Genomic DNA, 142,635 nt, shown 5'->3' with positions numbered 1-142,635 from the left:
TTCTATTTTTTTTTTTTTTTAAATTTTAGAAGAATGGAGGCTTTGATTTTACAATTTAATTTCCTAGACAGTTCCATATCTTAAATCATCTGATGTTCACTATTGCATTTCCTTCACCCTCAAGAACAGAAGGGGTTTCCTGGATCAAACTTACTGGGTGTCTGGTCTTGACAATGCAATAAGATATGAAAAAACTATGCAGTGGACAGTTTAGAGATGTGCTAAATCCTTTCTGCTAGAAGCTGGATAGCACCTGAGGCAGGAGAGTTTGTCTCTAATGGAACTGTTAAACCCTCATCCAGCATTGGGTGCAGAGTAATTTCTGTGCCAGTGAACAGCACTGTGGCGAGATCACTGTAGCGGCTGCAGTTGTCTGCAGTGCAATCTGTTTTATCGAGCTACAGGTTATCAAAATAGCTCATTAACCAAAAGGCTGTTAGTCTAGTTGGAGGAGGAGGAGGAACATTGTTAAAAGGTTTCTTCTCCCTCCCTGAAACCACTCCTGTGCCTGCTGCAACATAAAGCACACCCTGAATTACCCAAACTTCTTCCAGCTAGAAATCTTTTTCCCTGCTGCTCTCACATAGAGCTGTCATACCACAAGATATGAGTTTTTGAGCAGGGACCACGGTCAAGACAGGTTCAATTCTTCCTTGGAAGATTTCCTGCCCTAAACCCGGGCTATCCTTTTCTGATGCTACTTATCTTGCATGGGGAATTTTCCTATCTTTTTCTCCTCCGAGGATACCAACTGGGAGATGTAGCAGCCCTTGTAATGATTAAGCCTCTCTCTCCAGTAAAATACTGTGCTTCCATTATCATAGCACCATAAGCTAACCACTGGGGATGGGATCCTGTGGGGAGCCGGGGCTCTGTCCTCCTGCTGGCCACATTGGTGCTTGGATGGACTTTGCTGGGAAGAGGGTTTTGGCTGCTGCAGAAACGAGGGGGAGGAGTGCAGCACCATTCTCAAGGCCCTTTGAAAACATGCCATGGTCAGAGTGCCAGGCGGATCGGCGTTATAGACCAGATGAGTGTTTTGCAAATTAATGAAATGCTTTTTAAAAATGCTTTTAAGTAAATGAGAGTTAAATTCACCCTAATTGCATTAGCCTCTATGGAGAGCAGTGTCTATTCAGGGTCACAATAGGTCTGGTTTTCAGACACATTCAGCACCTTGCAAACCAAGCTCCTCTGTAAGGAAAGGAGGGAGGATGGATGTAAAGGTGTCTGACCAGAGCCCCAATCCTGCAAGGTGTAGAGAGACAGTGCCTGGCACATGCTGGAGTAAATTGGAGGTCATCTTTTGCCTGCCGGAGCTTTGAGTGATGTGAGACTTGAGCGGGGTCTGAGGCCAGCCCCATGGGATGCTCGTTGTCCAGTTGGGTGCCTGTCAGGAGTCACCAGCAGTGGGTGGGGGTGGGGGCACAGCCAACCAGGCAGTGCTGAGCATCTTCCAGGACCCGTCACCTGAAGACCTCATAGGGACAGGGAGGCAGGCGGGGAGACAGCGAGAGTGAAGGTGAAGGGCTAGATGGCTTGTCTATCACCAGGGCTGCCACCTTCATCTTCGTCCTGGTCAGCTCTCTTTTTTCAGATGGCACTTTGACAGAAGATTAATTCAAGTCAGCTGCTGAAAATAATTATGGCATTATGGGAGCAGTAATCATTATTTAGAACATGATTAAATATGTCTGCGTCTATTGACTCTGCCTATGATTTATGTATTTGTTTAGTCAATAGTCTAATGTAAATGATGTAATTAATTATAGATGGTGGTGTCAGGTCATTGGTAAAAACAATCTGATGAGAACAAGGGCTCTGTTTTTTCCTGACAGATGCAGAGGGAGGGTAGGAGGAACAGGCAGAGTTGAGGGAATTCCAGGGGAACTTTTTCATGTGTGAATGGCGGCTGGGATCTCAATTTGCATGTTGTCTTTCTCTTGTTCAGCATTCGTTTAGAAATTGAAATAACTTGTTAAGCAAAGGGGAAGGGAACACATGATTGCAAAGAGGACACCTGGGAGTAGTGACAGCAAACAGCTAAAGAGCCAGCTGCTCCCTAACACGAGAGAGCGTGCCACTGTCATTTACCGCTTCATAAAATTAAATGTTTTCCAAATTAAATCAGTAGGCAGAATGCAGGAAAACCTGCTATCTCTAATAACAATTTTTCAATCAATATCGGGGGCCCGGCTGAGCTAAAATCAGAGCGGAGGAGTCTGGGATTGGCTGGGGGGGAGCAGGGAGACAGAAAGAGGAGGAGGCATAGGGGGGTGCTTGAGTACCACAGCTTTCAATCAAAGCAAAAGTTAAAAAAAATATATATGCATGGTGGATTCTCCATCACTGTGAGTCTATTCCCCATAGATTTTTCTCTTAACTGATAATTCGGTCAGTCACATTCCTCAGAGGGAGGTCACAGGTCACCCCAGCCCCTGTCAGGCCTCAGAGAAACCATTTCCATTTTAATGCCACAGCTATAATCTATCAAAGATGTGATGTACAAGATACAATGAATTTAAGTGGTCTTCATATATCACTGAGCTTTCATGCCTTCACCTGGCTAATAGTCTGAATTACTCTCCCTACCTCACAATCTGTCACCCCCAGTAAAATAACTGCCACACGGGTGTTAATGGCAGGTTTGTCCAAATTGGGGCCGTGGTAGCCCAAGGCATTACACATCATAAACTTTAGCATTCAGTGCTCAGCCTGGCAGTGTCAGGAATTGAAAATTATTCTGTAAATACTTCCGCAGTGCTGGTTCTGCTCATGTTTTTATTTACGGCAGCTAAAATAAGCGTAGCGGGATGGCACAGAGCACAGCTGCTGGTGCAGTTGCACACCCTCCTGCGCAGCTCACCATGCCTGCACACACACATGCAGCTTGTGACAAAGCTATGGCTTCCCAACACAGCTGAAATTTTGTGGCTGCACCCTCCAAGCACTGATGGACCTAGGTGTAGGCAGTCTGATAGTTTCCATAGCAGTTAGACAACCAGTGCTTCAACTAACAGGAAAGTTGGGTTATTTATTGGTGCCCAGTGGCAGAGTTGCCTGTGTCAGCTAATGCCTGCAGGTTAAATGGGATATATCTAATTGCCCTTCCATATTCCATAAAATACTTCCAGTGCAGCCCTGGACCTCCTGGGTTGCCCAGTCTGCTCCACAGTTGGGCACAAAGTCACAAGTCCTAAATCTGTTCTTGTGTTCCCAGGTCTCAGGGAAGTCTCTTGAGCCAGAACTGTGGCAGTGATTGTAATTGCTGGTGTAATTATGTCTGTAGGAATATAGATTGCTTGCTTTGCTTTAAATGGGCTCCTGTGCTAAAGTGTGGTTCCAGCTTAGCAGACTTATTTTTCACCATCCAGGCTGCACGTGGACTGTTTGGTTGAACATCAGGAGACACCTACTCACTGACAATAAATTTAAAAAAAAAAAATCTATCCTATTAAATCATATGAGGCCAAACTAGGCCTAAAATCAGCAGTCGTGGAGGAAGGAATCGGAGTGGAGGTCTGAAGAAGTGCAGAGTCCTGGAGAAGTCTCCCAGAGTTGTTCCACTGCTAAAGCTGTCCTGCAGTGAAGGCTTTGATGGTACTGCATTTGGAGGGGAGCAGTTAGAGGAAGAGACCTGCTGAGGGCCTGGGCAGGAGGTGGTGCAGGTTCCCAGTAGCTGGGGAAATGCCTCTGCCTTGTCTCTGCGCAAACACCTTGCTTCATTCACCTCTCTAGTGAAGCCTGGGCCAGACACAAGTCCATCACATGAAAGCACCCACTTTGGAGGATGCAGGTGTGAATTTTTTTATGTGTCTGTTATATAAAGCTCAGAAACTAATGTAGGGAAGATATTTGCATGTTAGACACTTGAATTACTGCAGTGGTTCTCTTATCTAGTCTGTACTGTGAATATGGGCTATTCTTTTCTAACATGCTGCAGCGGACGATGCAGTCATGTGTGATCCTTCCTTGCCAATCAAAGCCTGGTGCAGATATTGCCTTTCCCATCCGATTCAGCTCCGTGGCTGTCAAGCAGTGTTAAAGGGAGAGGGTATATTATATGGAGGAGATCCTGCTGCAATAGGGAGACAGTAGCCAGTGACTATATATTGGTGCAACTTAGTTGAAAAATCAGTGAGTGTGAATCACACCCTTTGATGCTGCCACATACGTGGTGAAAAGATTTTTAAATTTTTAAAATATTTTTTGTGTGTGCTGTGAGAAGCTGCAAGTCAGTCATTTCCATTGTTTTTTATCTATTCACCTCCATCCACTGACCGTGTCCTTCTGGAAAGCATGATCCCACAGCTCAGAGTCTTGCCTGACAAGAGAAGGCTGCCCACAACTTGTTTCATTTCTTGAAATCTAATGTCAAATGATCTCCATCCTGGGCTTGGGTACTATGTAGAGCTAAAAGAATTATTTCCTACTTCAGTTATCTTCTTATTATAAATTAAAATATTGTTGCTGTTCACTGATTAACTGTCAAGAATTCCCCATCCTAATGCAGTTCTATCAAATCCTATTTATTTCTATGGCAGATGTAGCTGTTTTGGTATATGCAGTTAGTAATAGACTCACTTTAAATTACAGCTGCTGTCCATAGGCTTATCATTGTATTTGTTTACAAATAGCAGGTTAAAAGTTACTGTGTGCTCTCAGTAGCTGTTGTCTTTAGTTGGAGACTTTCACCAAAGTCTTCCACACCTTCAGTTCCCCAGCAGATATGAAAAACAGCTGAAGTGATACAACACACAGTTTGTGAAGATTGTGCTCTGTGTTTTCCACAGTAAATACTCAGGTTGACAAAGATGGTGTGCATGGTGATGAGTGCAAAACCTCCAGGCAAAATTGTTCCTGTGGGAAAAACCCCTTACCTTGTAAAAACGAATACAATGACCATGGTTCTTTTGTGACGCTGGTGTTCACTCGCTTCAGAAGGCACAAAGCTCTCATCAACCTTTCAGGGTAAAATTGGGCAATAAAAACCCAACTATATGCAGGGGTTTCAGCCCTACTCCTTGTGCATTTGGCAGCCCTACAGCCCAGCTCCTACTATCCTGATGTTAATGCAGCCTAGAAAATATTTGTGAAGTTGCATTTTCTCCTAGATATTTCCAGAGCGTTTTACAAGGGTGATGAAATACCACACTGTCTCCGTTAATGTAACATGCATCACGATAAGCACAACACCAAAGTAGTGTCTAAATAAAAGATACTTTTTGTAATCTTTTTAATGGAAGAAAAAAATTGTCATTTAACTTCAGTAGGACTTAGGTATATGCTAAGCATATACCTAAGCACATCTTGGAGTACTTTCCTAAATCAGGATCTTGATTTTTAGCATTGTGCTTTTTTCTAACTTCACTATCATTTACAATTGTTTTGGTTTTGGCTGCCGCCGGCAACAAAAGCGCCACGCGGCCGCCCCTCCCCCCGCCGGCGTGCGGAGGAGAATGGAAAGAAAGAGGCAGAAACTGGTGGGTCGGGATAAGGGCAGTTTAAAAGAACAGCAAACAGAGGGAAAACAGGAACAACAACGATACAAATAAGGAGAAAACACAACCACGAACCGTACAACAGCCGCTCTCCCGAAACCGGACCGGCGCTGCGCCCCCCCAAGCCGCGAGTGCCTTCCCGCCGCACCGCCCCCCCCCACCAGAACCCAGCGTGACGTCACATGGTATGGAATACCGGGCTCTGTTTGGCCAGGTGGGGTCAGCCCCCACCCTCCGGCTGTGCCCCTTCCTGGAGTCCGGTGAAAATTAACCCTGTTCTGGCCAAACCCAGGACATTATCCACCCCTTATTCCATACCATCTACGTCATGCCCAGGTCCCCCATTGTCCAGTTGATCACCACCACTTCTCCTGTCTCCAGATATCATTCCTTTAGTCTATGGATCATCACTCTAAAGTGTCCGTTGAGTTCATTTAATCCATGACTTCAGGCTCCATCTGTCATAATGGTCTTCCTTGGCAGGAGAGGTGATGTGTGGTGGTGGGCGGTCACTTGCTGCATCCGGAGCTCACGGCTGATGTATCTGGTGCGGCCCGTGCCCACAGTCTGCAGGAGATGTTGATCTTGATGAAGTTGCTGGATGCCAGTTGTTGAAAACCAGGTCCAGTTCCATCATTGCTGTGCTCTGCTAGGTTTTCATCGAAAAAGTCCATACTTCTTTAATCTGGAGAATTCTTACTATGCTACTACTGGTACAAAATATAACAATTATAACAGTGATAACAGACAGTGACAGGGTTATTTAACAACTAACTTTATACAATTTATTTATGGACTATTCTCGCCCAAAATTAAATCCCCATGAGGTACACATCGGACTTCCCCATCCTTCCGCATTACCCACCAGGTACACCCAGGTCCTTGAGCAAAAGCAATCCCGTGGACGGGCTTGCCTTTGCCCGAGGCAGGACTAACCCACACCGTCTTCCCTAACATGTTCCGCATGTGCACTACAGGGACTTTATCCCCTTCTATGGGGCGCTGAGGTTTTGACTGGGCAGGACCAGCCCGGTTGGTGGACCCTCTGGTGTTAACCAACCAGGTGGCCTTTGCTAAATGGGTATCCCAATTTTTGAAAGTCCCACCCCCCATTGCCCTCAAAGTGGTTTTTAGCAGCCCATTGTACCCCTCGATCTTTCCCGAGGCTGGTGCATGGTAGGGGATGTGATACACCCACTCAATACCGTGTTCTTTGGCCCAGGTGTCTATGAGGCTGTTGCGAAAATGAGTCCCGTTGTCCGACTCAGTTCTTTCGGGAGTGCCATGTCGCCACAGGACTTGTTTTTCCAGGCCCAGGATGGTATTCCGGGCAGTGGCATGGGGCACAGGGTAGGTTTCCAGCCATCCGGTGGTGGCCTCCACCATTGTGAGCACATAGCGCTTGCCTTGGCGGGTTTGTGGCAGTGTGATGTAGTCAATCTGCCAAGCCTCCCCATATTTATATCTTAGCCACCGTCCTCCATACCACTGAGGCTTTACCCGCTTGGCTTGCTTGATTGCAGCGCATGTCTCACATTCATGGATAACCTGTGCAATAGTGTCCATGGTCAAGTCCACCCCTCGGTCACGAGCCCATCTGTATGTCGCGTCTCTTCCTTGGTGGCCCAAGGTGTCATGGGCCCACCGAGCTATAAACAGTTCACCCTTATGTTGCCAGTCCAGATCCACCTGAGCCACTTCAATCTTAGCAGCCTGATCTACCTGGTGGTTGTTTTGATGTTCTTCAGTGGCCCAACTCTTAGGGACGTGGGCGTCCACGTGACGGACTTTTACAGCCAACTGCTCCAGCCGGGCAGCAATATCTTGCCACAATGGGGCAGCCCAGATAGGTTTGCCTCTGCGCTGCCAGTTGTTCTTCTTCCATTGCTGCAGCCACCCCCACAAGGCATTGGCCACCATCCAACAGTCAGTGTAAAGATAGAGCACTGGCCACTTCTCTCGACTGGCAATGTCTAAAGCCAGCTGGATGGCTTTCACCTCTGCAAACTGGCTTGACTCACCTTCTCCCTCGGCAGTTTCTGCGACTTGTCGTGTAGGGCTCCATACAGCAGCCTTTCACCTCCGCTGCTTCCCCACAATGCGACAGGACCCATCCGTGAACAGGGCATACTGTTTCTTATCTTCTGGCAGCTGGTTATACAGTGGGGCCTCTTCAGCACGTGTCACCTCCTCCTCTGGCGATGCTCCAAAATCTTTGCCTTCTGGCCAGTCCATTATTACCTCCACAATTCCTCGGCGACTGGAGTTTCCCATTCGGGCGCGCTGGGTGATCAGCGCGACCCACTTACCCCACGTAGCATCGGTGGCATGATGCGTAGAGGGGACCCTCTCTTTGAACATCCACCCCAGGACTGGCAATCGTGGAGCTAGGAGGAGCTGTGCTTCAGTGCCGACCACTTCTGAAGCAGCTCGAACGCCTTCATATGCTGCCAGAATCTCTTTTTCAGTGGGAGTATAGCGGGCCTCGGATCCTTTGTATCCCCGGCTCCATAACCCCAGGGGTCGACCTCGAGTCTCCCCTGGTGCTTTCTGCCAGAGACTCCAGGTTGGGCCATTCTCCCCGGCTGCGGTGTAGAGCACGTTTTTAACATCTTGCCCTGACCGGACTGGACCAAGGGCTACGGCATGAACTATCTCCCGTTTAATTTGTTCAAATGCCTGTCGTTGCTCAGGGCCCCATTCAAAATCATTCTTCTTCCGGGTCACGTGGTACAGAGGACTCACAATTTGGCTGTAATTTGGGATGTGCATCCTCCAAAAACCCACAACACCCAGGAAGGCCTGTGCTTCCTTTTTGCTGGTTGGTGGAGACATAGCTGCTATTTTGTTGATGACATCCATTGGGATTTGACGGCGCCCATCCTGCCATTTTATTCCCAAAAACTGGATCTCTTGCGCAGGTCCCTTTACTTTACTTCGCTTAATGGCGAAACCGGCTTTCAGAAGGATCTGAACTATTTTCTCCCCTTTTTCAAAAACCTCCTCCGCTGTGTCGCCCCATATAATGATGTCGTCGATGTACTGCAGATGTTCTGGGGCTTCACCCTTTTCCAGTGCAGTCTGGATTAGTCCATGGCAAATGGTGGGACTGTGTTTCCACCCCTGGGGCAGTCGATTCCAGGTGTACTGGATGCCCCTCCAGGTGAAAGCAAACTGTGGCCTGCACTCTGCTGCCAAAGGGATGGAGAAGAATGCATTAGCGATGTCAATTGTAGCGTACCACTTGGCTGCCTTTGACTCCAGCTGATATTGAAGTTCTAGCATGTCTGGCACAGCAGCACTCAGCGGTGGTGTGACTTCATTCAGGCCACAGTAGTCTATTGTCAGTCTCCACTCTCCAGTAGATTTTCTCACTGGCCATATGGGACTATTAAAGGGTGAGCGAGTTTTGCTGATCACTCCTTGACTCTCCAGCTGGCGGATCAGCTGATGAATGGGGAGAAGGGAGTCTTGGTTGGTACGATACTGTCGCCGGTGCACCGTTGTGGTTGCGATGGGTACCTGTTGTTCTTCAACCCTCAGCAACCCCACAACGGAAGGATCCTCCGAGAGACCAGGCAAAATGGACAGCTGTTTAATTTCTTCCGTCTCCACAGCAGCTATGCCAAAAGCCCACCGATACCCCTTTGGGTCCTTGAAATAGCCTCTCCTACGACAGTCTATCCCAAGGATGCACGGAGCCTCGGGGCCAGTTACAATGGGGTGCTTCTGCCAGTCCTGCCCAGTGAGGCTCACTTCAGCCTCCAGTACACTCAGCTCTTGGGACTCCCCTGTCACTCCCGAAATGCAAATGGACTCTGACCCTTTGAACTCTGATGGCATTAAAGTACACTGTGCACCAGTGTCCACTAGAGCTTTATACTCTTGTGGATCTGACGTGCCAGGCCACCGAATCCACACCGTCCAATAGACACGGTTGTCCCTTTCCTCCACCTGGCTGGAGGCAGGGCCCCTCTGATCCTGGTCAGAGAATTTGCTGCTCACCTGCTGTAAAAATGACTTGGAGGTCCCCTCCAGAGGATCGGAATCAAGGTCAAACTGTCTACCTGGTCTGGAGAGCTGGCTTCTGGAAACTGGAGCGGCACTTTTCCTAACAGAATCCCCTTTGGTGATTGTTTTACCTCGCAACTCACGGACTCGTGCCTCTAGACTTGAGGTGGGTTTTCCATCCCACTTCCTCATGTCCTCTCCGTGGTCACGCAGGTAAAACCACAGGGTGCCCCATGGTGTGTAGCCTCTGTACTCTCTCTCCTGAGCAGAGAAACGCTTGCCCCTAATAGCTGAGATGCGGGCCCGCACAGGTGGGGAGTAGGACATATCCTCTTTGAATTGCTGGAGCTGTCGGGACAGTTTATTCACAGCTGAGACAAGGGAGGAAGAGAGACTTTCCTCATATTGGCGGAGTCTGACAGCCACCTCGTCCACTGTTGGTGCGTCTTTACCTTTCCAGTTTACAACTGCCAGTGAGTTGGCATGCGAGGAGGGTGCACTCCGCACAAACTTCCTCCACATGGATTGTGAGCACTGGAGTTCATCTGGGTCTGTGGGTACCTGCTCATCGTCTGTGTCACAGTAAACCAGCTCCCGCACAGCTAATTCCCTCAAGTACTGAATACCTCTTTCCATATTGGTCCACTTGCCAGGATAGCATACAAAATCGTCACTGAAGGGGTACCTCTCCCTCACGCCTGACAGAAGTCTCCTCCAGAGGCTGAGGATTTGTTCCTTTTTCCCAATGGCCTTGTCAATGCCCCCATCCCTGGCCAGGGATCCCAGCTGCTTGGCTTCCTTGCCCTCTAATTCCAAGCTGCTGGCCCCGTTATCCCAGCACCGCAGCAGCCAGGTAGCAATGTGCTCGCCTGGGTGGCGGCTGAAATCTTTCTGCATGTCTCGCAGCTCGCCCAGGGACAGGGACCGGGTGATGATCTCTGTCTCTATCTCCCGTGATGACCCTGGCTCATCGTCATCCCTCCCAGAGCGATCTGCTCTCTTTGCGTCTTTCTTTAGTTTTACGGGGGCGACTGCTACCTGCACAGGTTGGTCATTGGGCTCAGCCACGCTGCCTGCAGCTGGAGCTGGGGCTGGAGCAGCTGCTGTGCCTGCCAGGGAAACTGAGGCAGACCCTGCAGCTGTGGCAGCGGCGGTGCCAGTCTGGAGGGCTGTGACTGCCTGCTGGGCTGGAGGGGCTGCAGGGCCGGCTGGGGGGGCAGCGCCAGTTGCAGCGCCTGCCGCTTCGCTTCCCCCCCTTTCCCCTTTAAGGCACTGAACAGTATTGAACAGGGCTCGGTAGGCGTGGGCCAGACCCCAGCACATTGTGGTGATCTGTGTCTCTCTGGAATTCCCAGGGTGGCAGCACACTTTTTTCAGATATTTTACCAGATTGTCCGGATTCTGTATTTGTTCAGGGGTGAGTTTAAAACACACCGCAGGTGCCCACTGCTCTAGACATCTGCCCATGCTGTCTCACACACCCAGCCACTCACAGCTATCCAGCCCCGGGGCAGGTCTCTGCAGGATGTTCTTAACGACTTGCTTAACCCTAAACAAAACCTGCAACCCATTCAGGAGGCATAACAAAAGGAGAGTGCTGCCCTGAGCATCCCACGGGTACTCGAAATTCTCAAAAGCAGTTAGGACCAGCCTGAGGGAGAGGGGGGGGGGCGAAAGAGTGGGGGAAGGTATCCCCTTCGGCTTTCCCCACAGACTGGGTTTGATTATTAACAAAATCTAAGACATAGGATCCGAGGTACGGAAATGACCGCAGTGCCGCATGCAAATACAAGCCTAATTTCATGAACATTGACGTTATCATGTCATAAGTCGACATCATACAGTATAGCAAAATCATTACCCTGATCCTTTTCCCCGAGGTAATGAACAGCACCACAGGGAAAACATAGTGCAAGTACGGATTCAAAAACCACAGCCATCTGATCACAGACAGAAACATTTTTACCGGCGACTTTAACTAACACAGTAAATGCGTATGATAAATTTTAACAAAATCTATGAAAGCAGTTTTAACACCAGCTGCTCAGCCCTGCCGTTATCCCCGCTCCACGTCTGGGCGCCAATTAAATGTTTTGGTTTCGGCTGCCGCCGGCAACAAAAGCGCCACGCGGCCGCCCCTCCCCCCGCCGGCGTGCGGAGGAGAATGGAAAGAAAGAGGCAGAAACTGGTGGGTCGGGATAAGGGCAGTTTAACAGAACAGCAAACAGAGGGAAAACAGGAACAACAACGATACAAATAAGGAGAAAACACAACCACGAACCGTACAACAGCCGCTCTCCCGAAACCGGACCGGCGCTGCGCCTGCCCAAGCCGCGAGTGCCTTCCCGCCGCGCCGCCCCCCCCCCACCGGAACCCAGCGTGACGTCACATGGTATGGAACACCGGGCTCTGTTTGGCCAGGTGGGGTCAGCCCCCACCCCCCGGCTGTGCCCCTTCCTGGATTCCGGTGAAAATTAACCGTGTTCTGGCCAAACCCAGGACAACAATAAATCAAGCTCTTTTCTCTTTTGACATATTACACTGATCTATGGCTTGGCTTTCATTTTCTTCTGTTAACTAGAAGCCCACTTCATCATGAAATATGTCCCTCATACTTTCTCCTACATAGCGAAAGAAAAACATTGATAAACGTCAAGTGCCAGCCATTTCTCAAAAGCTTCCTACAGATCTCAGAACAAGAAGGAAAATACATGCTAAGCAAGTGCTGCTTGTTAAGCTATAAGCTGACTATAGGAAGAAGTAGATGGGAGTGGATGTTGGAGGGGACAGACTGTGTCAAGCCGTGCCTCTGCCTGTCTTACATCCAGCATGTAGGAGGCCATGGAAAAAATAATTTTACTTCAGTTTGGGTGGAGATGGAATAAAGCATTGATGTCTGTCACTTCTAACCAGATTATGTTGTTCAAAGTGTAAGGCTTCAGGTGAAATGCTACGAGCAGTAGTGACCTTTCCCCAGCACTCCTTCTGAGGGTAAGCAATGGACTTGTTAGAGTAAATAGTCTCTTGTTGCACTAATGTCAAACTTTAAATTTCCCTCAGAATTTCAGGTGAAACTTGTTTTCTTGGAGGCTTTTAGGAAATAGAGCTAAGCCAGTTTTAGTCAAGTCAAGGCAGCTCCTGGTAACATGGGCTAACAATTGTAATCGTATGGCAAACCATATCTGTCTGTGTAACCTCCGAATCTGCTGTAGTTAGCCTCTGCCTAATCCTTATGCGTCCCAAACACTGGGTTCACAGACACTGAAATTTGCTGCCCATTGTGCAACAGAGAAGAGCTGTTTGAGCTAAAGAACAATATTGGCAAAGGAACAAATGGCTTTGAACTGACCGTGAATAAATTTAAACAATTACATTATTACTAACCAGCAGAGGAAAGAGACTCTGGAAGAACCTTCTAATGGGAAAAGAAGGAACTGAGCCCTGGCCAGCTTTAAGACAAAGCTTGATGGGTTTATGAAGATAATTATATGACAGAGTTCTCCATCGCCCTCTCAATAACTGTAGACTGGGTTTGTGGGCCTGGCTTCCTCTTCCAGCCTAAAGCATGCCCACAGGAAAAGTTGGTTTTGATGGGGTCTGTAGGTGTGGTGTGAAATTCCTGTTGGTGCTCCCAGCGGCTCTCACAGAAGGGCTGCAGGCAAGCCTCGTGGGCGTCCCCATTTCTCTCAGCCCTACTTTCCTTTTCTTCTTTCTTGCTTGGGAGTTGAACCTCTTGGATTCATTGGAGACAGTTTGCATGTAGCTGCAGGCATGAGCGGACTAACACACAGGCATGGCTTGTGGGCACAGTCCTGTTAACCCAGGACCCTTGTCTTTGTCATCCTCAGCAAATAGGGAGATGCCTACTGCTCCGGCCATGCAGAGTGACCCTGACACTGTGATATCTGACAAAGGCGGCAAAAGTCTCTGGGATCCTTTCTCACGGCAATTGAAAAATCCTGCTGCAGGAGGTGGCAGATGGGCAGGGAAGCCAGAGGTCCTTGCCCAGGCTCCTGCCCCAGGCAGGGCTAGATGGGGCCCATCCGGATGGGTTTGTACCACAGTGAGAGGCATGGTTTGCTACTGTGGGCCTTGAGCTTTAAGTCAAGGTAGCATTATTCCCCTCTGTTTTTCTTCATTCTAACGTTTTTTGTTGGGTGAGCAGGGTCACTTGGGCTTTCTGAAAGAACTACAGCCACACTGGAAACAGAGATTTGTAGTCTGGGCTTGCACTTGTAGTTATGTGCCTGGAGCCCAACGGGCCACTGCTGCCATCACTGGCAGCGATCATGAGGGATCAGACCATGGCTTCATTTTTTTCCCTTATTACAGGAGGTTTGGTAACTTGGGAGAGATCTGTGAGACAGCATCACTACAGTGAGTGAATAGGTGATAACAGTACTTGCCCTGAGGTATTGAGCATCCCAGATTCTGAGTTTCAGTGTTAAATCTGTGCTAGGAAGGATGCTGCATGCTTATTTGCCTTACAAGTGCTACAATTCCTGCTCATCATAACAACACATGTTTTACAGTGTGTGCACGACTATGGGACTCCAAGGCCTCGTGCTTTACAAAAGCTCAACAAACTCTATGAGCAGCAGAAGTCACTATTGGCTTTCTCCTAGCCTGACTCTGCTGAGCTGCATGTCAGCACCATGGAGGAAGCCTGGAAGAGAAAAGAAATGATGAGGCAGCAAAAATAAGTATGGAAAAATTAGGCTGAGCGACTGATAAAGAAACGAATTTAGTTTTCCCCAAGTCAAAGACATTTTTATTAGGAGTTTAGTACTTCAGTATGCTGCAAATATACAGCGTAGATGCTCTTTCCCAGAATTTCACCCTCAGTTCAGATGAGAATTTGCCCATAAAGCTCCAGTAATACTTTTCTTTTAGTAGTGACACTTAACAAAATAATTAGGCAATTAATTGCCAACTCCACAAGGAGCAGCAACTATTTCTTTTACTTATAACGTGTAAAAAGCTGTGTCATTTATTGATAGAGAGTCACATAATATTCCATGGCAGAACAGCCCTCTGGAGACATTACTCTATATTCTGCGAATGCATTTTGAGAAAAGTAAACAAAACTCAGCTAAATCTTAAATGGGCTCATTCCTGTATTTAAAAAATACTGCCATTCATTACAATTATTTATTGTTTATCAGTGCACAGACAACCGCAGCCTGGCAAGAATGACCCGTCCTGTAACCTCAGGAATTTACAGCCACAGACTCGGTTCTCATACCAATACCTGAACAGCTGCACTCATGTGAGCTCTGATTCAGCAAAGGGTGTGAGCACATGCCTGGCTTTCAGGAGGGCAGCATGCTCCCAGAAGCCCAAGCTTAGAGCAGGCATGCACTTCAAGAAGCTTGCTTAGTCCTAGCCTTGAATACTTCTTCCCAAAATACAGATGAGAGAATATGTGAACAGCAGTCCTCCCAGCCAGTAAAGGTGGTCACAGGTGCCTAACTATTTTAATACAGAACTTTAATTACAGTATTAATGCTCATTTTCAGGTCAAGAGTTTGGCAACGGTAGAAGTGAAGGTGGTGCCAGTACCATTAGTTTTCTCATCTTCAAGTATTAACTCTGACTGCTAGGTAGAGTCAGGTGTGAAGTCTTCATTTATACAGCAGGTGCTATCCTGGTTTTGTTGTTGCAAGTAGATGGACATAAATTCCCTGTAAACTACAAGTACCAATTTAAAGCCCCTGGAAGACTTAATGTTATATTTCAATGGTACATTCTCTGGTTTTTGCTGCTTAATTTAGACAATATATGGTCTTCATCCAAGCAGTATCTGAGCATTAAATCTTTTGGGTTAAGGTGGTGCTGTTATATCAGTATGTTCAAGATGCTGTACTGATGGGCAAACACACCCAAGATCAAATTAAAACAATCTACAGTCTGAAAAAGACCCGGACTTCCCGGAAAGGGAGAAATGCCATGACTGTGGGTCTGACGGTTCCTGAGGTGCCAGGTGCGCATGTGAGAGAGAGATAAAATCCCAAACTCCTGGCTGGTGGCAAATCTGAAAATTGGAGCTGGGTGGAAGAGGCACTGCAGTGGAAGTGGTGCTGCTGAGCAATGCAGCAAGCAGGCTTGGAAGCAATTTAATTATCGGCTGATTTTTGCTTTGGAAGAAAACCACCAGAAAGCCCAGTGTTGTCATAATGTGGCGCTGTGATGTTATTCACATGTGGCATTTTCATATTTCATTTTGAAAGAAAACTCTTGGGTTTTCTTATTTTATTTTAACATGCTTTACTATACGATACTGAGATTTTAAAATGCAAGTTGGAACATTAGCGTGCTGATCGAAAAGTCAGTTTGACAGAAATGAAGCGATTTGATTAGATCATCCTTAAAATAATTATTCTGGAGCTTTATTTTGCAAAGAATTTGGCAGTGCTTCCTTCTACATGAGGCAAAACGAAATACTGAAACCCCCGTGCCTTTGCAAATTGTACATCTGTCTCCATACAACTCTGACACATACACAGCTATTCTTTTTCTTTTCTCCACAGATAAAGAGGAATTTTATTTTAAATGTGGGGGTTTTAATGCCTGAGAAAACAGGGCAGTCACAGAGCCATGGCTTTAAACAAACTTTATTTGGGCGCTTGACTGACTGGCAATTGTGGGCAATCATTTTAGCTGTCACAAGGCCAAAAGAAATGTGGGAGAGCTCTTCCATGAAATGTTTATATTTCATAAACAAAATGATGTGCTTAACAGTCAGAGTGATGGGAGGGTTCCGGCTAATGCATTTTCCAATGTGTGAGGCAGATTATTAATGCGCTCCAGTAGCTGTTAATTTCAGTTTGCCGGAATGATTTATGGGGAGGTAAAGGAGAGAGACATAATCTAATTGAGATCAGAATCGCTGTTCTGGTAGAGGACGACCGGCATGGACCCCAGCCGCAGCAGAATGATTAATATCTAATAAACAAATAATCCGTTAAATTATTATAAACATTACTTTTGACAACTCTTTTGTTGCCAGGGGAGAAAACAAAACAAGCAAACAAGACTAACAAAGCCCCAGGTAGACTTTTTGAGTATTTCTCTTCCGTTACACAAAGGTAAAGGTTGGATGTCAAGGAGAAAGAAAACACCGGGTCAGGAGGGAGCATACACCGTGATCAATTTTAAGTCAGTGGGGAAAGCATAGATGCTGTAATATGAACAACAATTGAATGATCAGAAGAAAATCTGTCTCAAAAAGGAAGAGAAAGACAGGGAAAACTCCCATGTTGTCAACGTGATCCACGGCTCAGTTCACAGCCAGCAGCTCCCTGGTCATTATTGGCCTCGTTAGTATGGCCTGCCTGTGCTGCCCTTTGTCTGAGCAACGGGAAGTGTGAGCACTCAGAGTCTCTTTATGGCATGCTCCCAAAATGGGTTGGTGGCCATGCTGATCTCGCTTCTCGCCAATACCCTGCTGTAATTTTTGCATTTGTCAGGTTGTTTGTATTTAGTTTTCTTTACCCAGCAGGTGACTTGGATTTAGTCCTTTACCAGCCGTGCACAGAGAGCCTATGTAAATTGTTTTGGTAGTGTGAAGAGTGTGGGTGGTGCCTATGTGTGGGTACACATGCAAGCAGTTCAAATTCATGTTAAAAAATAATTCAAGGAAATCCAATGAACCTGACATGGTGCAACACAAAGCTTCGGGCAAAATACTTCTATTTTCTGCTGCTTTTCCAGAAGGGCTGTTTGCAGGAGTAAATATTGTAGGCAAACTATGCACCTAGCCTGCTGTCAATTCCCCTGCGCGGCAGAGTATTAAAAGTGTATTTTGGATTAGTCAAAAACAAAGGTACTCTTTTTCAGCAGATGAGAAAAGATCCATCAAAAGTCTTGTGGGGTTGAACAGAATGTTTTTCTTGACAAAAAAAATAATATTCATTATCAGGCTTTTTGTAATCAAATGAAATATGTTTTAAAGAAATAAATATTTCAAATTTTTAAAAAAGTGAGTATGCTGAAAAATATTAACCAAATTTTAACCAAATTTTTCTGTGAGCTTGACATGGATTCAGGAACTGTTTGGCTAGAATCAGGGAACAGTTTAGCCAAAGTGATCATTGAAAGTCATCCAGTTGAGCCCTGTGCTCAGAGCAGGGCTAAAGTCAGGCTGAGCTGCTCAGGGCCTCATCCTGTCCAGTAGCCCCTCCACAGGTGGAGCCTCTCTGGGCCCCTCTTCCCACGTCTGACCCCAGCCGTTGTGAAGTGTTTTATCCTTATGGGAGCCCTTGCTGGGACACCTCCGCTTCTCCCTCTGTCTGGGGTTGGGTTCTCCGTCGTTGTGCTAGACCAGTTTCCCCACTGATGTAGTAAGTCAGCATTGCTTGGCTGTACTCCCAACACTGCACCACCTTGAACTAGGGCAGGGTCCCGCTCTCTGTTTTCACACTTACAAAATTCTTCTGATTCCTCTAATTCAGGAGGTACATTGATTTTAATAGGGTTTGGCTTTATATGGGTATCTTTGCCTTTTCTGCTTCATCTCGCCCTGCTTTCCCATGGCCTGCCAAAGAAAGTGTATGTCTGCAGAGCACACGAATGGAATAAGCGAGCCTGCAGCCGGGGTTGTGGGCTCTGCTCTCTGACACATGAGGAAAGCCATGGGAGAAGCGGAGGAGGACGCAGCATATGGGTGGTTAAAATCTGTGAAGTATTTTCCTCTCAACCATATCGGGGGTGGTTTTGAAAAACCAGATATCCCATCCTGTTGAGTGCTTTCTGTGGAGTCCTTTAGAGTCCTTCTGCAACTCCGCTGGTCAGATCCAGTTGAAATCATAAGGGTTAGCAAGCCCAATATAGAAGCAAATACTGTTTGTGCCTAATACAGTTGGGAAAACTATTCAAGAACAGTTTGTCTGTTGAAAGTACAGTCCTTTGCAACGCTGCCAAGATCAGGGAGTGCTAGGAGGTGATCACGCAACTGTCTGAGTGATGGCTGCAGAAATTAAAATTTCTCTCAGGCTGGTAAAATTTATCCACTGGAATCGATTAACCACTAGTGGAGCAGCGGTGTACTTCTCCTCAGTAGAGGTAAGGGAGTGACTGGCGCAATTTTACCTTGCACCTTACTGTTGTGTACCTGGGAGACTTTGAGCGATGAGCCTTGTGCTACTGTGAATTGTTATTGCTTCTCTACAGAAAAATATCAGTTTAACCATCGCAGAACTTGTCCAAGAGAGGCATGCATCCTACTCTAGGTTGGACTTCTGAGAGGACACAATATTTATTCACTTATTTGTTTAAATCATGCAAAAGCCCCAAAATAGGATCTGGAGTAAGATCAGTAAAGAACGTAAAACAACCAGCAAAAGATCAAGTAGCATGATTCCAGCACTAGAAAAAAAGACCTAATCCCTATTAAAGGATAACAACATAAGCACCAAAACTTCAACTTTTGGCTTGTACTTTTCTAAACAAAAGTCTACTTACATTAACCAGGTGAATACATCCAAAGAATGAGCCACAGGCTTTGAACTGGAGTGCAGGAATTCTAGTTTTGAGTTTATTATTAATCTCATTTGCAAGGAACTTCCTTTCCTTTGGTGATGTACCTCATTCTCATTGTTAATGATTATAAAATAATCTTTATTATAATGATTATTAGTGATTATTAAATAATCATTACTATTATAAAACCAATGCAAAGTCTTTCAGCTGACTTGGAGATACAAAACCACAGCATCTCTCGTTTTCTTACTTAAAGACAAGCCTCTCTGAGATGAACCCGCAAACAGAAGTTGGTTCAGCATCCGTCGGATGCAGCAAGAAGTCTCCTGCTGACACAGCGCCTGTGCTGTCTCTTCCCTGTGCCCCAAATCAAGCACCTCTGAAGACGACAACAGAAGGATTGAAAAGGGTCTTTCTAGATCTGGTTGTTTTTCTGTCTGCTTCTTCTTGACAGAAGCTTTTCATGGCAATGAAAGATAATTTCTGCTCAGGTTCTTACTATCTGGCAAGCTGAACTAGGGTTGAATTTTTTAGGGCTGTAGGTCAAAGCAGAAGGATCCAGCTGCCTCCTCCCCATTCTCCAACCAGACCCTGCAGTCTAACAGGTAATCCTCTTTCCCAGAGGCTGACACTGTAAGCATGGGGCTAGTGAGCAAACAGCACTTTTTGTCATCACGCTGGGCTGATGCAAAATTCACCAAAGTCAATGGAGAGACTGTCTCTCCCTGTTGCCTCAACATTTAAACTCTTTAATGAGCAACACTGTTAAGCGTGCAAAAATAATGACATACATAGCAAGAACTTACGTATGTTCCCCCAAAAAAGCAGGGACATTCAGCTGTAGTCAGGCACTGGATAAGTTCTTTAAAGTCCTACCCCATTCTTTCTGGGTTAATTCAGCCTGTGACCCAGTGTGCTGCTCATCCTAATATTGACTCTGAGAACCTTTTATTTTAATTATGTGGAATCTCTGTTTATTTTTCTGACTGTTGCACTTGGCTCCATTGGCTGTCCCACAGACTCGCAGGATCCTAGCGGTTAGCAGCGGAAAGCACCCATGTAAACACCCAGTCATCCCTCCCCAGAGCCGAAGGGGCTGTGCAGGGTTTGTTCTGCTTCAATTTTTAAAAGCCTATCTGAGCTGTACTGCAGGCTAAGAACAATGGAGGGAGTTCTAAGTCTGCTACAGAAATAGTAAGCATATTAGAGAGAAGTCATTCTCGCAAAGCATTTTCCTCTGCTGTGGCTCACTGATGCAGTTAAGGCTGCTGCCAGAATTTAGTACTGCTTGATAACATTGTGTTGCCCCATGGCAAAGGAGTTGGGTGTTTTGGGTTGGGTGCTGTGTGAAGAGTGATCTGTGTTTGTAAAAACAAAACCAGAACAACAGACAAGTACAAAGCAAGCACCACTCTTAATAGTTTCATATTTTCTAGTACATAAACTGTGAAGCCAGTTACCCTCCCAGCCCAGTGTTAGTCACCACAAAACTCAGCGGTGCTGCGTGTTCAGAGCCCCAGCTGGTTTGTGGGCGAGCCTTACTGAAGACAAAGGAACTTCAGACGTCTATGATTTGAATCTGGACCCTGGTTTGGGTGCTGTGAATCTTGGCACCACCTGCAATAAACCCCATATAAGTGATATTAAGCTGGAATTTTCCCTAATGAGATCATAATTCTCCTGTGCAAACCAGTGGCATTAGCGAATGCTCTGATCACATCCCTGTGGACCTGACCAGAACTGTCCAAACTGATGGAAAATGCTGCAGTCAGTCTAGTACTGAAAATAGCTGAAGGTAAGTGCAGACACAGTGGAGTAGACATGTCCCCCAACACTGCTAACAAATGCACCTCTTGGAGGCAGCCTGCCTGCAGAGAAGCCAGACGGTGTCCCCTGGGTTCACACCCAGCTGGGGTGAGCCATGAAGCATTGTACACTGATCCCAACCTCCTGCAAGACTTCCAGTGCTTTTGAGTCTACCACATAAGGCTAAAAATCTCCAGGTGCCCATCAGTCTTCCACGGCAGTTCCCACCTCCAGAAATAGCTGCACAAAAAAGTTGTTGAAACAACCACCTGCTTCAGGGAACACCGAAGCCTGTCCTTGAGTCACTGCTGTGTGTGACAGGTCCTTTGGGAGGACACAGGTATCTTATCTTTCACATTAAAAATCCTGGAATGAAAAGTTGTGTAGGAACAGGTTTGTGTGTTAGGTAACTTGGGATTGCTGGGTTTTCTTTGCCAACACCTGAAACTCTCTCAGGTTTCATTTCCTAGGTGCAGGATATTGGCCTTGGGTCCTGCGAAAGGTGCATTCTTCTCTTATCTTCTTTTCAGTATTCCCTGCAGTGTATGTGACACCAGGAAAAAGAATGTGTGAAGTAATGGCACCCTTTAGGTTATCAGACCTGGGAACAGAGGCCAGTTTATTTGCAGTGCAGAGCGTTTAACTTTCTAACAAGTTTACAGAGGCTGAGGAAAGCATGTTCGAAACATACACAAAGTATTAACGCGTGACCCTCTAGGATGATTTCCTGATATGATGACACATGGAAATATTGTTTTAGCTTCAAGGGCATCAGCAAATTAAATGCTGTTTAATATTTGACCTCATATATTGAGGAAGGCTCTGTCGATAAATGAATCTATCAGTTGCAAAGTTAAGCTGTGTTGCATGGATTTATTTCGACATGTACACACAAACAGTGTTTAAACAGAAACGATACAAAGTATGCATTGTTTTAGCTTAGTAGCCCAGAAATTAACCACTCGACACAGCTGGGTTTAACAGTTGGGAAATGAGTATTTGTTTACGTTGTGCAGGCAGCAAAGGAATACCTGGTATTTCCAGCAAGGCCTTCAACTTGCCTTCTCCTGTAAGCAGGGCTTGAAGAGAGAGTTTGAAGAGCATACCTTCGATGCACACCTTTGAAAGCATTGCGTGTAATCTCATTTCATCTACCTGCATCTGTCTAAACCGTAATATAATACAAGTTACCTATTGGAGTAGGTATTTTTACAGTTAATAGCTGATATTTGTGATGTGCTTTGCGATCTGAGTCTGACCTTGTGTCTTGATTTAAGATCAGTATGGTGACACTGCATATGGCACTGTTCTGTGTTCAATCAGCTATTTCTACTGCGCTTGCTAATAATTTCCTGAAATTTCCTCCCTTTGTTTCTTGTGCAGATGTGTATGTAGGTACACATCTGTGAATGTAAATATCTTTGTTAGCATAGAAATGCATGTGTGCGTAAGCACACACATATAGCTTCTGCTGTCCGTAATACATATTCCATTATTTCTTTGCATATATGGGAAAATACATGTAAGAATAATGAAATGCAGTAATTAGTACTAATGTTTCTTCATTAAAAGTACAGTATCTGTATCACATCTGGGTGGAATTTCAGATATAGCCAAGGATAGAGAAGTCTAACTGGCAGGTCGCTAGAAAAGTCACGATGCTGCTTTTACAACGGGCACCTGAGCAGTGCTGGGCAATGAAGCGTCTGCACTGGGGTCTGACCAGACTGCCTGTGAGCACCTTTCTGGCCTGTGTGTCCAGCTTCTTCCTGTGGAAACAGCAGTGCAGGGAGCGATGCTGCATCCCAGACCCTCACACCCTGACCTGGAGTCTGGAGCTGGGCAGAGGGTTTTCAGCTGCACTGAAGAATTGGAGAAGTTGTGGCTTACATCAAGACCTGGGTGTTCTTAAAAATATTTCCCTTAGCTCCTCTAAAAGTGAAAGTTAAAAGAAGAAGCTTTGCTTGTTTGCAGTCACTCATCGTCTCTGAACAGAAGGGTACTTATTTAAGTCTCTTCAAGTTGGTTCTCGCAGAAAGTCACGTGTTTGAAACTCAGGTTGGCTAGAGATTGGCACTGCTGAGTTTCCTATTACTGTTCCTCTGGTATGCCCCTGAATGGCCTCCTTGCAGGAAAGCAGAAGCAGCTAAGCAGATGCTGAACTCCAGCAGGATTTAGACGTAGGCGTATTTGTTTTTGTGAAAGAAAACTCTGTTGGATTGGTGCCATGGGAATTCAGACCTATTTCAGGAGCCCAGCTGGAGACAGATGAGCAGATTTAACAGTACGATTTCGGATCTGGCCTGGGAAAATACCTGTTCCTATGGTAAGGGTCGTGTGTCCCATAAAAGTCATTCCTGCAGAAAGACGTGAAACGTGACTGTGTGTATCAGCATACAGCATCATTTTCAGACCATTAGGGTCTCTAAGAACCTTACTGGAAGCTGGATTTGACCTTTAAAACCCAGAAATACAGTTTCTGCAATGATAATTCTTCTTATTCTTAAACTATTCCCATTGTAAATTATGGGGCTAACAGCTGGCTTCCAAGGAAGTCAATTATTAATTGTATGTTCACTACCCTGCCTTGTCTAAATCAATATGAGAAATGAGCAGTCTCCTACTATACAGCACAGACACAAACACTCTACGCAGGGATGTAATTTAAGGGTGGATGTCAGCTCACTTGGAAAGGCTTCTTTACTGCAAACAAGGCAATGAAAAAACCTTACTCTAGGGAAAGCTCCTCTTAGTTCCTGTAGGTGTCGACAAAAAAATCCTGTAGCTCTGGCAGTGAAACACAAATGGTGCACATCATTCTTGCACAAGTATCAGTATCAAGACAAATAATTGTCTAAACTAACTGACTTTGCCAGCAGTGACACTATAGATAATGTGCCATACGACCAGAATCAAGGGTGTAAGTTTTCAAGGGTTTTACATCTTGGGGTTTTTTTCCCTCATTTGGATTCACTTCGCTATTCACATTACACTGGTGAACTTAGTGGGATTATTTCAGTTTTCACCCCATGTGCCTCAAATTGGGATGGAATGCACTTTGTGCCTGAATATGTGCTAGAAAATTGAGAGAATTGCCCTCACTGTCTGGTAGGGCTCGTGGGTTGAAATCACTGGCCCTGCTGCCAGCTGTCTTATTGAAGAGCTGAGCATTCATTCCTAGGTTGCTAGTGTACTTTAGTTATCTCCCATCTGCACTAGCAGTGAAAGAACTACCCTGTTAATTGAATGACAAAAACTATTTCAGGCTTTTTTCCTCAATGAGCAAAAATCACGATTTTGTTGTGTTTGCTTGGCTTTTCAGTGGGAACATTGCCTAGAGCAAACGGACCCTGGCTGTCGGACGCCTGACCCTTTCCTGTCCCATTCTGGGCCCCAGCAGTGAGACTTGCTGCCCTGCCCTGTCGTCGGGGATGTGTAGTGATCTCATAAGCTGACTGCCTGTTTTCCCTAAATTTAATTCACAGCCCCTGTTTAAAAACTCGGAGAGCTAATGCTCAGGAGTCAACAGTTATTTCCATCAGCCACCACCTGCCCAATCTGCTTTGTCAGTTCAAGGAGAAAGAAAATATGAGAAAACTATCAACTTTTAAGTGAAGCATTGTGAAGTAGCAGAGCATAACTGCACAAACCATTTTTTCAGCAGTAGATTGGATTATCTGTGTATTGTACCATAAATGGGTTAGGAGTACAAGCAGGAGATACCCTGATCTTTTTTTTATCTTTCTTTCTCTGCCTGTTTCATTTTGGGTTTTTTTTTGGTGGAATGTGTGTGTCAGGAAACCTCTGACAAACATGATTTCCATACTTAAATTGAGCAATGAATTGAAACTGGCAAAGGAAAAGGGGAAGAGAATATATTCTATAGCTGTGTCTTTTAAATTGCTTTATCTATTGATAGTCTTGTCCCATGCTAAATGCAATTTCAACAATACAGAAAGCACAGACTGAAAAACTGAGCTCTAATTAAATCAGTAACGTTTCATTATTTCACATGAACAATGCAAGTCTACAGTGGTCTTTCCACAGAAAAATTAAATCAAGCTCACTGTGAAAGTCTGCTGTTTCAAATGTATTTCACATCCAGTGCTTGTAACAGGTTTCGGTTGCACAGAAGAGGACCATTAGCTGTGAGTAGCCCCCCAGAAACAGTGTTCCCACCTCCCCTTCTCATTGGCTCCCACCATGGAGCTCAGAAGCTTCTTGGGCTTTCCAACTGCAGTACCAGAATAACATCTCATGGAAACAAGAATGATTTTCCTGTAAGAGATGTAATTACAGTTTCTGCTAAGTTAACGAATGGGTCTCTTTGGATGTTTAGTCAAAGTAGAACATATTTAAACGCTGCTGGGTTGTTGTGAAATTAGGCTGCAGGCGTGTGTGCTCAGGGAGTGGGTACCGTACTCCAATTCTCTTTAATGACTGTACTGCTGGAGGGACTCGGTGCAAGGCAGGGGCTGGTGTGTCATCTGCAGACACATTTCCTCCTCTAATCTGTTTAGCTTACAGCATCCAAACCTATCATCAAGGAGATCCATCAGGGAGATCCATACCTCAAGCTCTGTGGTAGTTTGTGAAGACAAACTGTCCCATGAGCTGTGTGACCTGCAGGTGTCCCGCAGAAGTGTCAGACACCCTGCTGGCAGGTCAGAGAAGACCTTTCAGGAGCATGTCCCAGCTGCCTGGCGGGCACTGGTGGCCCAGCTGGTGCCAGGCTTTCAGGATGGGCCAGTCACACATGTATGGTGCTGGGGGTAGAGGGGTGTGCAACACCCAGCACCCTGCATGATTCTCCAGCTCTCACTTCAGTCAGGATCTCTTATGTCATGAACATCACGTTGCATACCGGATGACATAATCATCCTCATCTGATGCAGCCTCTCTGTGTGCTCTTACAATGTGGTTTTTTCATTACTGTTTTATATAATCCTAGAGTGAGGTGGAATAACATTTCCCATTTCTTCAGAGAATTTTCATTTCAGAACACATCCCACACATGGCATCCTACCACCTATATACTGTGGGGCCAGTACAGACATCTACACCTGCTGAGGCTGCATGGTAGCTGTGCTGAATAACCCCTCTGAGGAGCCCAGCAATGGCTGTGTAAAGGCTGATGCCTTTTCCACAACAGCTGTCAGCTTTGCAACCCGCCTGCCTTTCAACCTTGAAGGGGGAGATTTCTCCCAGTAAGCTGACACCATTTTTGACAGTGGCTTCGGAGATTTGTAGTAGCTGGCAAGGGAGGGGAGGGAGACCTTGCTTCAGGAGGGTTCTGCCGATCCTGCTGCAGGACACATTTGCTTTTAAACTCAATAAGAACAATTTGTGTTCTTCTGTACCTTTCATCTGAAAAACAGAACTGCCTATGCCCGTTGCTTTTAATCCTTTTTGCAAGTAGCGTGGTTATCAGTGTTGGTGATGAGGAAACAGATCTGTGGTAGTGAAGCAGGCTGGCCATGATGGTAGAGCTGCAACCTTGTGGCTGCCCTGCTTCTCACTCCACCATTAACGAAGCACACGCACGCAAATGCCAGGCAAGGGAGAAAACTACAGTGAAAACCAGAGAGCTACATTAAACTTCTGTGATCAGGTCCCAAAGTCACCGAAGCACACAGCCTTGCTAATCCACAATTTGCGATTCTGAAGAAAAAGTCAATGACAATGGCAAAGAAGGGGGAGTTCACAATTCACAAACCAATTTGTGTTGTTTCTGCAACACTGCAAAAGTGCGACTCATGAATACTCTAATGAAATTGCAGTGAGAGTTTTGGCACTGTTTCATCACCTCAGCTAGATGCGGGAGCAATCACACCATGGGTTTACATGCCTTTGGGAACTGCTGGGCGGGGAAGGAGGAGGGAAAAATAGACCTGCAATTTTTATAATTCAACAACAATTGCATTGCCTCTACCATAAAATAGCAATGATGACTGTGAATTGATAAGAAATGGCTTGCGGGTTATCCAAACGGCTTGCTGCTAAGACCACTTTCTATGCCGCTGCACTGGTACAAAGGTCTCCTCCCACAGAGAAGTCTGTGCCCACAGCTGCGTGGTGCTGCACTCCCATGTTGAGTCCTATACTAGAGCAAGCAAGAGAGAAATGCACACACAAGAGTGCAAAGAGAGCAGGACCATGGGATGGTCCAGTTCTGCTCCTCTTTCTCTTGGATAAGGGAGCAGCAAAACTGCAAGCGAGGCAAGGTTTGTATGCCATTTAGCTGGGGCAAGAGACAAGCAAACAGGCAGGGGTGAGGAATAAGATACAGTGGAGTGTTTTGGACATTGCCTCCTCAAAAAGTTTTTAGGTTAGACTTCTACTGTCCCAATTTGCGTGGGGCAGTACAAGATCTCTGGACTGGGAGAGATCTGGGAAATTGGCCACCATGCTTGTTGCAGGAAACAAAATATAGTGATAAACAAAAATTACTATTCTCACAGTCCAGTTTTGTGCATGGCGTGTCCCACAAGAGAAGCGCACACACACATGCACATTTTAGATCCTTTCAGAGGTGAAAACTGTGAGTTTCAGGAAAACAGTCCTCTTAATAAATGGTCTACATTGTACAACTTCTGCCCTGTTATTACTCAGCCCCTTTCAGATCCTGTGTGATGCATCCACAGACAAGTAGACAAAGATTAGGCTTCAGTATTTGTATGTGGATTCCACAATTAAATCCAGAAATAAACACTGCAGATACTTTAATATAGCTCTGACACATCGCACCCACAAGTAATGTCTGTTTGGCAACTGAAGTAGTAATAGTCCTACGGTTGCACTTGGTAGGAGGAAGAGGAGTCTCAGAAGGAAGCACAGGTATATAAATAAGCCCACAGATAAGATCATCCTTGTTTGCTCCCATGAATAGTCCCACTGTGCTGAATCTTTCCTTGTGCTATTTCAGGTGAAATGGGAAATGCAAAAGTCTCACTTCCCACAGCAACCTTACGGAGTTTTATGCTAGCCTCTGCTCAGCTCCTCGTCTTGCTTCTTTATGGGCAGTCATAGACTCTCAGTGGAGTTGATCCCATAATTAGCTTAACTCTTTTATTTCTGTGGCATGCATGAGCCAGGTATGAAACACTTAGACTTTGGGCCACGTTTTAAAATCTTACTTCCTGCAGCTGTCACCGTGATTAGAGAGTGTGCAGAATGAGACGGTGCTGATTTAAATCAAAGGAGGATTTTGTCCCAGAAACTTCTGCTGTGACATTTTCAGAAGTGATGGATAGTTTAAAAGAAACTTCAGAAATGGGGAGGCACAGAACCCGTGGCCACTTGCAGAAATTTGCATCTAGTTTTTAAGGTTATCTATGCACTGATTTTTTCAAGGTTTTACACGTACAGCCTGGCGCTATAAAAACAAATGGCATTGCATCAAACGTGCTGATGTTGTATGGGAAGAGGGGAAAGATATTCTTCAAAACCAATATAGAAGAAGATACCAATGGGTGCAAAGGGGTGTAAGGTAGCATAATTCATTGTGAGAGTCATTTACCTCTTTGATACCTGGTAGGTATCTGGGACATCTAACAGTATCGCTCTTGCTGGTTTATTTACTAACCATTATAGTTATTCTTTTCATTACCTCCACAGTGTAATGGTTATTTTATGAAGACTCATTAAATTTAATGAGACACCACCAGATTTTATTGCCTCCTAATAAAATGGGTAGGGGGAGCTGTTTTCTTTCTGATTCATGCAGCTCCAGAGTACCTTAAATAGTCAGGTATTCAGCTGGGTTATGAGCAGGGCCCCTGACATTCTTTCTGGTGGCCTCCTTGGGGAATGCCAGCGATTAACAGCTATTCAAATAAAGATGCATACAGGGATATGCCTAGAAAGATAAAGGATCATTTTACAAACATGTCTATTTTATATACATTTTTATATATAAATTAGACCTAGGCATATTTTTTTCCCCATTGGAAGACACAGTTCTGTCAGACTTAGAATGATATTGCGGGAGTATCTAGTCAGGAGCTTGTCAGCCCCAGAGAGAAGACATTCTCCAAGATCCTCAGTGGGTGACCTGACAGAGTAAGGGTAGTTTCTCCTGGCAGGGAATCAGATTCATGACTGCTTGGCTTATTAATTTATTGCACAGTAGTCCATTACAGGCATTCATTTTATCTTTTGTTTTTTTAAAGTACGGGAGTTAGTGAGATTTTGGAATACCCTGTACTGTAAAAAAAAATGCTTCAAACCAAGAGAGAAACCAAGTAACAGTCTTCTAGAAGTACCTCCTCAGTACATGAGCAAGAAGATGATCCATAGAGCTCCTCTTCCAGAGTGCCATTGCCTTGCAAAACCAAATCACTAAAAAAATAAATACTGAAGTGAGCTTCTTGATAGCTAAGGCAACTGGGGAGGGAAAGTCCAGTGAAAGTGCAATCTGTAGCTTGTGTCTGAATCACCTGCACTATAGCGAAAGTAGAAAGTGGGGCAAGTGCTTGTTTGAAATAGTCTTGATGGAAGTGTTGAGGAAAGAAGGTGGCTGGCCCGGTCAGGAGCTAACCCTGCTCTGCAAGGGGTCTTCATACAGACAGTTGCAGGCTGCATGGGCACTCTCAAGGTGAGATCCAACAGGTGGTTGTGGGAAGAGAGCACAAGGAAACAGTGATGTAGTATGCAGTGATAGCAGGAGGCCAGCAGCTTGTGCTGAGAATAATACTGTTTTAATAAAGCAGTACATTTAAAAACACAGCGCAAAACCCAAAAATGCTACAAGAGCAACTCTCTCTCCTATTGATGTTTTATTCTGTGGTCGGGAAGCTGTGAGCATCTGAAATCACTCTATCAAGACAAATGTAAAAAGATAAATAGCTTTGAACTTGGTGATTGTGTTGTAACTTCAGTAGCAGGACAATCGAATTTTGGAAACGAAGGCTCTCTGAAAAATGTGTGGTGATGCAGACTCACTGACTTCCAAGTGAACAGCCCAAGCAAATTAAACTCTTCCATATAAAACTGGTTGAATTATTCATTATAAATAAATTATCCAATAAATGTAGCCCTTTTGTGGATCATACATAGCCAACAACCCAATTCTGACTTCAGTAGATGTCTTTGATACCCAGAAGTATGTGAAGAAGGGGCTGTTTTCAGGCTGTTCCTTTTGCAGGTGCCTCACTAGGTATTATTGTGCCATTCATGCTGCCAGCTGTTAAGCTGAAAATGAAATTAGTGTCCAGGTGCTGTGAACCACAAATTCACATTTCCCGTTGTTGTGTCTGGCACATCAGCTTCACTTGTTCACTTCTTTCCCTCCAGTGACTTGCTTGGTGCGCCAACACCTTGCTGTGTCTCCATATCTCTCAGCTCTGGGATGGCTCACCTTTCCTGGTGACTCCAGTCACACTCCCGCAACAAGTCAGAGGGGGAGATTGAGAGCATGTCCAACCCTGGCGGTCTTGAGCAATTGTTCTGGCAGACTGATAGTAGTGGGAATGTAAGTCAGACCATTATCCCTGTGTGTCAGTGATTCATCTGATACCCATAGTCTAATAATCAATATGAACCCTTATTTCTAGCCTGATGTAATGGCACAATTTTAAATGTTGAACTGATTAGGAAATTTCATTACAAAACAAATTTTTGCTGGAAAAAGATCTGTCAAGCCACATCTTTCCCCTAGAAACTGTAATTTTGATTAAGTTCTCCCCTAGTAAGATTCTCTGAAGGAGATTGGAATTACACATCCAATTCAGGAAGAGGTGAGGGATAAGAGTCGTGTTCAGCTAGAGGCCCAGCAGCGAGGGTATTTACCTAAAAGAAGAGACATCTGGCTTCTCTGCTCAGCTCTGATGTAGTTACTGACTCAAAGCTGAACAGCTCCATCCAGAGAGAAGTCCACACCAGAGCAACAGCAGCCCTGCAGCAGGGGGTTTGCTTGGGAGGAAGGAGACACAGGTAGAGGTCCTTACTTTTCCTCAGAAGGGATAATCAGGTTTGAACCAGGGTCTCTCTTTTCCATGGTCTCTTCTATCCAGATTTTTTTCGTAGGTAAACTCCTAAAAAAGAATTTGGATTTGCCCTGACGCAAAGTGTTATGAAAGCTCAGTAACGCTTTCCAGATCGCAAATTACTTTCCGATGTGGTTCAGCGCTCCTAAGTGCAATACTGTGATACTTTTCAAATGAGGCTTGTAGGCTCTGTCAGCTGATACCTGAATATCATTCCCGGGTAACTGCCTCACAGTCCACGAGTTCTGGTGTCTCTCATGATCACGCCTCCACCATGCACATTTGCACATCGAGGCCGGTGTTCCTCAAAGCGCAGCAGAGTAGCCCCAGGGTCTTTGTGACAGCACAGGGAAAAGAGTAACAGGAGATCTGCATGCCGAAGCTTACAAGTGAAAAAAGAATTAAAATGGCTGAGGCGCTGCATTTATGCCTTACCGATGTAAAGCCAGAAGAGCTCCTGTAACTCAATTTGTGGAACTGACAGCAAGATTTCTTCCCTGATATATACCCTATATCCTTATCATAAAGGGAGCAGTGAAGAGGTGTATAAAAAAAACTGTCTGTCCTCATTAAAGTTGAGTGTAGTCTATTCTTGCTTTAATGCAGTGATCTAATTAACCTTTAGCCAGAATTAAAATGACCTTGAATTGGCCTGGTGACCTCCAATGCTTAATGTTGTTAACTTTAAACAAGCTTTTTGGGGTGATCAGGAGCAGCATCTGTTAAAACGGGCAAAAGGTTGAATCCATTTATTTAAATACACCTACTGCATACATTGCTGGTGGACATGCTGCCCGTCTTTTTAGAGGGGGTAGCTTTGAAGACAAAGGGCAGCCTATCTGTGAGAAACCCCGTGAGGGGGATGAATAACTGCTCCGAAGATGTGTTTTTACCATCTCGTTGTACTTTCTCATCAAAACCTCTTCGGGTTTTCATTTTAAGTTCTGCTACATGCAGAATATCTCAGTGTAGGAAATCATGCCGCCCGGTGGGCTCCGTGCCGAGTGTTGCTGTGTCCGGAGGACTGCGCGAGGCCGGTCGCTGCTTCCACGGCCCTCCCACCCATGAAAGCAACAGCGTCGCGTTTCAGGCTGAGCTCCGTGTTCCGCTGGGCTCCGGGAAACGCGCTCGTGTGTAAAAAGCAGCCGGCGCCCAGCTGAGTTCCTGGATCGCCAGGTCACTGGTGGAAACTACTTAAAAAACACGCTGTCAGGGCAAAGAATTTCGAAGGCAACATGTAAGAACTTAGAGCATTCTGTTCGGACAGATATTACGGCGCTGGGATGTCCTGCGCAGAAGTCGTTTTCGCTCCGAAGGCCCGCACTCGCTCGGCCCCCGGCCCTGCGCTCACAAGCCCTCGGGGCGCGGCGGGTCGGGTCGGGCCGGGGGGGGGGGGGGGCTCACCGGCGGGGGCCCCTCCGCCTCCGGGCAGCGGGCGGGCGGGCGGGGCGAAGGGACGTCGTTGTCGTTGCCGTTAGCGCCGGCGGCATCGCCGTTGTGGTCCCGGTTCCCGGAGCGCTGCGGAGCGCCGGCTGCTTGCAGTACGTTAACGTAGTGCATTAGCATTTGTAATGCTGCCATTATTTTACATAATCGATACCATCAAGCTCCTTTTCCTGGGGATCCTCGTGTTTGTTTACATTTATTTCGCACACGTCAGTTTCCATCAGTAGCAAAACCGGTTTTCGGGTCCCGCGCCTGCTTTCGCGACAGCCGCCACCCGCCGCACGCCTCCCCGCGCTCCCGCTGCGGCGAGCCCGCTCTGACGGTGCCGCCGCGGCCGCCCCGGCTCCGCCGCTGCAAAACTGGCCTTGGGCACAGCGGGGGGGGGGGGGAGAACGGGGCGGCTCCGATATTAATTGTTGTTGTTATTTATTATCCTTTATTTTGCGGCACTTTCTGTTTACGGCATGATGCATTTGAGCTCAAACACGTTAGGTGCATTATTCATTGGGTACATTTGTCAGAACATGCATGTGTGTAAAGAACTAATGATCCATATTAAATTAATGACGCTATAAAAAAGAAAAATACCCCATACACGCGGTTTATGACGGCAACTCCCGACTTTGATAAACCATAGAAAAGACCTAATCAGATGAAGCATTGGACTGTTCCCTCTCCAAAATTACATTTCTCGAAATCTGCTTGTACACAATGTTGGTTTTATTAAAACAAATTAATTCAGTCATTAAGGAATCATACGGCAAGTGTCTTATAAGTCAGGACCTCCAGTGTAACAAATTGATTAAATGACTGTGTAATAGTCTCTTTAAACAAATCTAGTGTAACAAGTTAATAGATCTGCTCAATTACCATGCTGGGGTGATGAGGATGCGAGCAACTCTCATTAAATCCGGGATAGCGGGCGGGGAAGGGGGGGGGAGGTGCGTGTCGGTGGGGCAGGGCTGGGCGCCCGCAGCCCCCGTGGGTCCGGCCGGGGATGTATGGCTCCGGGCTGCGGGCACAGCCGCCCCGCCACCGCGCCGGCGGGGTCCTCCTGACACCCCAGTGCCGGGGGAGCAGGAGGAAAATCTATTACCCCGCGACCATTTTGTTAAGTGTTTGCTCCCCGTTGTGACCCTGCCACTTTATCTGTTGGTTTTTATTTTCTGAGTGCATGTTGCCCATATGTTACTCTAATATTTGCTATAATTCTTGAGCAATAGGGCTCGTATTTTAGTGAGCCGGATTAAAAAGAATGCACTTTAATAAAAAACTCGAGCAATACACTAATGGCTTGACATTGATGTATTTGCATAAAGAAGAATTATATGGGCTCGCTAGACACGACTTTTAACAAATGATCGAGGACGTTGTTATCGGGACGCGCTTGGGTGCCCAGACGCGGGTTGTCGCCGCGGGGCCAGCACCGGGCGCTCCCCACAGCGCCGGGCCGAAACCCCCGGGAGGCGCGGAGCCGAGCGGTGCGCTGCGGAGCTGCCTGCCCGTGCCGTTGTGGTACAGATAACTTTGTTCTCCGAAATCGTTTGCTGGAGCCGCCTCCGGGCGCGGGGTGCGGGTGCCGTGCGGGGGTGGGTGCGGGGTGCCCGCCGCTCCCTGCGGCAGCGCCGGCACCCGCTCCCCGGCAGATGTTTGCGTCTCTCCCGCAGACTCGTAACCGCTGTTCGAGACAACTGGTAAACGCTGCCAGAGACACGTATCCGCACAATACCTATCGTTGCGGGAGGTAAACGCGGAGCCGCAGTTAGGAGGGAGCTAACTTTTTAATCTGCGTGCCGCGGAGCGGGCTCTGAACGTGGGATGGCTCTGCCGGCGCCCGGCTGTCCCTGCCAGCGCCTCGGTGAGGGAAGACAGCTCGGGGGGGCCGGGTCCACCACCCGCGTTCCAAACCCAGGGCTCTCTGGGGTGCGGGACGACTCCTGTCCTGAGGGAAGGGGTGCCAAAAGCAAAGCCCCGAGGCGGCTGGCACGCGCGTAAAAAAAGTCTTGCACCAAACGACGTCGCGGCGGCAAACAGCGGGAGAGCTGGGGCGAGAACGGCGCGTGCTGGGTGCGGGAAGCGTCACAAATTAATGTCACTGAGGACTGGTGAACGATAACGAGATTTCGGGAACTCATGAAAGGCGAACGCGCGCGAGGGGAAGGGTGGGAGAGGCCAGCCCTCGCTGAAGAGTTCGGGGTGTCCCGAGATGGCTGTCGGTCCGGGGACCCCTCGGGCAAGGGTACAGGCATCGCCCCCCCTGCCGCCTCCGCTGCGGGCCCTGGGCGAGAGCTGCTGAGGGGGTGGGAGAGCCCAAGGCCTCGGGGCTGGGACGGCGCTGGTGCAGGGCCTGTCAGCGGCCGGGTGGCACTGACTTACGGGCTAGGCCCCCCCCGCACATGCCCCGAGGCGAGCGGCCCCTTCATTACCCTGCGGGGGGAGAGCCCTTCCTGCCTCCCTCGCGGCCGCCCCTGCCCCGTCTAACCCGCGTCCCCCGGGGCGAAGCCGGGGCTGCCGGCATCGGGATCCTGTGGCACAACAGCGTGGGTCCTTTCCGCGGCCGTATGTCCCGCATCCGTATGCGTGCGGCCCGCGGGCGGCAGCTGCCGGCCGGGAGCGGGGCACCGGGCGACGGGGCTGGCCCCTGGGTCTCCTTCTCCCTTCCCGTGCCTCCCCTCTCGCCCTTCCCTCCACCCCTCCTCGAAGCCCTCCGGTGCCGTCGGCCTTTGCGGGCCGTTTCTGCGAGCAAAACAAAGTTTCCTCCGCCCGCGATGGTGGTCGTTGGGGCCGGAGAGAGACAGCGGCGGGTTCGCGTTGCGAAGAAGCTCGGCAGGGCAGCGGCGTTGGGAAAGCAGGGAGGATGCTTTCGGTACCCTGGGATTGCACGGGCAGGAATTTCTCCGGCACACGGCAGGGACCGGGGCAGGGTAAACCCCGGAAGAGCCGCTTTTATGTCCCCCGAGCCTGGAAATCCCGCACACGCGAGCGGAAGGGAGCTGCGGTTTAAGCGCGAGGGCTCTGTCACATAAGGAAAGCCAAAAGCTGTTTGCGAAGGGAGCTGTCGGGGGCAGCCCGCGGTGGTCTCCCACCGCTCGGCCGAGGACCGCCCACCTCGCCGCGCGGCCGGCGCCTGCCGCTCCCCACGCGTGTGCGCGGCCGCTTACTCTCCGCGGAGGTTTCGGCCCGGGGCGGGGTGCGGCGCGGCTGCGGGAGAGCGGCTCTGCCGGCCCATCAGTCTCCACACACACGGTTCTGCGGGACTTCTTTAACGTCGTTATGCGTGGGTTCACACAGTCACGCAACAAACACCCGCGTGTTTGAAGGACGGCGCCGGAGCCGCGGCTGCTCTCGGCCGGGCCCCGTGCAAGGGGGGAGCTTCACGCCCCGCGAAGCCCGCCGGCGTTTTGTTTGCTAATCGTTCGCCGCGGTGTCCGTGGCAGCGGTCCCGAGGTCAGCTGCTGGATCTCCTCCTAAAAAATCCTCCCCCGGGCGAGAGGGTGCCTGCGCCTCTCCGCCGGGCCGGGTTTGGTGCCCAAAACGTGCCCCGAAGTGGGGGCCGCGACGAGCTCGTGTGAACAGCCTGCTCTTTTTCCCCGGCGCCCCGGACAAAACCAGCCCAACAGAGCGATCGGAGCCGGGCTTTTTCCCTTGCGGTTCCATGCTGCCGGTGCCAACTTCGGTCGGCGCCCGGCTGAGTCTCTGCGCAGAAGCAAATTAACTGGAAAAGCCTCCGCCGGTGCTACTGGAAAAGGGGAAGGGGTGCGCCGGGGCAGTAGGCACTCACGGCGGCCCGGTCATCTCCGCCCGGGCCGGGAGCGGGCAGACCCGGCCGCCGCGGCCCGGCCCGGCTCTGCTCCGCTCACGCCGGCCGGGCTCAGGCCGGCAGCGGCCGGGCCCCGCCGTGGCGGCCCGGGCCTCGCGGTCTGTTCATTTCTTTCCCATGGCCCCGCAAAACCCGCGGGGGAATCGTAACGGCGAGAGCCGGCAGGGCCGAGTCGGCACCTTGGAAACCGCCCGGCCTTTCCCTCCCTGCCTTTACAGGGCGCCGCGAAAGATATGGGGGGGTCGGTGGGTGACGGGCAGCCCCCGGCATCCCGGCCCGGGAGAGCCCGGGCAGCCGCGCCAAGGCAGCCGCGCCGCGCCGGGGCTCGCTCCCTCCTCCCGGCCCCGGCATTGTCTAAGCCGAAAGCGGAATAAAACAGCTTTGAACTCCCCCCCCCCCCTCCCCCCGTGTAGAAAATGATTCACAAATTTACAGAAGAATACTGATTTATTTATTTTTTCCTCCATAATAACTGGCCCTTTTCTCTCTCCTGTCAGCGCTTCTGTTTGCTCTGCTGCAGCCGTGAAAAAAAGCGCGATTGTTTCTGGCCTGTTTAGATATGGAAATGATCGCGTCTGGATAATGAGTTTCAATTTGAACCAGTTGTTTCAGTATTGGGTCTATCGGGTCTATTTACTCCAGACGCTTAGCCGGGTCTTATTTTGTTTGCCGTTTTCTTCTCGGAAAGCAGTTTCTTTCCCATAATGACGGTAACCCTCAGCCCTCGATAACAGCTTGTGCCACCCGCCGCTTAAAAAGTTCGTACAGGCTAATTTAGGCTGAGACGAACCGCTCCGGGGGCGGGGTGGAAACTCTGCCTGCCGCTCACGCGAGGACAGGCGCGGGTAGGAGCCGCCAGCCCCGTCTCCAGACAAGCCGCCGCTTATTTCATTTGTATCCTTCTTCCACCCCCGCAAGACAGTGGACAACTTGCATCGTCAAAAAAAAAAAACAGGCTAACAAACCCAAACAAAACAAAAAAAATTACTACTGAGATCGAACAAAAGATCCTGAAAATTATATTTTTTTTTTCTCCTCCTGCACCGTGGTCTCATTATTTAAATCTCTGATGAGATCAGATTATCTGTACACTTTAGTGAAGGCAGCAGACGTCTTTAAACTGGTTTAATTGATTTATCGGGGTTTTTTTAAACAGAAAGTGCATTACATTTAACTGGTCTTGCAAAGGTCTTTTCTTCTCTTTACAAATCAAATTATTTTTAATATAAATTAATAAATGTTAAGATGTTATATCACGATGTATCATCGTTATTAGCTTAAAAAAGAAAACAATTTACATTCTATAGTATTCCGTATGATACAAAAGAAAACACACTTTAAATTCAGTTACAGCAACTAAATGAATTTTATATTTCGACTGAGAGTGGTTGTGACAATTACCACCAGCTACTTCTTCAACGCGCGACTGATTGGAAACGGTGTAAGTGAAAGCAAACTCCGCACCTTCGCCCACTCCCCCCTCCCTCTGCACGACGACCACAACAGAAAGTGTTCCAAAAATACTAATAAATAGCACGCGGGGTGGCGGCAGCGTCGGCCCGAAGGAGGGGCCGCCGGCGGCAGCCACGGCGGGTTTCTCCGCGGCGGCCCCGCTGCCGCTGACTCGGGGCCCCGAGGGTGCACCCGGTGCCGCCCGCGGAGAGCGGGGGGGGGGGGGGGGGGGGGGAGCGGGCCGGGCGGCACCCCTGGGCCCCCGCTGTACAAAAGAAAAAAAAAACAAAAAAAAAAGGTATTTTACATTTTAAATATTCACAGTAAGGAACGCCTGCGGTCGCGGTGACTCACGGTTTATTTTAAAAGAGACGGCAACAGGCGGCCGCCGGGAGCGGGACCCGGGCCGGGGCAGCCCCCCGCCGCTCGCGACCCTACAATAACACGCGGCGCCGGGGCCCGCTCCGCCGCAGTCCTCTCTGCTCCCCCTCCTCCTCCTCCTCCCCCCTCTCCTGGGCGCGTAGAGTCTAGAAAAATAGATCTGTACATCTCCGAAGGCGGTGGGGCGCGGGCTAGGCGGAGGCCTCCCCCTCGGGGGGGTGCAGCAGCAGCCCGCCGCCCCCCGGCTTGTGTTTCTTCAGCAGCTGCGTGATCTTCTCGTCGTCCGAGTTGGGGTCCAGGGGCTTGTTGTAGTCGTCGTCCTCCTCCTCGTTCTCCGAGGCGCCCTTCAGCCGCTCCGTCTCCGAGTCCTGCTTCTTCTTCGCCGTCGCCATCTCTGCCGCGTGCTTCTTCCGCCACTTCGTCCGCCGGTTCTGGAACCAGACCTGCCCCCGCCGCCACCGGCACCACCGTCACCACTTTCACCGCCACCCGCCGCCGAGCAGACAGTTTCCCCGTCAACGAAAAACCGCGGAGAGCCGCGGCACCGCGCTCCCGGCGGCGGGACCACCCGTCCCGACACGGCTCTCGCCCAGCGCGGGCCGACAGCCGCCCCCGGCCCCCCGAGGTCCGCGGCAGGCCCGGGCCCCCCCCGCCCTCCTGCCCGGGGTGCGGGGAACACGCGTTTCGGGCTGGATCCTTCCCCTGCCCCACCAGAGGTATTTACTCTCCAGGCGGGCGCTCCCAGGGGAGGGAGTCGTTGTCGCTGCAGAGGCCGCAGCGATGTGTTCGCAGCCGTGGGGGCAGTGACAAAGGAGGGTCTCCAGCCTCAAAGCGCGAGCACTGCCGAGGGGCTCCTCCGGCCGAGCCCGCCCCGTGTCCCTGCGGCCGCGGAGCAAAGCCCTCCCCGCACGTCCCCTCAAGGTTCAGCCCGGTCTCCCAGATCCTCACGCCTCCGCGGTGCTCACAGCTCAGAGTTTAACCGAGAGCTTGGCGAGCGGGGTGCGCGGTCCCTGCCCAGAAGGGGCCGGGACTTTTTGTGCGGGGTGCGGGACAGAGCCGCTACGCTCCCCTCCCGCCCCCCCGCCGCGCCGCAGGGCGGCGGCCATCCCCGTGGCGTTCAGGGTGAACGCACCGGGCTACTTAGTCTTGCTTGTGTTTCAGTTGTTTTTTTAAATAAAATACGGTTTGAAATATCCTCCTCGGCCCCGCCAGCCAGGTAACGAAGGGCGAGTCGCCAGCAGCGGCCGGGGGATCCCTCGCTCCGCAGCATCCCCCGCCGCCCGGGACCGGCCCGCTTTCCGCGACGGGGCCCTTTTGTTCCCCGGTCCGAGCCGGGCGCGTTGCGTTCCCCGAGCCCCGCACCTCTCCGTGCGTGAGCCGCCCCTCTCACCTTCACTTGGCTCTCCGTCATCCCCAGCGAATAGGCCAGCCGGGCTCGCTCCGGGCCCGCCAGGTATTTCGTCTGCTCGAAAGTCTTTTCCAGAGCGAAAATCTGCTGGCCAGAAAAAGTGGGTCTGGTATGTTTTCTCTTTCCGTCCTTATCCAGCAAAATTGAGCCTTGATCTGGCGGGGGGGGAGAGAAAGGGAAGGCACGGACAGACACGTTAATCTACGGATATGGGAAAGTGCTTCGCTCGCAAGCGGCCCTGTGGGCCAGAGGGTTTCTCTCCGCGGGGCGGGGGGGGGGGGGGGAGGGGGGGATCGGGGGTCGGGTCTGCAACGAAACTGCTGCCTGGAGAACGCGGCGGCGCCAGCCTCCCGGCTCCCCCTCGTTATTTTTCCTTTAGGGATCGAATATCTGAGCGGGCAAACGATATCGTTTTCTAAAAAAGCCGCGGCCAGTGCAAGCGGGCCGTGACGGAGAGTTCTGGTCGGGGAAAGTTTGTGCGCGCCCCTGAAAGCGGCCCCAGCCCCGAAAGCCCCCCGCGAGGATGGTGGAAGCAGGCGGCAGCGCGGCCGCCTCCCGCCGAGAGGGCTCCGCTCGTCGCCGGCAGTCACCGACGTGTGACGGGGTTTCGCGCCGACCGAGGGGGAAGGGGTTAGAGAGCGAAGCGAACTTGAGACGGAAACACAAAAGCAAGCGGGGCAGAGCCAGCCGACTCGGCCACGGCAGGGCCCGGGAGGGTGTCGCCGCGGCGCCGGGGGCTCCCCACACCGGTCGCGGAGCCCGGCGGGGTCTTCCCGGGCCCGCTCCCCCCGCTGCCCCACGGCGCCAGGTACTCACGGGGGGCACAGGCAAGGCGGGCGTCCCTCCAGGGCGGGCTCTGCATCACCCCCGGCCAGAAGATGGGCGTCCGGCCGGGCAGCTCGGCCAGCGGCTTGGGGTAGCGCCCGGCGGCCACGGCGGCGGCGGCGGCGGCGGCGCCGGGGCTGAAGTAGAGCGCGGGCGGCGGTGGCGGCGGAGGGCTGAGGCTGCCGAAGCGGGGCAGCCCGGCCAGCAGCCCAGCGGGCGCGGCCGAAGAGGCGGAGGGTGCGGCCGAGGCGAGCGCGGCGCCCGGCAGGGGCATGGAGGGCCGGCTGAGGATGTCGTTGATGCCGTGCGGAGTGGCGGCCGAGAGCTGCGGCGCGGCCGAGCCCAGCGCCGAGAGCCCGCCCGGGGCGGCGGGCGCCTTGAGGCTGGGGGAGCCGAGCGGCGGCGAGGGAGAGGCGGAGGCGGGCGAGGCGGAGGCGGAGGAGGAGGAGGCGGTCCCGGCGGGCAGCGGGTACGCGGGGTACAGCGGCGCCTTCATCTCGGCCATGCTGTGCAGGGCGGCCAGCGGCGGGCTGCCCATCAGGAAGGCGCCCTGCCGCGGCGCGCCGTCCATCTGCCCCAGCGCCAGCATCCCCGCACCGCCACCGCCGGGCCGGGGCGGGGCGGGTGGGCCCGGCCGGCCCCTAGCGCCGCAGGGCCCCGGCGGCCGGCCCGGGGGTGCCGCCTGCACCGGCGCCGCGCATCCAGCCCACGGGGGCCGCCGCCGCCTCTAGCGGGGAGCTGCGCGCCCGAGCAGCGACCCCGCCGCCCCGCCGGGCATCGGGGCTGTGCCTCGGCGGCTGCTCCCGGAGGCGAGAGCGGTGCTGCTGCCGCCAGCGGGGGTGCCTATACGCGCGTCGATCGCCTCTCCCGGTGCCTGCGAGGACCCGGGGGGTCACAGTGGCCCGGGGGCCGCGCTGGCCGCCCCTGCCTCCGCCCCGGCGTCCCGCATCCTTCCCGGCGCTGTTCCAGCGGGCCGCGGCTGTCGGGGCTGCGGGCGCGGCTCGAATCGCTCTGCCGCGTCGCCCCGCTCCCTGCCTCCTTTAGCGGGGGCACGGCCGGCAGCGGGCGCGGCGGCGGCGGCGACGGCGGGCGGGGCGGTGGGCGGCCCTGCCCACCCACGGACGCGCCTGCCTTGCCGCCAACTTCGGTCTCGCCTTGCTCTCCTCTCCTTTGCTTTTCTTTTATTTCCTCTTCTTCTCTCTTCGCCTCTGCTTTTTCCTCTCCTTTTTCTTTCCCTCTTTCCTCTCCTTCTTCCTCTCCCTTTTCTCGTCGCTTTTTCCTTTCCTCTTTCACTTTTTTCTTTTTTCTTTTTCTTTTTCCTTTTTTCTTTTTATTTTTATTTTTATCTTCTTTTTTCTTTTTCTCTCTCCTTTTCTTTTTCCTTTTCTCTCTCCTTTTCTTTTTCCTTTTCTCTCTCCTTTTCTTTTTCTCTCTCCTTTTCTTTTTCCTTTTCTCTCTCCTTTTCTTTTTCCTTTTCTCTCTCCTTTTCTTTTTCTCTCTCCTTTTATTTTTCCTTTTCTCTCTCCTTTTCTTTTTCCTTTTCTCTCTCCTTTTCTTTTTCTCTGTACTTTTCTTTTACCTCGCCCCTCACATTTTATTTTTTCCTCTCTCTTTTTTCACATGTCTTTCTCTCTCTTTCTCTCTCTCTTTATTCATATCTAAAACTCTCTTTTCTCCTTCCTTCCCTCCCTCCCACCGTCTCTGTGCCCCGGGAACGACTCCAGAGAGTGGAGCCATTCGATTCCACTCCCCCCCGGGGCCTGCCCCGGCCGTCCCGGCCCTCTCCGCTCGCTTCTGGGCCCGCATGGGTGCTCTCTGTTCGTTGTGCCGAGCCCCCGGTCCCCCCGCCCGGCCACTGGCCAGTGCCGCACACCCGCGGCCCGCGGTGACCGAGCCCCCTCGGCACTCGGCCTCGGCGCCCAGGGTTCCTCGCGGCTCTCCCCGCCGCCGGAGGCTGGGAGGGAAGAATCCCCTGCGGCCCCTAAAGAGCGTTCCACGGAGACACCGGCAGTGCGAGATCACCCTAAACAATTTTTACTCTGCTGTCTGTGCCCGAGTGCGTGGAAAAAAGGACTGGTGTGGAATTTCGATTTTTTTTTTTTTTTTTTTTTTAATTACGGGTCTTAGATAAAGCAGAAGCACGTTGATCCTCGACCTGCGATGGTGCGTCCTTCTATTTCTTAACCCCTGTTGCTCAAAAGTGTTTCAGCTTGATTTATAAACCCGCCAAAAAATACACTTGGAGAAAGGGCGCTTAGGGCAGGATCTTGCACCGCCGTAACTTTTGCACAGCCACACAAACTGCGCCTCGAAGTTGTTCCCGTTTAAGTCTCCGGCTTTGATTTTTTTTTTTTTCCTTTTGTCCCTCGGTCGCTCCTCAAATATTCTAAAAGTAAACCCAAAAAAGTCCTTTCCCGCCGGTTTCGGTGGAGCCAGAGAGCGCTCGGCTGCGGCAGCCCCGCACCGCCAGCCCCGCAGAGAAAGTGACCGATTTGCATTTTAATAGGCAAGAGAAAAATACACCCAGGTCTGGAAGCGCAGAGGCCAGCGGGAGCGGCCCCGCCGAGCGGCCAGCCCCACGGGGAGCTGCTTTCCCTCCCGCCTGCGGAGGAGACGATGCGGGAGCCGGGGTCTGCACCCGCCTGCTGTGGCTCGGGCGGGGGCGGACAGGGCCGCCCCGCACCAGCCGCCTCCCCCCTCTCGGAGCACCCCGAGGGAGTTTTGCCCGGGGCGGCCCCCGGCAGCGGCTTCGGCTGCGGACCCGCGCCAGCGGCGGGGGGAGGCGGGGCCTGAGCCCGCAGGGAAGTCCCGGCTGACCCGCGCCAGGCGCCGCCGCCCGGGCCTGCGGCCCCGGCCCCGCTCCGCCCCGCTCGCTGCCCGCTGCCTGCCCAGCCGAAGCGGGATCTCTGGGTTTGTCCTCTCGGGAAAGCAGAACAAAACAGCCCCTCCGCACACACCGCCTCTCCTGCCCGCCTTCCGTAACGGACCGATGGCTTCTTGAGAACGGGCGCTTAGCTGGGGGCCGCCTCGTGCGACTTCTTTCCTAAAAAGAGCGTCACAGGTGAGATGGCGCCGGTGGGGCTCGCCCGTGCTTGAGAAACAGCTCGGCTTCAAAAGCAGCCGTCGACATCACCTCCTTTCTGTGACTTTAATAGCTGTCACCCAGAAATATTTAAAAATATTGGTATTTAGTTCCGTTTCCACCCCCAGTTTTTGTTTTCCCTAAGCACCGGCGCAGACGGGCACAGCTACTCAGGCGGCAGCCGGAGGCCGTGCTGCGTCGCTCGGCAGCGGGCGGGGGGCCACCGCGAGCAGCTCCCGCAGCAGCGGTGCCAACAGCACCCACCCCAGTAACAAACTTCCCCAGTGGGGTGGACAAGCCGCAGCCTGGAGACGCCGTGGCCAAACCGCTCCCTGAGCGCAGGCGGCCGCTGAACGGGTCCGCTGCGGCCGGGGGCTGCTCGTTAACACCCGGCTGCGTCTCACCCGCGCCGCCGGGTCTCACGGGGAGCACTTCACCGCCCTGCTGCGGAGAGAGCAGCTACCGGGCCAGACGGTGGCAGGGAGAGCCGCCGCCGGGGGAGCAGGAGCCAGCGGGCGGGCTGCGGGACGGGGCAGCGGAGGGCGGGGGGCAAAGCCACCAGAGACGAGCAGGGCCCGCGGAGACCCCGCTGAGCTTCGGGGAGGGAGCCGGCGGAGCCCCCGGAGGGCGGCGGGGGACCCTGGGTGGCTGGAGGGGGCGGCGGGCAGCGGCGCAGGGACGGCAGGAGAAAGGGGCTGAAGCTGCGGTGGAGACCCCGGTCGCACAGAGCCGAGGCAAAGGAGAGATGAGTTAAGAGGTGTACAGAAAGAGCGTGGTCAGAAAAAGCGGCAGCTATTCGTTTGCTCGCTCGAGGTGTAGGAAGTATGAGTGTTGGAGCCTCTGAAATTCACGTTGGCTGGAATGATCCCAGCATATCTGAAAGTGAAAAAAAAACCCGCCATGAGAACCCCTACAATTAAAAGGTCCAAAGTGCATTGGCACAGCAGGGTCCGACATTCTTCAAGCGGGTGAGACCAAGCCCCGAGCTGCAGCTTGCTGCACCGTGCCACGGGCCGTGCCCGCGACGGTGCCTCCAGGGGAGGGCTATGTCTGCCCTGCCCAGAGCCCTCTCAGCCCCCCCAGCAGTGGGGACAGATGCCAAGGACCCCACCTTGCCCAGCTGGCCCAGGAAGCCGGCGTGACGGGGAGAGGGGTCTGGCTGGCTGATGGCTGGGGAAGGAGGTGCAGGAACAGGGGCAGATCTGGTGCCCTCTGGTTTTTGGTGGTTTTTTTTTGTTTCCTTATGGGTGCTCATCACGAGGGAGGGGTGGTTCAGTGCTTGGCAATTTACTGTCAGCACAGGACAGCAGCTGCCCGTAGAAGGTCTGAGAGTGAGGGAATGAGGGTGGGACTACCTGAGGAAATACTGGAGAGAACCTAAATCAAGTAATCCCTTTATTTAGCAGATAAAATGCTTTGCTGTTACCGTATGTTCTTCATTGCAAGCAAGCAGTGGGTACACTTTCTTGAAGTGATAGGCAGGTATTTAGACCCGTTTTTTGTTGTAGCAGCACTGTAAAGCCACTGAATCATTTGTCGCCTGCCCTACATGGTGGAAAGGAACTGAGCCAGGAAATCCTAATGTTCTTCTGGGTGCTAATTCCAACTCTTAATCAAGATCTGATTACTAAAAAGGAAGAGAGAGCATAAAAACGCTATAAAGATTTAAAATTTTTCACTCTTGCCCATCATTCATGCTGCAAATGTGTCCATTATGGCATCCACTCTAGCAGGAAAATTGTGATGTTGTTGCAAGATTCCCTACAGTAGAGTTCCTGCCAATGATGATGAATGATCGTGGTCCATATGCTAGCTCTATACAGCTCTATAGTACCAGCGTGCTCTCATTCTCTTTCTGCTTCCTCAAAAACACTGAAGAACAGTAAAAGCTAATTAAAAATAGTTAATAGGTTAATCACACTCAGTCTTATATTTATCTAATGCAGAGCACTGATTCTTTAGTGATGTAGCTTTGAGGTGTTACCTCAAGCCAAGACAATGAATCAGACATTTAATGGAGATACGGAAACGGAAATTTCTTGTAAGGTTACAAAATCGCAAGCCAATGATACACTGAAATATAATAAAGTTATGATTAAAATTCCACGCATGAAATGCCATCCTCTGTGTCCTCTCTCACTAGGTGATAAACCGAGGCAAAGCTGGCCAGCAAATTTTTCAGGAGCCAGGCCTATGGATACATCTCACCTGCTTTTTTAGCATTCTTGTCCCAGAGTGTCTGCCTGTGGACCTCTGGTGACAGGCAAAGGCAGAGGCATCACTGCGCAGGCGACTCCACTGCAGACCCCATGGTTGCTCTTCAGGTGCCAAGGGCCACAAAATGCTGCCAGGGGCTGTACTGGAGACATCAACCTAGTAATGATATTGCTTTGCATTACTTATTTGGTCTGACCACACAGGAGTTGTTTCTGTGGGTGACAGCTTCCCCTTTCCTGCCGGTGGCGGATGCTGTGAACACTGCCTTCCCCACGGGCTTCCCCTCAGCTCTGAGGACACGCTCGTGTCACTTTGCTGCTCTAACGCTGCGGTCCCCACATCCTGGCCGAGCTTCCATTTCCATTTATGCTGAAGTATATCCAGAATAACTGGAAATGGAGGCTGAGACTGTAAGGAGACTGAGTGGAAACAGGACCTGGTCATTGACTCTTCAAAACAGCCGCAAGGACAAGGAAGGTGCTGCAGGCTGCTGCGAACAGTCATCTATCTGTTGCCACTTCAATATTTCTTTCGCTTTTCTTAAATGAGAAGTTCAAGTATTTTCTGCATCCTCAGTAAAGGAAAATGTTTTTCTCGTTTCTGGAGCATTGAAAGTATGTGACGCTGGAGCAGAGCAGTAGCTTCTACTTTTGATTTGTGACCGTTGGGCCAGCCTGACCCCTGCTGGGGGAAAGCCAGGAGGAGACGATTACAAGAGCAGAGCATCCGTCTGTCCCGGATCGATCCACAGGTTCGCCAGAGACCGTTCTCGGCGCAGTCCTGCTCTGAACCCCTCTTGCACCCCCCAGCCCGTGCCCTGCTCAGGCTCTGCCCTCGCTGCACGCTCCCCCCTTGGCAGTACAACCCTTACCTGAAGCTTGTCCAGCTTACAGCCCCGAAGACTGCCCACCGCTTCCATTGTCACGCTGTGGTCTGGGAGCCACGTATATCTATGTAATGTGGCTGCAGGAGCCTGCTGCAGGTGCACCCAGCGCTCCGCTGGCATCCTGGCTCCGAAGCCCCGCTAGCAGTAGCTGTGTGGCATTACTGAGTACCAAGTCTGCGTTTATCCTAACTGCACACAAGGGATTTCTCAACGTTGCCATGCTTGTCTGTTCCCATGTGGTGCTACCGAGAGCTGCAGCTGGCAGAGATGTGCCCGTGATTTGACATGCAATTCAGACAAGGTATTTCCCATGCAATTCAGACAAGGTATTTCCCTCTAGCCACCAGTCATTGTGGTAGGGATGGCCCCTCTTTCCACCGGAAATGGGAGCAGCAGCCCCAGGGACTGCTGTTGCCTCTGCCCACCTCAGTCCGAAGTGTGATTGCTTTTGAGTGGCCTGCTCTGTTTCCAGGTGGGCTTGGGGAACCCCACGAGGAGTGGGCACATGTGGCTGATCAGACGGAGGTGAGGAAACCATTTTAGAAACCTGTTGTATAACAGTCACGCTGAAATGTATGTGTTGTACAAGTATGTGTGTCGTAGGCCAGGTGTGTAACAGCAGGCACAAGGAGCACTGGTGCTCCGTTTCCCTCATTTATCTCTGCCTAAGGGCTGTGAAGGTTCCACCCTTTCAAAGTTACCTTCCTTTTTCTTTCTGCTGTGCACTGCTGCACAGAAATTTCCCGCTGTGCGGTGCATGTGCACACAGGGTGTGGATAAAGATGCCAATTTAGACCCAACAGAAGTTCACGCATTGTCACCTGGCCCTGGTCAGTCAGCCGAGCCACTCAAGCACAGGCAGGGCAACAAGTGTCCACACGGCTGCGGTGGTTGGGTCTGGGTCCAGGCACTATCCTGGCATTCGTGTGAGCACTTTCTTGATGTGGATAACCAGGTATGCTGTAAGTGCACACTAATGCCTGGCTTTACTTTGGTTTCACATTAACAGCAAAAGTGTATGGAAATTTAACTGGCATATCTGGAGCGTTTATGTAGTTTCTTTTACTCTGTGAGACAAGTATATGTGTGGTAGGGCCATCGCCGGCTATTGATCTTCAGGCAGCACCCCATGGAAATCAGCAAACAGTGCTTTGCTTAGAAATCGTTGGCAGAGGGTGGTCCAGTGTCAGGGAACGGGAAATCTTTAAATGGATGATCTAAATGAGGGTGGGAGGGAGAAAGTGGCAGCAGTAGTTATTATTATGTGCACATTTTTATGATTTTTAGAAAATCATATTTTAGCATTTTCCATCACATTGAAGGCTGACAGGGCTGCATTGATTAGTGGATTCGGACTAAATGATAGAGAAAATTACTGAGCGCGGTATACTTTGCAGCACGACGTTGTTTAAGAAAAGCCCTTGCTTGCTTCATGTCAGCTTCCGCGTAACAGCGCGTCGTGCGGGCTCCGTCAGCGGCGTACGGGCTCCGGGAGGGCCGCGGGGCCCGGGCGGGGCGCCCCTGGGGGTGGCGGGCGGGTTCCCGGGCGGCGGGCGCGCCGGCAGCTCCACCTAGCGAGGAGCGCTCCCCGCGGCTGCCCGCTCCGGCTGCCCGCTCCGGCTGCCTGCCGGCCGCCCAGCGCGGGAGACGTCCCGCAGGGCACGGCAGGTCCTCTCCGCTCTCCCCAGGGCCCGGCGGAGGGAAGCCCCCCTCTAGCCCCGCAGCGGCAAGGGCCGTCTCAAGCACCTGGCTCTCCTGGCCGAGCCTCCCAAAGAGCCAGGCTGGAAGAGGAAGGGCATGAGGAAGGAGGTGGAAGCTTGATGCTTTCAGCCCCTCTCTTACAGCCTGCTAAAAAGACCACCTCAGCTGGTCTACGGGGGTTTTACCTTAATAACGAGCTTTGTCTGAACTGCCTCCCCTAAGGCCTTTGCTTGTGAATCGTGGTAACACGCTCAGGTCACGCTGAGCTTCTCTTGCTCCAAGCCTCCTGCCTCACTTCTCTGAACCCGGGGGTGCTCAGCAAGGCCCTGCTGTCTTGGCCATGCTGGTCCCGGCCTGGCACAAGCCAGTGACAAGAAGGCAAGCAGCGGGTTAGTCTCGGTGTGTGGGCGAGTACTGAGGGGAGTCACTGCATGCTGCCCAGGCCAGCAGTGCAGCAGAACAGACCCAGTGCTCTCCTTCCCACCACCGTAAAACCTTACCGTGTAAGGTAAAACCTTTCTGCACAGAGGACAGCTGCTTTCTCTGAAACTGTGTTAGAACACAATAAGGGAATATACATAACTGTTTGTATAATCCTGAACGACGTGATGCTTCTGCCTGCCCCGTGCCAGCAGAAGGTGCTGTGCCATAAGGGAAGGGGCAAGAGCGTCTCTTCCTGGGTGGGGCCTGGGCTGCAGGCTGCACCATTGCTTTAGGTGTGCGTCATGGCTTTCCTTTGGATTTGCTGGAGCAGAGCATCTTGGTGGCTGAGGAGTAGGAGGGAGTTATTTCCCTTCCTCCCATCAATGCATGCCACTATTCAGCTCTGCAAACTCCAGGTCATCTTCCCAGCCCCAACAACAGCATGGGGTTTTGTTACAGGGGCCGCGAGCACTATGCCATGGAGAAATGAGTGGCACCGTTAGAGGTCTCGGGATGTGGTGAATTCTGCCAGGCTCAACCCCATTCTCCAGCGAAAGGACAAAGTGCCTTTCGTGACAGAGTCTGCCGGGCTGGCCCTGCAGCCGTAGGGAAGCGCAGGATGGGTGGACCTGCTCTCTGGAGGTGTGATGTGAAAGGCAGGGAGGATGCTGTGGAGCCTGGGAACTGCTGAGGGAAGCAGGAAGACTGTTGGTCAGATTTTTCTGTAATAAGCCATATCCTTAGGAAAGAATGGTTGTTCAGGGGTTTATTTTTTGCTTCTATTCACATTCATGCTTTCCTTCTCACCTGTCATAACCAGTGGTGTCAACAGAGGTCACGTTCTGCAGCTTGCATGAACTTCTGCTGGTACTGGGGACAGGGCAGCAGGGAATGCTTGGCTGCAGTAAGATACCCAGGGTTTTTGTCTCTTCTGTGTCCAGGTGTGTTCTTGATGCTTTGCTATTTTGAAATAATTTCTTCCAGTACTAGCTTTGGTTAGCAGTCATGGTGGCATGAAGGGTGCTGTTCAGAAAGCACCTTCTGAACACGTTGGCTGGCTGCAAGTGAGTCTTCTTGTACTGGCAAACAGGGAATTCCTTTAGTTTGCAATTGTATGAAAAAAAAAATGGATCAAAGAGTAAGGGAGCCTGAAGATACGGTTCTGGACTTATTTCTCCTGTTTTGGCTTTGCACTGCAGGCTTCAAGCAAACAGGCAGCCATCTGGCACAACAGTAGAAGCAGTAGAAAGCCACTTGCTGTGGTTGCTCTCCATTCCCATTTTGGCTCTTGCTCTCCCAGCAGTACCTGACTGAGGACTGGCCAGTTTGGTCAGAGCCACAGAGGGAGCTAAAAATGCTGAGAAGCAGAACTGATGCCTCTTTCGGGCAACTAGTACCCGATCCTTCTGGTGCTGCAGATCCCTCCTTCACCATGACCTCAGCCTGAGGCAGGCAGCCAGCTGAGAGGCTTGGGGGACAGGTAGTAGGCTGATTGACCCCAGCATCCTTAGCCCATTTAGCATATGGTGCATGTCTTTAGAAGAAGCTGTCTGTTCAGGATCAAGTGCTTTTCCAATAAATCTAGCACCTCCAGGTAAGAAAGAGAGGCACAAGAAGAACTTGCTGACAGCTGCCCCTGTGTGCGCTGGGGACTTGGGGAGAAGTAGGGTCAGGAACAGGAGTGCTGTGGCATACATCCATTCATCAAGATTTGCTAAGGGGCTTTCAACCACAATCCTGAAAACTTAAAAAAGAGAAGAGGCCTTGAATCTCCATTTTTTGTAGCTCACGTTTTCTTGGCTCTTTTTAGGTGAGGGGAAGACACTTGTCTCAACATGTAGCCCCTTAGTAAAGATCTCAGGGTCTCATGTAACACAGTCGCAGTCCACCGGGTTTGGAGAAAGATGGCAAAGATGCCAAAGGTACAACCAGGTAGTGATTTCTAGTGTGTTTTTATGACTACACCACTGGAAGATAACTCTCAGAGAATTCACCTAAGTGAATATGTATGTGGGAGCACGTTTGTAAAGCACAAGATGTACTCTGATCTGAAGACTACCACAACAAAATGGCAGCAAACCAGGACTTTACAGGGCAACCTTTCCAGCTCATGATTGTAATACTTGGTTTAATTGGATCCTGCCACCTGCTAGCCACTTATAAAATACACTCCGAGTGTGCCGTAATGCTCCATCTGTCCATTGAGATAAGACAGTAAAATGATATTGCTGGCAAAACAGAGTGATATTCATAAACTGCTAAAAATCAATGGTGATATGCCTGCTCATAGCTTAGATATGAACTTTTCTTATGAACTGGAAAGTAATAGGGTGGGTAATAGTAGAGTTCAATTAAATGAAATGACATAGAGCTTCCTGAAAGCGGTATGAAAAGGAGGGGAACAAATCCAGTGACAGAAAGCAGACAAGTGCAAGTTGTGCTCCGTGCACCACTAATCAAGTAAACAGTAAATACTTCACATGGAGGCATTACTCTGACCTGAGAATGGGAGAAGATGTTGCTGAAACTGCAGAACAGCTTTTGCTTCAGCATGAGAATGTGGCAAAATACCCACCGATGGGGCTGAGGCTCAGCCTCCTATCTGGCAGGTGGGGGAGCACGTGTCTGTTACAACAGGATGAAATGGGAATTGCTCTAGAGTGGTAGGAATGCCCCTTCCCTGAGAGCCCAGCTGTTGGAGAGCTTTGTGGTCTGCTCAGTTACATAGAAAGAACCAGAATGACCTGAGCCTGAAGAGGGAGAATAAAGTTTGGACACGGGCACTGTCCCCTTGAGATCACACGGAAGGGATTATTTCTTGCAGGTGCAGACAGCTGGCTGTTAGATGCATTTGCGGTGTTAAGGCTGGTGCTACCCATACATATGTTAAAATAAATGGTCTCCACCTCCAGTGAAACCATTGGAAAGTGCACTGGGCACAATGAGTTTGCTTGGACAAGTTTCTCCTGTTAAGGGTGTTTTGCCAAACAGAGTAACAGGGGCTGTGTAGGGCGCATAGGTCTCCTCCTTCTCTGTCCTGCTCTGCCCACTGCAGGCGGTGGGTTAGGGTTCCTGACCTTGTCCAGTGGTGGACTGGGTGTCCCAGCACCCCCCGAGTCTCCACCAGGCTGGTCTCACTGTGAAGGTGCTGGTGAGCTGCTGCACGAGAGCCCCAGCTATGGGCTCACTGGAAGGAACTATTGTGTATCTAGTGAGCCCTTTTTAAAAGCATCTTATGAAACTTCATAGAGAGTGGAGAGATATTGGTGGAGAGATCTTCAGTCCTTCCCAAAACACCCAAAGAGTAAGCTAATTTCTCCAAAGACTTTAGACTGAGTTTGTTGGGGAACAGTTGATTCTGTCAGTGCTAGGTTTCGTGGCACTGTTCTAGACCGGAGCCAGCTCCTCTTTTCTCTCTGGCAGTCACATGTTTTGACAGAGCATTGCCTTAAGTCCCATTAAACAACCTGATGATTACCCCTTCAGCCTTACCCAGCCGGAGTTGCAAAGGTCTCTACTCCTGGCATCAGCCAGTCTGTTTCCTCATCAGGCTTGTCCCCGCCTTTTTCCATGCCCACACACTCCTTGCAAAAGGTACCCCTGCCAGCCGTGAAGAGTTGCAAGCCAACTAGTTATGGTGTTCCAAACAAAAGTTTTTATTAAAAGAAAGGATCTGCACGGATAATATAACACACAGCGCATGTGAAATCGCACAGGAAAGGTGTGTTGCAGATTCATGGCATGTACAGACAGCTGCAACAAGTAAGTTCAAGAATTAATTTCATATCTTATATGAAAACAGCAGCAGCTTGCCAAACACCCACTATTTTTTGGAAAAACCAAGAGAATCCCAGGGATTATGGTAAGAAAGAAGGATCAAGAATAACTCAGCAGCCATGCAATACTCATCCGCTTGGACCAAACAGAAGGTCACAGCTGCCTGGGCAAAGGTTTCTGCAGCCAGACCTTTCACAGTGGTTACTAGATTATGTTCCTCAGACTTTGGTGCTTAATTTGGAAATAATGAGGTCAGTTTGTTTTTTTGTTTTTTTCTGGCATACAAGTGGCCTACTTTATAAAGTTCAAATGTGCAAGGAATAAGCAAATAATTATTGACCACAAATACCATGGACTATGATATTTTTATGCCAGACTAATGAACGTAAACAGATTACATGTCACGTTAACTAAACACAAAAGAACAATTCAGTGCTGTCAGTGGATTTAATTTACTAAAATATAGATATGTATGCTCTATTCAGCATGCCTTGGCAAAGCACCATTGGCTTTGTTAAACCCAGCAAGACAGTATTAGAGCTCATGCTGTATTAATTTAGAAGGGGAAAAGCAGCCTCTTGATTGACACATACACCACTGTATTCCAGTGTGGTTTTCCTTTTTTTCAGCATCTGAGTCTAGTGCTTATTGCTGGAGGAGGATTCATTTCAGAGTGCAGAGGTTGTGTAATAACGAGCTCCTGACCTGGAATTTCAGCTTCAAGCATACCCCAAGCACCTCGGCTTCAGCGACCTGCTCCCACACACCGTCTCAAGGCAGCGCTGGGCAGCGTTTTGCAGCTCTTGGTTTTGTCAGGGGACCACAGGGCATTACTAGCACACATTGTGCTTTGGAGAACAAACACTCAGCGTGATCTGAGGCTGTTGTATCACTGTTCTCTCTACTTGTTTCTGGCTTGGGGTTATCCTCTTTATAATGATCTAGGGATGCAAAAAGAATATAAATTGATAAAATGCAGCACATTACAATATTGTCCATAATTAACATTAGCCATGGGGATACTGAGGTGTTGTTGACCTCTTTTGACATTGCTGTCTATGCTGACCAGTAGCTATTGACATTTTCCACTTGTCTCACTTGCTCTGCACACTACTAGTACTACCGTTTAAAACACCCAAAAGCTGCGATCAGCTGCTGTTTCTGAGACTGCCAGCAATAGGGCTCCTCAGTGTTACATCTGTACATGTGCAGTTCTTTCCAGCAGGCACTTTGAGCCAGGTACCTTCTGTTCCTCAGCCTCTGAGCAGACAGGGGACCAGTTCCTTCCATTTTCTTCTGCTGCAGCAGCAATGAAACAGCCCCACTCTGCTTCTCTCCTGCACAAGGGCCTTTCTGTTGGTGAGCAGAGAGGACAGCAGCCCCTAGCAGGCTGCCTTTCTGTCGGGAGGCTATAAGCGGCTTCTGTAAGTGCTTTAACGCAGGGCTTAGACAACTGTATTAATGTCAGGGTTTCAGTCTTGTGTCTGCATGGGGAGAACTCCCCCTTCTGTACGTCGCTCGGGGCACACAGCAGAGAGGCAGCTCCCTGCTAAGCAGGCAAGGCAGATCTGCCTGCCGTGGATAACTGAAGCACGGGGCAGGGGGGAACATGGCCCCGGCAGGTGATGGGTCTTCACCTCGGGCACCTGCGGGAAGTGCAGGGATGTGCTTGTTAGGAGCTTTCCCAGGCTGCAGAAAATGTTGGGCCAGGTCGCTGAGGTCTGGGTTATTTGCTGGCAGCTCTGAGCCACTAAATTCATGCGAGAATGCAAGCAGAAGGCAAAGGCAAGACAGAGCAACAAAAATCTCCGAGGCCTCACACATCAAGATACTGAACTTCCATACAAGAGGCAATAATGGCATATCAGAAAAGTTGGCGCCTGACATGCTAACACCTTTGTGCGCAGGGAACATGGAGGTTTCTACCACAAGTTGTGAAACTACGCAGCGTCACAATGTTCAGAGAAGTGATGTTACATTCCAGCCAGTGTAGTTACTTGTCCCAAAGGAACCTCAGTAACAGGGTGTCGACTTGGAAAATTCCTGTCTGACCAGTCTAACCAGCTGGCACTCAAGAGAACACACTGGGCCCCGGTGACTGCAAGGGGCTGCAACCAAAAAACAGGACAAACATGCTCCCATGTTCTGCTTGCTCTCTAAGCCCCCTGCCCTGCAGCTCTGCTGGGATCTGCTCACCTCTTTCCTCTGGGCTGGAGAGGCTTGAAATGCTTTGCTGCAATACAGCAGTTTCGCTGGCCCTCCTTGTGTTTCTGAGTGCTCCACAAGTGAAAAGGTGCATGGTAGCAGGAGGAGCACCTGGCTGGGAGAGAGAAGGCAAGCAAGGCTGCGGCTGGGTTTCCATCAGAGCCTGGTCCTTGTTTTTAATTCTCTCTCTCCTGGTGGCCCTGCCCAGAAGATTGCTCGTTCCCTCACCCCACTGTCACCAGTTGTTCATTGCTTGCTCTCTTTCTTATTCCCGAAATGCAGTGACTCATCTTCTTGTACTTGCCTCGCCTCTGCTCATTAACATGCTTCGAGTACTTCACCTTCTCTTCCTTTGCCATTATCATTACTTTCTCCCATCACACCATTTACTAAACAAATATTTTTTCCTCTGAGCTTTTCTAGGTGAATTCTTTTCCCCTTCCCTATTCAGGTTAAGGATGGAGCAAAGGTGTAGAAGAAATGGAGTCCCTTCTTCCTCTCCTGGATGGGATTTTAAGATCTGCTTTATGATCTTTATGCAGTATTGAAGCATTGTCTCTGCAGTGTGGAGCACAGAAGGGCCTTTTCTGTGGCAGAAGCCATCTAGTCATTGTCAGCCCTGTATTTGTTAGGCCAGGTTTACCAGGAAGGTCTATAACAAGGCATGTACTGCTTCAACCAGACCCAGCTGCTCTGTGGTGCCTGTAGGGCAGTCAGTGCCCACCCCACCCTGGGCTACTGACCCACACATGGGATCTGCACGCCAGGGAAAAAAGCTTGGATGTCTGCTCCACACACTGCAGCCACCACGGGTGGCAAAGCTGCAGAAACCAGACAAGCTACTTCTTATTTTCTCTGTGCAGAGAAAATAAATTTTTATGCTTTCCTCTAGACAGCTAGTCCCATTGTGGGGCCAACAGAGTAAATGGATGTTTTGCACTTGAAGTAAGCGAAACCGTGGCTTCTTCTAAAAGTTTTGCTGGAGAAACACTTGCAAGGGAAAACTCAATAGTAGAAACATACTGAAGAAGGAAAGAGTGGAAAGGACACCTCATTACTCATCGAGATCCACTCTGCGCCCAGCTCACCCTGTAGGGTTTAGGTTTCTTCCCTGCTGGGGAAATGTTTCCCACCCTTGCATATTCTGAAGAAGGAGAGCTGAGTTTTGACTCCGTTTCCTCTCATAATACTTCACTTACAGAGAAATGAATTCAGAACTATACTTAGTAAGAGTGAAGTGTTGGAGGATCCAGGCCCTATGGCCGTGTTGCTGCTCTGCCGTTGGGTGCCACCGTCACCTTTATCCATAAAGGATCTGATGGCAGGAGCCATCTCTGTGGCCTGTCTGGTCTGGCGTTGGGTCTCTGGTTTGCCTTCTGCTGGAGCAGCCCTTCTCTTAGCATATCAGGTTTGTGCATGGTTTTTTTGACACTGTTAGTGGTGCACAGATAAAACATTTAACAGAAACAGCTGTTCTTTGTGAACATTGGAGGGTCTGTGCTTCTTGCCAGTGAGGTCAGAGTTGGTTTATCAATGCCATAATCTGTGTCTGCTCACAGCAGCTCGCTCTAACTTCCTGAATGTGGAGCTGTTATTAAAAACATGCTGAGCATACCTTTGAAGCAACATAATAAATAATGTTGTTTACATAATAAAACTAAATCATGAAATAAAACTAATCAAGCTCAGTAGAACCAGTCACCATAGGGATAATGTAAATAACAGCAGACATGGCTGTAGGCTGCCTTGCAAGAGGTGCTGGCCCTGTGTTTGCAGACACAGTAAGTCAGCATGTGGACACTGAGGTGACCGAGTGTCTTTATTGGAATGCTCTGGGGCAGCTGGCTGGGGCAGCTGGCTGTTGCTGTGACCAGACTGCCAGTAGCCACACAAACATGGCAGAGTAGGACAGGGGCTGTAATGGGGCGTCTGGATGAATTCAGCAGGCTTTGGGAAGTGAAGGTAGCGTTTGCTGTCCCGATCACCCAACAGCAGTGTGCTAAAGCTGAGAGGCCCTCCAACACACCTGAACTGGACCAGAGGGTTGGGATGACACCAAATCGTAGCAAGTCTCAGCAGACAGGGTGATTTCCAGACAGCTCCTCAGGTCACAGTGCTCAGCAGGGTCTGCGTGTCTCTGCGCAGGGATGCGCCCAGGCCTGACCCTATTGTATCCCGCAGGGGCACCGCTCGGGTGAAGAGCGCCCAGGCACCGTATGGCTTTCACACCTGCCCTCTGCACAGCCCCGCAGGTAGCCTGTCGAGTAAATAGCGGCTATTTGGGGAGGGAGATAGAGCTGACGTAGTATCCCTTGCAGAGCACATGTAGCTGCCCTTGCAGAGCGTGGTTCTCGACTGTGAACTCCCAGGCCGAGGTATTACATTCCTGATCAGGCTGACGGCACCGTGCTTCGCAGGGCGTGTGTCACGGTGGGGCAAGAATGGGGCAAGCACCGAACCTGCCTTTTTACACGGGCATACAGCAGGAGGGCGTAAGTACCCCGGCACAAAGGAGAGGGCTCTGCGGACAGCCGGCTGCGGCACCAGCGCCCACGGCCGCCGACACAGAGCCGGTACCGGGGCCGTGTGGGGATGCCTCCCCCGCCTCCCGGGGGGTTTCACCGGCAGACGGCAGGCACGCAGCATGCCGGGGCCGTTCCGGCACCCGGGGAAAAACAATCTTGGGGTCCGCGACCGTGTCGCGGGAGCTTGCGGGGGGGGGCACGGGAGGAGGCACGCGAGGGGCTGGCGGCCCGGACATGCGCCGCGGTGGCGGGTACCCCCCGTACCAGCCTCCGGGGCCCCGGCCGACGGCGAGCCCCGCTCAGGTTGCTCCCGCAGCCCCCCGCCGCCGGGGGGAACCGGGCCGGGGCGGTCAGTCCCCGCCCGCGCTGCCAGCCGTGGGGCACGCCTCGCCCCACGCCCCGCGCTGGTCGGGGGGGGGGGGCCAGAGACGGGGGCGGAGCTCCGGGCGCACCTGGGCGACACCGCCCCGCCCTCTTCGCTGCAGCCGCCGCCGCGGGGACGTGGGCGCTTCTCCGCTCCCGGGGCGGGGGGCTCTGGCGGCTCCCCGGGGCCGTGGCCGCGGCGCACGCAGCTGGAGCGCCCCCCTCCCCCGACGGAGGTATTGCGCCAGGCTCCTCAGAATAGGAGAAGACGGAGGCGGCGGCCGGGCTCCGCGGCGCGGCCTCCGCGCCCTCCCCGTTCCCATCGGCCCGGCCCCGCCTGCGCCCACTCGCCGCCGGGTGGGCGTTGGGCCCCCGCAGCGCGATGCCGGCGCGGCGGCGGCGGAGGACGGCCGCCGAGGAGGAGGCGCCGGAGGCGGAGGAGGACGAGGAGGAGGCGGAGGGCAGCGACAAGGTGAGCGCGCGCGGCCGTCGGGGCGGGCGCGCCGACGCGCGCGCCGCTCCCGCTCCGCTCCGCGCGGCGAGGGGCGGAGCTGGGGCCGGGCAGCGGCGCTGCCCTCCCCCGCGGATCGCCAGGACGTGACCGCGGCGCGCGTGGGGCGCCGCGTGCGCCCTCTGCCTGGGAAAGGGGTCTCGCGCGGCCCCTCCCTGTGCTGTAACGCCGCTGCCGCCCTCCCGCGGGGGAGCCGGGAGAGGGCGGCGCGCCAGGCGGCCTCGGGCCCGGCGCGCGGGGCGCGGGGCCCGCGCGTGGCCTGCCCCGCCCCGCTGCCACCCCTCTCCCTGGCAAGACCGGAGTGGGGACGTCCGGTCTCTCTCCGGGCCCGCAGCAACAGCCCCGCGCCGTGGAGCTGTCAGGCTGCGTGTCGCAGTTCGCCCCTCGCCGCGGTCGCTGGCCCAGGCAGGGCGCCGTGCAGCGTGGGTGGGCCGGTGTGGCGGCGCGGGAGCCGACACGCAGTTGCGACCTGCTCCGGTCAGCGGCTGCGTCAGCGCTTTTCCCGGCAGCCGGCCCTGTTTTATGGCCTTTCAATGACAGGCATTTACCTCTGGCCCGGAAAGGACTCACAGTACGGCATTTCTGCTAAGGCAGGGGGTTTTCGAAATACTGTCTGTGCATCAGGTTCATTACAGTGGCAAAAGAGCTGTTCTTTTGTTTGCCGTGGAGTTAAGGCTTATCTCTGCAAAAGCTAAGCACATCACAGTTGCTAATTGTCTGAATAAAATGAAAGAGATGCTCTAATTTTGGTAACTGGAATTAAAAAAAAAAAAAAAAAAAGCTTTCTGATTCCTAAATTGAGTTTGCAGTTCATGGTGGAGGGCTCCCAGACTGGTGACTAAACCTGTGTGGATGTCGAAGCTGCAGAGTGTGCGGTCTGCCTTAGGCGTTGTGGCAAGGAATTGGAAAGTGAAGCTCAATAGTCAGTTTTTATTCTGCGCTTTGGTTGCATGAACTCAAAGCCAATGAGCTTGAAAATTTGCAGTACTGTGCTGCATTGAGGGCTGTGATCGAATAAGGTAATGTTCAGACTGTAGCTGTGCAGAGAGTATTTCTCTGTAGATGAGAATTAACTTTTAAACATGATTTCTTGTAGCAGTGTGCTCAAACTTGTTTTTCTGTGGCACTGTTCAGATTTGCTGTATTTTGTAGGCTAAGTTAATTTCTGAGGTGTGCAGTGAGCTGCCTTCAAAGAATTCTTCCCATTCAAAGCCTCTACTCTCTGGACTTCAGAAGGGTGCACTTGAAACTTGCTAATAATATTCTTGGTTTACCCACGTGATTTCCAGAGAGGAAAATGCTATTCTTGCCTATAAACCTAAACTTTTACTTACTCTAGACTCTCATCCAGTTTCAGGTGACGTTGAACAGAAAGGACGCTGCTGCTGTATCTGCAGCTAGGATGTTGGTTACAGGTGATGAATTTCCATGTGCGTACATTTGTGATGATGGCTTGGACTGTTAGATATGGAAAGCCTTTTCCACTGCACAGAAGACTTTTTGACAGATTACTGGGGGGACCCTCCTTGTTCTCATTAGAGTTGTTAAAGCTATCTGTGATGTGCACAGCACCAGTGACCCTAGTCATGGCTCACAAAATTTTACAAAAAATAAAATAAATTTTACTTATTAAGCTGTCTTTAGTGACCTTGGTAACTGTAAAGATAAATGAGCACTTGGGTCTCTGTTTTGAATATGAGTACGCAGGTATCTGCTATAGATGATTTGGTGGGAAGCATCTGGTCATCTGGATTCACAGATGCCACATTATATGCCTTCTTAGATGGTTATCTCTCTGCTCTACTGCTTGCCTGGCCTTTGTGACAAGTGGGTACCTTATTGTCCTTTGGCTATTTGGGATGGTACTTGTGCATTTAGGCCCAAGACTTGTTCTTTTGTTCATAACTACTCAGGATGGCTGTGGTGCAGTGGGTTTCCACTGCTTCCTAATACACAGCTCAGAACTGTCACCCTCTTCCTCGCTTGTAATGAAGGAGAAAACTTGGTTGTCTCCTTTCATATGGTAACTGCTATGTGCTGCTTCTGGTCTTGTTGACCTAATTAATTCAGACTTCCAGATACATAAAGGCAACGTGCTTTAAAGCACCTTGTTTGCCAAAGTATGGAAGGGCTCTATGTTTGCTGAAGAACTACATCATCACTAAATATGTCTGGAGGGTTTTATCTTTTGTACTTTTACTCCTGTTTTCAGTAAGTAAGCCTAATATGAAAAGTATCAGATTACAGTGTCCATAGATGCTCATTACCTACTGAATGTAAGTGAAACTGTGTTTTTTCTTATTTACATCTTTTTTTACCACTAACTGGAAACAACTGGTAGCAATTTCTACATCCATATAATTTCAAATAAAAGTTAACTTCCCTGGTTTTGTATGAAGGAATATGGTCTGCCCTTCGTGAAGCTTCTTCCTGAAGTTCCTGAGCTCTGCAAGTCTTGGTGTCTTCAGTTGCTCACTAGCTTGTTGAGCTGATGACTTTTTTACAAAATGCCTGTAAACGTGCCTTTGCCCTGTAGGGCTTTGCAGTTTCACTAGTTTGTTGTTTCTTTGCATTGCCCTGCAGCATGCAGGAGTGATTTTTCGTTTGTCCCTTTCTCATTTGCTGCTGCTTGCCCTGGATGCTCTTTTCCTTCACTCTTGTCAAAGTGTTCATAAATACTCTGCAGCTCTTAGGAGCAAGAGGAACAATTTGGCATTCAAATACTAAATACATATAAGTCAGTTAAAGTTTTACAGATTGATCTTCTGCGCATGTTCACACTTCTTTTAAAATTTCAGTTGTTTGCATTCTTTACTAAAAAGCAAGTGACATTGCTTTCAAATGCTTCAAAAAGTTTAGTGTATCCTGGAAGTAATCACACAGTTATTCCTCTCTGTACGGTGCAGAGTTCCCAGAGTAGGACAGGGAGAGGGCAGTGGAATCGTGTTGCATTACTGGTGGTGGGAACAAGTGACTGTTTGCCTAGAGTCGTTGTTAATTATTTGTAATTAAAACAAGCCTGGAATCACTGACCACCATCTCTCCTATGGTATTGAAAAAGCTGTTTCTGTTCAGTGAGACAGCCCTTCCAGGGAATCAATTGCTAGGTAAGTTACTCAGACCTGTGAAGCTGGATTTGGGACTGAGGTCTTTGATGGCCAAAACCTCCCAAACCTACTTGAGACAGATGAAATTCCTGACAGCGGTGTGGGTTACAGTGGAACATTAGAGTCTGTCATGGATCACTTAGTTACTTCATTTGACTTACTTCTTTGGAATATCTAGAAAATGGATCTGCTTACTTTTCACAGAGAAGCCTGACCTCCATGCTTTCTGCTACAAGCATGGTAATAATAATAAGGGCTGACTATTTCCAAACCTCTGTTTTCTTGGAAGTGGTGGTGAATTAGTATCAATGCAGATAGTAAAGGATCTGTAGGTTTCCATCTTCAATTCAGTGTGTGCAGTTCTCTTGGTTGTGTTTCTGCATGTCAGGCTTCAACAGTTTGGAAAAAGGTTTCATTATTCAGGATCTTCCGACACTGATATCTTACCTCCCTCTGAAGTCATCAAGGTACATCTAATTAAATATGCTACAATGTTGTTTAACTGAGCTATTGACTTCACTGTGGAACTTGTGAGAGAGACTGCAGAAAGGTCAAAGCTGGAGGAGAAAACTTTGTCATTTTGCCTGTATAAGTGTTACCCAATAATTAAATTCTTTTGCTTGCTAACGTTTTTCATGTAAGGTGTTGGAAAATGTCTTCATTTTCTCAGTTGCTTTTCATGTAGGCGCTGCATTCTCCAAGAACATATTTGCTGTCTACTTGGGAGTTCCTTATGACGTCCTGGAAAAAATGCAGTACAAGCAAAAGATTTCAAGTGCCTTTGTAACTAGAATAATTCCTGTGCGTGGTTCACTTGACACATTCTATTTGTAGTGGAGGGTGTGTGGTACAAAACAGCAATTCAGATGCGTATGTCCTTTTAGATGATGAAAGATTGACATGTCTATTTTTTTCTGCATGACACATGGCTGTATTCTGGTAGCTGTTATGAAGTAGCCAGCAAGCAGAATTCTACGTGAAAGCTTAATTTGTGGCAAGATTTCACATTTTGAATTCCTGTTAGGGAGGCTCAGGCTCTTGACTGTGTGAGTTCCTCCTTTGTATGGCCAGGTATTTGTGGTCTTCTACAGAAAATTTAGCTTAAGGATGAAAGTCTTGTCTTTAAGAACACCAAAATTCAAACAAAACCCTACAACTAAATAAACCTTTGTCTTGGGGTGGTTTGGAAATGATGAAAACTGATGAGCATCATAGTGTGTCAGATAGGTGTGTTTGTTATACACTGAGCTGTTCGTAGCATGTGAATAACTCATGTTTGCTTTCTTCCCTGTACTTGTTAGGCCTGCATCATTTCATCCTTGTTGGACTTGTATTCTATGAGCTGATCAAATAGGTTCTCTTGAAGGAATGTATGGCTTCAAATGAAGAGAAGCAAGGCAATGACCTCATTACAACATCTGTCTGTTGCAGATGCTTCAAATGTGAATCAAGGAGATGGGAGTGGCACACATTCTTCATGTAAAAGGCTCTGTCACTTGCAGTTTGAGAACTGTAGGAAAAAATGAAAACACCTCGGATCAAACATTTAATTTGAAGCTGGAGTTGAAAGGTGTCTTGGTCACTTAGAACTGTACAACTTCTGCTGTTTTCAACTAACCTTTGCAAACCTGCTAAATATCTGCTAACGATACGAAATGCATGGCATTTCAGTTAATACCCCTTGCAAGTCTTTGTGGTGACTGTGTGTTCAGCTTGGCCAAATCTCAAACCTGAAGAGCAGGAGAAGTGAGGGCTTCTTGGTTTTATACTGAACTTCAGAACTGTTTCTACAAGGTCAAGCTGAAGTAGCAAGGCTCTTGATTTCTTTTTATTTGGGGGAGGGGGGGGCAGGCGGAGTTGGTTTTGAGTGCTTTGGTAGTGATTAACTTAGTGTTTTCTTTTGTTGTTATTTGTGACTATAAACTGGAATGTTTACAATCAATCATGTAACATAATTAAGAAAACAATTAGCAAGAAAGACTTGTCCCACAGTGATGGGATTCTCTAAGCACTCCATGATGCAGAAGACAGCAGTGGTGATTATAGCAATTAACTGGAAAATAAAGTATTCAGGGTCTTTTTTGAGGTATGTTACAAAGGGAAGTTGAAGATAGTCGGGGGTTTGTCTCCCGCTGGTTGTTGTAGCAACGTAAAGCGAAAAAAATGACCAAATGCACCAAATTTTATGCAGCTTGCAGGCTGCACCAGCCAAGCTCCCAGTAGCGGCAGTATGATACACGAGCTGCTAAAAACCCAATTGGATAAACACAGACTCCTTCTTCAAGGTGTTCAGATACTCTGAAAAATGACATGCACCTGTGAATTCAGCTGCTGGAAATAGCAAATCTAAAACACTGCTTCTAATGAGATATGTAAGTGACAGTTGTGTGTTAAGTATCAGGGGGATAAAAGTAAGTATGTGGGGGGGTTTTGTTTGTTTGTGTGTTTGGTTTAAATGTTTAACACTGGTGGAGGACGGAAATGTGTTCTGCAATACCAAAAGCCCAAAAATGGAACAAAAAAATTTTGGGGTGTTCTTAGTACTGAGTGCTTAAAAGAGAGAACATCTCTGCCTTGTGCAAGCAGGGATTAATATTAAAGACACTAAGTTGTGGTCTTAGGGCCAGGATTACTGCCTGTCGCCTGCACGATGGGTAGGGTCTCCTAGAATTGCACAGATAGCTTGTTGCACTCCAGTGCAGGTCGCAGAAGTTGGAACATGGCTTTGGGAGAGACCTGTGATCCCCCCAATCACATCAATAGTTGGTTTCTTGAACTATGGTACAACACTATGAGAAACATCTCTGAATAACAAGGTTTCAAGCACAGTAATTTTTTATTTATTTATGTGCTTTTTCAGGTGTTCTACAGACTTTCTGAAGTCTGGACCACAGAGTATTTGCTCTTTTTACTTGTATTAATTATGGACAATGTCTGTCGAATAATTATTCAACTGTGGGCTTTCAAGGAGTAGGGAAAGCATTGATCATTTTTTTCAAAGAAGCAAATGATACAAAATCCATTCAGGAATTTCATCTTGGGCGTGTGTGCGGGACCCAAAGCGAATGAGAAAAATACAGGCCTGACATGTTATAAAAGAGAGTTATTCTTCCTGTTGTTACCCGTTTCCCTTGTGCATGTGCGTAGCACAAGTCTCGGGTTCTAAACAGGTAAAAACAATTTAAAAATGGAAGGGATGGTATTTTCCCTGGAAGTGGTGTCCCTGGATAGAGCGCCGTGGGAGGGTCCAGCGCCCGAGCGCGGCGCTGCGGAGAGGGCCGGCCTGCAGCACCCTGGCCAGCTCCCCGCCGCCCCACGCCCCGGCCAGACCCCGGCCCCGCCCGCGGCCGCCTCTGCCCGGCGTCTGGGCACAGGCTGGGTCCTTGGCTCTGCGCCGCGAGGTCTGAAAAGCCTTGCCTCCTCCACCTGTGCTGCTTACAGAGGTCACTCACTGAGGCGTAGCTTCCTGGGAAGGAAAACGGGTCTGAGAGGAAAAGGTGATAGCCTATAAACAGAGTAACCGTGAGATGGCTGGGACTGTAGGCTGCCTTAATTCTGTGATGTCTTGTGGAAGGGCTGAGAGGGAAGATACACCTCTGCTGTCTTCCAAAATGCCAAAAATACTCAGAACAAGGGAAGAAAATAATGTTATTAAGGAAAAGTAGGAGAGAAAATCAGTCACATTCATGGAAACAGATTAAGGAGAAAGAACTGAGATGTGCAATGAGGAAGTTGGAAAGAGAGGGAGACTGAGAAATAGCAGTATAGCAGTGGTGAAAAAAGTATTCAAGTGCAGTTACTTCACAGTTCCCAGAGCTGTTATGAACTGATGAACCTGAGGCAGCAGGGCAGGCTGGAATCTGTTTGGGATTATAAGGAGGTGAGGCAAGGCAGGGCGATCAGGAGGAAGTTCAGGTCTCAAGAGAGCCAGACACTGAGCTGGAGACAGCTGTCTGCCTTACTGCTGCATCAGGGCCGAGTGCAGCCCTCTGACTCCCTGGAGTTGTGGGGTTTGTAACATTAGAACGAGTGAAGTAAATCAGCAGCATCCTTAGTGTTGGCTTTAACTGAGGGGAAGAATAGTCTGCTCTGACCATTGGTGACAATTTGTACGTTGTCACCAAAACACGTACTGCTTATTTTGCATTTGGATTAGACAGTCTGTCTAGATGGTGTCTTCCTGAGTGGTCATTAGTGAATACAGAAGAAACAACTGCACTGTTGGAGTCATATAAAAAATTATTCTGAGTAATACTGTGTCCATAGGACAATTGGTCACTTCACAGTTTGTTTTTGGATCGTTCTTTTAAAGCCAGAGGGCTCAAGTCCTAGCGTATGTATGTATGAGACTGTGCCAGCAACCTCTTTTCACTGTGCAAAGGGACTGTTTTTTCACATATTCCATTTCTTTTCTTAATGTGACATGAACCACCAGAAGACCCTTCTCCTTATTCCATAAAAGGTTAGTTTGAGATGTAGGTGAGGGAATGTGGTAGAGGGTTGGGGATTTCTGTTAAACTCATATGTTCTATGTCAGCTATAGTATTTATGGAAATTTATATCCTCATGCTTCTGTATGTGGGTTGAAAGAGTGCCTAGAATGTGAAGTTTCTTGAGCACAGCAGGTAGTGTCACAACATCTAAGTACTGGCCTTCTTATAAGCATTTATTGGGATACATTTGTCTCCTATAACACTAGTTTCACTAGTAAACCATTGCTGTCTTTTTAGAAGGTGATATAGATATTATCAGTTCCTAAAGTAATGTTTATGACTCTGAATACTGTTTTCTGACATAATAACTAATAATCTTGCATGTTGTGTTGGTTTTCTTTTTTTTTTTTTCTGTCCTAGGAAGTGGATTTGGAAGAAAGACTTGGTGAGTTGGATCTTAGAAGTGATTCACGTGTTTCTGATGTTCCTCCACCAACAGACAGCACTCCAGAAATCCTCAAAAGGGCTTTGTCAGGCTTGTCTGCCAGGTATAGTAAAATAAACAGTGCTCAAATTTAATAGCTGCTGGCTGAAATTCTTACAGATTATGTTGCAGTTTTAATTCTTCACAGATTGTACTGCAGTTTTAAATTTTGTATGATTCACACAAAAAATCCAGGATAATTTTTTTACTGGATATCATTGATTTATTTATACTTTGGTCGTTCCTTCAGTGTAATATTTTTTGCATATACCTGAAGACTGCCTATTGCCTGCATTTCTAACTAAACCACTGCAATATTTAGCTACAGTTCACCTAAACGTTTGCCATTACTTAGTCTAAGCATTGCAAAAACAGGCTAAAGAATAGTCATTGGGTTTGATACCCAGAATAACTATTTCTGGGAGTTATAATAAACTGATTTCCTACATCCAAGGTTAAGGGGGGGGCAGTATTTGTGTAAAAATGAAAAGGGAAGAAGTGTAAATTATCTGGGTGAACTTTGTTGGCCCATTTGGAGGTGGTAATTCATATTACATTTTTTTCACTAACGCAATGAAAGAGCATTTAGGTGTGTGATAGATCTGTTTTGGTTTGGCCTGGATAAATGCCAGGTGCCCACCAAAACCACAACTGAACAGGGGAAAGGAAATATGATGAAAGGCTCGAGGGTTGAGATAAGGACAGGGAGACATCACTCACCAATAACTGTCACGGACAAAGCAGACTGAACTTGGGGAGAAAAGGGGGTTTAATTCATCACCAATCAAATCAGAGTAGGATAGTGAGAAATAAATCCAGATATAAAACACCTTCCCCCCACCCCTCCCTTCTTCCCGGGCTCAGGTTCAGTCCCGATTTCTCTCCCTCCTCCCCCCAAGTGGTGCAGGGGGACGGGGAATGGGGGTTGTGGTCAGTTCATCACACGTTGTCTCTGCTGCTCCTTGTCCCTCGTGGGGAAGACTCCTCACGCTCTTCCTCTGCTCCAGTGTGAAGGTTCCTCTCATGGAAGACAGTTCTCCACAAACTTCTCCAACGTGAGTCCTTCCCACGGGCTGCAGCTCTTCACAAACTGTCCCAGTGTGGGTCCCTTCCACAGGGTGCGGTCCTTCAGGAACAGGCTGCTCTAGCATGGGTCCCCCACAGGGTCACAAGCCCTGCCAGCAAACTGCTCCGGCGTGGGCTCCTCTCTCCACGGGTCTGCAGGTCCTGGCAGGGGCCTGCTCCAGCGCGGGCTCCCCACAGGGTCACAGCTTCCTTCAGGCATCCACCTGCTCTGGCATGGGCTACAGGTGGATAACTGCTCCACCGTGGATCTCCATGGACTGCAGGGAGACAACCTCTCGCGCCATGGTCTTCATCATGAGCTGCAAAGGAAGACTCTCTGCTCCAACATTTTGGGTACCTCCTCCCTCCCCTCCTTCTTCACTGACCTTGGTGCCTGCAGAGTTCTTTCTCACATCGTCTCACTCCTCTCTCTATACTGCCGTTTCATTGCCAAGCTTTTTTTTCTTCCCTTTCTTAAATATGTTATCACAGAGGCACTACCACCATCCTTGCCTGGACAAGGTCCTGTGCGGCCTGCTGTAGGTGACCCTGCTTCGGCAGGAGGGTTGGACTAGATGACCCACAGAGGTCCCTTCCAATCCCTACTATTCTGTGATTCTGTGATTCTGTGATCCCTGATTGGCTTGGCCTTGGCCAGCAGCAGGTCCGTCTTAGAGCCAGCTAGCACTGGCTTTATCAGACATGGGGGAAGCTTCTTGCAGCAGCCACCCCTATAGCACCCCAGCTACCAAAACCTTGTCACGCAAACCCATAACAAGATCACATACCAAAAAAATACCTAGTAAAATGAATGTATTATACATACCTTATGCTCAACACAACAAACCAAGCAATATGCAATGTATATTTTAGACACAACGTAGGTCTTACAAGAATCAGAAGAACAACCTCTAACCCAGACTATGATTAAAAACTGCCAAGTCATTGTAAAAAAACTGATCTCCAGTAGGTATCTTCAATAGCTACTCCTATAGTTTCTGCTGTAGTGTGAAACTACAAGTTTTTGACTTGCTCCTTTTCTAATCTGTTGTCTGTTTCTGTTCTGATGTCTGGGAGCTATAAACAAATGTATTGTTCCCAGGTTTTAAAAAGCATGTTTCTAAACTGCACCAGCTGCGAGCAGAATGTGATGTTCTTTACTGCCATCACACTGCAAGGAGTGTCTAGTTCCTATCACTTCCAGGGTTCTCTTACCATGCTAATTGTTGTGGAAGTCTCAGGTCTCCTAATCGGACTTGTTCCAAAGGGCACTTGCATGGTGATACCTGAAAGCCTGCAGCTAAGAGGTGCAGGCGAAACCTTTCCTATTTCACATGCTTGAAATTCTTTCTTGGAGTGTTTGCACAAAGGTGCTTTGAGTGCAAAATTAAATTCTTAGTGCTTTATGAATGCTAGATTCAAAAGTACCTGCTAGTTTAGTAACTGACAGTCCCACCAGAGCTGTTGCCATAATGTCCCACTGGAGCTATTGTTATAATGCACAACATGAGTAAGTTGTACTGTAACTTTCAGAAATACTGTTTCTCTTTCTATTTGGCCTTTAGAGGAATTACTATCCATAACTTTCCAGTGGAGAGTTAGGATAAAGTAAACTTGTCAGGTGGCTTCCTAGTTTTGGAGCTTGTTGTCTTACTTACTGAAGCTGTCTTTGCAGGGCTGCACTTGTCAACACCCTTAAGACACTATTTGGTATTTTCACATTATTCTTAAGGGAAGTTGAATTCTTCTAGAGGAGTCTTGCTCCCTGTAAATATGCCACTAGGAGCAAGCTGCTACTCTATACCTGTTATGGTTTGGCTGCAGCTGGCAACAAAAGCGCCACCCGGCCGCCCCTCCCCCCGCTGGGGTGCGGAGGAGAATGGAAAGAAACAGGCAGAAACTGGTGGGTCGGGATAAGGGCAGTTTAACAGAACAGCAAACAAAGGGAACAGGAACAATAATGATACAGATAAGGAGAAAACACAACACAAACCGCACAACCCAGAGAGCCGCCCTCCACAACTGCTGCCGCGAGCTCCCGAGCCACGAAAAGAGTTCCCGCTGCCCAGCTCCCCCCCACCGGAACCCATCATGACGGCACATGGTATAGAATACCCGGCTCTGTTTGGCCAGGTGGGGTCAGCCCGCCTGCTATGTCCCTTCCTGGATTCTGGTGAAAATTAACCCTGTCCTGGCCGAACCCAGGACATTATCCACCCCTTATTCCATACCATCTACGTCATGCCCAGGTCCTCCATTGTCCAATTGATCACCACTACTTCTCCTGTCTCCAGATATCATTCCCTTAATCTATGGATCATCACTCTAAAGTGTCTGTTGAGTTGATCTAATCCATGACTTCGGGCTCCATCTGTCGTAATGGTCTTCCGTGGCAGGAGAGGTGATGTGTGGTGATGGGCGGTCACTTGCTGCATCCGGAGCTCACGGCTGATTTATGTGGTGTGGCCCGTGCCCACAGTCTGCAGGCTGGAGATGTCGATCTCGATGAAGTTGCTGGATGCCAGTTGTTGAAAACCAGGTCCAGTCCCATCATCACCGTGCTCTGCTGGGTTTTTCATCAAAAAGTCCATCCTTCTTTAATCAGGACGATTCTTACTATGATACTACTGGTATAACATATAACAATTATAACAGTGATAACAGACAGTGACAGGGTTATTTAACAATTAACTTTATACAATTTATTTATGGACTATTCTCCCCCAAAATCAAATCCCCATGAGGTACACATCGGACTTCCCCATCCTTCCGCATTACCCACCAGGTACACCCAGGTCCTTGAGCAAAAGCAATCCTGCGGACGGGCTTGCCTTTGCCCGAGGCAGGACTAACCCAGACTGTCTTCCCTAACATGTTCCGCATGTGCACTACAGGGACTTTATCCCCTTCTACAGGGCGCTGAGGTTTTGACTGGGCAGGACCAGCCCGGTTGGTGGATCCCCTGGTGTTAACCAACCAGGTGGCCTTTGCTAAATGAGTATCCCAGTTTTTGAAAGTCCCACCCCTCATTGCCCTCAAAGTGGTTTTTAGCAGCCCATTGTACCGCTTGATCTTTCCAGAGGCTGGTGCATGGTAGGGGATGTGATACACCCACTCCATACCGTGTTCTTTGGCCCAGGTGTCTATGAGGCTGTTGCGAAAGTGAGTCCCGTTGTCCAACTCAATTCTTTCGGGAGTGCCATGTCGCCACAGGACTTGTTTTTCCAGGCCCAGGATGGTATTCCGGGCGGTGGCATGGGGCACAGGGTAGGTTTCCAGCCATCCGGTGGTGGCCTCCACCATTGTGAGCACATAGCGCTTGCCTTGGCGGGTTTGTGGCAGTGTGATGTAGTCAATCTGCCAAACCTTCCCATATTTATATTTTAGCCACCGTCCTCCATACCACTGAGGCTTTACCCGCTTGGCTTGCTTGATTGCAGTGCATGTTTCACATTGATGGATGACCTGTGTGATGGTGTCCATGGTCAAGTCCACCCCTCGGTCACGAGCCCATAGGTATGTGGCGTCTCTTCCTTGGTGGGCCGAGGTGTCATGGGCCCACCGAGCTATAAAGTGTTCACCCTTATGTTGCCAGTCCAGATCCACCTGAGCCACTTCAATCTCGGCAGCCTGATCCACCTGGTGGTTGTTCTGATGTTCCTCAGTGGCCCGACTCTTAGGGACGTGGGCGTCCACGTGACGGACTTTTACAACAAACTGCTCCAGCCGGGCAGCAATATCTTGCCACAATGGGGCAGCCCAGATCGGTTTGCCTCTGCGCTGCCAGTTGTTCTTCTTCCATTGCTGCAGCCACCCCCACAAGGCATTGGCCACCATCCAGGAGTCGGTGTAAAGATAGAGCACTGGCCACTTCTCTCGACTGGCGATGTCTAAAGCCAGCTGGATGGCTTTCATCTCTGCAAACTGGCTGGACTCACCTTCTCCCTCGGCAGTTTCCGCGACTTGTCGTGTAGGGCTCCATACAGCAGCCTTCCACCTCCGCTGCTTCCCCACAATGCGACAGGACCCAGCCGTGAACAGGGCATACTGTTTTTTATCTTCTGGCAGCTGGTTATACAGTGGGGCCTCTTCAGAACGTGTCACCTCCTCCTCCGGCGATGCTCCGAAATCTTTGCCTTCTGGCCAGTCCATGATTACCTCCAGAATTCCTGAGCAACTGGGCTTTCCCATTCGGGCGCGCTGGGTGATCAGTGTGACCCACTTACTCCACGTAGCATCGGTGGCATGATGTGTAGAGGGGACCCTCTCTTTGAACATCCAGCCCAGGACCGGCAATCGTGGTGCTAGGAGGAGCCGACCACTTCTGAAGCAGCTCGAACGCCTTCATATGCTGCCAGAATCTCTTTTTCGGTGGGAGTATAGCGGGCCTCGGATCCTTTGTATCCCCGGCTCCAAAACCCCAGGGGTCGACCTCGAGTCTCCCCTGGTGCTTTCTGCCCAGGTTGGGCCATTCTCCCCGGCTGCGGTGTAGAGCACATTTTTAACATCTTGCCCTGACCGGACTGGACCAAGGGCTACGGCATGAACTGTCTCCCGTTTAATTTGTTCAAATGCCTGTCGTTGCTCAGGGCCCCATTCAAAATCATTCTTCTTCCGGGTCACATGCTACAGAGGGCTTACAATCTGGCTGTAATTTGGGATGTGCATCCTCCAAAAACCCACAACACCCAGGAAGGCCTGTGCTTCCTTTTTGCTGGTTGGTGGAGACATAGCTGCTATTTTGTTGATGACATCCATTGGGATTTGATGGCGCCCATCCTGCCATTTTATCCTCAAAAACTGGATCTCTTGTGCAGGTCCCTTGACTTTACTTCGCTTAACGGCGAAACCGGCTTTGAGAAGGACGTGAACTATTTTCTCCCGTCAATTGTAGCGTACCACTTGGCTGCCTTTGACTCCAGCTGATATTGAAGTTCTAGCATGTCTGGCACGGCAGCACTCAGTGGTGGTGTGACTTCATTCAGATCACGGTAGTCTAGTCAGTCTCCACTCTCCAGTAGATTTTCTCACTGGCCATATGGGACTATTAAAGGGCGAGCAAGTTTTGCTGATCACTCCTTGACTCTCCAGTTGACAGATCAGCTGATGAATGGGGAGAAGGGAGTCTCGGTTGGTACGATACTGTCGCCAGCGCACCGTTGTGGTAGTGATTTGCACCTGTTGTTCTTCAACCCTCAGCAACCCCACAACGGAAGGATCCTCCGAGAGACCAGGCAAAATGGACAGCTGTTTAATTTCTTCTGTCTCCACCGCAGCTATGCCAAAAGCCCACCGATACCCCTTTGGGTCCTTGAAATACCCTCTCCTAAGATAGTCTATCCCAAGGATGCACGGAGCCTTGGGGCCAGTTACAATGGGGTGCTTCTGCCACTCCTGCCCAGTGAGGCTCACTTCAGCCTCCAACACACTCAGCTCTTGGGACCCCCCTGTCACTCCTGAAATACAAATGGACTCTGACCCTTTGAACTCTGATGGCATTAAAGTACACTGTGCACCAGTGTCCACTAGAGCTTTATACTCTTGTGGATCTGATGTGCCAGGCCACCGAATCCACACCGTCCAATAGACACGGTTGTCCCTTTCCTCCACCTGGCTGGAGGCAGGGCCCCTCTGATCCTCGTCAGAGAATTTGCTGCTCACCTGCTGTAAAAATGACTTGGAGGTCCCCTCCAGAGGATCGGAATCAAGGTCAAACTGTCTACCTGGTCTGGAGAGCTGGCTGCTGGAAACTGGAGCGGCATTTTTCCTAACAGAATCCCCTTTGGTGATTGTTTTACCTCGCAACTCACGCACTCGTGCCTCTAGACTTGAGGTGGGTTTTCCATCCCACTTCCTCATGTCCTCTCCGTGGTCATGCAGGTAAAACCACAGGGTGTCCCGTGGTGTATAGCCTCTGTATTCCCTCTTCTGAGCAGAGAAACGCTTGCCCCTAATGGCTGAGATCCTGGCCCGTACAGGTGGGGAGTAGGACATATTCTCTTTGATTTGCCGGACCTCCCGGGCCAGTTTCTCCACGGCTGAGACAAGGGAGGAAGAGAGACTTTCCTCATATTGCCGGAGTCAGACAGCCACCTCATCCACTGTTCGTGCCTCTTTACCTTTCCAGTTTACAACTGCCAGTGAATTGGCATATGAGGATGGTGCGCTCCGCACAGACTTCCTCCACATGGATTGTGTGCACTGGAGTTCATCTGGGTCTGTGGGTACCTGCTCATCGTCTGTGTCACAGTAAACCAGCTCCCGCACAGCTAATTCCCTCAAGTACTGAATACCCCTCTCCATATTGGTCCACTTGCCAGGATAACATACAAAATCGTCACTGAAGGGATACCTCTCCCTCACGCCTGACAGAAGTCTCCTCCAGAGGCTGAGGACTTGTTCCTTTTTCCCAATGGCCTTGTCAATGCCCCCATCCCTGGCCAGGGATCCCAGCTGCTTGGCTTCCTTGCCCTCTAATTCCAAGCTGCTGGCCCCGTTATCCCAGCACTGCAGCAGCCAGGTGGCAATGTGCTCGCCTGGGTGGCGGCTGAAATCTTTCCACATGTCTCTCAGCTCGCTCAGGGACAGGGACCGGGTGATGATCTCTGTCTCTGTCTCCCGCGATGACCCTGGCTCATCGTCATCCCTCCCAGAACGATCTGCTCTCATTGCGTCTTTCTTTAGTTTTACGGGGGCGACTGCTACTGGCACAGGTTGGTCATTGGGCTCAGCCGCGATGCCTGTGGCTGGAGCTGGGGCTGGAGCAGCTGCTGTGCCCACTGGGGAAACCGGGGCAGACCCTGCAGCTGTGGCAGCGGCAGCGGTGGTGCCAGTCGGGGGGGCTGTGACTGCCTGCTGGGCTGGAGGGGCTGCAGGGCCGGCTGGGAGGGCAGCACCAGTCCCAGCGCCTGCCGCTTTGCTTCCCCCCATTGCCCCTTTAGGGCACTTCAGGTTGAACAGGGCTCGGTAGGCATGGGCCGGACCCCAGCACGTTGCGGTGATCTGTGTCTCTCTGGAGTTCCCAGGGTGGCAGCACACTTTTTGCAGATATTTTACTAGATTGTCCGGATTCTGTACTTGTTCAGGGGTGAGTTTCAAAGACAGCGGGGGTGTCCACTGCCCTAGGTACTTGCCCATGCTGTCCCACACACCCAGCCACTCAGAGCTATCCAGCCCCGGGGCAGGTCTCTGCAGGATGTTGTTAAGTACTTGTTTAACCCTAAACAAAACCTGAAACCCATTCAGGAGGCATGACAATAGAAACCCGCTGGCCTGAGCATCCCAGGGGTACTCGAAATTCTTAAAAAGCCGTTAGGATCAGACTGAAGGAGACAGGAGGGGCTAAAGAGTGGGGGAAAGCATCCCCTCCGGTTTTCCCCACAGATTGGGTTTGATTATTAACAAATTCTAAGACATAGGGTCCGAGGTATGGAAATGACCACAGTGCCGCATGCAAATACAAGCCTAATTTCATGCGCAGTGGTGTTATCATGTCATAAGTCGATATTGTACAGAACAGTAAAATCATAATCCTGATCCTTTTTCCCGCAATGATAAACAACACAGCAACGAACACATAAAGCAAGTATGGATTTAAATACCAGAGCCATCTGATCAAAGTCAAAAACATTTTTACCGGCGACTGTTTAACTAACACAGTAAATGCGTATGATAAATTTTAAGAAAATGTAAGAAAGCAGTTTTAACACCCGCTGCTCAGCCCTGCCATTATCCCCACCCCATGCCTGGGTGCCAAGTCTAATGTTATGGTTTGGCTGCGGCCGGCAACAAAAGTGCCACCCGGCCGCCTCTCCCCCTGCCGGGGTGCGGAGGAGAATGGAAAGAAACAGGCAGAAACTGGTGGGTCGGGATAAGGGCAGTTTAACAGAACAGCAAACAAAGGGAACAGCAACAATGATACAGATAAGGAGAAAACACAACACAAACCGCACAACTCAGAGAGCCGCCCTCCACGACTGCCGCCGCGTACTCCCGAGCCGCGAGTGAGTTCCCGCTGCCCAGCTCCCCCCCACCAGAACCCATCATGATGGCACATGGTATGGAATACCCGGCTCTGTTTGGCCAGGTGGGGTCAGCCTGCACACTGTGTCCCTTCCTGGATTCTGGTGAAAATTAACCCTGTCCTGGCCGAACCCAGGACAGTAGCCCGTGTCACAGAGGAATATAAAGCATCTGTTGTGAAAAAGCCCGTTCTGCCTTTGTTCTGATACTTAAGGCAAATCCAGTTACTGGCTTTAGCTGTCATTAACCTGTTGAGGAATAAATCTTGTTCATAAAATTCTCTAAATAAAGTCTTCAAGATCAAATTGATAAAGCTGAAGTTTACATTAAAACTGGAGTATGATGCAACACTTGACAGTGTCCCTTGAATCAGGTATGTCCCCTGATGCAGCAATGAAACACAAGACTGATACAAAGGAAAACTTTAGAAAGAATTTCTTTAAGCTGCAGTAGGGGTTTTTGTGTTTAGTGGTAACTTGAGATTAGTTGGTTCGGTGTACTTTTAGAGGCAAAATTCTTGAAGGGAAACACAGAGGCAAAAGAGGAGAAAAACTTACTGAACAGTAATATTAACAGCAAAATACAAACTACTGATAACTAGAAACATTTTCACGGCAGAATGGAGCATGTGATTAGTTCTTTAATTAATTTTTTTTTTAAATGAACAGAGCTCTTGATTTTTCCTATGGTTTGGCCTTTGGGGGCAGGGGTTTGGGAGTGTAGAGGATGTGGGAAATAACATTTTGGTTACTCTAGAAATTACAAAAAAAAAACCAAACCCAAAACCGATACCCTTTCTTTACTGAAAGGGTTGTCAAGCATTGGAACAGGCTGCCCAGGGAAGCGGTTGAATCACCATCCCTTGAGGTATTTAAAAGATGTGTACGTGTGGCACTTAGGGACACAGTTTAGTGGTGGACTTGGCAGTGTTAGGTTTACAATTGGACTCGATGATCTTAAAGGTCTTTTCCAACCTAAATAATTCTGTGAATCTATGGTAACAGAAGTTTCTGTTCTGATTTCCTTAGGTAGCCGCAAGCAGCTGCAAAGGTGTAGAAGGGCAAAAGAGTACAGCTAGTTTGACCCATCACCCTTCATTGTGACATATTTTCCTGTCCTGGTTCCAGTGCTCACAACTGCACAGGACTGCTTCCAATAGATAACCCTTTACCTAGCAAAATAGTTACTCTGCTTCCACAGAAAGTTGGTAATCACCTGGGGGGGGGTTGTCTGTTACTCCTCAAAGAATCACATGCTGTTTACCTTGCAGCCTTTCTTTCAGATGTAAGCCTTCACAGGGCTCAGTCCCCATCAATCTTGCTGATTATGTGATGCTTTTTGAAGGTCCTCATGTATTTTCACAGCAGCTTCAATACAGGGTTGATCCATTTAATTGCAAATTACCTTTGAAGGCGGGGGAGCATGGGGAAAGAATAAAGGTGGCTAACTTTAATGTCTTTTACTGTGTATCCTGTTTAGTTGGATAGTTGGTTGATTCTGTGTTTCTTGCTATGTGTTTTATTGAGCACGAAAATTTCTGGAACTCCAACTATTTCTAATATGCTTTAATGTCTAGTTAGTAAAGGAAGTGGCATTTAAGTTTGCTGATGACACCAAACTGGGAGGTGTGGTAGATACACCAGAAGGCTGTGCTGCTATTCAGCGTGACCTGGATAGGCTGGAAAGCTGGGCAGAGAGGAACCTGATGAGGTTCAACAAAGCCAAATGCAGGGTCCTGCACCTGGGGAGGAACAATCTCATGCACCAGTACAGGCTTGGGACGGACCTGCTGGAGAGCAGCCCTGTGGAGAGGGACCTGGGTGTCCTGGTGGACGTCAGGTTAACCATGAGCCAGCAGTGTGCCCTGGCTGCCAAGAAAGCCAATGGGATCCTGGGGTGCATCAAGAAGAGTGTGGCCAGCAGGACGAGGGAGGTTCTCCTTCCCCTCTACTCTGCCCTAGTGAGGCCTCATCTAGAGTACTGTGTCCAGTTCTGGGCTCCCCAGTTCAAGAAAGATGAAGAGCTACTGGAGAGAGTCCAGCGGAAGGCTACGAGGATGATGAGGGGACTGGAACATCTGCCCTACGAGGAGAGGTTGAGGGAACTGGGCTTGTTCAGCCTGAAGAAGAGAAGGCTGCGAGGGGACCTTATAAATGCTTACAAATATCTGAAGGGTGGGTGTCAGGAGGATGGGGCCAAGCTCTTTTCAGTGGTGCCCAGTGACAGGACAAGGGGCAATGGGCACAAACTGAGGCACAGGAAGTTCCGTCTGAACATGAGGAGGAACTTCTTCCCTCTGAGGGTGACGGAGCACTGGAACAGGCTGCCCAGGGAGGTTGTGGAGTCTCCTTCTCTGGAGATATTCAAGACCCGCCTGGACAAGGTCCTGTGCAGCTTGCTGTAGGTGACCCTGCTTCGGCAGGAGGGTTGGACTAGATGACCCACAGAGGTCCCTTCCAACCCCTACTATTCTGTGATTCTGTGATTCTGTGATTCTGTGATGTATTTTCTTTTATAATTGCTTGCTTTTTATTCTCTTTTTTTTTTTAATAGATGGAAAAATTGGTGGATTCGTGGAATTCTCACTCTAGCTATGATTTCTGTGTTTTTTCTGATCATATACCTGGGATCATTTATGCTGATGCTTCTGGTAAGTTTGTTTAAATACATGATGCCATGCAAGAGTTACTTGATCTTTTTGTTCATCATGCATAAGACAGCTGGAAGCAAACTGCACAGACAATTCAGAGCAATTTGTCCCTTATTTGTGTAAATGTAAATAGTTTTGAAAAACGCTGGACAGATTCACAAGCGGGCCTTGTGGATTAAGGACTACTTACATACTGTAATTAATTTTTTTTTAAAGTAGGAATTAAAGTAACTCTAAGAAATTGAATGATTGTTGCCTTGAAGTTTACTAAATACTGTCATCCATTTCCTTGCCTAGTTCCTATCACCTGCTGTTACATTCTTTAAGGTTTGTTTTTAAAAAACAAAACCAAAAAACCCCACCCCACAACAAAAAAAAAGGAAGACACAAGAATTTCATTTTTGAAGCTGAGGAAAGCAGGCAGTTTTGGTCTGCTGTCTGTGACTGGCACTAAAAGACTTTTCTCAGGCATGCTCCATTAATTCCTTTCTCCTCTACGGGACTGCCTTGTGGCCTTGGGTTTATTTGTAGAATGGAGCTAGATGCCTTTCCAAGGTATAGAGATAAAGTGCATTTTTGGGTCATGAAGTGAAATAATAACAACAACAACCATACACCCTGCATACCCAGTCAGCCTTTACTGCTTCTTTCCATCATTTTTATTACTGGTATTTTTATAGAATAATGGGTTTATTTATCTTTCCCAGTCATGACAAGTAACAGGCAGGGATGTGGCTTCTAAAATGCTGAAATTGGTACTTTTGGGTAACTGCTTTGATTTTTGACTGTAAGTTTGTTTAACTATCCAAATGTTCTTTTACTTTTTTCATGGACTCCTGTGAAACACCTTTTGGATTTTATTCACAGAATCACTTAGGTTGGAAAAGACTCTTAAGATCATGGAGTCCAGCCGTTAACCTAACACTACCAAGTCCACCACTAAACCATGTCGCGAAGTGCCACATCTACACGTCTTTAAAATACCTCTAGGGATGGTGACTCAACCACTTCCCTGGGTAGCCTGTTCCAATGCCTGACCACTCTTTCAGTAAAGAAATTTTTCCTAATATCCAACCTAAACCTCCCCTGGCACAACTTGAGGCCATTGCCTCTCATCCTATCACTTGTTACTTGGGAGAAGAGACCGACTCCCACGTTGCTATAACATCCTTTTAAGCAGTTGTAGAAAGCGATAAGGTCTCCCCTCAGCTTCCTTTTCTCCAGACTAAACAACCCCAGTTCCCGCAGCTGCTCCTCATCAGGCTTGCTCTCTAGACCCTTCACCAGCTGCATTGCTCTTCTTTGGACAAGCTCCAGCACCTCAAAATTTTTCCTGCAGTGAGGGACCCAAAACTGAACACAGTACTTGAGGTGCAGCTTCACCAGTGCCGAGTACAGGGGAATGATCACTTCCCTACTCCTGCTGGCTACACTATTACTGATACAAGACAGGATGCTGTTGGCCTTCTTGGCCACCTGGGCACACTGCTGGCTCCCGTTCAGCCGGCTGTCAACCAATACCTCAGGTCTTTTTCTGCTGGGCCACTCTTCCCCAAGCCTGTAGCATTGCATGGGGTTGTTGTGGCCCAAGTGCAGAACCTGACACTTGGCCTTCTTGAATCTCATACAATTGGCCTCAGTCCATCGATCCAGCCTGTCCAGACCCCTCTGTCGAGCCTTCCTACCCTCAAGCAGATCGACACTCCTGCCCGACTTGATGTCACCTGCAAACATACTGAGGGTGCCCTCGATCCTCTTGTCCAGATCACTGATAAAGATATTATACAGAACTGGCCCCGATACTGAGCCCTGGAGAACACTACTTGTGACTGGCCTCCAACTGGATTTAACTCCGTTCACTACCACTCTTTGGCCCTCCAGCCAGTTTTTAACCCAGCAATGAGTACACCCATGTGAGCCATGAGCAGCCAGTTTCTCCAGAAGAATGTTGTGGGAAACAGTGTCAAAGGCTTTAGTAAAGTCCAGCTAAACAACATCCACAGCCATTCCCTCATTCACTAAGTGGGTCACCTTGTCATAGATGAAGTTCAGGCTAGTCAAGCAGGACCTGCCCTTCATAAACCCCTGCTGACTGGGCCTGATCTCCTGGTTGTCCTGTATGTGCTGTGTGATGGCACTTGAAATGGTCTGCGCCATAACCTTCCCAGGCACCAAGGTCAGACTGACAGGCCTGTAGTTCCCCAGATCCTCCTTTCAGCCTTTCTTGTAGATGCGCATCACGTGCTAAAGTCCAGTCAACTGGGACCTGCCTGGTTATCCAGGACTGCTGATAAATGATTGAAAATGGCTTGGTGAGCACTTCCGCCAGCTCCCTCAGTACGCTTGGGTGGATTCCATTTGGCCCCATGGACTTCTGTGTGTCTAAGTGGTGTAGCAGGTTGCTTACCATTTCCCCTTGGATTATGGGGATTATTCTGCTCCCCGTCCCTGTCTTCCAGCTCAGTGGGCTGGGTACCTGAAGAACAACTGGTGTTACTATTAAGGAGTGAGGCAAAGAAGGCATTAAGTAACTCATCCTTTGTCACTATGTTTCCCCATGCATCCAGTAAAGTATGGAGATTCTCCTTAGCCCTCCTTTTGTTGCTAATGTATTTATAGAAACATTTTTTGTGGCACTAGCCAGATTAAGTTCTAGTTAGGCTTTGGCCCTTCTAATTTTCTCCATGTGTAACCTCACAAAATATTTGTAGTTTTCCTGAGTTGCCTGCCCCTTCTTCCAAAGGTCATAAACTCCCTTTTTTTTCCTGTATTGTCTTGAGAGACTGGAATGCTGTTTCACCAGTATTATGATCTTCATTACAGTCTCTACATCTGAATTAAGCTGGTTTATATTTCCTGTTTTCAGGTGAATGACATAACAAACTAGTAATTAATTGTTTCTGATGTAACAAGCTAGTAATTTATTGTTTCATTGGTGGAGGATTTTCTTTTTTGTGTGTGAAGAAACAACAAAAAAGTCTCTTTTAAAGTGTAGGTAATTGTAGATGGATACTTTTTTCGCAATCCTTTCTTTAGTAGTCTGTTACACTTGATAGTGATGGTAACGAACAAAAAGAAACTAATCAATTTGCATCATGATTCAGTATATTCATGTTATACTGTGAGACTGCAGTCATGGGCAAAGCTATCAAGAGATGAATCACAAAGTAAGTAAAGTTGGTATAGATTTGGAATAGAGTTCTTCCTCTGTTGTGCCATAAAACAAAAACTGTCTTCTAGCATAAAAAAATTGTTCATGAAGTTGATATTTGAGACTAAGTAAAAAAGAAGAATGGAGGGAAAACCCCTATTTTTTCAAGAATTGTTTAATTTGTCTGGAATCAAATAGCTTATGTTTCAACAAGAGCTGTCATGCTAAAACCAAATCTTAATAATGAGACTGAAAATGCTGAGACTTGTAGGAAGGGTAATCCAGTGAAGTTTGGAGGACAAGCCCTGAGACTGCTCTAAAAAGCTGGGAAGCATGTTTTACATTTGCTTGCTACTAAGGTAACGGAAACAAGTTTCCATGGCTTTGGACCCAGGTGTGCTTTTCCACTGCAAGGTGCAATCCTTTAACATTTCTCTTGTGTATAGCATTAAAGTTTTGTAATGTAGGCTAAGCAGAAGAAAGAGCACGAGATAGAGGAGCTTCAAAATTAACTCAATGAGGTGGTGTAAGACTGTTTTAAACTGTGTTCACATGTTGAGCAAGGTGAAATTTACTCATGAATGCAGGTGGTAAGAGAATACTGCAAAACCTAGCATGCCGACCTGCGCAGTCAGTGTGGGTAGGCTCTTACTACTGCATCTGCACGGGATTACTGATGACGTGTGTTTGGCAATGTTTGATATCTGGGCAGGGTGATCTGCTTGGTGACTGTGGGTCGGAGAAAACTGGCAGAGTCCTTTGGAGCCTGAAGACTGACAGGACCAGACTTGCATGGGCAAGCACTAAAGTAGTGAGATCAGCAAAATACAATGTAGGCCATGGAAGGTGTGACATTCAGACCTGGGTTAGACGAGCTTTGCTTCTAATCATCAATGCTAATTGCCCTTAATGAGACGCTTGCAAGTGGGAGACCTGGATGTCCAAGTCGTATTGCACAGCTAATTTTTTCTGTTGGGCCTAGTAAATATTTCTTAAACTAAATTTAAAGATAAAACTTATCCAAAAGAAATAGAAGAGCCTTCTTTACAGGAAGTATTTTTGACCTGTTACTGCCAAACGGTTTTAATGAAGAAAAGTCAGGAGCTTTTTCTTGTTTCACGAGCATATTCTTGCAGCTAGCCCAGTGCGCTTTTTCTCAGCATGCCTAGTGGTTTTGTGGATTTTGGGGGCTTTTAAATGGAGCTTTAGTTTTCCTTCGACTTACTTTGAAGCTGTCCATTTTCTGTGTAGAATTTGAATTCGGAAGAATTTCTCCCCTCAATGCAGGTTGCAGCACTACTTACTTGCCTTTAAGAAACAACTGCAATGAATTTACATGTTTTTTTGTTTCTTTTGTTTTAGGTCTTAAGCATCCAAGTGAAATGTTACCATGAAATCATTACTATAGGTTACAGGGTCTACCACTCGTATGATTTACCATGGTTTAGATCCCTCAGCTGGTGAGTAGCAAGCAAGAACATTCATAGGGATGCGAAACGTAAATCTTCATGTTCTTCCTATCCTGTCATGGTGGTATGATAGCTTTGCAGGTCATGTGCTGACATAGAATTTGACATCTGTCTCTCATTCTGTGGTTGTCTTCCACCTGTGAACTTGGACAAGTCAGCCTTTTACTACTTCAGCTTTTTTCCTTTTTATAAATATGTATATATGTACACATATATATGCATGCATATATGCTTTAAGTTAGAATTCAGCATGTGAAAGCTATCTAAAAATGTGCATAGCCAAATAGTGACCTGATATGTATTATCTGAACTGCTTTATTTTTTTTGTTTTTGGCTGTTAACCTTGTACAAGAAATAAATAAAACAGGTACCTTAAAGGCTCCTCTTCACACACAGCGAGAATCAAAATAATGACACACAAGTTTTAAATCCTTTCATGTCCTTAATCACAGGATTGTGTAAATATAGTATGAAGGGGTCTTCTGAAAGCCAAAAGATGAGATTAATTTTTCTGGCAAATCCCCAGATACTTGTGACAATGTCTAGCTTATACAAGGCTGGATAGAACTGGGGAAATGAACCCTTCTTCTGAGTTCTGGGAGGAAAAATAAAGGCTTTTGGTTAGAATCAGCATTACAGGAAGGTGTTGAACACATGTAGTCTCTAACGTGTGTAAGGACATAATTCTTCAGACATGACCTATATTGTGTCATTTTGGTTTTGTGTTGGGTTTGGTTTTTTAAGGAATTGAAATATCTAGGTTATTCCCTGTCTCTTGTCACATTGCTTCTTCACTTCTACAAGCAACTTTACTGTGTAAAGTGGTGGATTCCTGCTGTTGGCTCTTCTGTAAATGCTAATCAGTTCCCCTCTGATCACTCCTGGATTATCCAGGGGACTGACCTATTGTCTACTTTATTCCCTGGCTTCTGGATCTACAGCTAGAGCAGACTCATACATGAATGATGCTGCGGTCTTGCCAGAATTTTTAGAGGAGGAGATGTTTAGTCTACTTTTGGCGGTTGACCACTGTCACTTTCATATGTGGAGCTCAAAATCAACTCCTCTGTATTGCCACACCAGTTAACGTCAAATTTCCTTTCAGTTCCACATCTTGCCACTGAGACTAAATATTAAGACATTTCAATGAGATGAGAGAATCCTGTTAGTAGTCTGAACATCAAGTGTTGGGCTTATTTAGAGTTGTGAAGCCTTGCAAAGGGAGCGTTAACATCTATCGGGGGAAGAGAACGAGTACCGATCCCTCTGAGACTATCCGGAGATCCAGTCTTGAATCACAAGTTTTTGTCTTCTGTTCGATGACTTTGGTAATAAGCTGAAGAGCACGTTGACCTGAGAGGTGCATCTCTTAGTGGTTTTGGATTTGCTATTTATTGGTGTTTGTTGAGTGCTGCCTTGGCATTTGAGGATCCCATTGTGACTTAACTCTAGCAAGCTGAGTAACAGAACTTATATGAAAACCTGTGACAATTACTTGTGTACTGACTGTTTTGACTGAAAGGAATTTCTCTGAAGATCCTTCAACAAGAGATGGCTGAAGGTGTCATTTCACCTCAGTTGAACCTTGGGTGTGGACCTACTCATACAAAATTGTCTTGAAAATGTTGTAGTAATAGCTGCACTTACTAGCTAGTTGATGGATCTAACCCTGTAAGATTGCTGCTTGGTCAAGAAAGCTAAAAAGCAAAAAGCGTGGTGGAGTGGAGCAGGACATGCAGAAGTAACTCTTTCAGATGAGAAACTTCAGGCCAGATGGCAAAAGTACAGTTACATTCAGATCCTCAAGTCCCATGTCAGATTTACTGTCCTATAACCTCATTATGCAAGTGCCTTTTTTCCTGTTTGTAAGGCAGAAATCACAAACTACCATTATTAGGATACAGGAAAAGCATATGAAGAATTGCTTATGTCAATATTGATGATAGCAGATACTTGTTCTGTACTTTTAGAATGTCAGAAAAGGACTTGCATAGGTGTGGAGTATTCAATACTGTAGTTAAGGATGAAATGAATTTCCTAGCTGTATCCTGCAAAATGCGTTTGGTTTTTTAGTGTGGTTGCTTTAGAAGAAGTAAATTACAAAACTCAGTTTGTCAGAGGAGACACTGACCCAGAAGTATAAGAATGGATTTATACCTGAATTTTATTTTTATCGTGTCTTTTCTACCCTTCTGTTTTTCCTTTCGTGTTGTGATTTTTGTTTTGTTTTTTAAGAATGACACTGAAATATATATCATCTTGTTAAAATAACTGCTAGCGGTTGTATGTTGTAGGTATTTTTTGCTGTGTGGGAACTACTTCTTTTATGGAGAGACTGTAGCTGATTACTTCGCTACATTTGTTCAGAGAAGAGAACAGCTTCAATTCCTAATTCGTTACCACAGGTTTATATCTTTTGCACTCTATTTAACAGGTAAGTGTAGGACATTGCAAAAATGAAAGAACTTTGTGCTGCATTTGTTTCTGTGCTTATTTCCTGATTTTAAAAAAATAATTGCTTCCCAGCTTTATGCACTTTCAGTTTCTTTTTCCTACGGATGTTTGAGGAAATTAGGTGCTCGCAGTTCCATTTTTCCTGTGAAAAGTTGAATATAAATTTTGTGTTCACTGAGAAGAAAAAAGAAGCCTAAACAAGTAGATGATGTTGAGAAAGTTGAGCTAACAGTGCTCAAGAGAAGCTGGCCTGAATTAATTTTGATCACTGAAGAACTGAGGCTCAGTAGCTGAATACATGAATACTATTTTGGCAGCCTGTGGAGATGACTTGTATGTGTAATTGCTGTGCTGGATTGATGCTTTATTGTGCAAGTGTTCTGCTAAGTCTATAGCAAATCTTAATTTACCAATATATTTTAAACTGATTATTCAAAATGCCTGAGGCTTTATTTTGTCTGCAAGATATTCAGATGCTTGCCTCATGGATGGATTTTCCTCCCTATACAAAAAAGAGGCTTTCTAAAAGCCTCTTCTCTAGGAGGAAGAAACATAAGCTGGCCATCTTGTGTGGTCTTGCTTTGTGAACCTTTAAATAAAGTCCACAGTGTTCTCACCAATGCAGTTTACTTTAGCCTAAAATTAAATCAATTGAATACTCAGATTGGCCTAAGGGACAGGTGACTGCTACACTACAAATATTTGTAGACTATACTAAGAAACCTGATCTTCGTGATGACCTGTCAGTCTGTCTGCTGTTGATTTTTTTTTTTTTTTTTTTTTTTTAAACCAGATAAAAATTCTACTCGGTGCTTAGATCGCAAACTTGAAACCAGCTTTGCAAGACTTGACCTTTTTCAGCTGGCTTTGGTTTGAGGAACCTAACTTAACTTAACGCCTTGTGACCGCTGAAGGGCGGTGAGGGGAGAGATGAGACAAGCCAGTCATGAGCAAAAGCAGGAGGCAGAGTGTAGCAGAGCCCCTCGTTAGCCATCCGGAATGTTTCTTTCAGTCAGTTGAATTCTCCAATGCCTGCACTTCACGTTTGCATTGCATGCAGCCATATGCCTGTCTGGGGGAAAGGGGCAAGCTGGTCTTTTCCTTTCAATTATTTCTGTTTATTATTCAAAACCAGCTTGTTGACCTGGTTTTTGAGTGGTTTTTACAGGAGATGGCCTCCTCCCCTAAAAATTGATGTCTATGGTGGGACCTTGTAGGTAATGGAATGGATGCTCTCTACTGCTGTTAACCAAATCGTGTGTTCTAATGAGAATAATTGTATATGTACACTCAACTGAATACAAGCAAACACTTCTAGCAGCAGAGAGGTTAAAAGTTACTTCAAGGGAAGATTACTGGTTTATCATGGTTCAGTGTAACTAAATATAAGATGGTACAAACTACACTTGCTTTGTTTTACAGGCTTCTGCATGTTTGTTTTGAGTTTAGTGAAGAAACATTATCGTCTGCAGTTTTACATGGTGTGTATTACCCACTTTGCTGTGGTCACATTATGAATGTCACTAGAAACAGTCATGTCCCCTATATTGATAAATTGATATTGGAAGAGGGATGTGGAAAATGTGCTTAAACCAACAGTAACATGAAATCAAGCAGTGTTGTGCTGTTTGGTATCTGCCCACCTTGCAGCTTATTATGGGATGTGGCCTTTCCATCAATACAAGCTGTCATTGGTGAGGCCCTGTGCATGTATGTGATACCTTTCCCTTAGCGGTAGGCTGATACAAAAGAGATTCCTGGAGAAAGGAGTATGCACCTACCACCCGGGTCTGAAGCCAAATAGTTCAGCATAGCATGGGAAGCGGTTCTTGTGATTCAAGTGTTAACTTTGTAGAGGCCCCACTGAAGTACTTTGAAAGGAGCTTGATCTTAACACGTATGTGGAAAATTCATTCTGTAACACTTAAAAGCAGTTCTGGTCTTCTACTCTGCTGTGCCTCAATAGGTCATAATCTATTAAAAGAAACCAGTGTTCTCATCTCTTGTATTTGTGCACCTAATAAACAGTATAGTACCTAATCAAGAGCACGAACCTTTTTATTATATGTATCTTATAGGTCAAAAACTGATTCTGTAACATCACAGGTAAAAATAGACACCCAAAACCAAACCAAACCCCCACTGAACTCGCCCCCCCACTTCTATATAGGAATGATTAGAAGCAACAGTAAAACAGTAATGCAGTACAGCTCCTGTATTTAAAGAACTTGAGCAGTCAGGGCATTGCAGAACCTTAAAGATTTCCTAAAGCTCTGAGCATGCAGTTAACTCCTCTGTTTCTACAGTGCTTTAGGTAGCACTTTACCATTGAGGATCCCTAATTCTAGACTAGGACTTAGCTGAGCCCTGTTTGAGTAAAAAAAAAAAAAATTTACTCAAAAAAATTTACCCCGTTTGTGGGAGAACTTGCCTGACAGGGAGATGCAGCTTTTTTAGGAGGTGGTCTTTATCTTCTAATCTGCAAAAAAAGTCCTTATCTTCAGATTGGTACAAGGTAAACATACTAATTTTCCATGTTTTTTTTTTTTCTTTTTCCCCTTGTGGAAAGAAGGCAGAAAAAATGTGGTGTTGGTCATATGACTCAGGGCCTGCCCAGAACACACTGAGGTGTGACTATCTAAGAATTGCAGTAAAACAGAGGGAAGCTGTGTGTCCGCTGTGTGGCAACAGAGTGTATGGACAGACAAGGAGAGCAGCCATTTGGTTTTAGGTGGTGTTCCAATATCACTGTACAAATACTAAAAGTTTTGCTGCAGACATACTTTAATTGACCAGCAGGTAGTATTTTCAGAAAACTTTAGTCAGTTCTTGCACCCCTGCTTTCAGCCTTGTTGAGTTGTCTTAACTAGAAGCAGATGCTGGCTGTCGTAGGAAAACATATGTGATAAGAGAATTAAAGTAGCAGGATGTTCTGAATGTTAAATTGCCCAGACATTTAGAGTGCTTAACTTTGGTGTTTTGTGAAAAAACTACCAGTCCTTGATTCAAAAGTTTTTGGAAAATAAAATCTATTGTAGAATCTTTACTGGTAAACTGTTTGGAAACCACTTTATTGTACACTGTCACTACAGAATAAATACCAAGTATGTACAGTAATACTGAGGAAAATGACTGTTTAAATGACCATGTGCATAAAAATTAACACTTTTTTTTCACTAACCCTGAGAATTTTCATGTGTCATAAGAGGACTGGTATTCTGTTACGAGAGATATCTACATCTGTGTAATATGACTCTCTCGTGAGTAGTTCATTGCTATTTTATTGTTACAGTTCTAACATGTCTGTTATATGTATATACAGAATATCACATTGCTTACATTTCTTTGCTACTTTCATGCTGAAGGTGTATGTCTTATTAAATCAGATGTTAAACTGCACATTAAAAAATTCTGGGTGTTGGTAAGTGGTAGGGAAACCTGTTAGAGTTTCAGTCCTTGCTTCAGAAAGCCAGCTAACTTGTGATATACTGTATGCACACATCTCTTACATTATCACTAGAACTGGTCTTTCCTATGAACTCCTAAGTAGCTTCTCTAGCTGACACACCAGTATTTATCAAGGTGTGTGGATCAGTGTTTTCACTAACTGTTGAATTGTTGCATTGTTAACAGTTCGCATGGACTCATGTCACTTTGCTGATCACTGTAACTCAATCTCATCTTGTCATCCAAAATCTCTTTGAAGGCATGATCTGGTAAGGGGACAGTAATAAACTGATTTGTAAATCTGTTGCATTGAAATGTTGGTTCTTTTACATAGATCTAGTTAGGGAATAATTGTGGGAACAGTTAAAGCAGCACAAATTAAAGGAGTATTAATGCCTAGTTGGAAGGGGAGTTGGAGGGAGTAAGGAAGTAGAGGATACAGGAGAGGAAGCAGAAACCTCTGTAACTAAATTGGCAGCCACAAGTCCGATAGTTTTGAACAACCACTTCATTTACTTCAAGGAATGGGATTGTTTCCATGCTTGGTGAAATTGTTTCCATAGTATTCTGCTGAATGGATGAATATCCGGCAATTCTTCTTCAATTACTTGGGAGCTTCAGGTTGCTCGTAGCTATTGAAGTTGGACCATTTAAATTGAAATCCTCAATCTGGCCACCTGCCCTGCCACCTTCAATGTTCAGATAAATTCAGATTACTTAAAAAAAAATATTTTGAGAGTTTAAATCTTGGATATTATTGGGTCATCTTAGTGCCTCATTTCCAGTGATATATTCAATTCTGATGAGGCAGTTAAACTTGATTACGTAAAACCGCTCCTCAAAGAGAGGGTGTGTTTTCCCATCCCCCACTTCTTTAGAGACAGGGTGAATTACAAGTTGAGAAAGAAGCAGCACATGGAACATGATTTGTGTTCTTCAAAGGACATAATACTGCGTGTTCTCCTTTTTCTTTTCCTGATATATGTACAACTGGGGAGATTATTGCAGAAAAGTCATGCCCATAGTTAGAAAGAAAACCCAAAGTCTTTGACAATGTCTGTATTAACATATTCTTTTGATAATGATCATGTTCATGTGCCAAAAACTGAAGCTAGTTGCCTTGCTAGCCTACTATTTCTTATTTCTACTGGTGCTAGGCAATTTGGCAGATGATCACAAAATCTGACTTTTAGCTTATTAATACATCCTTACTTTGAAAATGGGGAAAAAAAAATAAAAAGAGGTTAATAGCCTTGAGTAACAAATTCAGATGCTGTCTTTATGCAAAGAACACTTAGAAAGCTCACACAGGCTGCTCCAAACTGACAAGAAGAAAAAAAGGAAAACTTTTTTTTTTCATTTAGGTATCATTAAATTTTACAAAGTATTTGCTTGCTTTGATGTTACCAATAACATTAACATGTTTATAACTGTTGATTTCTTCTTAACTGTCATACCAGTCTTCAAGCCTGATAGGAAAAAGCCAGCCTGTTCACGTTTTAAGTTCATGCAAAAAATCATATTTTAACTTCAGCTAACATGGATCTGTAATGGTCTTGATTGGCTGAAGACTAAAACCAGTACAGTTAAATATGCTGCTCATGGGGGAACTAGGTGAACACATTATGAAACATAATTCTTTCTAAATACTACAGAAAAATTTCCCAGAAAGGCAGGCTGCTGTTTCAGTTTCTGTCCTGTGTTTAGATTTGGGCAGCTTTCCTTTTTCTCCATGAAACCTTTAATGTCTTTCTCCAGGTTTCTGGTTCCAATTTCAAGTGTTATCTGCAATGATATTACTGCTTACATTTTTGGATTCTTCTTTGGCAGAACTCCATTAATTAAGGTTTGTACTTAGGCACTTCCTCACTAACAAGCTTTTACAATTTATAGCATTTTTGATACTTGTTCAAAAACAGAAATGCAAAAAATCTTTCCACTGTACTGCAAGATACACATATTTGCTAAAAAAACAAATTTACTATCCTGTTTCTGAAGATTTGTAAGGAGAAACAGGGATTAATGTGAATGTAATATTGACATTACAGTATAATATAGTTCGAGCCTATTGCATCATCATTTGTAATGGTTTCCTTTTTGGATTTCATATACAGGTTTAACTGCATGCTTACGGTACAGAAACTGTAATTTGAAATAAGATGCCAGGTCATGTATACCTATTCCTTATCTGATCTCATTGACATAGCACTGAGAAGGGCTCAAGTAGTAATCTTCCTGTTCTGGTAGAATATGCAAGACCCCTCAGAAAGCCATGAATTATTATTTTCATGATGTTGCCGTGTTAACTTTTGGGTATTTAGTTGGTTCTGATATTAAACTGCTCCTAAATTGAAAATGTGATGGAACTTGCTGAGGAAAATAGCTTGCAACGCTGGTCTCTCTAGGCCTCCAGCTATCTGCTGTATCAGTTTGTCAGTCTGCATGTAGGGAGCTAGTGTCTCCCGAGGAGTGTCCCCAGCAGTAGCTGTCTAACACCCAGGCTTCTGTCTCTATCTAAATGCACACTTGCTAGCAGAGGTCTCCAGCAGAGCCATAGCACGCTCATGCAGGTTTCCAACTCTTCTGCTTGAAGCAGCTCAGCTGTGTAATCAGGCTCAGCTGTGGCCAGAGGGCAGGCAGCAGCCTCTGTACAGCAGCAGCAGATGGGAAGGGAGCTCTCCATTCCCTCAAGCTGCCGAGTGGCACCAACCCAACGGTGGCACTTTCCGCTCCTTGCCTGGGACAGGTCCTAGCCATATTCCTCTATTTATCATATTCAGTGAGTGCAGCTGCTGGTGTTCAGTATTTCACACATACCTTTGAAAACCCAATTAGGAGCTTAACTTTCACAAACAAGGTCCAGAAATAGAGTAAAAAGGGGTTCAGTGATACAATTGATGAGGCTAATGCTATCTCTTTTGTGCCTAGCTGTCTCCCAAGAAGACATGGGAAGGGTTCATTGGAGGCTTCTTTTCCACAGTTATATTTGGATTTATTGTAAGTAACCATGGGACTTTCCTTGTATAGGTTCAGTCTTCAACTTCCTGTTTGTACTTGAAGTAAAATTACTGACAAATACGGTCATCTAAAAGTGCTGAAAGCCTAAGAGTTAAGTTTGTTTTTGGCTAGAGAATTCTGCAAATTCGTAACTATCTGGAAATGCTAGGCAAGGCTTGCGCCTCTCCTGAATTGGTTATATTTTTGCCAGTACTCTTAGTATATCTCGAATTGGTTTACCTATTAGTTGCATCCCTATTTTGAATATTGATAGCATTATTTATGCTTTGTGAAATAGTACTTTAGTATGACATGCATTATAATGACAAATCTCCTGGGAAGTAGTTTACACTGATGATATGCATAGAAGATAATAACAGCATACAATAACTGTTCTGATAAGTAATTTTTCACTAAGGTTGGCAGAACTCATAACTGCCAAACTTAGTAGAAGCGATAGTTCAAGTTTTAATGGAGAAGTGAACTGCAAAGAAATGAGGAGTGGCTAATATTCTGGGATTTTATAATGCAGAAACATCCAGTAGATATGAATCTGAGAGATATGAAAAGGAAAACAAGTTGGGAAATCATCACTAAGCACATTGAACGTCCACATTTTTCTCCCTTGTTGAGGCATTCTCCAGGTTACATAGGCCGATTTTACTCCTTTCTGGGTCTCTTTGTTATTAAAAAGATTTTCATTATCCTCAGCTTGCAAGGACAAAGCCATCCATTACAGTGTGATTTTTGACTGTAATAATAAATCCCTATTTCAGTAGTCCTTGTTTTGCTTTTCAGTTTTCCTATTTTTTGGCTCAGCATCAGTACTTCATCTGCCCCGTGGAATATAACAGTGAAACCAACAGATTTGTGACAGAGTGTGAACCTTCAGAGCTCTTTCAGATGAAGAAGTACTCTGTGCCACCATTGCTTCAGGCTGTGTTGGGATGGGTAAGGAAAAAAACAAGGATTTGGTTAGAATTGAAATCATACTTCCCAGCTTAAATGGTTTTCTAAACCTTTTTAGAAAGGTATGTGAATGCTGGTGAGGCTTGAAGAGTAAGAACTGGATTGATACCATGAGCCTCTCTGTTGTTCAGCTGGGGGACATGGTCACCCAAGCGGAATTGAAATGCATTGCTGAAGTCACCCAAGGAAACCTGCCTGTGTTCTTGTGGTCTCTATTTCCATTGTGCTGGAACTGGATGTCACTTAAGCATTTTTCAGAAAAACCTGTTTTTGAAGAACAACCTTTAATTTCTGTGGAAAGTGGACGAAGACTTGTTATGCCCTGAATTAGAAGCAAGCTTAAGTAATCTTGTAGAACTTCATTCCTTTTTCAGCTAGTGTGTAACTGCTGTTGGGAGTGGACTTGTACTTTCTTCATTACGTAGTGTATTGTGCATTAGGACCATTACTTCCATGCTGAGTGAAAAAGGAGTACCAGTAATAGTTCCATGTAATGCAGTCGCTGCCAACCCTTTTCCTCACACCCAGCTCGCAAATTCTTTCAAGTGAGCTGTTGTATCTTTACCTACCAGGACAGGTCATCAGTTACCCTACTGTAATAAGAAGTGTTTACGGAGTGACAGGGTCCAGAGGCACCCCAACAGGAAATGAGTACCAAATAGAAACAAAGCAGTCTGTCATTATCTTTCCTTTAGGGCAAAGAGGAGGTGACTGGGATAAACACAGAACAAATGGGTTCTGCAGTACTCCCCTTGCCTGCGCAGTGGCTCAGCGCAGAGGGTGAGTGCACAGCACTAGGGAAGGCGGCGGGCTTTACCTGTGGTTACATGGGTGTAACACTGAAGGAGAGAAGTTGATGTTACAAGAAGAAAGCACGAACTGGAAACTGTAGCAACCAAACTTAAGACTAAAAGTAATTAATGGCTACTGTTGGTATTTAGAAACAAGATTACAACTAGAAGGAGCTCTGACATTTTCGTACCAAATGAACATACTGTTTCTTCAGGGACTGTGGGGTTGATTGCAAATTTAATAAGGATTTTTCTGCACAAAAACATGATGTGGACTGAGCAAAGAGAAATCTTACTGTGTCCAGCTATATTGTGTGTTTTGATAAAAGGCAAGGACATGGGAATGAGATGGTAGTTCCAAATGCACTTCTGGAGTACTTTTGCCAGGCTCTAACGAGCATTTTGAGGAGAGAATTGCTTTTAGCACTCTTTATAGAAAGTCAAAGGAAATCTACTTGTTTGGGTAACAGCCTGTTTTGTTTTGTTTTGTTTTCCCTCTGTTACTCAATTCCTGATGTTCTCTGTCAGAAATATGACTAGATGTTATGTTTGGAAGACATTTTTTTTGGTGTCGAAAGATGTCAAGCCTTGTGTTCTCCCGACAAAATTGACTTAATAATTCAAACTCATAAACTTTTCTGTTTGACCAACTGACTATTTTAGCCTAAAAGAAAGGTGTCTTACAATAACCACACAAAGTCGTCAAGAAGTTAATTGGTGTTGGCCAGCTGTGATGCAAAGCAGAAACACAAAGTACAGGATTTTTCAGCTACTGATGGTGTTTATTGAGACTTGCCAGGTGAGGTGTGCTCTGTTTTGAGGAATGAGGCCAGCATAGTGTTCTGTCAAAGGCTGGAGCTTGTACCATTGACTTGAAAATGCTCAAAGCTAAGTTACAAAAAAAAAAACAAAACCCAACCTCAAAACCTAGAAAACCCACATGAACAAAAAAAACCTAAATCAAAAGCCCCAACAAACCCAAAATACCCCAACCAACCAAAAAAAACCACCCTTTTTTCTTATCTGTGTTGGGAAAGAAAACAGGTGCCTCTTGCCAGTGAAGTCTTTCTTATCTGTAAGAACTTGAACAGATCAAAACAATTTGAAGTCTGTGACCCGGCTGAGGGGAACAATATCTGTTTAAATGCAAACCAACAAGTTTTAATGGGTGTAAACCTTCCATCTCCCATTATTGCCCTGTGTACACAAAAGTGACAGTATGGTGGATTAGTGCAGAATTCATATCTACCTTGTGAGAGGACTTGAAAGAAGTGACAGTGAATTGCGTGAAGGTGACAAGTTTGTGGAGAGCATTGGGCCACTTAGTAGAGCAATACCAGTAGAGCTTGTGGAAAGCTCCTTTTTTACAGGAAATGGAGCTGGAAAAGCAGAGCCAGGAAAGACTAGAGAGTCCCAAACTGGGAGGTGTGGTAGATACACCAGAAGGCTGTGCTGCCATTCAGCGTGACCTGGATAGGCTGGAAAGCTGGACAGAGAGGAACCTGATGAGGTTCAACAAAGGCAAATGCAGGGTCCTGCACCTGGGGAGGAGCAACCTCATGCACCAGTACAGGCTTGGGACGGACCTGCTGGAGTGCAACTCTGCGGAGAGGGACCTGGGTGTCCTGGTGGACGTCAGGTTAACCATGAGCCAGCAGTGTGCCCTGGCTGCCAAGAAAGCCAATGGAATCCTGGGGTGCATCAAGAAGAGTGTGGCCAGCAGGTCGAGGGAGGTTCTCCTTCCCCTCTACGCTGCCCTGGTGAGGCCCCATCTGGAGTACTGTGTCCAGTTCTGGGCTCCCCAGTTCAAGAAGGATGAAGAGCTACTAGAGAGAGTGCAGCGGAGGGCTACAAGGATGATGAGGGGACTGGAGCATCTCTCCTACGAGGAGAGGTTGAGGGAACTGGGCTTGTTCAGCCTGAAGAAGAGAAGGCTGCGAGGGGACCTTATAAATGCCTACAAATATCTGAAGGGTGGGTGTCAGGAGGATGGGGCCAAGCTCTTTTCAGTGGTGCCCAGTGACAGGACAAGGGGCAATGGGCACAAACTGAGGCACAGGAAGTTCCGTCTGAACATGAGGAAGAACTTCTTCCCTCTGAGGGTGACGGAGCACTGGAACAGGCTGCCCAGGGAGGTTGTGGAGTCTCCTTCTCTGGAGATATTCAAGACCCGCCTGGACAAGGTCCTGTGCAGCTTGCTGTAGGTGACCCTGCTTCGGCAGGAGGGTTGGACTAGATGACCCACAGAGGTCCCTTCCAACCCCTACTATTCTGTGATTCTGTGATTCTGTTATGGAATTAGTGGTTATATTCCTTACGATCAGCTAAGCAATTGGCTGAAAACCACATAATTTGGTAAAGTTAACTGCTCTGGGAACCCTGAATACTTCATCTTGTTCACATGACCAGACTTTTCAGCGGCCTTCTACAGTGTGTCTACTTTTCCTCTATTTACAGTATCACTTTGTGTCAGGAAAACTGGAGCTTTGTGGAAATTCGCTCTGTAATAGCCCCATTTTAAAATGTTTAAGCTTAAAATGACTACAATCAAACATATTGAAATACAGTGCTAATTATTTTTTCTTGTAGGAAACAGTGAATATGTACCCATTTCAGATGCACAGCATTGCACTGTCAACATTTGCCTCATTAATTGGGCCATTTGGAGGATTCTTTGCCAGTGGATTTAAAAGAGCTTTCAAAATCAAGGTGTGTAATGATTCCTGTGAGCTGGTTTTGTTTTGGTTTCCTCTTTGAATTAGATAAATTGCTGGTTTCGGTTTGGTTCTTTTAAATAGTTTGTTGTAGTACCTAGTGTTTCTGCTAAGGTGCAATGATGTTTGAGCTGGTTTTTTAGCACCAGCAGCAGTACTTAGTTTTATCAGATATATGTGTGTGTTATTCTTAAAACTTTGCATAATCAACATGTGACTTTAGTGTTGGAAATCTAAGAATAATTTGTTTTCATATTTTGGTTGATAATTACTCTTCCAAGTCATGTTGCAGAAGTGGTTTAGACAAGGAAGATGTGAGACATACTTGACATGAAAGGCAGTCTGTAGATGCCTAAGAAGCACTGACGATGGTTTACCCTTTAGATTGTGTCTGGCTGTGTTTCACCAATAGTATTTGTGTCGTACGCAGATGCTGACACGTCAGGTTCACCAAATCATCAGAAGTTTGGCTGCCTTTGCCAATATGGTGCTGCCTTGTAACAGGAGTGTGCATTGGCAAATGATGTGACGTGCTAACCTCTGTTTATTGCAAGGTGTGCGCTGTCGCTTGTGGCAGTGTTATCCCTGGCTGGTATTAAGTGGCAGCAGGAGTATGGGAAGAGGGCAGACCCAAATTTTCTGCTGGCCTTCTTTATGTCTTGGTAGGACTGCTGTAATTCTTATCCTGTTGCTTGTTGTTGTTCTTGTTGTCCCCTATGTCCACCAGTTTTGGCATGTGCTTTGCACAGAATCATATAAAACTCTCTGTGTATGCTGAACTCCCATACATGTGCTTGTACTTACTCCTCTTTCTTATGCTGGTCCGAGCAGCTTGTCCGGCACTTTGCTAGCTACAGCCTCGTGTGCTATCATACCTGTATGTCCAGGTATCAGAAGACTGTTTGTGTGAAGAAGGGCTTCTGGGGAAAAAAAGGGCTTCTGAAAAGCAGCACTTATTCTTAAAGTAGAACATTAGATTTTTTTTTATAATACTTCTGGTCCCGAGAGTGGTGACCAAAGGACTGTCGGGAAGACAGGGATATTGTGGAATTGTTACTGAAGGCAGCACATGGGTTAGGCTGGACACTCCATGCCTCCCCAGCACTGGAGGGCTGGAGTGGCACTGGCACAGGACTGATTTAACTTGCTGGCAGTTGCCCCACATGACTATGGTCAGGGTTTTCACCCAGCAAGTACACAAGTGAGTGTGGGTGACAGAAAGGATGTACAAGGGTAGTTTGACTGATAAAGCTATTCTACAGACAAGATCGGGGAGCAATAAGGTATCAAGCTTTGTTTGCATCAGAAATTTTTTTTTTTGATGTAATGATAACTTTTTCACTACAGGGTTTTTTGATTCTGTTAAATATATTTACATTGTATGCACACATTATGGTTTTCTGTGGTTATCAAGAACCCAGTGGAAGAAAAAGGGCAGGTGAATGGGAAGTTTGACTTGCAAAGCCAGTGTTAGACAGTGGAAAGAGTCCTCAGGTTACTGCTTCTCTTGTAGCAAATATATATTCCCCGGTAACAGGCGCTTCACAGCAGCTACCAGTAGAAGATAAAGCAATAAAAATGTTAAACAGGAGAATTAAATTCTGCAGAGGCAAGAAATGACAGCCATTAGCTGAAGAGGCTTGCTACAAAATGAAGTATGTGGAGGCACACAGGTGTACTCAGTACTGGCAAACCTGCACCCGATCTACCGCTGTCCTCTTGTGTAATACTGTAAACAAGTTGCTTCATCTCTTCTTTTTCTTCTCAGCCCTTGACTCATCATTGCAGTTAAAAACTCCTTTAGCAAAGGAGGCTCTTGCTAACTTTTGGCTCAGTGCAGTGAAACTGTAGCTTAATTGCAGCCTTAATGTGCTGCTGTCAAGTGACAGATCGTTAGTGTGTTTCCTAAGAATCGTTTGACCTTGGTTTGGTGTTTGTGTTGTTTTTTTTTCCCCCTCCCCGTCCTTCACACCCAAAAGGATTTTGCAGACACAATCCCTGGGCATGGGGGAATAATGGATCGCTTTGATTGTCAGTACTTGATGGCTACTTTCGTTCACGTCTATATCACCAGTTTCATAAGGTATGGGCTTTTTACAATATTAACTACTTAAGCTTGCATAGGAGCTGTACCATAGTTACTTCATACAAGTTATGTTCTGCACTGTTAGCATAGCGCAGATTGCAGGTTTCTAAATCTGATTTACACAATGATTTCAAATACAGAACTATTAAGAAAACATATGTCACTGCCTAGGAGTTGTGTCAAGTTCAAGCTATGCCGTAATGTTTCTGTGACTGCTGTTAAAGGTAACCTGTGTACCCTAAGTACCAGAAAGTTTTGGGTAGCAGCCTCTTAGAAGTTTTACTGGGATTTACTGATGACAGGGAGGTATGGGGATGGGGTTTTGGGCAGGAGGGTTGCTGCAACATCTGCTTTCCCTGTGTGGTTCCTGAAGAGCCTGTAGGCTGTGAGACTGCAGTTCTTCCTGTAAGTTCCAGTATTTCCCAGTTGCTTGACTTTGGATTTTCTGTTTAATATAAAACCACTATGGTTAAAGAGAGGAGACAACTTCTTAAAAATACTGCTCATCTTCGCTGAACCACACCAGCTTTCAAGAAGAAACCATAGGAATGACAATTCTCTTACAGTCATTTTAGTTCCTGGGGCGGGGGGGGATCAATGTCAGTGTCCAAACTGATATAGGCCCATAGTTTTGTAAATGCCTGTGGCTAAATAACTATTAGATACCTGATCAGCAACACATTCTTTGCCTTGTATTTGGCCCGTCTGAGAAGCAGACTGTAAATAAGTGACTAGCTAAAAATGAGGCTGTAAAAAGCTTGGTTTAATTTACAGTTTACTGACTTCGCCTACTTTCCATTTAGTTCAATAGTACACAGCTTATTTGGCAACAGATACTAAACTAAAAAGGATCTGTTGATGAAATGTTGATTACTACGATTAAGGATTAATCAGTGAATCTTATTTGTCATAAGCCTTCTTAATATCCCAATTTGACAGAAAATACCAGAAATGCTTTTTAGTTTCTGTGCAGATTGAGCTAAGGAGAATGCTTTGCCAGTAATGCTCACCCATGCATCCTGAGGAGACAGACTGGGAGAAATCCATAACAGTGTCCCCCAAAAAGGGAAGGCATTGTTTGTGCAAGAGGAAAATGGAAAGCTGTTGAAAAGTTTCTTTAGACCTGCTGCTCACAAAAAGAATTTCTTTTTTAATTGACAGGGGTCCAAATCCCAGCAAATTACTGAAACAGCTGCTGATACTTCAGCCTGAGCAACAACTAAGCGTGTATAAAACCCTGAAATCTCACCTCATTGAAAAAGGGATCCTGCAGCCATCTGTGAGAGGGTAGTTTGTTAAAACAGCGGACTAGAAGAAACCTCTGTTTACAAGAAGCCTGTGGAAAAGCTTTGCAAATGTGCACATAAATAATAGCTAAAGGGAGAGTGGTTTGTGGTCTGGAAAAGGTGAATGTTTCCTGAAATGAATGTGAATGCTGTGATTTCCTGTTAGGACACAGAAGATCTCTTACTCCTGAAATAATTTAAATGCTTGCAAAGTAACAGTACACATGCTGTATATTTTAGTTCCTGAAGTGGATGGCAGCAGTCTTCCTTTAGCACCCAGCCTGACAGTCTTTGTATTAAAAAAAAAAAGAAAAAGTAAAATTTATTGTTAGTTTTTAATGACTTATTTAATCTTGTCTATCTTAGCAATACATTTTTGGTCTCCAGTGGTTACTGAAGCGTAAATAGATGAGGCAGGCGGTCACTTTTATGTAGCCCAGTGCTGAAATTCCAATTGGCCAGAAAATACTTGTTAGTCCAGTCAAAGAGGTACTTACAGCCTGCTGTATCAGACTACTTCTATAAATCACTATGAAGGTTAAACTTAGCTCTGCTTTTAATTAAACAGCTTTCTTATGAAACTATCCCATGCTTTGAAGAGAAAAGTACCTTTACAAAATTATAGCTGAACTGTTTGGGCTGTGGAGCTGCTATTTTTTTTTGTTATAACAGATAATAAGAAGCATCCAAGAGTAGAGATTACCTGAGCAAATGGGATTCTCCAACACAGTAAACAGACTGGGGAGAATCTGGAGTTTAAGCTCTTATTTTCCACAGCCTGGCCAGTGTCTGAAGACAGTAATTCAAGCCTTATTCCTTGTGCCTCTTAACTACCATGTAGAATGGGAGTATTTCCTTCTTTTTAAAAGCACTTCGAGGTCCTGAGTAGTAAGTGAAGTTGAAATGCTGTTTTATTAACGTGTTACTCAGTGCAGGCAGAAACTTTTGTCTCATAAATGTGCACAGTGTAAGACAGGATGCATGGTTCTTCTGATGTGTGTTATTTATTGAGAAGATCTTCAGGCAAGCTTGGGTAACCACATAGGTGTTTGAATGGAGAATTTTTATAAAAAGCAGCTATTCGTAGACTTAGTGGGGCATATGAGGAAAGCTGATGCTCTGTAATTCTCAGTCCTAGCTGTTTTTTAACTTTCTTCATCATGTGACATGTCTTGACACAAATAAAAATATAAATTTTTTTTAAATGACAAAAATTACTCCTGTAAAAACAGAAAGCACAAATGCCAATTTTATTTTGGTATACTGTAACTTCATACATTTAATACTTAATACATTTGATTTTTCCAACTAATTGTAAATAAGTTTCTCCTGAGGTGAACGTACTGATGCCACATATATGTGTGTGCGTATAGAATATTAAAAGGTGTATGTATATGTGAGGTGAAAATTTTAAACGATTGGTGCTACTTCAGGATAAAACCGTGGAGAAAATCACTAGGGTGGGTGATAAGCTGTATCTGTGAAACTCAGAGTGTTTTTTGTTGGACACCATGCAACTGAGACCATGCACTCTGTTTTGCACTTAGGCCATGACAGCACGTGTACAGCTTGGGTATGGAAAAGCACCCCTATACATGGCTGTGAAATGAAATACAGGTCTGAAGTAATTCCTGTTGATGTCAGGTATTTGACAGAATTAGGTTACGTCTGACCTGCAGATTGCAGTACTGTATGGAAGGAACACTCCAAGAGGTGAAAAATGTCGCCTGCTACTTCTCCATCAGTGGCCATGCCAATTACTTGGTTTATTAATTGGAAGGGACTAAATTTCAGCCCTTCCACTGGAAGGGCAGCATATCCTGAGGTTCAAAGGTAGCACAGCCAGGGAATATGACATGTGGAAAGGTGCTTTAAAAAGAAGGGAAGGGAAAATGAGAGGGCAACCAAAGTAGCATACCTAGAAAACTAACTTTTAGATGAGGCTTTGGTTATGTGCAGGACTTTGGTAGATGCTTATGAAAAAACAGCCATACTGGAGCTGGTATATCTGTATGCTGGGTATTTAAAAAAAATATTAAAAATTTAAAAATTAAAAAATTATGTATAGAATATGTATATAGAGAAAGGTAATTGTTACTTCAGAAACTTCAACTTTGTAGTGTAATTTTATAGCATGTATAATAAAGAAGTTAAATATATTTTAGCATTTAATACAACAGAGCATTTGAAATTAATTGCTATCTATTTGCACAATGGAATGTTCAACACTGCGATTCTGCTGCTCAGTGTTAAAATGAAGAAGGGATCACTTGTGAACTCACTCATGAATTTTCTGGACAGAGTAATAGCTTCCTGCTGGCTTAGGCGTGGTATAAATGAAGCTCAGCAGCACCTGTCACTGTGAAGTGACAACTATGCTTGCTTACTACGAAGTGCACTTACCCCACTTGTTACTTCTGTTAGTGCAAGCATTGCAATGTGATCAACAGGAAAGTTAAACTTTTTACACCAGTGGTTCTTTTCACTTGCACTTTTGTTCCAAGTTGCTATAATTACCCGTTGAGCAAAAAAAATGTATATTATGTAAATATTGTAAATGGCATAAAATGTCTGGTTTAGTTTGACTGTTTCAATCTTTCATTGAAGCAGGCATTGTAAAAAAAAAATAAAACCATAAAACTGGGACAGAAATCCTCCTGTCTTGTATTTCCTATAGCATGCACAGTGGGTGGAGATTTCTTAAGGAGAGTTTATATTCCTTTACATTATTCCCTAAAGTTGTGCCCTTAATAGCAAAGCCAGCTACTAATTTCCTACCTTTTGCTCCTCAAGACTTCAGGCCATGCTTGACTACTGCTGCAAGCAACTTGTACAACGTGCCTCATCTCCAAAGACATGCAAACTAGTCATCTTTTCCCAAAGGTGCTCCCTTCAACATCATGTGCTCTTCCCCCCAAAGGGATGGTGCACAGTGCACAATGCAGCGTGGCTGCTGCAGTTGCCTGGAGCTGACAGAATGGAAAAGCAACCCTTTCATTGCTCTTTGCAATTACTTTCCACCTTGTAGGAAATACTGCTGCCTGCGGCCTCTATGGCACACCAGTGAGAGGCTGGCAGAGGCTGCAACAGGCATCAAGGCCGGATCCTGGCTCTCGTCATTCTCCCTGTGGTTCAGAACCAGTAAGAAAGGCCACTCACTTGGGCTACACCAAACAACCAGAAGTGCCGCTGCGAGTGCAGCGCTTGCTCAATGGGCGGGCTCCGTGCATAGTGTTATCGTGAAGGCCTTAGTATAGTCAGAATAGCAGGACTTTGTTGCTTATTTAGGAATGTGTTCGAAACCTTTGCCTTCAAGCTGCCAAGAAGATGAACAAAAGGAGCCTTTAAATCAAAGGAACTGTCCTTGAAGGAGATAAGAATACTCCGAGAAGCATGCTTGTGAACTCCTGGTTGGTTTTAGCCGGTTTTGGGAAAGAAGTGATGTCCGAGGTTAACCTATCCTTCACTGTAATATATTATAATACTGAAAGTCACACCCCCTGGGGGAGAGACCCCCAGACCCTTCCTCACTGAACACGGGCAGTGTGAAAATGCTGACCAAGTGTCATGTGGATGATGTAACCAGTCAGCAGCGTGGGACTGCCCCATGGGCTGAAACTTGTTGATAAGAAACCGAATAAAGGAATGCCTGCTTCGATACGTGGTGTGCGTGCTAGGAGGAAATATCCCCCATGCATCTGGTGCTGTAACAAAAAATGCTTGCTTTATAAATTTCCAAAACGAGTTTTAGAGAGTCTTTGTTTTTGCTGACTTACGGTACCAGCAGGGACGCTTCCTGGGATGGCCCAGTCGGACTTCCTCTGGCCCGCACTGTGTCACAAGGATAGCACTGCTGCTCCTGGCCACCACTGGTCCCTCTTGCTTCCACTCCAGGTATCTGCAAAAAAGTGGCAGAGAGGGGAGGGTGCAGCAATGCCAAGACTAAAGCTCCTGCTCTGGGAGGACTCAGTGACTCCTTTTCCCACCCTGCCACACTCTGCCTCTGGAAACGAGTAATCTTTCCATTTACTTGGTGTCAGGGGTTCTGAAATTTTCTTGTTTTGCAACCTCACTTCCCATTTGTTATTCCTGGTGCTGCTGACACAGGCCGGTCAGTATCCACTGTGCGTGGGGATGATGGGGCAGCAGCTGGCCTCTCCCCTGCTTTCCTGTTCCTTCCCTTTTAAGTCTTGCATCCGAGGCCCTTCACTTCCTGCAGCCTCAGACAAGCCCAGTAACAAATGCATCTTGTTTCTAAATTACAAAGAAGACTGTAACATCTGTTAAACACTCACCATCAACAAATCATGTCTGTGATGTGCATCTTGGAATTCAGGAAACTACTGGAGAAGTACAGAGGGAGCTTTCCCATGGCTTGCATCCAATTCCTGATGCTCTTCTGAGGAAGGGAAGGGCAAAGTTAGCGGTGAGTTTTCTTCTGCTAGACAGATAATGTTTTGGACTGCTGCTTGCAGAGAAACAAGAAATTTTTATCTTCAAAGACAAAACCCTTTAAAGGCATGCTCGCTGAGAGAGTTGGAAGGAGCTGCTTTCAGGGATACCAGCGTAGCAGTGGACTGGCCTGACAGCGAAAGTAATCCTTGAGAGGCCGTGGTGGTCTGGGGAGATCCCCACTGACTGGAGAAGGGGCAACATCACCCCCATTTTTAAAAAGGGAAAAAAGGAAGACCTGGGGAACTACAGGCCAGTCAGACTCACCTCTGTGCCTAACACGATGATGGAGCAGATCCTCCTCGAAGCCATGCTAAGGCACATGGATAACAAGGAGGTGACTGGGGACAGCCATCGTGGCTTCCCCAAGGGCAAATTGTGTCTGACCAACTTCGTATCCTTCTGTGATGGGGTTACAGCGTTGCTGGACAGAGGCCGGGCAACTGACATCGTCTGCCTGGGCTTGTGCAAGGCATTCAACACTGTCCTGCATGTCCTTGTCTCTAAATTGGAGAGACAAGGATTTGACAGATGGGTTGGTACTGGGGCCGAAGCTGTTCAATATCTTTGTTGGCGACATGGACAGTGGGACTGAGTGCACCCTCAGCAAGTTTGCTGACGACGCCAAGCTGTGTGGTGTGGTTGACGCACTGGAGGGAAGGAATGCTGTTCAGAGGGACCTAGACAGGCTGGAGAGGTGGGCCTGAGTGAACCGCAGGAAGTTCAACAAGGCCAAGTGCAAGGTCCTGCACGTGGGTCAGGGCAATCCCAAACACAAGTACAGGCTGGGTGGAGAGTGGATTGAGGGCAGCCCTGAGGAGAAGGACTTGGGGTTACTGGTGGATGAGAAGCTCAACATGAGCTGGCAATGTGTGCTTGCAGCCCAGAAAGCCAACTGCATCCTGGGCTGCATCAAGAGAAGTGTGGCCAGCAGGTCGAGGGAGGTGATTCTGCCCCTTTACTCTGCTCTCGTGAGACGCCACCTGGAGTACTGCGTCCAGCTCTGGAGCCCCCAGTACAGGAAGGACAGGGAGGTGTTGGAGCGGGTCCAGAGGAGGGCCATGAAGATGATCAGAGGGCTGGAGTACCTCTCCTACGAGGACAGGCTGAGGGAGTTGGGGCTGTTCAGCCTGGAGAAGAGAAGGCTCTGGGGTGACCTTATAGCAGCCTTCCAGAACCTGAAGGGGACCTACAGGAAGGATGAAGAGGGGCTCTTCACAAGAGTGTGTAGTGATAGGACAAGGGGGAATGGCTGTAAACTAAAAGAGGGCAGATTTAGATTAGATATTAGGAAGAAATTCTTCACCATGAGGGTGGTGAAACACTGGAACAGGTTGCCCAGAGAAGTTGTGGCTGCGCCCTCCCTGGAAGTTTTCAAGGCCAGGTTGGATGGAGCTCTGAGCAACCTGGTGTAGTGGAAGATGTCCCTGCTCATGGCAGGGGGGTTGGAACCAGGTGATCTTTCAGGTCTTTTCCAACCCTTACCATTCTATGATTCTATGAATTGTCCTGCATAACATTTAAGCCACATTGCACAGTCCCTTTGTCCAGCTTGTACTAGAACCTGCACATAGCTAAGGTACAATTGCTCTTTCTCTTGCAAATAGTTTCTTAATTATAAAATGGATATTCAATTCCATGGTTTAGCAATTTCAGTTTGCAGAAACTTACATCTAAGTCCTGTATCTGACAGGATTCCAGAAGCTGGCAGTAATGTAATTGTCACTCATAAACATAGAATCAGAGAATCATAGAATCATTTAGGTTGAGTCCAACCATTAATCTAACACTACCAAGCCCACCATTAATGTGCCACCGAATACTGTAGACACTACGATTTGTTCCTTGCATACATATCACACCCTGACTTCCTAATACTAATGCTTGTTCTTTGAATTACAGGGACACATTTTGATCTCTAAAGGAATGGGTGAGAAAGACTGCTATTCTTAGGATTTCATTAGCACAGACATATCCTTTGCAAGCAAGTATGAAAAAGCAACATATTCTCTTAAGGAAGTCAAGTTATAAAGCTTCAGCCCCACTTAATTGCCAGTAGTTCACTTGCACCTGCCAAAGTTGAGGTCCAATAGCAGCCATTTGCTTCCTCAAGTGGTTGCTGCTCCCATGCAAAGCAACCAGGCCAGCTGCCTCCAGCTCAGCAGGGACTCAAGTTTTGAGCTAATCCCACATGCAGCTTTCAGAGCAAGAGGACAGGTTTTCACTTCTGCTATTAGGACCCTGCTCTTTGATTACAGGAAATTAAATACTTGTGCTATCTGGCAGTACTTGTGCACACCTCTAAAGAAAACATAGCGAGAGTTCTAATTGCCCAATAGTGGGTTATATTAACTACATAACTGTGGCTAATCATTGGGGTTTGTATGTACTTGAAGGGCATGTGTAGCTCTGTGTACTTTGACCTTGTTTCTCGTGCGACAGACTACCCTACCCACCAAATGTAGGCTATCCCAAGCTCTGCAGACTCCATGCTGTGCCACGTCCAGCTGCACCAAAACAAGTGTCTGACTTAGATGGAAGCTCTGTGAAACTACAGGCTAGGTCCTTTCTTCCTGCAGCAACCAAGATGCAGCGAAGCCTCTGGACAGCTGACTCGTATTTGTTCTGAAGAAGAAAATAAATTTGAAAACCAACATGTCTGCATTTCATCTAATTGTGCATAATTGTGCACAACCTTCTCTTTGTACAATAGCCTGCAGGCTAACTTTCAACCCCTGCACAACTGGCACCAGCGATGCTTTAAGGTATTTCATCTACCACATTTCAGTCCACCTGAATTATACCTGAGCCCAGCACACAGCATCCTGCCTGCTGTCTGGTTTTCTCAGATATCTGCCCCAGAACATTTAAGGCCTGGTGGGGGAGGCTTGATCCTTCTCACTCTCTGTCTTGCAGAAGCCTTGTGTCAATGTGGATCTGGTCATGAGCTGCCCACCTGTGCTGGGTCACTGGAGGGGTCAGGGCTTCCTCTCTGTACACGTCTTCCTAAACCCCCACCTGGGTAAGTTACGAGGCTCTAAACCCGGCTGGACCTCAGGCTCCTAATCAAGGAGCATAAGCTTCTTTTTTTTCTGGAATCGTTGCACCTGGGTTGCTTGTAGAATACACAGCACAAGTCAACTTGGTTTTCACATACTGGAGGAGAAAAACATGTTTATTTTGTCTTGAACACAGCCAGAGAGACCCACTTTGAGACACACAAGCAGAAGATGGAGGAGGGGGGGAGCTGCCATTCCAGAGCAAATCCCTGCCAGGGCTGGAGTGAAACCCTGAACAATGAGTTCATTCAGTGCGTGGGTGGCAACAGAAGGTAACCAGTGGGCAGACCGCGTCCCCTTGTGCTTTCTGCCCCTCTGTACCAGGCAATACACTGTGGTGGGGAGGAGAGGCTGAGCCCTGCGACATAGGGAGGCACCTGGGCAGTGCAGAGAGTGAGAGGGGATGGCTTGGGCTGAGCAGATGTGAACCAGGGTTTCCATGCTGCATGGCCAGGCAGCAAGTCTCTCAAGGCACAATGGCTCTCCAGGCAATGGCTTCTCAGCCAAATGACAGCAAACCTCCAGGACTTCTTGCCAAAGGATCTTCTGGATGCATAATATTTACATGGGTTTGAGACAAGTCTCAACACTGAGGTTTGTTAAATAGAGAACACCGGTATGTGGCCCAGGATGAGCTGAAAATTATGGGAGGCTGTCATGGTTTGGCCCCAGCCGGCAGCAAAGGACCAGGTGGTCATTCTATTGCCCCTCCCCCCGCTGGGGTGGGGAGGAGAACGGGAAGGAAAAGGCAAAACTCGTTGGTTGGGATAAGGACAGTTTAACAGGGTGAAAAAGGAAGCGAACAATAACAACAATACTGATAAGAAGAATATACAAAAGCAAGGGAATACACAGAGCCGCTGTCTCTCACCGCCCCATGCTCAGTGTGCTCCCCAGCTGCGACTAACCTTCCCCTCCAGCCCGGCCAGCTCCCCCCCTCAGCACCCAGCATGACAGCACAGGGTATCGACTACCCAGTTTGCTTGGCCAGTTTGGGTCAGCCCGCCCGGCTGTGTCCCCTCCTGGCTTCTTGTGAAAATTAACCCTGTCCTGGCCGAACTCAGGACAAAGGCCAAAAGAATACTTGGAGTATCCTGAATAACTGCTCTGACCTTATGCTTTTGTTGCCATCTGCTTATGGTCAGTGTCAGATACAGGACACTCAGATGAACCTTCGGTCAGACCAAGTACAGCCATTTTTATTGTTGACCTTCATTTTCCCACCAAAGTGTTGGCCTCCCCTTTTAGGCTCTGTTTGTAAGACTCAAACATCCCTAACAGGGTCAGGCTAAATAACAATTGTGTGTCAACTGCAAACAGCCTTGCTTTGTGCACCCAACTGCACAGATTTGCTGCCAGCGCTGCCTCTGCCATACATGGACATCACTCCCACTGAACTTTTTTTTGCCTTAAAAGAGGCAACAAAGCAGACCACATAGTCCAAAGCAGACTGCATAGTCCAAAGAAACAGACTTTACTTTTTCCACAAGCGTTTCACCAAGCATTGATGAGGAGCAGCAGGATCTACAGTCGTGCCTGGGCTCAGCTCCTGCCAGCAGGGCCAAGCATGCCACTAAAGGGTCCCCCGCTGTCCCCCCCAACCTGCCTCGGGATCCCCACCTGAGTGCTGCCACTGGGCTTGCAGCTCGTGCTCTGGCCTGCCGAGGCAGGAGTCTCTATGGGAGGAAGAGCCTTGTGGCCAGGCACGTTTCACAGCAGCGGGCCAAGACCAGGCTTGGTGACGGCAGGGTGGCAGAGGAGTACAGTATCACTGCATCTGCAAAGCGACACAAGCACAGCAGGGGCTGCCAGCACCCAGGCACAGTGCAAAAGTCATCAAGTTCATCAAGGAGAAGGAGCCACACTTACACAGGTGTAGGTGGCATATAACAGCCTCTCCTGCTCTTTTTCTGAGGGCCAGTGGGATCACAAGCTCGCTGTTGGTAGGCCATGTTCTGGTACTGGTTTTTGCTTTTTATTTTGTTTTAGTTGCTTCAGCTGGAGCAGGCTGCCTGGCTTTTAGGTGCAGGAGGGAATGCACAGGAGGCAGAAAAGAACCCTTCACTCTACTCAGCTCATGTGGAGTGGCCAGTCCATGCTGAAGCATGGTACTACAAGAAACACACCGACAAGATCGAGCATTTGTCAAGGGAACAGAACCATCAGAGTAAGGTTTAAACATGCAGCCTAGAAGGGATGTCTGGATCACCCCAACAGCATCATTCTGGGGAAGGGATGACTTGAAACATGACATGCAAGAGAAATTACTAGAAGGCTGTTACAAAGAGGAAGGTACTGGATGGGAAGGGATGTGATCAGATAGGACAGGACTGCCAACTCGGCTAAAACAGTAATGTGGTCAGTTTGGAAAAACAACTGTCAAGCCCAGACCATGGAAGTAGCTTCGGTGAGAGACACCACAGCAGGAGGGCCAGAGCTGTGAGGGGAGGCCAACAACCAGCGCCTTCACTGCGCCGGCACCGAGGCTTCAGTGGCCTGCTTCTCAAACCGCTGCTCATGTTCACACAGTGGGACATTTATGAAGTTTCATGAGAGACTGGAAGAGTTAATGGGTGTTAATGCCTCAAACACTGTGGTAAAACAGCCGCCTCAGCCCTGCAGCCACCCTTTAAACACCCACCGCAGCGTGTGGCCCAAAGCTGGTCCAGCATCCCCCCCCTTCACCACCCTGCAGCTAGAGCTGCAACAGCGGGGACAGGGCCGCACTCACCCACAGTGAAGGTCTGCCCAGTGCCAGTGGGCTGCAAACGAGGGGGTGGGCAACACAGGACAAGATGGCCGGTCGCAGGGTGCGCAGCTCCGCCTTCTGATGGGCCTGACCAGAAGGTCACGAACCTTCTGGAACAAGCACCATATAAGTCCTCAAGAGGTGGGACTGAGGGCAGAGTCTGGACTATAAAAGACCTGCAAAGAGCTGAGCGTGTGCCCACCACCAGAGAGTTGTCACATCTGTCATCATTGTGGGACTGTAGGGTGGTGGTACCTTCCTCTCTTCTTGTCTTCTCTCTCCTTTCTGCTCTCTCTCACAGATGTTTCTAAGAACCCACATTGCTAATGCTTTCTACATTTTCCAAGTTCAAGTTACGTCTGTTATAAATAAAACATTTAATTGATTGTTTGGTGTCATTTCACCTTAATTTAGCTTGAGGGGACCTACAGAACTTTAGTTGCCCTGTCCCACCCCATAGGTGGGATGTGACAAGTCAGTAATCCCAAATGCTTGCACTTTTCAGGAAAAGGACATATTTGACTTTGTAAGGATTAAATGCAGAGGTTGCAAATGTAAATTTGAAGATTTCAGGAATTGAATCCCTTCTACTAATATTCCCCATGATTTTACAAGGCACAAATTGGTACCTCTTCAGGTAACACCTGCAATGACTGATGAAAGCAATACTATGCCCTGCCATGCTCCTAAACACCCTTTTTGTTTCCTCCTCCTCTTCCATGCCCTCCCTTCAGCCTCCACCTCCCATCTCCTTGCAAATGGACACATCTGGAAGGACTGGCTCTGCAGAGACACCTGCCAGACCACTGACTCCTTGCTGAGAGCACCTCCCCGCCTGGCTAGCAGCATCCTCATCAGGGTATGACAAAATTCACATTTCTAGTAAGCAAAGTGGTGGTGTTATGGTCACAGAAAATATTATTTGTTGCACTGAAGCGTCCTGAGGTTTCAGTAGCCAAAAATCAAGTAGCTGGGGAACATCAGGGAACAGCAGGGAGAATATGCTGTGCGTGAGCCAGCTCCGTGGAGCACTGCAGCTTCCAGGCAGCCACAGGGCCCTCCCCTGCCAGGAGGCATGGAAACGCTGAGGGCTGGGACTGCACAACAAGGAGTGGCCTTAAGAGAGACGCTGCAGCCTCGCTGCTCAGTGCTGAAGAGAGCTACAGCCCTTTATCTGAGGCAATCTTAGCTTATGATTGCCCTGATGGAACTCCCCGCCCCATGTAACTAGCTTAAAAATAGAGAAGCTGTAAGAGTCTGGAGAGTTGTGGCATCTGTCATCCTAGCCAGTTTCCTCTTAATATCAACTGGAGCAAGCATGACACGGTCAGCTAGCTGACCATACAGCTGAATTGCAGAGCACAGGAAGGAGTACTCTAGCTGATGCTTGGTATTGCCCATTGCAAAGCTTGCCATGAGTAACTTGTGATTTTATTTTACACCACATTTTCTTCCTGATTTATTACCTTGAGTTAAGAGTTAAGACTGAACCAGTTTGCAACAGCATGTCCTGCTATCATTTATTTTTTCTGGGTGTGGGCTTCAGGAAAAACCCAAGACAACACGGTATGCCATTAAAGCAGACAATGTTCTGAAAACCCTGACTCAGCAGTGCACAGTAATCCACTGAAAGCTAGTGAGCATTACGATCCGATTCCATGATCTGAAAAAAGGTGATGCTGACAATCTGTGCATTAGCTGGTATCCTTAGACTGACATTTCTATCACTACTGCAATGTCTCTTCCTCACGCCTTTCTCCCACACACCGTGCTGGAGCCACTGACTGCTAGCCCCAGGACCCTCACTCAACTTTTGCTGTCAGTACAACACATGTTGACTATGAAAAATCTGTTACTTGTGTAGCTGTCTTTTGACCCTGAGATCCGAAGAGGACAAGGTTTCACACAGTTTTTTTTGCCATTACATTTTTGTCATTGCCCACAAGGTTTCTGCCTTGCTTAAGCAAAGGAAGAGGTGTGAAAAGACCAGTGAAAGGGGATGTGCTGACAGGAACTGCCCATTTAACTGCCCACGGTCCTCCAGACACAAGCTTGCAGTGCAAACCCTGCTGTAAGTCCTGGAGAACATGCAGTGCACTGTGCTTTTTTGTGGTGCTCAAACACGTGTGATAGCCTTTCCCTGCTTCCCATGTCACATCTTCACACAACTGTAGCCTGCGGTGCAACCTGCGGCAAATGTAGGGTCACCTGCAAGACCAGCTGGGAAGACCAAGCCAGAACAGTGTGGCCATGACAGTGGGGGAGACAACATCTAGTGCGGCTTTCCATAAGGAAAATACTTGTAAGTTTTTAATATGTTTAAGCCCTATGGAGCGTCCAGTTTGTACCTTGGCTAAATGCAGGAGGCACTGCTCCTCACTGGCAAGACTGCTCTGAGCACTACAGGTGCTATGTATGTGAGGTGACTCGCTCATAAACCCTCTAACAGCAAGAAGCTTTTACTGAGCAGTTGCTTATGGTGATTTATTTTTTATGAGACAATTTTCCAAACCAGATTTGGAGAAACAGTTGCCTTCTGGATGGTAGACATACATATGAAATAGAGTAAATATGCAAGGCTGAGCTCCTTCACAGAAGACAAAGCACCTGGTATTGGATGGTCTCCACCTAAGGCTTGTTTGCTGTTCATTTGGTGACCACTCAGTTTACTTCAATGATGTGAGCAGCAAAAAGCACGTGGGCTGTGCTCTAAAGGAGGAGTTTCCCTATCACCTGTGTTTGACCAGGAGGGGAGTTGTTAATGTACCAGTGCTTCAGGGATTAGAAGGGCTTGCTTCAGGAACTCCAAGGTTTTCAAACCATTGAGCATGGTGGCACTTGAAGCTAGCTGAGACTCAGGTTTAAGATAAGTCTTTTACTGTAGTTTCAAGAGTGTGTTTAACTCTCTCTCTCATCAGAAGAAATGCTTTCAAAAACTTGTGGCTGGCTCAATTACATGCTATTAATTTTATTCCCAGACCGGATGTGGAACAGCTGCAAACATCAACAAAGTAAGCCACATGTCAGTTTTTTTGTTAATACTTGAAGTCTTGAAGTCAGATGTTTGAGCAGCAGCAGGAGAGAGAAAAATTAATTCAATTTTCTGGCAGGGATATAAACCCCTGTGTCACGGGATCTTCATTCCTTTGTTTTGTACATTGTTTGTACAGTTTTCCCCAGTGCTTTTCTCAAAACAAACAGGAGCACCTGGAAGCTGAAGAATTGCTGTCACATGGAGGCAACCAGAGCAGATAAAAAGGACTGATCAAGTAGGTCATGAGCAGATGTGCAGGCTATCTGGGCTAGAGGGTCCACACCCAAGCAGCTGAGCCATGCTGGAGCTCAGCATCTCCACACAGGTTGCTTCCATGGTGCTTGCTTCTGCAGGAGACCAGCCTTCCCTGGGGGAGACAACTGCCCTGTGGTGGGCTCTCCTTGGCAAGAAGAGTGAGGAACAGCCACCCATGGCTCAAGTCACAGGCAGAAAGGACAGCTTCTACTGGCCAAAGCTCTACCTCACCAGACTCCCGGTTTCACCAGGGGTATACTGCTTCAGAGCCGGAATGCTAGATATCCAGAAGTATTCGGGGATTTCAGGATAATCTTGGCATCAGGTAATTTTTGAAATGTTTGGAAGAATTACATGTTTCAGAACAGAGGGCTGGCAAAGCCAGCTGCAGAAAACTGTCTTTATGTCCTGGAAACCCTTAAATTTCTGGTCAGAATACAGTGTCTTCTGCTGCTGCGATTTATAGCAAGGTACTTGCTGATGAAGCGAGAGAACAAATTCTTCCCTCTTGAGAGCCAAGCAAGGACCATAGTTCCCCCTGCACCCAGGAGAGGGGTAGGGCTGCAGCCATCACCCTGCTGTGTCTACTCTAGCATACAAGCAGAAGAATAGTTGGTCAGCTCATGATTTGGTTTCCTTGCTGTCTTTAAGAGCACCTCTGTGCTATGTCAGGAATGAGACCCTCCTCATCTCCCACAGTGGCTGTTTGTAGCAGAATTCTTCAATGTGGAGATTGTCTGAGAAGGAAAACACGTTTATTTATCCTAAAGGGCAAGGCATTCGCCTCCAAAGCTGCAGCTCTCAGTCCCAGCTCCCAGTGCTGTTTCTGTGCTGGGAAGCAAGTGTGTCTTCCTGTTTCCTTTTGAACAAATTTGGCATTGGCATAAGCTGCATGCCAAGCACCTCCGGAGGTGGGAATATGGAAGGCCATGCATGCAGGTTTGGTGTGTTTGCATGAGCATGGAGCTGCAGGCTAATCCTCAGGCTGAAGGAGATCCATGTTTTGAGTAGTCCTAGAGGCAGAAGCTGGTGAACCTGGGGAGCTTTAATTTGAAAGCATGTTAGTATTTACATTTTCAAGAATCTTCAGGGTTAGTTAGCAGCTGAGTGAGAATCCTGGAGAGCACAAGTCTGGATTGGGGTATTTAAATCCCCCTTCACCATTCTGTTTGAGCAAAGGTAACTTCAAACATATTTCAAGAACATGGCTTTCCAAAGGCTGCTAGCTCTACCTAACTGGAATAGGCTTAATCAAAAAACATCGTGTTGATTTGAAAGCTTTCAGTTTATGTTGATGGATTTTCTCCTAAGGGCTTTGATGCCCAGACACTTGAGCAAAGTGACCAAGTTGCTCCCATGTAATCAGTAAAATTTCAAGGCTAAATACACTTAGTAAACCTAAAGGAGAAATCTAGGTTTTCCACTTGGCTCAAAGCCTTGTTATTAAAAAGCTTTTCCCACGCTTGAATTGACCCTCTTTTTTCCAGCAAAGACACATTTCCAAACCAGTCCCAAGTTAGCTAATTTCAGCCTCAGACAAAAAATAGGGAGGCCACTTGGAGAAGTGAATGGAGGTAAGGAGAATCTTTTCCTTCAGCTTGCAGCATCCTCACCTCTTCTAATGCCAGATGTACTTTCAAAAGCAGAATATAAATTTAACCTTAGCCTGTTCTGTTGTAAAATGACAAATGATAGTCATTACACAACCAAAGTAATTTCACATTGAAAAATACATGTTTACAAACACTTCCTTTCCAAACAGAAACAGAAGGCATATAAAAGAAGCCCAGAGACTGACATTCATAGCAGCTCTTAAGGCCAAGAATGTCAATGAGTGGGTACACAAGCCTCCACTACACTAACCGTTAAACCAAAAGATCTTTTCTAATCTAATAAATCACTGTAAGACTCTGTAGATAAACCTGCTTCTGCTAGGGTGGCATCAAAAAAGAGTGCGTCTAGAGGCATTGGTGTATTTGACCTCACTTCAAACCAAGGACAAAGTCCTCTGAAGATTTGGCTAGAAAACAACATGGTGTTTATCTTCTACATTCTTCTAAATAATTTGCAGCATCAAGGTTATCATATTTATCTCATCTGGTATACAGCAAATGTAATACTACCCCTTTTGACCCAAGGCTGTAAGACAGAAAAAAATAGCTTGTAGACTTCTGCTGCTGTGAGCTTTTTTTCTGTGAAGCAGGACAACAAAACGGCCTGTCTGCTGCAGGTGGCATCGTCTTTAGCCACCAAATCACAACCTGTAAATTTCTAGGAGAAAGCTTTAAATGCTTTTGTTTTTATTTACAGTCTGTAGAAACTGACATACTGCAAAAGTTCAGAAGAGAGCATTTGTCACAATCAGACAATGCATCTTTGCGGACTTCACGGTTGCTTTTTAATTTATGCAGAGATTTGTCATGTCTTTAATACAAGGATGATTTATTCACAGTGGCTCAATAACACTAACTTCAGACAAATGCTTCTGGTTCATGTTTTTTTTGGTTTAGTTTTGTGGCTGGAGCATCTATATACTCCCAGTGTTTGGAAAAGGTCCGAACTGCCTGACAATTTGAATGCTCCTAGGCTAAAAACTTGGAAGACTTCCTTGTAAAACAGATTTAATTGAGAGCAATTTTATCCATTCTCTTCCACTCCCTGCCCATTCCCTTTTTGAAGGACTCGTTTATAAACAAATTAAAGGAAAGCTGTCCAAGAAATGTAGGGTTTTTTCGTAATTGCCCGCCTTGGGAGTTAACTGTGCTGTAGCCAGAAATTGCTTCCAATTTACGCACTTACTCTTATGCTTGAAAACTTCCACAGGTGAACATTTATGCTCAGTTGTAGTTGTGATGCCCAAGTATGACTGGTCACTGGACACCCAATCTGCACTTGCATCCATCAAGGCAGTGAGGAAAACCAGCTGACCCCCTTTGCTACTGCCTTTAAGCTTGCTGCTGTTACACTAGCAATTTCAAGTAAGCAGTGACTGCAAATAGCCAGTGTCGTGGTGAAAGCTAGCAACAAACTTAATGTGTTTTGTAAATTTAGAAGTTTGAGGACTTGCAGTTGCTTGTAAGGTCAGTGTGGTGAGCCATGAGCAAAAGCATAAAGGAAGGCTGCAGTGATTTTTGTTTTCACGCCATTGCCAGACAAAGGTATTTGGAAGGTGAGGACTTTGAAAGCCTCCCTGGAAGAAGTTTTAAGAGACGGGAAGCCAATATAACTAAGCAATTGTTTTTTTAACCATCTATTTCTTCCGTATTAAAATTTAAGGCAGGCTTTGCTGTAAGTGGCAGAAAGTTTTAATTCACTTCTCTTGGTCTAAGGGGTCAGATGATGAAAACAGTTTAAACATAATTAACTTGAGCTAGCAGTGGAACTCTAGGGAACATGACTGTGTTCAATGCAAGGGGTTTTTTAACTTGCTCTTTATCAAGGATGTGATATTACTGTTTGAATTAAGACAAGTTTTAATTAAACTTGACCGAAGTGAGAATGCAGTTGGGTTAATAACACTGCATTTGCTCAGACTGTGGTCCTAGGATATTTTTAGAGTGGTGACAGACCAAACTATCGTTTTATTGAGGATTAATACAGCTACTTATTTTTATAAATGCTGTGCAACTTCTCCATTGCTTATGCCTGGTTCTCACATTCTTGTTTCAGTAATTGTTTTTGGGGAAAATGTATTATAAATCAAGCTTACCAGTATTAATCTTTGTTCTCCATCTAACAATTAGTAAATGGGTTATTTTATATTTGTATGCCTTTTCAGATAGGCTGTAAAGATAGCTGTCTGGGGGTTTTTTATTATTTTTATTTTAAAAAACATCTACAAAACACTAAAGCAAAAATCCCTACAGCAAGACTTCGGAAAGACAACTTCAGGACAAACTTAGAAATGAGGTGCATTCACATGGATCCTGAGAGACTGACAGCTAGATGAAATATTTTGAAAAACAGTAATTTTGCTTGGGGCAAACAAATAGGAAATATTTCAGCAGGTCAAATGGAACCTATCTCCTTTTTTCTGACTGAAAGGACCAAGCTAGATGCTATGCCTCCTCCCAATGTGTTCAGAGTATGGCCTTTCATTCCACAAAACCCAGGCTAGTTTTTTTGAACGCTGCCTGATTTTTTCACTGCAAGAAGAGATGAGAGGAGGGAGTTTCATTGTGTAGCTGCCTCCAGAAGCAGCTACTTGCAGCTGCAGAGCAGATACCTATTCCCTCCTCCTATGCAGGATCAGTTCCCCCCCCCTTGCAAACTGTCTGCCACCTGCAGTCCTGCTGCAGGATCCACTTCTGAAACACAGATCTCACCAGGCATCTCCTTTGCAAGGCTTTGTAAAAAAAAAAGTACACCTCAAAGTGGACCCAGCAGCTCAAAAGTGGCTTTATCCTTTATTTTTTTTAGGGTGTTATGTGCCAGAGGTGACACTCTCAGGTTCCAGCCACCTTGAAGGCAAACCTGCAGCCCACAGCACAGAGGGTGGCCTCACAGAGTGCACCCACCAGGTGGTCCCACAGAGCCACAAGCACCTGATCCAATACCCACCCAGCCAAGAGACTGAGGTGTAATGCCTAAATTAGCTGTATTCACAGACCAAACATCCAGACCTGAGGGAAAGATACTTACCCAGAATTAGCTATTTAAAACATTAAGTAAATTTCTAACTTCTGACTTGTCCAGATGCAACCCGGGGAAACTACAGGCCAGTCAGCCTCATCTCTGTGCCTGGCAAGATGATGGAGCGGATCCTCCTTGAAACCATGTTAAGGCACATGGATAACAAGGAGGTGATTGGGGACAGCCAGCATGGCTTCACCAAGGGCAAATTGTGTCTGACCAACTTGGTATCCTTCTATGATGGGGTTACAGCGTTGGTGGACAGAGGCCGGGCAACTGACATCGTCTACCTGGGCTTGTGCAAGGCATTCAACACTGTCCCGCATGATGTCCTTGTCTCAAAATTGGAAGGACAAGGAATTGACAGATGGACCGCTCCTTGGATAAGAAACTGGCTCGATGGACGCACTCAGAGAGTTGCAGTCAATGGTTCGATGTCCAGGTGGAGACCAGTGATGAGTGGTGTGCCTCAGGGGTCGGTACTGGGGCCGGTGCGGTTCAATATCTTTGTTGGCGACATGTACAGTGGGACTGAGTGCACCCTCAGCAAGTTTGCCGATGACACCAAGCTGTGTGGTGTGGCTGACGTGCTGATGTCATTCAGAGGGACCTGGACAGGCTGGAGAGGTGGGCCTGCGTGAACCGCAGGAAGTTCAACAAGGCCAAGTGCAAGGTCCTGCACGTGGGCCGGGGCAATCCCAAACACAAGTACAGGCTGGGTGGAGAGTGGATTGAGGGCAGCCCTGAGGAGAAGGACTTGGGGTTACTGGTGGATGAGAAGCTCAACATGAGCTGGCAATGTGTGCTTGCAGCCCAGAAAGCCAACTGCATCCTGGGCTGCATCAAGAGAAGTGTGGCCAGCAGGTCGAGGGAGGTGATTCTGCCCCTTTACTCTGCTCTCGTGAGACGCCACCTGGAGTACTGCATCCAGCTCTGGAGCCCCCAGTACAGGAAGGACAGGGAGGTGTTGGAGCGGGTCCAGAGGAGGGCCATGAAGATGATCAGAGGGCTGGAGCACCTCTCCTACGAGGACAGGCTGAGGGAGTTGGGGCTGTTCAGCCTGGAGAAGAGAAGGCTCTGGGGTGACCTTATAGCAGCCTTCCAGAACCTGAAGGGGACCTACAGGAAGGATGAAGAGGGGCTCTTCACAAGAGTGTGTAGTGATAGGACAAGGGGGAATGGCTGTAAACTAAAAGAGGGCAGATTTAGATTAGATATTAGGAAGAAATTCTTCACCATGAGGGTGGTGAAACACTGGAACAGGTTGCCCAGAGAAGTTGTGGCTGCGCCCTCCCTGGAAGTGTTCAAGGCCAGGCTGGATGGAACTCTGAGCAACCTGGTGTAGTGGAAGATGTCCCTGCTCATGGCAGGGGGGTTGGAACCAGGTGATCTTTAAGGTCCCTTCCAACCCAAACCATTCTATGATTCTATGAACAACTTGAAAATCAAATAATCTATCTGGATGCCACATCTTTTTCACAACAGCATGCAAAATATCACCTGCAATTTTTGGCAGACTGTCTTTCTGAATTGGCCACTTGTGCTTCTCACCTGCTCATTGAGCCAAGAAAATAGCCTTTTGTGTATTTTGGGAAGGGTGGTGAGGGAAGAAGCAAATGAAGGTTTTTCTGTATGGATTAAGATGACCCAAAATGATAGTAGTTGTTCAAAATAGCGAACTTGCTGCTGCCATTCAGCAATGTGCTGTGTCTCGCCCCAGGAAGGTCCACACAGCATTTCTGACTGAAGTTGGCTAGCTCAGTTGGACCTATTCAAGCACACAAATGGTAGTATTCAGGCCATCTCCATTTTTTTTTCTCAACTTACAAAGCATTCCCCTCCCCAAAAAGCTCTGTGCCCTTCCTTGCACCTAGATCTTTCAAGCAGCTCTCTCCCGGTGCAACCGACTTAAATCCGTCTGCAGTCTGTTAAGACCTAATTCCTCTTGCTCCAGATCACAGCTTCTGTGCAGAAAAATCCTAAGCTGGACTGTCTGTGTGGCAGCAGAGCACTCCCACCCCTATCCCACCTGCAGGAGGGCAACTGGGGAAAGTTTCTCCAGGTGTTGCTGCGTGTGGTTGCCTGCTGCTGCCAGGCTCAGGGCACACTAGGCTCTGAAGATCCTGGTAGTGTACCAGGAAAGGCTGAATTTGCCAAACGGACTTGCAAAAGGCAGAAAAGCAGGGTGTGACTGTAAATCAGAAACCAAGTAGCTTTGTGCAGTTAAAGCAAGATGAGTCTGGCCTGAGTTTAGCCATCTGGCTGGTCGTGAGAAGGTAGAGATGCTGCCTAGGCCAAACACCGTGTTTTGGTATGCTGGGTGTACAATGTGGCCGTGTTGGCATTGCCCTGGAAATAGTGAGAAAAGCCTGCTCTGGAGGCTGCTAGTGGCAACAGGACATCTGGAAACCACGTGAAAGCTGCAGATGATGGAAATGCAGTACATAGGAGGCATGTGAATTGCTCAGTAAGCATCTAGGAACGGTGATGGAAACTCCTGTGTGGTAGAGATCTTCCTTGGGTGTCTCAGGAAGGAGTTTATCTTCACAATGCAAGCTAATTCTTACACTCATGCAAAAAATATCAGCATTATTTCTGGATAGGGAGACTTAGTCACCTTTCAATTTCAGGTAAATCTGATGGGCAGTTTGTCGACAGAGAAACAGGAATGGAATGGCATTCGTAGGTCACATAATACAATTCGCCTACAGCAGGTGCAACTTATACCATCAAGTCTTGTTGACTAAGAAATCTCACCTTGAGTTTAGAAGCTATTTTACTGCTGGAAAATTGTCGCAAAAATGTGATTCCTTTCTCAGAGTACTGGAAGGTATGTGAGCCGACATAATTTGAAGTTTTTGTTTTGTCTTGTCTTCCCTCAGTCTTTAAACAGTCATGGAGGAAAAGACAAATCCTGTAACTTAAAATTATATTGATTTTTTTTTTCCAATTAATATTTCCTGTTGCATCATTTATTAAGGTTAAGGTCCTATAAATTCATCCAGTACTGCCAGTCTACCGGAAATTTTTTTTAGTGTGAATTGTGCTGTGATCTCAGGATGTTCTATGCTTTAGTCTTGGTATTTGTTTTAATTTGCTTCATTTTTCCTTTGCACTAGTTGTTCTAGTAAAATCTAGGCTAAAGACCATTTCCATGGGAGTCTTACCCTCAAATCTGTAATAGGTATGTTTGAGAACCAGCTTTGATTCCAAAGTGAGAGGAATGAGAAGATAAGCATCTGTAACTGGTGAGTCTGTATCACAGAAACTGAAGTCCAGCACATTTTCTCTTACAGTCCTTATCTCTGACTGAAGATGAGTAATTTTGGTAATAATTAAATATTGTGTCACAAATCATAGAAAAGGCTAGATCGAAGACCTCCTTAAGAGGGATAACTGAGGCTTTGGCTGGCCAAAAGACTGACACCTTGTTCTGGTTTCGGCTGCAGCTGGCAACAAAAGCGCCACGCGGCCGCCCCTCCCCCCGCCGTGGTGCGGAGGAGAATGGAAAGAAACAGGCAGAAACTGGTGGGTCGGGATAAGGGCAGTTTAACAGAACAGCAACCAAAGGGAACAGGAACAACAACGATACAGATAAGGAGAAAACACGACACGAACCACACGACCCAGAGAGCCTCTCTCCCGGACAGGACCGGCGCTGTGCGCTCCCCAGCCGCGAGTGAGTTACCCCCGTGCCGCCCCCCCCACCGGAACCCAGCATGACGGCACGTGGTATGGAATACCCGGCTCTGTTTGGCCAGGTTGGGGTTGGTTCAGCCCACCCAGCTGTGTCCCTTCCTGGATTCTAGTGAAAGTTAACCCTGTCCTGGCCAAACCCAGGACACACCTCTTGAAGGTGCTGGAGAATGGAATTACTGCAGCACCTGTTTCTGCAAGCATTACCTCTTTGGCTTTGACAAGAAGAGCTAAGCAGGGCAGCCCTCTTCTAAAAGGTGGTTTGTGGCTTTCCTTCAAATGGGGAAGAAAAAATCTGCTTGCATCGTCTCTCATTAGGCAAGATGGAGAATGAAGAGCTGAAGTGTTGTCTGCACAGGTCCATCTCTGTAATATTTAGAAGCAATGGAATACGACATTCATTGTTTTCCTTATAGATATCACTCCTTTACCTTGATTTACCACCTGTAGCATCTGCTAGAAAATGTAGTATTTTAAACACATGTAGTGAATATTCCTATTAACCAGCTAAGAGAGGTTTTTCAAGCTCTGTTGGCCAGTTCCCAGAACACAGATTTTGCAGGAACTGCCCTCTCTTTGCGCAGCTGTGATAGTGTTTTCTTGTGCTGATGACTTGACAAGAGTATATCCCCATACCTTTCTGATCAGCACCTCAAAGCAGAAATAAAAATCAGTTGCAGGATTTGCGGTTTATCCCTTCAGAGGGTACAAGAAGAAATGATGGGGAAAGAAAACTATACAAGAAGAAATGATGGGGAAAGAAAACTAATCTGCTGAGAGGAAAGATTTGCGCTCCAAATAAGGGAACACCAGCAGGAGGAGTTTGTGGGAAGGGACTGTTCCCCAGGAGCCTTCACTAGATGTTCTGAGAGAGGAGGGTGGCTCATGCAGTGACAACAAGTGTGTAATAAACACTCAGGACTGTCTTCTGTCAGAGGCCCATCAAATTCCAAAGAGTACTGCAGTTGGTTTCTTACTGCTGATAATGTAAAAAATTATCTGGTATTTCAAGGAATAAAGGATCACATGATAGAGAAGGAGGAGGCATGGAAATAGAGAATTAAATGAATATGAAAGCTAGTTTGTGTGCTTTTTGATCAGTTGATTTTAAGGGGGGGGGGGGAAATCAGCTTAAAATCATGCAGGGAAACTGTGGCCTTTCATACATAAGTCTTATTTTCAGACACGTTATTCATGAGCAATAAAATAAGTCCATGTTAGCTGCAAAGATCATTAGGGTGAATGCAGATCTGGCAAGGTAGTGTTCAAACCCTGTCCTGTCTGACCGGCTCGTGTGGCTGACTTGAGCTACAGAAGTGCATTAAATCAAGCCACAATTGCTTCTTCTGCCTCAGGAGGTACAGTTATAGACTCTACAGCTGGGACTCCGGTTCATTTTCAGAAGCCTACATTTTACATTTGATAGTGGCAATTGGGTGTTGAGAGAAGAAGCCATTGTTTTAGGCAGTATTTACATACGAAAAATTTTAATTTTCTGTATCATGGCCTGCATCAAGAGAAGCGTGGCCAGCAGGTCGAGAGAGGTGATTCTGCCCCTCTACTCCGCTCTTGTGAGGCCACACCTGGAGTGCTGTGTCCAGCTCTGGAGCCCTCAGCATAAGGAAGACATGGACCTGTTGGAGTGGGTCCAGAGGAGGAACACAAAAATAATCTGAGAGTTGGAACACCTCTCCTACAACGACAGGCTGAGAGAGTCAGGGCTGTTCAGCCTGGAGAAGAGAAGGCTTCGAGGAGACCTTTTAGCAGCCTTCCAGTACCCTGCCCCCTGAAGGGGGCCTACAGGAAAGCTGGAGAGGGACTTTTTACAAGGTCATGTAGTGATGGGACAAGGGGTAGTGGCTTTAAAATGAAATAAGGTAGATTTAGATTAGATATAAGGAAGAAAATGTTTACTATGAGGGTGGTGAGGCATTGGAACAGGTTGCCCAGAGAAGCTGTGGCTGCCCTCTCCCTGGAAGTGTTCAAGGCCAGTTGGATGGGGCTTTGAGTGTCCCTGCCCATGGCAGGGGGTAGGAACTAGATGATCTGTAAGGTCCCTTCCAAACCAAACCACTCATGATTCTATGATATATAAAGAGCATAAGGAAGCTGACAACCAAGTACTGAGCTGGTGGTAGTTTTGCCATGGGACATTTGTACTTGGTGGTTTCCAGAACTTTTGGTTAAACATTCATTTTGTCTATGAAAAAAGCTATTTTGCAGAAGCTGGTTGGCCATAATGATGAAACCATACAAGGCCAGGAGTCGCTTCTTTTCTCTTGTAACTCAAGGTAAAGTGTCATTTTTACGTTTAGTGTATGTTAATGTACACATGTATAGTGCTGGCTGCTGGCAGATAATTACCAGTACCAGTCTGCATAAATCAATGAAAAGTGAAGACACATGTTTTGGTTTCGGCTGCCACCGGCAACAAAAGCGCCACGTGGCCGCCCCTCCCCCCGCTGGCGTGCGGAGGAGAATGGAAAGAAACAGGCAGAAACTGGTGGGTCGGGATAAGGGCAGTTTAACAGAACAGCAAACAGAGGGAACAGGAACAACAACGATACAGATAAGGAGAAAATACGACACAAAATCGCACAACAGACCCTCTCTCCCGGACAGGACTGGCAGCGCGCGCTCCCCAGCCACGAGTGAGTTCCCGCCACGCTGCCCACCCCACCGGAACCCATCATGATGGCACATGGTATGGAATACCGGGCTCTGTTTGGCCAGGTTGGGGTTGGTTCAGCCCACCCGGCTGTGTCCCTTCCTGGAGTCCGGTGAAAATTAACCCTGTCCTGGCCAAACCCAGGACATTATCCGCCCCTTATTCCATACCATCTACGTCATGACCAGGTCCCCCATTGTCCAGCTGATCACCACTACTTCTCCTGTCTCCAGATATCATTGCCTTAGTCTATGGATCATCACTCTAAAGTGTCCGTTGAGTTCATTTAATCCATGACTTCGGGCTCCATACAGCAGCCTTCCACCTCCGCTGCTTCCCCACAATGCAACAGGACACATCCGTGAACAGGACATACTGTTTCTTATCTTCTGGCAGCTGGTTATACAGTGGGGCCTCTTCAGAACGTGTCACCTCCTCCTCTGGCGAGGTTCCGAAATCTTTGCCTTCTGGCCAGTCCATGATTACCTCCAGAATTCCTGGGCGACTGGGGTTTCCCATTCGGGCGCGCTGGGTGATCAGCGTGACCCACTTACTCCACGTAGCATCGGTGGCATGATGCGTAGAGGGGACCCTCTCTTTGAACATCCAGCCCAGGACCAGCAATCGTGGAGCTAGGAGGAGCTGTGCTTCAGTGCCGACCACTTCTGAAGCAGCTCAAACGCCTTCATATGCTGCCAGAATCTCTTTTTCAGTGGGAGTATAGCGGGCCTCGGATCCTTTGTATCCCCGGCTCCAAAACCCCAGGGGTTGACCTCTAGTCTCCCCTGGTGCCTTCTGCCAGAGACTCCAGGTTGGGCCGTTCTCCCCGGCTGCGGTGTAGAGCACGTTTTTAACATCTTGCCCTGACCGGACTGGACCAAGGGCTACGGCATGAACCATCTCCCATTTAATCTGTTCAAATGCCTGTCGTTGCTCAGGGCCCCATTCAAAATCATTCTTCTTCCGGGTCACGTGGTATAGAGGACTTACAATCTGGCTGTAATTTGGGATGTGCATCCTCCGGAAACCCACAACACCCAGGAAGGCCTGTGCTTCCTTTTTGCTGGTTGGTGGAGACATAGCTGCTATTTTGTTGATGACATCCATTGGGATTTGATGGCGCCCATCCTGCCATTTTATCCTCAAAAACTGGATCTCTTGCGCAGGTCCCTTGACTTTACTTTGCTTAACGGCGAAACCGGCTTTGAGAAGGACGTGAACTATTTTCTTCCCTTTCTCAAAAACTTCCTCCTCTGTGTCACCCCATACAATGATGTCGTTGATGTACTGCAGATGTTCTGGAGCTTCACCCTTTTCCAGTGCAGTCTGGATTAGTCCATGGCAAATGGTGGGACTGTGTTTCCACCCCTGGGGCATTCGATTCCAGGTGTACTGGATGCCCCTCCAGGTGAAAGCAAACTGTGGCCTGCACTCTGCTGCCAAAGGGATGGAGAAGAATGCATTAGCGATGTCAGTTGTATCGTACCACTTGGCTGTCTTTGACTCCAGCTGATATTGAAGTTCTAGCATGTCTGGCATGGCAGCACTCAGCGGTGGTGTGACTTCATTCAGGCCACAGTAGTCTATTGTCAGTCTCCACTCTCCCGTAGATTTTCTCACTGGCCATATGGGACTATGAAAGGGTGAGCGAGTTTTGCTAATCACTCCTTGACACTCCAGCTGGCAGATCAGCTGATGAATGGGCAGAAGGGAGTCTTGGTTGGTACGATACTGTCGCCGGTGCACCGTTGTGGTAGTGATTTGCACCTGTTGTTCTTCCACCCTCAGCAACCCCACAATGGAAGGATCCTCCGAGAGACCAGGCAAAATGGACAGCTGTTTAATTTCTTCCGTCTCCACCGCAGCTATGCCAAAAGCCCACCGATACCCCCTTGGGTCCTTGAAATACCCTCTCCTAAGACAGTCTATCCCAAGGATGCACGGAGCCTCGGGGCCAGTTACAATGGGGTGCTTCTGCCAGTCCTGCCCAGTGAGGCTCACTTCAGCCTCCAGTACACTCAGCTCTTGGGACCCCCCTGTCACTCCTGAAATACAAATGGACTCTGACCCTTTGAACTCTGATGGCATTAAAGTACACTGTGCACCAGTGTCCACTAGAGCTTTATACTCTTGTGGATCTGGCGTGCCAGGCCATCGAATCCACACCGTCCAATAAACACGGTTGTCCGTTTCCTCCACCTGGCTGGAAGCAGGGCCCCTCTAATCCTGGTCAGAGAATTTGCTGCTCACCTTCTGTAAAAATGACTTGGAGGTCCCCTCCAGAGGATCGGAATCAAGATCAAACTGTCTACCTGGTCTGGAGAGCTGGCTGCTGGAAACTGGAGCGGCATTTTTCCTAAGAGAATCCCCTTTGGTGATTGTTTTACCTTGCAGCTCAGGCACTCGTGCCTCTAGATTTGAGGTGGGTTTTCCATCCCACTTCCTCATGTCCTCTCCGTGGTCACGCAGGTAGAACCACAGGGTGCCCTGGGGTGTGTAGCCTCTGTATTCCCTCTCCTGAGCAGAGAAACGCTTGCCCCTAATAGCTGAGACACTGGCCCGTACAGGTGGGGAGTAGGACATATTCTTTTCTAGTCGCTTGACCAGTTTCTCCACGGCTGAGACAAGGGAGGAAGAGAGACTTTCCTCATATTGCCGGAGTCAGACAGCCACCTCATCCACTGCTGGTGTCTCTTTACCTTTCCAGTTTACAACTGCCAGTGAATTGGCATATGAGGATGGTGCGCTCCACACAAACTTCCTCCACATGGATGCTGTGCACTGGACTTCATCTGGGTCTGTGGGTACCTGCTCATCATTTGTGTCACAGTAAACCAGCTCCCGCACAGCTAATTCCCTCAAGTACTGAATACCCCTTTCCATATTGGTCCACTTGCCAGGATAGCATACAAAATCGTCACTGAAGGGGTACCTCTCCCTCACGCCTGACAGAAGTCTCCTCCAGAGGCTGAGGACTTGTTCCTTTTTCCCAATGGCCTTGTCAATGCCCCCATCCCTGGCCAGGGATCCCAGTTGCTTGGCTTCCTTGCCCTCTAATTCCAAGCTGCTGGCCCCGTTACCCCAGCACCGCAGCAGCCAGGTGGCAATGTGCTCGCCAGGGTGGCGGCTGAAATCTTTCTGCATGTCTCGCAGCTCGCTCAGGGACAGGGACCGGGTGATGATCTCTGTCTCTATCTCCCGCGATGACCCTGGCTCATCGTCATCCCTCCCGGAGCGATCTGCTCTCTTTGCGTCTTTCTTTAGTTTTACGGGGGCGACTGCTACTGGCACAGGTTGGTCATTGGGCTCAGTTACTGTGCCTGGGGCTGGAGCTGGGGCTGGAGCAGCTGCTGTGCCCACCGGGGAAACCGGGGCAGACCCTGCAGCTGTGGCAGCGGCAGCGGTGGTGCCGGTCGGGGGGGCTGTGACTGCCTGCTGGGCTGGAGGGGCTGCAGGGCCGGTTGGGGGGGCAGCGCCAGTGCCTGCCGCTTCGTTTCCCCCCTTTCCCCCTTAAGGCACTGAACAGTGTTGAACAGGGCTCGGTAGGCGTGGGCCAGACCCCAGCACGTTGCGGTGATTTGTGTCTCTCTGGAGTTCCCAGGGTGGCAGCACACTTTTTGCAGATATTTTACTAGTTTGTCCGGATTCTGCACTTGTTCAGGGGTGAGTTTAAAAAACACCGGAGGTGCCCACTGCCCTAGGTACTTGCCCATGCTGTCCCACACACCCAGCCACTCACAGCTGTCCGGCCCCGGGGCAGGTCTCTGCACCATGTTCTTAACGACTTGCTTAACCCTAAACAAAAACCAAAAACCATTCAGGAGGCAAAACAAAAGGAGAGTGCTGGCCTGAGCATCCCACGGGTACTCAAAATTCTCAAAAGCCGTTAGGACCGGCCTGAAGGAGAGAGGGGGGGTGACAGAGTGGGGGAAGGTATCCCCTTCAGTTTTCCCCACAGGCTGGGTTCGATTATTAACAAATTCTAAGACATAGGATCTGAGGTACGGAAATGACCGCAGTGCCGCATGCAAATACAAGCCTAATTTCATACACAGTGATGTTATCATGTCATAAGTCGACATCATACAGTATAGCAAAATCATCATCCTTGTCCTTTTCCCACCCATGATGAATAGCGTGGCAACGAACACATAGTGCAAGTACAGATTTACATAGCAGAGCCACCTGATCAAAGTCAGAAACATTTTTATCGGAGACTGTTTAACACAGAAAAAGGCGTATAACAAAATTTAACAACATGTAAGAAAACAGTTTTAACACCCGCTGCTCAGCCCTGCCGTTATCCCCGCCCCACATTTGGGCGCCAAATTAATGTTTTGGTTTCGGCTGCCACCGGCAACAAAAGCGCCACGCGGCTGCCCCTCCCCCTGCCGGCGTGCGGAGGAGAATGGAAAGAAACAGGCAGAAACTGGGGGGTCGGGATAAGGGCAGTTTAACAGAGCAGCAAACAGAGGGAAACAAGAACAACAACGATACAGATAAGGAGAAAATACGACACAAACTCGCACAACCCACAGACCCTCTCTCCCGGACAGGACCAGCGCCGCACGCTCCCCAGCCGTGAGTGAGTTTCCGCTGCGCCGCCCCTCCCACCGGAACCCCACATGAGGGCACATGGTATGGAATACCCGGCTCTGTTTGGCCAGGTGGGCTTGGGTCAGCCCGCCCGGCTGTGTCCCTTCCTGGAGTCTGGTGAAAATTAACCCTGTCCTGGCCAAACCCAGGACAACACATTACCCTGCAGGTTTTGCAACGCATGAGTACACTGAGCAATGATTTTAGGTTGCAAGCTAGAATATTCTGGGAGACTAATCCAAGTTGTAAGGAAATCACATGATATTGTGGTAACGTGGGCCTAGAAACTAACACATCTAGCCATTTGAAAAGAACTGGGTAACTTCTGATTATAGATAGTATGAACTGTGTTTTGTTATCCTGGAGACCACACAAATATACCAAGGCTGTAGCTTATCTTTATGACAATTTCACCTCTCTGGTCACTAGATGTCATACTTATTTTGACCTGGTGCTTTTTCCACTTTTCTTAATAGGCAGACTCTCAAAGAATGATCCAATGGAGATGTGGACCCTGTATACTGGGTTTAAGCCTACTGACAAGTCATGGGCTCTTTCTAGCCATGTTTCACATGGCTTTCTCAGAAGTAGCCCTTGGCCAGCTAGCAATCTAACTACAGAAAATTCTCATTATCTACTTCTGGAATAGGTCAAAAGTTTGTCTAACAAGCAATCTCTTTGGATCACCTAGCCAATGTGATGCAATTATTATACTTGGAGATGGAGGATGCATGGAAAACACTTTAATGTCTGAAATGAAATGCCCTTCCCAAACTGTTACTTCAAGGGAGACTGATGATGTAAGTTGCTGTTAACAAGGATGCCACAGGCACTGACAAGATTTTTTTTCTGTTTCTTAGAATTAGTTTTATGTGACATGGCTAATAATATTAAAAGGGCTTCAAGTTGCCTGATTTGTTCGTGTGCAAGGGACTGTCAAAGAAATTACTTCTCCTCTACAGTAAGCTACACACACATCTAAAAGCACCAGGCTCCCTCGATGTACCCACAAGCAATTCTAACGATGTTGAAGAGGAAGGGACTGCAAGATCTTCCAAGTGCAACATTAGTCATAGGAGGATCTATCTCAATCTTGAACAAAAATGTAGTTTTTTAGGAACAAGTATGTATAAAGTTGCTGTAAATGCATAAAGTTTAGGAATTAAATGGAAGAAGTATCTTGCCGTGGAAACAGTAAGTTTTCGGAACAGCCTTTCTGAAGTGACATCAAGCTTCATATAGTTCACCTGGTAAGTCTTCCTTTTTTCCGCAGAGCTTCACTAAATCAGCCAAAGAGTTAATATGACCTGTTGTTTTTAAAGGGTATGGTAAATAATAAACAGTAAGTAATAATATTTTAAACTAGCATGTTCCCTGTTAATTATCTGTCTAGTCTTTGAAAGCTGGAATAAAAGTAGTCCCCTAGTGTTTTAGGAAATGAGGGCATTCTAAATTTATTTGATGTCATGGTTTTCTTTACTTACTGAAGTCTGCCTTGACAGACTTGGGTGGTCTGCAGGCATGCAGAACAGAAACCTGCAGTAGCAAAGGTTTTGTTCAGTTGCATCAGTTGCTCACTGGAAGAGAGAAAATTAGCACTGACTTTGGATCTTGATAAATCAGATACTTAAGCTGAAGTGGGAAAGCACATGCTAAGGCAGTTAGAGAAAGACCTTTTAGTTAAAGCTTTATAAATCCTTCTCTTTGATGCTCTGCAGAGTTGTACAAGAAACTCCTTGGAAGATTCTCTGGTCCTTAGATTATCCCGTGAACTTGAAGTTGTTCTTGGATTAGCATATCTTCCTGGGAAACAGATGGTGGTGCAGAGTTCATTTATCTGCAAGAGCAGACTGCATGATTGGGGTTTTGTGACCGCTTTGTTCCAAAAATGATGTGTTTATAAATAAATGAGCTGCATAACTCACTTCACTCGGTTTTCTTCTGTATCAACAACAATCTGAAACTGGCTGCTGTAAAAGGTGAATCGTAAAACTAAGCAGCGTTTATTGTCTTGTCCTGCATCCTCTGAGGTTTCTGACATGTACTGACTGAAGTATGATCTGCAATGCTCATAGGATAAAACAGTGGGCATTAGAGGTTGTGCAGTGACTGCCAAGGTTAAACTCAGCTCTGCAAAAGAAACACATTAAATCCTTGTTCTGTTGAAGTTTTTTCACAGAACCTGAAAGCAGAGAGCAGCTTTTTGTTCAGATGTACTGGACAGTTTTCAAGTTTCTTATGGTATACAGTAGTAAAATAGGTACATACAGGATTTGTGATAGAAGAGTGTTTTGCAATTTCTTGGTGTGAGTATGCATAACTTCATAAAAATAAAGCAGCTGTGTGTCATTCTCAGACCTAACGGACTTTGTTTAAAACAGTCTTTCCTAAAATCACCTGCCTTAAAGACTATGTTAATATTTAAATATATTTCTTTTCTGGGCAGACTACTGTAAAATGCATCTTTTCAGCCTGTTTTGAGATTCAATATATGCCTTAACAAGGTAGTTGTTCACATGCCATGCAGAATGTAAAAGTGTTCAACACTTCTGAACAACAAAAAGACAACCGAAGTTCTGTAGGACTGAACCAGCAGCGTTGACACCACTGCAGGCGAAGCATACCACAAAGATAACAGTCTTGTTTTGTGGGGTTTTTTTTCTTTTTAATTTCTCCAGAGTCACAAGATGGCAGCATTTTCCCTCACTCCGAGTATTATCTCATCCTCTTGGACTCACTCCTGGCACCATCAGGCTTTGAAGCTGCGTAAACCACAACGACCTCAACTGAACTGCACCTACTCTGTCGTCACCTGCTCTTTTTCCACTTTAATTGAATATGTGGGGTCATATTCAGGTGGCCTGAATACAATCCAGGCCCTTGAAATTGTGGTTTTGCCTCTTGCCTGTGCAGGTCTGAAGAGCCCATGAGAATCTTTAGCATACAGGCATGTAAAAATTTAGACCCAGTGAATATGGCTCCAAGCTCTAAATTTTCCATATCCTCTAAATATTAAATAGCATGCAGTTTATTTGATTTTCTTTTTAACTACTCGCTCTTTCCCTAGTAGATGCATGCACAGGGTAATTCTTATTTACAAGCAAGTTTTGTGTGTGTTCCTTTCTATCAGTTATTTATTCTGTGAATCTTACAACAATATTTCATTGCACAGTAGCTATGTGCAACTAGGCTTGTAACCTCTGGAGCAAGAACTCTGTTCTGCATAAATAAGCCAAGGCAGGGCAGGGAATTACCCTGTCTGAGAATTTAACTTTGTAAGCTATGGTTTCTTTTACAGTTACAGATGTGGACTAAAGCTTTTTGAGCTGGGAATTCTGTTGTCATACTGTTCTCTGTCCTCTTCCTTCTCATCCTCATGTGCTAATGCTGCTTTATCAGTGGTTTTATCATAGAAGAAAAAACCCCCAAATCATTATGTTCTGCTGTAACAAACCATCAATCATCCACCTTTGAACTGAACTGGGAACCTGCAGCACTGGTATCCAAATGTTTATTTACTTGAACTATGTGACTAACGTCAACAGACAGCAGAAGAAAGGCTGTTTAACTAAAATAGGGCTCGATTGCTGGGCCCCAGATGGTGAAGTAGGAGCAGCCCTGGCTGCTGCTTTCCTTGACTGTTACTCCACCAGGTTGCTGGTGTTTCTGCTGTGGTGACTCTGTTAATGCTTTACAAATGCTATGAGCTCAACGGCAAACTATTTGTGGATTGATTAATTTATTAACTTCTGACAAGCAACCCGTGATTTTTCTGAAGAATATACGTGACAAGGGATTTTTTTCTTAATTTTTCAAATTTCAGACAAATTTAACATGAGTGTCACAGGACAGGGACACTGACCCCTCCACAATTCCACCCTTCCTCTTATTAAATATTAGAAGTTATCTATAAAAAAGCAGGAAGGAAGGAGGGAAGAACAGTTCTCAAAGGAATTCATAAGAATCTTGTATGATGAAAATGTTAGGCTATGTAAATTTGGAAGACTTCTATTTTCTTGTGTTAAAAATACTCTAATGGAAAAAAAAGGCTTAAATCCCCTGAATTTTCTTTTACTTTCTTGTAGAAATTTCTTTCCAGTTCTGGATTTGCCTGTCCTTTGGTATTAGCTAATATATGCAAATGGGATAGATGTAGCTTTACTGCCCAAAATGTATGAAATAAATGCAATGGAGGTATGTTAGCATCTCACCTGAAAGCTGAGCGGCATTGCACCACTGAAAGACAATTGTGTTGGTTTTGCCTTACCTTCTGATAAAGGCGGCAAAGAATTTTAGATCTCCATGGTTTTTAATGATCGATGCAATCCCTTGTGCACAGTTGCTTTGCAACGTGGAAGAAAAATTAACTGTAAATACTTTATTTTTTCTAATTATAGCTTAGTAATTACTAACTAGCACCTTCTCTGAGAAAGATCAGCAGGTACCCCTCATGAGCTTTGCAAGAGGAGAGGAGATGTTAAAAATGTAAAAAGAGTGTTTGGTGTCACTCAGTATGGATCATTACAGCTTGCCATTATTTATTTTGGACCTGTGACAGCTGACTGAAATATGGGGACTATAAATAGGAATGCAATGAGCATTAACTGCGCAAGAAGAAAAAAGCAATATAACTTGGCACGCAGCAAAATTTGTACGGATGTCTGTGCAACTCCCACTTCCATCCTGGAGGATTTTTGTGATTTCCCACTAAGTTTACCTCTAATGATAAATAATTATGAATGGCACAACCTCTGTAAGCTTTGATTCTTGCTCAGTAGAGCTGGCTAAGATAGATCTTATATGAAAGATGCAAGTGTCCCCCTACACATAAATTAAAGAGAAGATTTGTTTGTTTTGTGAAGTGTAACTGCTATGTCCCATTCAGAGACTTTATCTTGCGCAGTAAGTGAAATAACTGTAGGAACAAGCTGATGAAATGAGTGCCTCCCCTTGCTGCAGTCCAGAATGAAAACACACCAAACGGGGCTAAGTTCCACCTAGTAGTGTGCATTGCATTTTTGCTCCCAGCAAATGGCACAGCTTACTAAGGAGAACACACCTATTACAATGCAGGCATGCAAAGAAATGTGCATGCTAGCTTTGATTGGACTGAGGTACAGACCTCGGCTGTTTAGTAGCACAAACACACCCTACACCAACTTTGAGCTTAGCCTTCACTTCAAGGGCAAATTATTTCAGTCTAGTATGTGATAGAATGTAACTTGACACACATACTTCTCCTTCTGTGTATGCATTACTCCATGATGTATACAAAACATGGTGAGTGCCCTCAAAAGGCATCCCTTGCAAGCAAATCTATAGTTTCATGTTTTAACCCTCCTCATTTTCCCTTCCTATCCTTTCTCCCTTCCTATTCTTGTAACATTTCTCATATGGCCTTAGCTGTAGACAGCTCTATTTTTTTTTCCATAGCAGACAGTGACAATTACTTCTGTTAGCACAATGTGGGAAGAGGAGGCTGTGCAGAGCGGTTGGGTAGAAAGTGGTTGGGGAAGATGTTGTTAAAATGCTCTGTGGCCAAAAAATGGGGAAAAGTACACAGTTAGGAGGGACAAAACAAGATACATGTGGCATAAAATGTAAATTTTTTCCAGGTATACAAGTATACCAACTGTCTTATGAGCTTCTCCTACTGATCATATTACAGTTACTGTGGTAAGAGTATGGTTGACGTACTGTACATAATTTCTCTCTTGGTGCCTACTCTTCATTGATTATCCTGCACAGAAAAAAATACAGGTATTGCAAGAGGCCAGTCAGCCCCATTCCAACCCAAACTATAGCCTGGGCTGTTGGGCTAAATCTTGCTCCCGTTAATACATTTAGGGTTGTCTGAAGATGCCTTTAACAAGTAAAGCAGTGTTGTATATTGTGTAGGTAAGGAGGGCATAAACTTGCCCTTGCTTATTTTGTTTTTCAGCTGGGAGAAGTAGGGTTTGTTTGTTTGGAGTTACTCTTCTGTCTTCAGTGAGTGCTCCTTAGCAGCTGAATTAGTTAGCCTCACTCCAGACATCCATGAGAGCCTGAAGCAGAGGCCTCCTCCACCTAAACAGGAACGGGATCATTTCCACTGCCAGCTGAACAGTGGTACATCAGCCAGTAAAAATGTGAAGCGGATTTACATGTTTGATGCTAACGGGCAGAGAAGGAAGACCAGGTATATGGCGTTCACTCTATTTGTCCTACAGTACAACAGAGTACACAGCTTCATTTAATAAGACCCCCCGGCAGAGGTAAGAGGCAATGGTCCTGGTTCCTGGTGCTTGTGATAATTTGCCCTTGAAACACAAAGGTCTCAGAGGTTTGTGCATTGTTTATTGCAGATTTTACCACTGCAGTCAGATTCTCCAAACTGCTATTTAGTCTTTTCTGTGAAGGCTTCAGAAGCAATTTTGTAAGTGAAAAAATACCCCAAACAAAACTGCCACGGGGTGAACGGCTGTTACCAGCTGATTTCTTGAAGGTGAGTTTCTAAGTGACTGGAAGAAGGCAGAAGGGTATCTGGTCACACAGATGTGGACGCACCTTTGCAATGTTCCCAAGGAGTATCCAAGCGGATGAAGCTTGCCCCAGGGTTGCAGTGACCTCCTGTGCTGTGTACCCAATGTGTGGCTAAATTGATGCTTTGTCCTGTTGACAAAAAGGAGTCCTTCAGCTGTCAGGGAATTTAACTGAATTCCTGACTCAATTAGGAACAGAGTAATGATTTCTGTTTTTAAACATTTGGATTGTATGGATGATATTGGTTGGCCAACACAGATGTACAGTCCTCTTTGTGGTCAATACTAGGGATATCCAGTGGACTTTTCCTGGATATACACCTGACAAAAAGCTAAGGGAAAGCACCCAACCCGAAGGTGGCTTCTTTGCCTCTGCATTGACCTGCGTTTCTGTCCCCTCATCCCGCATGCAGGCTCCTGGCTGGGATGGCTTCTCCTCTCGGCAGGCTGAGTAGTGTGATGTTTGCTCAGGTTGGGGCTGGTGGCAGGCACGACTTTTGGTGCTAGAGGAGTGGAATTTCTGTCAGGGAACAGGGAGAAACCAAATCCACCAAGCGTCTGCCCGGGAAACCCACAGCTCTAAAAATCGAGATAACTGTAAAAAGCCCCAGAACCAAGCAGGGAGCTTGCACGTCTGTCGAGGCGGTCCGAGGGAGGAAAGGAGCCCCAAAGCGTGCTGCTTCCCTGGTGAGGGGAGGGGGCAGCGGCCCGCCATTACTGACCGCTTCTCCTCAGTCGGCGACCGCAGCCAGCCGGGAGGAGGAGGAGCGAAGGGAGGAGGCAGCGCTGGCAGCCGGGCGGGGAGGGGGCACTCGGCGCCGGGGAGGAGGAGGAGGACTAAGATGGCCACCAGCCGCCACGGGGAGCGGCCCCGCTCCCTCTGCCCCGCCTCGCGCGGCCCCCTCGGCCCGGCCCGGCCTTGATGGGGCCGGAACGACCCCAGCGCCCGGACGCTGCAGCGGCGCCTCCCGCCGGAGCCCGCCAGGGCCGCAGCGGGGGACCCGCCCTCTCGGCTCGGCCCGCAGCGCCCGGCCGCGGCCACCCCCTCGCGTAACCCACCTCCCCCGCCGAGCCGTTGCCGCGGAAAGAGGAGAGGGGACGAAACGAGACAGGAGACCGCCGGCTGCCCCCTTCCTTCCCCGGCCTGGCGGGTCGGGCCGGACATAACAGCACCGACGAAGACCCCCGTCGCCTCCCGGTGAGTGCCTTGGCGGCCCTGCCCGCCGCTCCCCGGGCCCCGGCGCTTTGTTGCACCGCCTCCGGGCCTGGCCGCACCGTGGGGAGACCCGCCGCCGCCCCGCGGGCCCGGCGCGGTGGGCTGCGGCGCCCGTTGCTGCTGGGGTGCCGGTGCCGCTCGGTGCGGCCCGGCCACAGGCCTCGGCGGCCGCGCCGCTCCCTGGGGACGCCGTGCGGCCCACCGCCGGGCTGGAGGAGCGGGCGGCGGCGCATGTGCCTGGGGTGGTGGATCATTGTCACTGCGCCCGCAACACCCCCCGGCTTTTTAATGTTTTATTTCAGTGGGCGCTCTGCAGCCGCGGCCCCCGGGACAGGGCTGCCTGCGGGGCGGGAGGCTCGGCCCCTCTGGTCTGAGGGGGGCGGGCAGCGGCTGTGCCGGGGCCTAGGCCTGGTGTGGCCGCGGCGGGGGGGGGGGGGGGGGCCGGGGGGCCCGAGGGGAGTCCGGGGTGGGGGTGGCGGAGCCCTGCGGGCTCTGCGGTAGCGCTGGGCCGCTCCGGCGGCCTTTGTTGTGGCCGGGGAGGGCGGATTTCCGAGGGAGCCCGGGCCCCGGCGGGGGGGGGGCGCGGGCCGCCACCCCGGGCCAGCGCGGGGAGTGAGCCCGGCTCGCAGGCGGGGAGGCGGGTCGCTCTTTTCACCTAATTTTATTTTTATTTTTTATGTAGTTAGTTGTTTTGGTGGCAGTCGTGGAGCTGTCGCCCCCGTGGTGTAGCAGGGACATTCAAGTTAAAGTACCCGTCGGGTTTCTCGCTGGTGCGTCCCCGGGGATGGGGAGACTGTGGCTCCCGAGGGTTCCGGAGCGTGGCGTGTGGGGGTTTGCTGAGGTGCCTGCTGCTTGTCTTCAACGTGTTTTTTGCCCTGCAGTTCTGGGAGGTGCTCTGTGTAGGTGAAGAGGTTTGCATAGTGGCCAGTCAGTAGTGCTGGGTGCTGAGACCCTGTTGATGTTCGTGTTAAAATATTAGGACTGTAATTTCTAGCTGTGCTTACATATGGCTGCATAGAGAGAGATTTACGGAACAAATAGTGCAGAGAGCTAAAACATATGTGTTTTGACCTGTAGTTTAACGAATAATCTAACTGGAATTTTTTTGGCTAATTAGAGTTAGCTCCTGAGATTTCAGTGTAGACCTGCAAGTCCTGGCCTTATTTTAATGATTGAATTTTGGATACTTGGCACTGTAGGTTTGTGACAAAGTCTGTGCAAGTCCAGTATTGGACCATGAAATTTTACTATGGAAAACAAACAGTAGATTTCCTGTTAAGAAAGTAAATTTTGCATATTGTAGCAAAAAGAAGTGACCAGCTAAGTCATAAACTGCACTGGAGTTGTGTTGCTACTTGGTGCCTGTGCATGCCCTTGTGCCCAGGTATGGCGGTAGAGCCATATGATGTTCCTGAGCTCACAAACTCCCATGGATCCAGGCTGGTTCTGCAGAGAGACAGCTTGATTGCATCCTTGGCACACTTTGGTGACAAGCTAGTGGTATCTTGAAGTAGGCTATGTGAACAAACTTCAGTTGGTGTGAACTGGTGTTTCTGTAGTATTTCGCTTGTCCTATGCAGTGTTACGGTAGACTCTCAGCCGCCGCAGATCTGAAACTTAATACAGTTGACGACATAGCAGTAAGTTAAGCCAACCAAATCCTTCTCTATGCTTTTAGGTTGTAGGCAGGCATGTTTATGAAGCAGAATGCATTGTGGGTGTCCTAGCTTCAGTGCTGGAAACGTTGATTTGTGTTAATATGGGGTTGTCTCTTTGCTCCGTGATTCTGGTCAACAAGTGCTGGTAATCTAACTTTGGCTGCATATTTGGACTACGAGTAGGTGTCTCCACTATGTGGTGTGGGTCTGTTGAGCTCAATTGGAGCCAGCTCCGCAATACTTAACAAAGTTTATAGCAACATGTTTCAGGTAGAAGAATGCCTCAAATGCCACTGGTGGTCGACTAGAGATCAGTGAATGGCATTCTTCCATTTGGTATGTGTTTGCTAGGAACTGGACACGTTTGTTTGATTTTTGAATTTGCCGAGCAGTTTTAGGCTGTTAGACTTGGAATAAAAATATAGTATGCTTTGGGTTGTATGGTTACAATGATATTGCAGCTCTTCGCCAGCTGCTTATCTATTTGATTGAAATTGAAGCAAGTTAAGCACAATGATGTTGTGACTTTTAATATCTTCAGCACCCATTTAAAAATGTGTTACAACACTTCTGTATGAAGGTTTAAGTAAGCGTTAGTATGTCCAGTCAATTATTTCTTTATTTTCAGTTCAGTGCATCAAGATCAGCTACTTGATAGTATTGTGTGTACTGTACTATGGAAAAGAAACTCACTTCTTTCTTTCAAAACAGCAACAGAAGGATGCTAAGTAACAAAATTATTACAGTTCTTAATAATAAGAAATAACAAATTTAGTTCAGAAGGCTGCGTTATCTTGTTGCATCTTTCTACATGAATTGGCTTAAAAGGTGTGGTAACAGCCAGCTTGGTAGGTGTGAAAGCCTTGGTGTTTAGCTCTGGTTTACTGGAGCTAAACTACCACAAGAAGTATACTAGGCGAGCAGGCATTCAGGATGTACTGATGTGTGTTGCTGTTAGAGGAATTCAGCAATGCGTTTCATGTCTGCCAGTCTAACTATTTCATAGTTTTCTGCAAGTGTTCCGTTGGATTTTTAAGCATATGGTAAACTTATGAGATGTTCCATGTGCAGAGTATATGGTGAGTGTGGGCAGATGTTCTGCTTACCCTTTGAAATGCTCAGGACTGTCATGAGATTGTTTGGAAAATTTGGTATTGGCGCATGATGTTTCACTTCCCAAATGTTGATGTTAACTGTTTTGTGGTGTTGGGTGGTGGGGATTTACTTGGGTTTTTGAAGATGTGCTAAGCTGAAGAATGTAAAGAAAAGCCAGTAGTTCCCTTTCTGATGGTTAAGTTGCTAAAGGACAAATCTGCTGATGTTGATCAGCAGTTTCGCTCATGTTTGTAAGTGATTTTAAGTTCCTATTGCAAAATAATGGAAATACCGTTTCGTCAGTGGCCTTTGACTTGCAGGACTGCCTGCTGTAAGGAAGTCTTGTATCATTTGTCCAAAATAAACAGATTTTTGAGCGGGTGGATATGGTATGCTGTGGGAAACCATACATCTTAGTCATAATTTACCCCTTGTACTTACTTTTCTGATAATTAGAACTGTGGAACTCTATTCTTATGATATGTTACTGGAATTAAACTTGCATTTCGAAATGGAAAATGGAATCTTTTGTTGGTCCATAGTACTATTCTTGGGTATGTGCATAGGGGGAAAACAAATGATTTCTTAATGGCTTTGATACGTAAGCTTTGAACTTCGATGGTTTGCTCCTTGTTTTTTTTTGTTGTTGAAGGTGTTGCGAATTGCAGTCGTATGGTGTTTAGAGTGCCCAACTTGTGACAAATACTTGTACTACTGGTTTCTTTGAGTTGTTGGCAATGCTGATTGTTTTTGAAAGTACTTGTTACTTACGTGTCCTGAGGGACCTGCAACTTGAGTTATAACTGTAAGCCTTCACGCAGCCTTCAGTGATGAAGGGACTGAGGCGCGCTGCTGTAAGATTGGCACGTCTTCTGGAACAGCTCGCTTCTTTGTTATTTGGTTTACAGTTTTTATCTTGTAATAAACAGTTTCACTCCTGTATACCTCCTGTTATCTTCTGCTGGAGACTACGTCCTGCTGCTGGGCTGTTCACATCTTGTCCAGGCTGGGTAGGAGAAGACAGGACATAATTATAAGGCCCCTATGCACATTTGTTTTAACCAGCTGTTGAACAGACAGTATAGAAAGTGTTGCTGTATCCTGTATTCCTGTTTGCACACTCACTGTCAAAGCTTCTGATGTTACATATGAAATTCAGCTAATGGCTTGTAACATTTGAGCTAAAGTCATTGGGGCAGAAGCCAGAGCAGCATCTTGGCTCAGGTGATAGCGCTGCAAACTTTACAAGACTGAGTATGTGTTATTGGTGATCTGGCCTTCAGAGCATCGGTTTGGCAAGCAGCCCATGTTTCACGGTGCAATGTTGCAATCTTTTGCTTGTTGGTCCTGTCCCTGCTCTTCTGTGAGATTACAGGTAAGTGTGCACAGCACTGTCCTTTTTTTTGAAAGATAATGCAGTATCTACAGACTCTTCACGGTTTTTGTCACCCTTTGGTTGATGGGGGTGATTATTTAAGCAAATTTAGATGGTCTATAGCACAGTTGTCACATGTCTTGCTCGATCTTTGTGCTAACTAATACTGTATCAGAGCTTAACAGGTCAAGGAGCAATAGGAAATACTGTATAAAACTGCTGTGTTAGCATTGGGCAGCATTTTCTGACTCAAGGTGGCATTTGCCTGTTCCTCTCCACATTTGTTGAGAAAAGCTGTGAGTGTGGAAGTAGAACGGTCTGTATTGGGGTTCGGGGAAAAAAAATTGTTTGACATTTCTTTGGAATTAGATTATTCCAGTGAGAGCTACATGATATCTTTTGGGATCTTGCCCTTTGGAGGGAAAAGGGTCTTGATTGCTTTGCTGGTTTTGGTGTTTCATCGATCTCCTGTGATGGATTTCTGCATGTCTTAAGCATGTGACTTCTAATGCTTCTATCATGTCGCAGCACAGGAACAGATTTACAGAACTTACTGTAGCACATATAAAAAAAGTATCTTTAAAATTTCAAAAGTGATAGAGCTGTTATGCTAGGAGAGTGTGAATTGTGTGGAAGAAATGAACAGTAAGGCATGTTGAATGGTACGAAGGCACATAGATTCATATTTTTGGGTAAACATTAAGACATGCAGGAGAAAGGTAAGACGGATGCATCTGAATTACAACAATCAGATATGTATTAAAAGAATGTTTAATTCTTATACCTTCACAAGTATTATTTCCCTGTTGTGCATTTTACTACAATACTACAAGGAAAAAGCTTTGAGCAGGTTGGCTAACTTACTGTACAGACAATGTTAAATTTGAAAACACATGGAAGAAGTGGTTTTTCCAGATGGCTTATTTCATCCCTTTCTCTCTTGCTCTAGAGAAGTTGCATATTACACTGAAAGTATGTAAGAGTTAAACTTGTACTTTTTCATGTTGGGTGGGTATTCATCAGTTACATGCCTATTTTAAGCTTCTTATTCCAAGACACTTAGAGAAGTTAGATCTTCTGTAGTTGGCTTTTGCCTAATTTTTTCCAGCAACGTTTTCTACTCACTTCCTAGTAGCTGAAAGAAGTTACTCCTTCTCTTGAATCATCTGTTTCCTTTCTAATGGCCATGCTGGTTTTGGATGTACTTTTGAGGCTTTACAGTGAAAGGTTTCAGAGTAAGGTGGGAGTTACCAAAATCTTATTCCCCCATGTTTCTTCGATGTTTTTTAGGGTCCTTAATTTCTGGAACAGTATGACTTCAGTGAGTGTGTGAATCCGGAGCTCTTGAGAGAAATGTTCATTTGTCTTTCTATTTCATTACTGATTTTGTCAGAGGTATCACCATGCGTTGGGTATTAGAGGGTAGCTCTACCTGGATTGTCTTGCTCTTACTTTTCTCAGTATCATTATTTCTGGTGGAGTGTGGGTACAAGTGAACCATGTTTTATGTTCTTACGTTACCAGATGATTTATAATTTTTAAATGAAGACATGGTAAAAATCTCAGTATTCAAAGGAGGGTGGTTTGATTTGTGTAAACTAGTAGCTGATGGGATGTTGCTTCAGAAAGTGGACTGTAGTTAAATGCCATGGTGATAAGCAGTGTTGCTTGCTGCCCCTGGCTCTTTCTGAGAACCAAAATCTTAACTCATGGATAAGCTGTAATAGGAAGAGGGGGTTTGTGCACCAGGGGCTTCCTAAATTTTGTGTTTGGTTACTTGGCACTGTAAGTATATGCTTTTTGGTAAAATTTTGGGATTGGGTAATAGAAAGAGAAATTGCAGGGCTAGGAGAATGCTTAGGGTGTCCAGAAGGTATGCAGTTAAAAAAAAAAAAAGTGCACACAATGCATGTGCTTTTTCATGAAAAATATGACAAAATATCGACTTGGTAACAAAACTTATAGAACAGTTTTCAATTTCAGGTTCTTGGATGATGGACAGTCCCAAAATGGAGAAAGACTGTTCAGAATGCATTAGGGAGCGTAAAGATCGTTTAGAAGGTTAATCAGGTAGAAGTGCACTTGGCATAATCAGCCTCAGCTTTTGTCTGAGGTTTATTAGACTGGTGTGGAGTATGGTGTATTGGCCTTTGAGTTGTTCATAGCAGGTGGACTGTACTAGTGGAAGTGTTTGGTTGGGTTTTTTTGTTGTTTGTTGGTTTTCTTTGACTGGGTGATACGGAGGTTTCACTGGCAATACTAGTTTAAATGGTTTCTGCACCCAAACTGTGGAGAGTGGGGGGCGAGTATTGTATGGAATTACTGTAGCAAGCTCAGAAGTGATCCATAATTGCTGAAAAAAAGGAGCAAAGCACTTGTCTGAGGACAGCCGAGGGAGTAATGGGAACCAAGAGCTGGGAATTCCCAGCTCCTTGGGGTTTAATACTGTAAGCCCACGTATATCTCAAAGTTATCTTATTGTAGAACTAGGGCCTTACTGTTCTGACAGTGAAAGAAACTTACAGGACTTTGGGTTTTCCTGTGCCTGTTTGTTTTAATGCCAGAAGCTTTTGCATCCCCGTTGAATGGGAGAGGCTGGGCTTTAGTGCCCTGACTTTGGAGCAGGAGAGAAGTGCTGTCACTGCAGGCTGATAACAGGACCGCTGTCTACTGGTTTTGCAGTAAGCTTCACCACCTC

At 47.2% G+C, this 142,635-nt stretch overlaps 3 protein-coding genes across 8 annotated transcripts in view; 2 read left to right on the top strand and 1 right to left on the bottom strand.

Moving 5' to 3' along the window:
* Window positions 1–37,746: 37,746 nt before the first annotated feature.
* Window positions 37,747–40,705, bottom strand: NKX6-1 (NK6 homeobox 1). The gene is made up of 3 exons (XM_075422206.1): window positions 40,108–40,705; window positions 39,274–39,446; window positions 37,747–38,326 (listed from the first exon to the last, which is right to left on the bottom strand). Exons 1-3 carry the CDS (start codon window positions 40,703–40,705, stop codon window positions 38,075–38,077), a joined length of 1,023 nt encoding a protein of 340 aa, XP_075278321.1. The 3' UTR covers window positions 37,747–38,074.
* Window positions 40,706–57,658: 16,953 nt separating this feature from the next.
* On the top strand, window positions 57,659–101,571 carry CDS1 (CDP-diacylglycerol synthase 1). Of its 2 annotated transcripts, XM_075421130.1 has the most exons (13): window positions 57,659–57,767; window positions 65,767–65,894; window positions 77,471–77,567; window positions 82,081–82,178; window positions 84,482–84,621; window positions 86,064–86,122; window positions 88,275–88,357; window positions 89,847–89,934; window positions 91,017–91,085; window positions 91,884–92,036; window positions 95,435–95,554; window positions 97,539–97,642; window positions 98,807–101,571. In XM_075421130.1, the coding sequence occupies exons 1-13, from the start codon at window positions 57,678–57,680 to the stop codon at window positions 98,934–98,936; spliced, it is 1,359 nt and encodes a 452-aa protein (XP_075277245.1). In that variant the 5' UTR covers window positions 57,659–57,677; the 3' UTR covers window positions 98,937–101,571. The 2 variants fall into 2 exon arrangements, with proteins under 2 accessions (XP_075277245.1, XP_075277246.1); XM_075421131.1 differs by lacking the exon at window positions 95,435–95,554.
* A 33,972-nt stretch (window positions 101,572–135,543) lies between these two features.
* Window positions 135,544–142,635, top strand: part of WDFY3 (WD repeat and FYVE domain containing 3) — a 211,650-nt gene continuing 204,558 nt past the window's right edge. For 4 of the 5 annotated variants that reach the window (XM_075421128.1, XM_075421126.1, XM_075421127.1 and 1 more), the window contains exon 1: window positions 135,703–135,791. The gene's annotated coding sequence lies outside the window, so the exon portion shown is untranslated. Of the gene's footprint in view, window positions 135,792–142,635 lie in introns of all 5 variants that reach the window. The other variant, XM_075421129.1, reaches the window with a different exon arrangement.

Source organism: Opisthocomus hoazin, chromosome 5 (genome assembly GCF_030867145.1).
Source record: "Opisthocomus hoazin isolate bOpiHoa1 chromosome 5, bOpiHoa1.hap1, whole genome shotgun sequence".
Lineage (NCBI taxonomy): Eukaryota > Metazoa > Chordata > Aves > Opisthocomiformes > Opisthocomidae > Opisthocomus > Opisthocomus hoazin.
This window is presented reverse-complemented; position numbering and strand designations above follow the sequence as displayed.

What these genes read in the sequence shown, in the direction of transcription:
- CDS1 (XM_075421130.1), top strand. Translation starts at nt 57,678, where the DNA reads ATGCCGGCGCGGCGGCGGCGGAGGACGGCCGCCGAGGAGGAGGCGCCG. An exon ending in TTGTCAGGCTTGTCTGCCAG is followed by an intron (nt 65,895 to 77,470) that starts GTATAGTAAAAT and finishes TTTTTTTAATAG; the next exon opens with ATGGAAAAATTGGTGGATTC. An exon ending in ATCGTCTGCAGTTTTACATG is followed by an intron (nt 86,123 to 88,274) that starts GTGTGTATTACC and finishes CATTGTTAACAG; the next exon opens with TTCGCATGGACTCATGTCAC.
- NKX6-1 (XM_075422206.1), bottom strand. Translation starts at nt 40,705, where the DNA reads ATGCTGGCGCTGGGGCAGATGGACGGCGCGCCGCGGCAGGGCGCCTTC. An exon ending in CCGCCTTGCCTGTGCCCCCC is followed by an intron (nt 39,447 to 40,107) that starts GTGAGTACCTGG and finishes CCCCCCCGCCAG; the next exon opens with ATCAAGGCTCAATTTTGCTG. An exon ending in TGACGGAGAGCCAAGTGAAG is followed by an intron (nt 38,327 to 39,273) that starts GTGAGAGGGGCG and finishes CGGCGGGGGCAG; the next exon opens with GTCTGGTTCCAGAACCGGCG.